The sequence below is a fragment of the Antechinus flavipes genome, chromosome 2 (assembly GCF_016432865.1).
Source record: "Antechinus flavipes isolate AdamAnt ecotype Samford, QLD, Australia chromosome 2, AdamAnt_v2, whole genome shotgun sequence".
Classification (NCBI taxonomy): Eukaryota; Metazoa; Chordata; class Mammalia; order Dasyuromorphia; family Dasyuridae; genus Antechinus; species Antechinus flavipes.
The window spans coordinates 82,471,003-82,584,559 of NC_067399.1; the positions used below are offsets into that span (position 1 = coordinate 82,471,003).

Sequence of the window (113,557 nt, forward strand, 5' to 3'; positions counted from 1 at the left end):
TATATATATATATATATATATATATATTATATATATATATATATATATATATATATATATAAATTAGGTAGGAAAGTAATTTTAGGGCAGTAATTAGGAAGTATTCATATTTGGAAGTACTTGTGTTAGATGTTGGGAACATAGACACAAAGAACTAGATAAAACATCTATTTTGGTGTTTCAGGAAGTGACTGGTGAATTAATCTTTCACTTTGCCTTGTGATTCTATGAGATCTAGTCAGTTTTATGATTTCTTGATAAGCTTTCTATTTGGTCAAGATTTTAAGAAATCCAGTGATTTTTTATTTTTTTTCCTTGATCAAATTATGAGATGTTTAATATTTTCACAGTGCTTTGATTTAAAATTTCTTATTGCCTCATGGAATTATTAATTTTTGTTGGTCCATTCTAATTTTCAAGCAGTGTTGTTTGTTTAAATTTTTGTATTTCTTGTGCTAAAATGTTAATTCTCTTTCAATTCTTCCTTCTATACCTTTCAATTTCCCCCACCTCTCATTTTTTCCAATTATTTTCACTATCATTCTCATTTTATTTATAAAATCACTTTTAGTTCTTTTTACGAGATTGTTGTTATATCTCTTCCAAGAATCCTAGTTTAACTTTTGAACTTGTATTGAAACAATGCTTTTTCTTTGAGGCTTTACTTGTAGATGTTTTGAACTCATTCTCTTTTTTTAAGTTTGTGTCTTGAAGGTCTCTGTAATCATAGTTCCTTATGGTGGGATTTTTTCCCCCTTGTTCTGTTCATTCATTCTTTGAATCATAACAATCTTTTTTTTTTAATTTCAGAAGTATTTTATTTTTCCAATTATATATAAAGATAGTTTTCAATATTCATTTTTGCAAGATTTTAGTTGCAGATTTTTTTTCTTCCTCTTTCCCTCCCTCCTCCCTCTCCCCAAGATAACAAGCATTTCAGAAATACGTTATGCATGCACAATCATTTTAAACATATTTCCATATTAGTCATGCTATGAAAAAGTTAAAACAAAAGGGAAAAAACAGAAGAAAAGGCAAACAACAATAACCACAAAAAGATGAAAATAGTGTGCTTTCATCCTCATTAACTCTCCATAGTTCTTCCTCTAGATGCAAATGGCATTTCTATTCCAAATCTATTGGAATTGTTTTGGATTAATGTATTGCTGAAAAAAGCTAAGACTGTCATAACTGATCATCACATAAACCTTGCTATTACTGTGTACAATGTTCTTCTTGTTCTTCTCACTTTACTCAGCATCAGTTCATGTAAGTCTTTTTAGGCCTTTTCTGAAATCAGCCTGTGAGAACTGGATGAAAATTTAGTTTCCACAGAAGTAACAAAACTTAAATTCTACATTTCTGTAAATGCAGAAAAATGAAACTTAAAATTAGAGAAATGAAACTGAAACCCTAAGAAATAAAACCTAAAAGTTAATCTGATAGGGAACAAAAGAAACAAAATTTATAGAGGAAAGCCATAAATTAGAAGAAACATGATTAGATGTAATTAGGGGTGTAATTATTTACACTCCTGCCTGGAAATTAGGTACTCTGGATAGGCTGTGTCAACCTTATAATATCCAGTCAATGGAGAATCAGGAGAGAAACTTGAGTTTTGGGGACAGGGTATTAAAAAATTATGGTTTGGGGATTTTAAGATGTGCCTATTCTTTTAGGCACCTGTTCTTATCAGATCATGAATAAAAATATTTTCTTGGGTTTATCAGTGAGTCTTCAGAGTTCTTGGTAAGACACTTGCCTCTGACAAGCCTGCTTATCCTTTCTTATAGAACGATAATACTCCATTGCATTCATACACTATAATTTATTCAGTCATTTCCCAATTGATGGGCACCTACCCATTTTCTAATTCTTTGCCAGCACAAAAAGGATTGTTATAAATATTTTTGCACATGTAAATCCTTTTAGCTTTTTTGTGATCTCTCTGGGATACAGACCAGTATAGATACTGCTGGATCAAAAAGTATGCACAGTTTGATTACCCTTTTGTTGAGGTCTAGATTTGGGATACCTAAATGAAATTAAGGTTTAGTTGAGGTCTAGTGGCAGATTTGGGGTACAGGAAGTCAAGCAAAGCTCCCCTGCAATCCCACTGGATTTGGCGCAAGGATATGGTGGTAAATGAGGTCTAGTAGCCCTTCGAATCCCCAATAAAGGCATTTATTGGCCAGAGAGCTAGATTGATAAAAGAGGTTTATTATTGGGTTTGGATGAAAATGGGTTTGGAAGTAAGGAGCTAGGTGAAGGTAGAGATAAGGAGGACACCGGACAGAGGGTCCAGTGGACAGAGGATCCTCATATGGCTAGCATGTTTGGGATCTCTGCAAAGAGGGAGTTCCCAGAGAGGCCCTTTTATAATAGGAGATTTAGCTAGGGGGCTTTTTGGGTGGGGCTGGGACAAGTCCGGATCTTCTATAGGGATCAGGATTTGGGAGTTAAAGGGTAATTAATTTAACTTGGAGCGGGTGGGAATCTAGAAAGGAATCTTTCCTACATTACTTTGGTAATAGATATATGAAATAGATAATATATTTTGGAACCAAATTGCAAGACTAATTATTTTAGTAAAAGTCAAGGTCCTTTTTTTTTCTTTAGAAAACAAACCAAAACGACAGAAACTTTTGTTACTATGGGTGACACTTGTACCTTCCTAATGTTAAGGGATTTTCTCCACCTGTTGCGAGAAGTAAATCAGACAGGGAGGAAGGATTGCCAGATGACTGTGGGTCAAAGATAGAAGGAAGAAAATGAAAGCAAAGAGATCTATTAGCATGCATGCTAAGGAATCTGATTTAGAAGACAGAAAATTCAAAATCCTGGGGTATAAATATAGAGTACACAGTCCATCAGAGCAGCATTCTAAGGCAATTTAGGGTAGAAAAGTAAAGAGAATAAAGAGAGGAAAAAAATATATAATGCAAGGGCAGACTTTAAGAGCTGAAAAAGAAAACATTCCCTGTTCTTTGAGGGAGTGTAGAAATAGCTATTAGTTTTACAAATGTAAAAGCAGTCCTTTTAGACAAAGCTGAAGTTTCTCTTATCCAAAGACTGCCAGTAAAAGTAACAAGAGTGGATGAGATCACTTGTATTCTCGAATTTCTAATATTAGGTCACCAGGTGGCTGAGGGGATTTCTACGCAGTTAGTCCATGAAAATATCATGAAATGATTGCACTTTCCATCTTTCCTCCATATTAAAAACCTAGCATAATTTAGATAAGGACTTAAGAGGTTGCACCTGTATCAGAGGCCAGCTGGAGCAGGTAAATGGTAGGACAATCTGTATTGTCTCTATAATGGGAAGGGTAGACGGGAGGAGGAAGTTCGTGCTTTCTTGAAATGTGCTCAGCTGGCCTGGTGTAGAGGTTTCAATCCTATTCACCTTCCTCAATCTTTACATCCGGGCGGGACTATTCCCAATTGTCGGAAACACTAAACATCAGACCTAGAAAAGAAAGATATCCGCAACGTGCTCCTGGGCCCAGCCCGCGGGCTTTAACTGGCAGTAAGGATGGTTTGGAGGAGGGCAAAGGGGTCCAAGGAGGAATGGGCCATGCTGCTCCCCATTGCCCTCTCTGGGCCTCAGTTTCCTCATCCATAAAATGAAGAGAGTATAAAGAGGAGGGATAAATAAAAAAGTTTTAAAACAGCTTTAACTATTCGACTCCCAAAGATCCTCTCAGCCCTAAGGCTACGACTCTGAAAAAGCCTGCTTAATTACGCAAGCCTGCTATCCGGCTGCAGTGGATAGCTCTCGTCCTTGGAGGCAGGAAGACGAGTCTTCCCGAGTTGAAATCCGGCTTCAGACTGTATCACTTGTGTGGCTCTGCACAAGTCACTTCACCCTCTCCTGAAACGAGGGAACAACAGAAACCTCAGCGCTAAGGCCCCTCAGCCCTAAGGCTCCTGGAAGGGCGCACGCAAGATGCCCCCACCTTCAGAACCTTCTGTTCTTCGCATTCCATCAGGCGTAGAACTACAAAACAGAGGCTTCTGGGTAAAGGAAGTGACGAGAGAGTGAAGCATGTAGGTCGCCGGTTTTGAGCCCTTGAGAGAGAGTGGCGGGGCTAGACGTGGCCCGGCACTGGAGCGACTCGCGCTCCTTCGTCTGACTCGGGGACGCCCAGTGCCTGAGGGGAGCGAGCTCGTGGAACCCGGCTGGGGGTTTCAGGAAGGCCTCGGGGCCAGCGCAGAGCAAGGCCGCCGGGGTCGGAGCGGCCGCTTCCTCCAGAGGTTGTTGACTCTTGGGACGCACGTGGGCTTTTGTGACCGGCGGAATGGGGAGGGTGGGAGAGTGGGAGGGGAAATAGGTAGCCCTGCGATTCCATTGAAAGCATTTTAGGGACGCTGCATTTATCCTCACTCCCCCATGCTGTTAATATCCCCTATTTATGGATGAGGGAGCTGAGGCACGGGAATGTTAAACGACTTCTGCAGGATTTCACGGCGTGTGAAGAGGGCCTGAGATCTGTGTTTGAACTGGCGTGTGTGCCTCCACATTCTGCCTCTTCCTGTTCGTGCACCACCTGGAGGCCCGGCTAATTGATGGGACCTCTGGTTGGTGCTAACTTCTTAGAGGAGCGTGACGTCAGGGAGGTGACGTCATGACATGCACGTCAGCTGGTGTGAAGTGAGGGAGGGCTTTGCAAAGTTAGAGGCTCACTTTTGTCCTCTGGAGTCGCCTGCATCCAGTGGCCAGATAGAGGTTAGGATGACTGGAGATGGCCCTGGATGCAGCAGGAGATCTCGGCCTTTTTAGTCGGCCATGCATTCCAGGTGGGCTTTCTTTGCTTTCAGCTTTTGCTAAAATAGAACACGGTCAAAAGCCGAGGGCTGGGCTTTGGTGGGAGTCCCACAGTGTTAGGAAGGCATTTGGCACTGTGCCTGGTACATAGCAGGTCCTTAATAAATACTCCTGGACTGCCTGCCTGGTGTTCAGACTTAAAATCAGGGATGGAGGGTGGGGTGGTATGGATTAGCTGATTCCAAGCCATTGTCATGTTAATAGTACAGCTTGTTAAAATAGCTTTCACCAAAGTGATAGACCGCAATAGCCTCCCCAAATAGATACTACTCATAATATTAACCTCTTTATATGGGGAAACTTGAAGCTCAGTGGGTAAGTGATATACTCTTGATAAAACAACTTAGAAGTGTCAGAGATTTACTTAGCACAGTGCCTGGCACGTTGCAAGCTTTTAATAAATGATTAGTCTTCCTGATGGGACACTCCAGCACTCTTAAAAACTGTCACAACTAAGCCAAAAGACCGTTTTAAGGTTTGCAAAGCGCTTTACATAGACTGTCTCATTTGATGCCCCCTGCAGTCCCATCAGTTACTTTTTGGTATTTATCACCACCTTACAGCTGCGAAAATGGATTTAGCAAATTTAAGTGCTTTTTTTAGGGTCGCACAACTGCTGTTGTTTGTCCTTTCTCAAAAGGACCTTGACATAAGGGAGATGATGCCATGTCAATACAAGTGCATTGGATTTAAGTGAGGGAGGGTTGTACAAGGTCACCTGCCTCACTTCCCCTCCAGTGCCATCTAGATCTAGTGGCCAGATAAAGGTCAGGACAACCAGGATGGTCCTGGATGCAGTGGGAGATCTTGGCTTTTTTAAGCTAAGAGCTTCAACAGGTCTCAGTTTGACTGAGGCTGCATCCATTCAGTGAGTAAGGCTTGGTAGCAATTGAGGCAAAGAATCTCCTTTTTTACCTAATCCAAAGAAATATAAATAAACCTGGGAGAGGAAGATCCTTAGACTGCTCTTTACATTTAATCTGACTCAGGCAGGATTACCACTTGACTCTTTCTGACTTTGGGGCTTGTAATGGCATAATTCATGATAGTGTTGTTGATATGTAAGATGTTGGAACTGGACAGCTAGCAATTATCCAACTTTATTTTGCTAAAAGGCATTTTTAAATGTATCATGTGCTAGCTCAGAAGATACACATACAAAAAAATATGGAAAATGTCCCTGCCCTGTAGGAGCTTATATTCTTTAAAAAAAAAAAAAAATTTGAAACTTAAATGCAAAATTAAAAAAAAAATAGAAAAAGAAAGAAAAAAAATGTCTTGTTCCCAGTCCCTCCATTGGGGAGGATTCAGAATATTTAACAAATTTCCATTTCACAAAAACAGATAATATTAGAAGACGTATTCCTGTCCATCTTTGCTACCTTGTAGGTTTTCTTTTGTTTTCTGTTGTACACTTTTTATTTTAATGTTTTTTTCCCCCTTTTCTCTGGAGCTTACCTTTTAACAAAGGAGTTACAGTTATAAATATATACAAAGTAAATGCAGGGTAATTTGGGGAAGGGAGCAATAGTATCTCAATACATCAGGAAATACCTTTTATAGAAGTTCAAAGTTGACTTCAGATTTGAAGGAAACTAGGAATCCTTTAGGTCACATAGTAAATAGTCTGATGGTGAGAGCTGATGCTAGAACCAGTTCTTTTGGATCTGGTTGTGCTGGCTCATGATGCCCTTTTATAATTGTTCTCCAATTTCCTCATTTATGTAATCTTTATTATTTACAATTTCAGAGCAAAGGCTAAATGTCTTCTAGAACAATACTGTAGAGCCTTCTTATCTAGTTGTGTGAAACTCAAATAGAAAAAAAAAATCAGCAGGCATTATATTGACTTAAATCACAAATTAATATTATCTGTTGTATTTTTAATTATTTTTGTTAAATATTTACCAGTTACATTTTAATCCATTTCTGCCAGGAGTTCAACACCTTGGTTCTTAAATTGCTTTAGAACTTGAGGTGAGGGCAGCTAGGTTGTGCAGTGGATAGAGCACTAGCCCTGAAGTCAACAGGACCTGATTTCAAATCTGGTCTCATACATGTAACACTTCTTAACTATGTGACCCTGGGAAAATCACTTAATCCCAACTGCCTCAGCAAAAACAAAACAAAACAAAAAAACAAATGAATCACCAATGTTTTTGGGGCCTTGAGAGGGCACAATAGGCATACAGGGTCAGCTTGCAATGCTTTCTTTCATCTCTCAAATCTGAACTAGTTGTTTTTTTTTCAATTGTTCTAGCTGACAACATGACTGAATGGATGAAGAAAAGCCCATTAGAATGGCAAGACTATGTATATAAAGAAGTTAGGGTGACAGCAAGTGAGAAGAATGAATATAAAGGATGGGTTTTAACAACAGACCCTGTCTCTGCCAAGTGAGTATAGTATTGTTTGTTTTCTCTCTGAAATCAAGGTGCTGAGTTCTTTAGCATTATTCCAATTTCTTCTTTTTCTCACCTACAAGGACTATCAATATGGTTGTAAATTAAAATTCAAGCTTAAAAACCAGATGCCTGGAAGTGATTATTATCTTTCTTTTTCTGGTACTTTGTGCCTTCTGTAAATGGCTATTGGATTGAATCCCAAAAGCATTCATTTCCTTGCTTGAGGAGGGAACCAAACTAATGATTTCTTTTTATGAGGAACTCCCTATAAGGTAACTGCCAGTGTAGAGAAGCCCCTGCTCTTATTGTTGCCTGATGCAGTGAGAGTTGTGATTTGTGCAGGGCCATGCAGTCCATATACATATGTCCACAGTAAGACTCAGGGAAGGATCTCTTGACACTTTGATCTTGCTCCTACTTTCTTTAGAGGTGGAAGACAGAGAGTTGGTGCTTATACTTGCCACCAAAGCAAATGGCACCCATTCTATTACTTACTAGTCTTTGAGAGCTGCTTTGGTCCCATAATTCTTAATTTTGTGGTCAAGCTAGTAATGAACTAAGTGATCAAATATTTATTGGATTAATATTTGGATGAATCTGATTTTTCTGAACTGTAATTTATCGTTTTGATTTATTGTTTTAAAAGTAACACATCTGCTATATAAACAAGATAGTCCTGTAATTTCCTTTGCCCTAAGGCCTTTCCCTTCTCTCCTCCTTCCCCTTTTTATTAATGGACAGATAGAACTAGGGGCTCCTAGCAGAGGAAGGATTAAGAGGAGGGAGCACATCTACTATTCCTACTTTGGTGGATTAGTGGTCTTAAGGGCTTCCTCTGTTCTTTCATTGAACAAATATTAAGCACCTACATTATAACCAGCCTTGTGCTGGATAAGCTCTGGTTTTCTGTCCTCATGAAGCTTTTAAAAGAGAACAGGAATAAAATACTGATAAGACAATATTATATCATAAGGCACAAGAATTTAAAATGAAGTGTTGTGTGAAGTGAGAGAAGATCTGCTAATATAACGCATATAGTTCCTTTAAAAAATTAGGCAGCAGGGGGCAGTAGATGGTGCAGTGAGTAGAGCATTGGCCCTGGAGTCAGGAGGACCTGAGTTCAAATCACTTAACCCTAATTGGCTGGCCAAAAAAAAAAAATCTATAAAAATTAGGCAGCAAGCTGAATGAAGGAAGTAATTCTCAAGTTTCCTTCTTCTGTTTCTTTTTCATTGGATTTTCACTCGGGAATCTGTGGCTTCTGTAGGCAGACTAGTGCTTCATCTTCTGTCATGGTGGGGGACCATGCCAAGGAAATATGTAATGGCTGAGTAAAGGAAAGATTAATCAACACTAGCCAAGGCACTAGCAATTATTGCAAACTATCAAGCATGTTGATGGCTCTCATAAATTACAAACATGTTTCTCATAGCAGAAAAGTAATCTTTATTAATTAGGCATAATTCTTCCAACTTGAGAAAGCCAGGGTGACAGAAATAGCTAGAACTAGGCCACCTGAGCAGGGAGACCAGCATATATCTCGCCATTCAGTTTAAAATGACATGTAAACATGTGTAGAAGAAGCAAATCCCATGCCCCTAATTGTGTTGAATTTGTATATTTATATTCTAAACTATAGAACTTCTTTATAAATGTTTAACTCTCAATTTCAAAATGAAAATTGTCGAGGGTCATCCATTGAGTTAGATGAAGCCCACCATGATTCCTAACTCTGTCTGTCTTAGAGCTTTTAAACCCTTGATTTCATATTATGTGAATTTCTGAGTAGAATCTTGCCATATAAAAGGGGCATTTATAAATTCTTGTTAAATGAATTTCTTTCTTAAAAAAAATCTTTTTCTCCATTATATGTAAATTCAACTTTTAACATTCATTTTTTAAAATTTTGAGTTACAAATTGCCTTTCTCTCCCTCTCCCTGAGACTTCAGCAAACTTAAGCAGCTTGTAGAGATTATACATGTGAAGTCATGAAAAATGTTATTTCCATATTAGTCATGTTATAAAAGTAGACACACCAAAAAATGAAAATTGGCATGCTTCAGTCTGCAGTCGGATTCTATTAGTTCTTTCCCCGGATGTAGGTAGCATTTTTGATCATTATCCCTGTGCAATTGTCTGTCGTATTGCTGAGAAGAGCCTTCTGGTAATAGGCGGTGTATCAGAGATGGTGTACTGCTTAATTCTGGTTTGTTAACTTGCACCCTTCCCGACGGAAGTCTGTAAGTCTTTGTTCATCCCCCTGCTTTGTGTTTTCTCTCTTCCCCCAAGTATCGTCCTTGTGAATTTTCTTGAAGATGGGTCTGTGGCTGTGACTGGCGTCATGGGACATGCTGTGCAGACTGTTGAGACTTTGAATGAAGACAACCAGGAAGTGAAAGAGAAACTGGTGCATATGTTCATGCCAGAGGAGACTAAGACCTACAACCCGGAGGACCTGGAAAAAAGGAAGACCAGCCTCAAGTCCTGGCTAGAGAAGAATCACATCCCTATCACTGAACAGGGGGAATCGCAGAGTACCCTCTGCGTGGCTGGGGTCCTGACCATAGAGCCACCCTATGGACCTGAGGACTGTAGCAGTTCAAATGAAATTATTTTGTCCAGAGTTCAGGATCTTATCCGGGGACATCTTACAGCTCCCCAGTGACACACCAAAACCTGTTGCTCAGCTCACAGAAAGAAAGATGACTTTTTTTTTTTTTCCTTGGTAAAGGTTACTAAATACTGAGCTCTTAATCTTCTGGAGGTCTCTGGGTACATTCTGTGCTTTTGAAAACCTGTTTGGTTTTCCAGAGATTCACTTGCCAGTGGATAAGCTTTTTATGTTTTGGATGTAGGAGAAACAGGGGAGGGAGAGGCTCACAGTCTCAGGGAAACTTCTCTTTGTAGATCCTCTTTTGTGACTTGGATCCATATTCCTCCTTTGTTAGCCAAGAAATAATAGGGGGAAATGTGATCTGAGCCTATAGAGAAAGTTGTCACTACAAAGCACAGCCTATAGATTCACTCTGCAGGGGGAGGGAGGATAGGGAGAGGGAAACATCTACATCTATGATTTCATGAGTACATGGAACTTCTTTTCCATGATGTAAAGAGGTAACTCTGCATTGTCAAGTCTTAAGAGAGTTTCCTGCAGACTGAGGGTCTATAATGACTGGCTTAATATGTGTCAGAGGCAGGACTTAAATCCAGGTCTTCCAAATTCTAGGTTTGGCTCTCCATCAACGGTCATGCTGTCTATTCTTTTATCATATTGCTTTAACTTTATTCACATTGAATATTACTAGTATTTTTGCCTTTATTCATTATCTATATTCTTAGTATAATTGTCAAATTAGTTACAAGATCTGAAAATATTCTTAGATTGAGACTTCTCGCCTTGGATTGGCCATTAGGAAAATCTACTGTGTTGACTTAAAATTCTAGAATTGTTAGTGCCCTTAAACTCTACAGTCAGAGTCACTGGTTAATAACAAGAGTGGAAATTACTGTCAAAGGAGAGTAAGAACTTGAGTCTAAGAAAAAAGTCTTTGGAAATTATCTTCATTATCAAACTTTATTGGGGCCTATGTAAAGATTTCTGGTAGAGGTCACTAATGCCTAGCCTGGTGAGGAGGCCGGGGGAGGTAGGGGGAGGGTGGTAGGTAGCTTTTTATGTTTATAGATTAATAAACTGAAGACATCATTTCCTAGCAACTACTGAGTAGTTAGGTGGCTTTAATAATCTATTTGCAAATAAAACTTGAGGGTCCCAGGATGAATGAACTGACTTTACCTTGGAAAGCTGCTTGACTGGAGAATCAAAGTCAGATCAATGCTGAAGATAATTTCTTTAGGATTATTCTCACTTGACTGTCCATTTTCAGGAACATCCTGGGATCTTCCTTTTCCCCTATTTTCTCTTATTTACAAAAAGTTAGTGGCTCTCATATAAATAATCAGTTCTCAGTATCATGGTTGTCTTTGAATATTCTTGTGTGGTGAGAGAGTGTTGAATGACCTGCAGAACCTCTTGTAAGTCAAAGTTTTTATGATGCATACAAGAAGAAAGTCTTTATTCATTATTCCTATATCATCCCTTCCCAGTGATTCTTTCTGTGGCTCCTTTAAACCAGTGATTTTCAACTTAAAAGTTTTGACAAGATCTTGCATTTTCTGTTGTTCCTTTTCTAAAATGCCATGTATTTTAAAAAGTGAAAGTGAATTAAAATATATTTTGTTTTAAAATTTTGACGACTTTGTTACACCCTTCTTTCATTCTCCCTTCCCCTTCATTCTAGGACATACATAATATCCTCATCCTTAGGTAGTTAATGAATAAGCATTTATTACTGTGTACTAGCCATGGTTATGCTATGAAAGTGCAAAAAGAAAACTTTTTAAGGAGAACTTCCAGAATAATTTAGTATGCTGATCACAATATTTTAGAATTATTCATTAAGGGTTTATACTAATCATAATGATAACTTTTGTCTCCCAAAGCTCCGATTTAGAATTTATATTAATTAAAAATGCATGGTTTGAACTGAGAGAATATATTTGAAATAAGTGGCCATTAGGGATTACTTTGGACTTGAAGTCTCAAGGAATTCTCAAACCACTAAATGGGAACTGTTGATATAAACAATAGTGATTCTCCAAGTTTGAAGGAAACAAGATGCTGCAAGATGGAGGACAGGCAGGTGTGCACTTTAATCGTGAGAGAATAATCTGTGTGAAGACACCCAGAAGGAAGATGGAATATTAGAATAACATACAGCACTTAAAAGTTTACTTTGTACATATTATTTCCTTGTATCTTCACTATAACTGTAGAAAATAGATAGTATTCTCTTGTTAGAAATAAAGGTTGTACAGTAAGTGTCCAAGCTGGATTTGAATTCAGGTCTTTCAAACATTTATCTCCTGCATCCCTGAGCTGTTTCTAACAATAGATCGTCCATGGGGATGAGAAAGGTCAGTGTGGTCAGACTGCAGAATGTGTGAAAGGAACTATATAAATACAATTACAAAAGCAATTAGAAAAATTGCTAGTGGATAGGTTGAGCTAACATAACATTAGTCTATGTAATCAGTGCTATACCAATCAAATTATTTTATGAACTAGGAAAAATCATCTGGAAGAACAAAATGTCAAGAATATCAAGGAAATCAGTGAAAAAAAAGTGTCAAGGAAGGTGGCCTATTTGTACCAGATCTCAAAGTATTATAAAGCCGTAATCATTGAAACAATCTAGTACTGGCTTAAAAATAAGAGTAGAAGATCACTGGAATAGAGGAGGTATACAATGCATTGTGGTAAATGACCCCAAAGATCTAAGCTTTTAGGACAAAATGTGATGGGAAAACTGGAAACCTAAAACAAACTAGGTAAAGGCCAACATCTCACATTATAGCAAGATGAGGTCAAAATGGGTACGTGATTTAGACAAAGAGTGATATATAAGCAAATCAGAAGAGGATTGAATAATTTACCTGTCAGATCTATGGATAAAAGAACAGGAGCAAGTGAGAGAGTATTACAAAATGTAAAATGGATCATTTTGATTACATAAATTTTTTCAGGAACAAAACCAATGCAGTCATTTAGCAGGGAAGCAGAAAATTTGGAGAAAAAAACTTTTGCAGTAAGAATCTCTATTAAAAGCCTAATTTCCCAAATATATATAGTACGGGTCATAAGGATATAAGCCATTTTTATTTGATAAATGATTAAAAGATATGAATAGGCAGGACAAAGAAATTAAAGCTACTTGTAGCTTCATATATGAAAAAGATGCTCCAAATCACTTTTTTGTTTGCTTTGACAAAAGGAACTTTATTTACAAATAATTATTTTTGACAGATATGGGTGCATGGAAAAGCTCTTTAGTTGGCTTTGTATGGGAATGAAAACAGACCTTTAAACATTAACAATACATTGGCTAGTAACTAAGTGCACTTAACCCCAAATAAATCTTATATGCTAATTATTCTTTCCCACACTATTTGCCTTCTGTTTCTTTCAGGTGAGAGATCTAAATCACTGTTCATTAGGGAAATGGAAATTGAAACAACTCTGAGGTATTATCTCACAACTATCAGATTGGTTATTATGACAGAAAAGGAAAATAATAAATGTTGGAAGAGATTTGGGAAAATTGGGACACAAAACATTGTTAGTGGAGTTGTGAATTAATCTAATCTGGAGATCAATTTGGAACTATGCCCAAAGCGCTATAAAACTCTGCATATCCTTTGATTCAGCAATAGCAGGGATATTTTAAATGGAAAAGAACCTATTTGTACAAAAATATAGCAGCTCTTTTTGTGGTGACTAAGAACTGGAAATTGAGGACAGACTCATCAATTGAGGAATGGCTGAACAAGTTGTATATGATTTTAATGCAATAATTGTGCTAAAATTATTGATGACCAGTCAGATTTCAGAAAAACTGGGAAGCCATATGAACTGACAAACTAAAGTGAACAAACCAGGAGAGCACTGTACACAGTAACAGCAATGTCTGATGAACAACTGTGAACGGTTTAGCTACTTTTTAGGATCCAAGGCGATCCTAAAGGACTCATGATGAAAAACACATCTGTCTCTAAAGAAAGAACTGATGGATTTTGAATGCAGATCGAAGCATACAAATTTGTTTAATTTCGAGATTTCCCCCCCAAAACGATGAGTGTGGAAATGTTTTACACGATTATACATATATAACCCCTATCATAATGCTTATCCTCTGAAGCAGGAGGAAGGAGGGACAGAATTTGGAACTCAACACTTTAAAAAATGGATATTAAACATTGTTTTTACCTGGATGGGGGGAAAATAAATATTTTGGGAAAAAATATATAAATGATTAAATTGAAGCCAGGACTGAGAACAACTGCCTGAAGACTTGTGTGTTTTGGAAGAGGCCAGAGCAGCACAGGTAGTCTTCCCAATGCATTCGAAGGAAGTGCTCCTTCATTAGTCATGTTGTGCTGCTGTGTTGGTAGAGATCAAGACGCTTATTAGGGTATCGGGCAGAGAGGGAAGAACGGGAAAGGGGTGGCTCACACCCTCATGTCTGGAAGACAAAAAAGAAACAAACATTTGTCTGGTCAGTTTGCCCAGAAAGCAGTTTTCAGATACGAGGGTTGCCTGAGATATGTAATGGGTAAAAACTCCTTATTTTCCTTGCATCATCACTCTTTTGCTCCCCTGGAAGATTTTTAGTCAGCATCACCTGGAATCCTGAGTTATGTGTTAAACAAATCTGGTCTCTAAGCAATAGGTCTGGATTTCAGCCAACTTTTTTGAAGTTCAAACAAAGGTTCAAATTGCGCTTTTGTACTACTTCCCATTTTTGTGGTGGCAGAAGAACTTAACCTTTTGTTGTAAATTGTCTGTAAATTTTTTTTTGGGGGGGTGACTATAGAGGAGATAGAATGGTGATTTCTCTGGTCTATTGTTAGTTCTAAATCTAATCTTTATAGCCATTGCTTTGGTGGAGGCTAGCAGAAGTTTTTCTGGAGGCTTGTTCATAGTAATTGTAACAGGAATAATCCTTTCCCCAGAAAGTCTTGGGAAAGGAGCTTACTTCTTAAATAGAACAATTTGCAGACATTCAGCATTTTCAACACCTATGACCAGGCTTTAAGAAGCTTGGAGTGGCTGTATAAATTGTGTGGCTGGTCAGGTTTTTCCCCATTCCTCTATCCCATGTTTTAGAAGTAAAATATTTGCTTAAAAGTGCTTATAAGTGCTGTATTTATAATAATTCTCATTTTCTTCCTTCACTTCCCCAGACTAGCAATTTGCTACAGAGCCACAGTCTGGGTAAACAGTTTCCTAATTGACTATAACCAGATTACATTTCCCCAATTAATCCACTCCTAGCTGTTTAACCATTAAAAGACTGCATCAGTAAAGACTTGTGGGTTAGAAATAATGAGAACAGCTGGTGTGTAAATGGACAAGTCCAGGTGAGATTTGAGGGGCATAGGATGCTAGCATTAACAGAAATCTCTATTCAATCAGTGTATGTTTATCCTAGCCTGCAATTAGTTGACTGGCTCTGCCTTTGTGTGAGATATTCCCTTTGTGTTTTAAGTCCAGTTGGCCCTGGGTTTGTAGAGGCATCCGCCATCTGTTGTGCAGGGAACGTTAAGCAGTCCTTTCCAACTCTCTTGTTAGGTGGTTGTTTCAATGTAATTAATGACCACCTGCAGCAAACCAATTTTCATAGCACCAAATAGTTGTGGTTGTTTTTAATCACAATTATTTTATTCCAAATTGCTGAGAACTATGGTAGTAGAGACTAATAGACACTTTTTATAGCACATTCATTTTTCAGTAGGTATACCTTTTTTTGCTTCCTCTCCTTTTGAATACTGTTTTTGTTTTCTGAGAGACAGTTGGGGTTAAATGACTTGGCCAAAGTCACACAGCTAGGACGTCTTAAGTGTCTGAGGCTAGATTTGAACCCAGGTCCTCCTGACTTCAGGGCTGATGCTCTATCCACCCCACCATCTAGCCACCCTTGGACACAGTTTTGTCAGGAAACTGGCATCCAATCTTGTTGGAATCCTTACTAACTGCTAACTAATTAGAGTTGATCTAATCTTACAAGATGTTTTGGGCAGAACCTGAAACAAGGTACTAAGTAGAACTAATTAATACAAGGCTTGTGTTCACACCTTTACTCATTGGAGTTCAATGAGTTCACACCTCCCTTGAAGCTCTTTGGGCCAGAGAGCACTAGAATAAATAGAGCTTCAATGGGCCAGTCAAAGAAGTTCTTCAGAGTGAAGAAGCTACAAGTCGGGATTTCACCGGAATGACATCAAGAGTGGAGCTGGCTGGAGGCTGAAGAAAGCAGAGGCAGAGGCTGAAGGACCAGACCTTTGGATTTGGCGACATTCGGAGAGAGCTCTTGGAACCAAGCAGAGAGATTGGCCTCTAAGCTAACCGGGCTATATTGGAGATAATAAAAGATCTGAACTTTTATCACCTGGCTGTGTTTTGAGAAGAAAAAGCTCACCTCATTTTGGCGCCCGAACAGGGACCGATTCAGATCCATCTGAACTAGATCACCACACAATCTGAAGGTTACACCTTCTTGGGCTTGTTTGTGCCTGGTCAAAGCAGCAGTCCCTCAAAGCAACGAGGTTTTTCTTTCTCCCGCTGCCTTTTTGTGAATTTCAGTGTATGAGAACTTCAACTTCACAGAAGAAAGTAATAGTAGAAGGGTCAGCGGTGCTCAAGGGAAGCTGCATCTGCCAGGCTTCTCTGCTTCAGGAGGCCCAGCTTCTCATTCCAGGCAGTCTTTTGTAGAGATGACTGTGATTGCTTCCTGTTCTGCCTGTTTGTTGATACAAATGACTGCAATCAGGGAAATGCCTCCCTGAAGAAACGTCAGAACGGCTCAACAATAGGTTGCCCTGACACCCCTACTCTTAGGCTCTCCCTTTAGTTTACTTTCCTCTGCCTGAATTAGACAGACTTGCTCTATGGTCAGTCCTTCCAAACGTGTGTCATAATCTGTATAATGGACATTCTCTTTCCACTTATTTTTTCCTGAGTAGTTAACTAAACTTTCTTGAATGGTTATAGATATTATGTAGTCTCTGTAGTGTTCTGGGAATTGCTGCAATCTACACAAATCTTTAAAAAAAAAAAAAAAAAAAAAGCTCTGGGTGATTTGCCAACCTGCAGAGAAAACCCCTTTCACTATTCCTCAGTGAATGATGATAAGCATGCCTTCCTGTTTTGTTTCTCACTTGATAGTAACAGAGTTAAGAAGCCTAATTGTCTCTGATATTTTAACAATATTCTTTAAGTGATGCTGGATGGCACATAGTTGTGTAAAGGCATCAGACAGAAGTGTACTCAGAAAAGAAAAATAGACAGGAAGGGATAACCAATGGGCAGTTTGTATAATGCACAGAAAAACATTTTTTAAGAAGTGCAACAAGACTGAGTATGTTGGGTGGATTTCCAGATAGAAGTTGATAATAGTTGCACTTCACAAGGAATCTCATGTGATTTTGACATGTGCATAGGAGGTAGCTAATTGGAAGTCATACATAAACCTAATTTTAATGGACTTTTTACCTGAAAAAAAAAAGTTTGTAAACTAGACAAATACAGTTTTTCTTTCAGGATCCACCTCACTGAATTTTTTCTGTATTTTGATTTAAAATAAGAATAAAGTAAAAAAAATGCTTGCTCACATATGATGGAATATATGTAATATATAATTTTACATTCTCAATGAGAAATGAAAATTCATTTTTCATTTTTATCACAAATTTGTTTTGTGATTGTCATTTTAAAATAGGCCCAAACCTTTTCATATTTCAATTTTGTTTTTCATTCATTGTCATTTCATTAGCTAGAGACATAAAAGGACTTATAAAAAAAAAGGTCACAAATCTAATTTATTGAAAAAATTGAATAAAATATTGAAAAACACTTCTAAAAATTTCAGATGATCACTGATATCTTCCTTTACAACTTGATTCAAAGACAGTTCACTTTCAAATAAGAAATTAGGTGAAGCTAAAAAGCACTCAATATTGTTCTGAATTCCGTGGTTCAAAATGTTGATTTCTTAATCATATTTTTTCCTTTGTCTTAAATATTTAATGTTTGTAGTTGCACCTGTAATGATATATTGAGCTCATTAATTTTAAAAAGATGTCTTCTAAATATACTTAAATTGCAATCATCTCATTTTACTAGTAGACTTACTCAGGTGAAAAGGACATGCAGTGAAGACAACTATTAGCTCATCTCTCCATTCTAATAGATGAGCAACAGCTTTACCACAGAAGTCCACCAAATATCCTAATATCTGTATTAGAAGTATAATATGTTCTCTGCATACAGTAGTAAATAATTGAGATTTAATAAGGCTTGAATTTGTAAGATTAATAATTTTAACAAGTTAAAGTTGTAATAGAATGTTTTTAAGTTGTTATATAATGCTTTTTGATGCCAGAGCTTTTGTGTAGATTTCAGTGTTTCTATATTAGCATTGTTTTTTTTACAGTGTCCCCCAATTTTTAATGTATTTTGTTGTGTCCTGCTTTCTAGAGCCCCCAAGTTGGGGTGACAAAACTTACTGTGCTTTCTAGAACCCCCATGCCAGAGTGGTTAAAATATACCATCTTAGTGGAGGAGTGATGAGGCGAGACTCCTGAGGATGGTGGAAATATGGAGTCCATTTATTCCAAGTTCTTTCCCCTTTATATACCCTATTACCTTTATATAATCAAAGCAATACTGCGCATACACTAAGTATATGCGCATGTGGGACCACATAAACAACTTGCTATTGTACATAGTTTGCCACCTGGTATCACTCTTCCACTTGATATCACTCCGCTTCAATCTCAACATAGGTTGTCACCGCCCCCAGACTTCTCAGGAAGGCCCAGAGCCTTTAGGGGAGATAGGGAGTCGAACCAGACGTTGTTAGCTTGTTCCCTCTTATACCTCTGGCATATAGATGGTCTTATACTTCAACCATAGTTGCCCTGCTATCTGTGGCCCTCTACATATTTTGATTCGTCTATGGATATTCCAGAAGAGGACCAATTGATTTGTTTTTCTCCAGAGTATGAATTTATTAGATTAAAAATGTCTTTCCCAATTGTATATTCTGTTAACTGATGACAAAACAGCATATTCTCATTCACTTTACTCTCATGCAAATATCTTACAAATACAATTAAAATAGCTATTTTACAAAGATCACTTCTGTCATCTAATTAATTGCAAAGTGTACTTATTTTTTGAACTTTATCTACAATAACTGATTCAACATCATCAGACTTATGACTGTAAAAGGTATCATATCTAACTTCTTAATGAAATTGTCTCCAAATGTACACATGATAAGTGCTTTTTGGCATATGGCAAAATTAATTTTTCTCCAATGTTATGAACTATGCTTTTTTCCAATTTGATAACTTATTAGATATAAAGCTTCAATTGTTTTTCTGCTATCTTGCTTATATAAATGAATTAATATTACATATTTTCAATAGACAACATATTTTTCATGTTTGATTGTAAAAGTTGAAACAAAGATTTTAAGTTGCTTTCTTAAAAATGGGAATTAAAAATTCAACCAATTACATATATTCAAGGAATATGAAAAGCCAAACTTACTGTATTTGTTAATGTATTTCCTATTTTTCCATACCTTTTGTAATATGGGTATCTTAAATATCTTTCTATGTTTGAGAATTTCCTGATTTTTGTGTGCTAAATCTGATTTTGATATTCCTTTGTTATTGTGGTTGTTGTGCCAGCCCCAACTTTAAAAAATATTTTTAGGGGCAGCTAGATGGCATGTAGATAGAGCAATGCCTCTGAAGTCAGGAGGATCCAGTTCAAATCTGGCCTCATTTAACACTGACTAGCTGTATGACTCTGAACAAATCACTTAACCTCAATTGCCTTGGCAAAAACAAAAAATGTGTACAAAAAAAGATGAAGCAAAGAAGATATACCTACTGAAAAAATGTGCCATAAATATATCTTTTATTCTCTATCATCTTTCTCAGCAATTTGGAATAAAATAATTATAGTTAAAAATTTTCTACAAAATTTCACTTTCATATTCAATATTAAATAGATAGCAATGATGATGTTGTTCTTGAACATCCTCCAAAAGGACCAATGACATGAGACTGGTATCTTGAACTTGGGCATGAGTTGGGGTTAAGTGGAGCAGAGCTGTACAGAGTCATCAGTCTCATTCTCGCCTCCAGTCACTGGAGTGCAGTGGCAATAAGTGTCTCCTGATATGACTTTCTTCTCTTATCCTATTGGCACATCATCTTCCCCCTCACCGAAACTCTATTGAATGACCAGTGTTGGCTAACCATTTATTTGAAAATCCATTAAATAGAATAGCATATTCTCTACTAATACTGTTTCATCAAGCATGTGCGCATTCTTAGAAATTTAAAAAATGGAAAATTAGCATATGGATTCAATGGTTGGTGATGTTATCCTCAGTTGCCTTTTTGGGGATACCAATAGAATCAGCAAGTTCTTGCCACCAAAGATTCTTGGTTCTGTCAAATGGCACAATCTGAGAAACTGATGTAATTTTTATCAGTGGAAATAACATTAAAGAAACATCATCTGCTCTGCAGATGCACCCAAGAACCATGAGACATTTACATTGGACTTGTAACGTTCTATGTGTGTTGTCTCCCTCATTAAGATTTGATCTTCCTGAGAGCAGGGACTTTCTTCCTTTTCTATTTTTATCTCCCTAGTACAATAAATGCTTCAGTCATTCAAGATTTCCCTTTCCTCCCAACCCCCCATTATCTTTGGTAGCTTTCCTGACTTAATGTACTTTGTGTTTTGTTCCTTTAGTACCTTCACAACTGTCTTTAGCAAAGATGTCAATGTACATTTGGTCTGATTCTATTTTCCTCATTTTTTGTTTTCTTTAGTTTTATTTCTATCTCCTCTATGAGCACATCCAAGACTGTGACTAGAATTCAAATATGGAAATTCATCATTCTTTAATGGTAAAAAGGTTATGAAATAAAATTTCTCTATATTCTTGTTCTCCATTTAATTTTATACTTAAATGGTCTTGGAATAGTACTGCTTAGTTGTGTCTCTTGTCAAGTTTTCTTTAAATTGGATTTATCCATTGGTACTTATTAGGTGATGCTGTTCATAATCTTCCCCTATCTTTCTCTGTAAAATTAAAAATTTTTAAAATTCTGAATTTAAAAACTAACACAAGCATTTTCATTTATATAGAAAACATTGAACATGAAACTGTGAATCTTTGATTCTTGTCATTTTCTTGCCATTTTAAATATGTAATTTCATTTCAGATGATGAAATTGAAACTATTGTCACTCACATGAAAGAGTGTTCCAAATCACTATTTATCAGAGAAATGCAAATTAAGACAACTCTGAGATATCACTACATACCTGTCAGATTGGCTAAGATGACAGAAAAAATAATGATTAATGTTGGAGGGGATGCGGGAAAACTGGGACACTGATGCATTGTTGGTGGAGTTGTGAACGAACTCAACCATTCTGGAGAGCAATCTGGAATTATGCCCAAAAAGTTATCAAACTGTGCATACCCTTTGATCCAGCAGTGTTTCTATTGGGCTTATACCCCAAAGAGATACTAAAAAAGGGAAAGGGACCTGTATGGGCCAAAATGTTTGTAGCAGCCCTGTTTGTAGTGGCTAGAAACTGGAAAATGAATGGATGCCCATCAATTGGAGAATGGCTGGGTAAATTGTGGTATATGAATGTTATGGAATATTATTGCTCTGTAAGGAATGACCAGAGGCTTGGAGAGACCTACATGGACTCATGCTAAGTGAGATGAGCAGAACCAGGAGATCATTATACACTTCAACAACGATATTGTATGAGGATGTATTCTGATGGAAGTGGATTTCTATGACAAAAAGACCTAACTGAGTTTCAATGGATAAATGATGGACAGAAACAGCTACACCCAAAGAGAAAACACTGGGAAACGAATGTGAACTATTTGCATTTTTGATTTTCTTCCCAAGTTATTTTTACCTTCTGAATCCAATTCTCCCTGTGCAACAGGAGAACTGTTCGGTTCTGCAAATATGTATTGTAGCTAGGATATACTGCAACATATTTAACATATATAGGACTGCTTGCCATCTTGGGGAGGGGGTGGAGGGAAGGAGGGGAAAAATCGAAACATAAGCAAGTGCAAGGGATAATGTTGTAAAAAATTACCCTGGCATGGATTCTGTCAATACAAAGTTATTATTAAATAAAATAAAATTTAAATAAATAAATATGTAATTTCAAAATGTAACTTTCAAATATAACTCTTTTGCTTGCCTGTGATTCCTGTTGAGCCTTCTGTTTTTTACATTAAAAAAGTTTCCTTTAAAAAAATTAACAAATATTTATTTTAAAAATTCTTTCTCATTTTCCTACCCTCTGAAAAAGAAGAAAAAAACCTAATTAGACATGATTGTCGAGCAGAACAAATTCCCACACTGGCCTTGTCAAAAAACGTGAATCTCGTTTTGTCTATTAGTTTATCGTTTTTCTGTCAGGAGAAGATGGGTACATTATTCATTATCAGGTTTCTGGAATCATGATTGTTATGCTGATTAGAGTTCTTGAGTCTTTCAATTTTTTAAATCAATACTGATGTTATAATACAGCCCATTTCTGCATACTACTATGCATCAATATGCATCTTCTTAGGTTTCTCTGAAAACTTAATTTCCTATAGCATAATAGTATTCCATTATATTCATATACCATAATTTGTTCAGCTATTCACCAATTGATGGATACTCCCCTATTTTTAAGGTCTTTGCCACCACAAAAAATAGCTTTTATATTTTTGTGTCTATGGGGATCTTTTTCTCTTCTTAGATCCTCTTAGATCTATAATTGACACTTATATAGTATGGAATCCTAACTGAACAAAATTTATAAACATTAAGAATCATTTCCCGATTGATAAATGATAAAAGGATATAAACAAGCAATTTTCAGGGGAAGGAATCAATAGCCCTATGAAAAAATGCTTTGAATCATTACTGAATAGAGAAATGCAAATTAAAACATCTCTGAGGTATTACTCACATCCGTAAGATTGGCTAAATTGACAAAAAAGGGAAAATGACAAATGTTAGAAGGGCTACAGGAAAATAGATAATGTGATGCACTGTTGGTGGAGCTGTGAACTACTTCAATCATTCTGGAAAGCTATTTGAAACTATGCCCAAAAAGCTATTAAATTGTGTATGCACTTTGACCCAGAAATACTCCTACTTGAACAAAAATATTTATAACAGCTTTTTGTAGTGGCAAAGAATTGGAAACTGAGGTATGCTTATCAAAAGGGGAATGGCTGAACAAGTTACAGCATACAAATTGGATGGAAAACTACGGTGCTATAGTAATGGAGGGGGAAGGTTTCAAAAAAATGTGGGAATACTTAATATGGACTGAGGTAAAGTGGAGCAGAACCAGAAAAATATATATAACAACATTTTTAAAGATAATCAACTTTGAAAGACAGTAATTGTGATCAACCCATAACTAACCACAATTCCATAGGACTCACATGATGAAGTATGCTGTTGATCACTACATGGTCACCTGAAAGAGTGAAGATTGAAGTATATTTTCTTTCTTTGTTCCTTTCTCTCTTCTTACCCTTCGTCCTCCTTTTTTCTTCTCCTTTTTTTGGGGACAGGACTAAAACAGGGAATTTATTTTGCAAGACAATACTTAATAGTAATGACTTTTTCTTTTCTTGTCTTCTCGATGAGTGAGGAATGAGGAAGAGAGAATTAGTAACTGAAAATAAAATAAATGAATGAAAATAAAATATAATAAAATGAATAAAAAAAGATGTCTGTAGGACAGGTCATTGGATGAAAAGGACTCCTCATTTTACAGATGAGGAACCCAGGGAAAGAGATTAAGTGACTTGCCCAGGGTCACACAGTTAGCAAGTGGCATTTGAACTCAAGTCTTTCCTCACGCCAACTCGTGTTCTCTCCTCCACACCAGTGGCATCTAACTCAAATAGAAATGAAGCCACTAACCCATACACAAGGATCCCTGTGGGCTTTATATTGACTTATATTTCCCAATTATATTTTAATGTGGTTGAGAGTGTTGGCGACATCTCTGCACTCCACTGTGGAGCCTCTCATATCAGAGTACCAGTTATTATTTAGCAAACCTCAAGAGAGGTTCAGTGAATTGTGTCAGAATGGAAATTATTAAAGAACTGGAAACAAAATAGATGTCCATGAATTAGGAATGGTTAAAGAATAAGAAGCTCCACAGGTATGGAATGCTGCATTTATTCTCAGATTTTTTTCAGTACATTAATTGGTTCTGCTGAATTTTTTTCTTTTTCCTTTTTTTTTTCCCTTTGTTCTAATGGATAGCTTCCTGGAAGGGAGGAAGGAAGGCATATTGGGAGAAAATCTAGGTATTGTAAAAACAAAATATATTAAAACTATATTCTTAAAAATGTCAGAGGTGGGATTCAAACCTTAATTTGGTTTACACTAAATCACTCTGCTATATCTACAGGTATAGCAGACTTGGTTTAATAGTCCAGAAAAACTTTCAAAAAAGTTAGTCTGTTGAAGCCATTTTGGTTTTTAGTTATTTCCATTTACCCTTTAAGTGTACTCATAAATTATACCTTTAGTAAGATTTAGGATTTTATCAGGAAATGACATCAAACTCATTGGCTTAAATTCTAAAGAATACCTTTCTTTTTTGAAACTAAAGATATTTGTTCTTCTCTACTCTTGTGATACCTCTCACAATTTTCATTTTATGATGATAAAGACCAACAGATAAAATCACTAAGTTTGGCATTCCAGGATATAATTTATCAAGGTCTACTGAACTTATTGAGAGTGCTCACGAAACGCCAATTAGGAAACACTGGTTTTATTCCACATGAGAATTACAAATTACAAAATATACAACTGCACCAATTTGTAGGTTACCTTCAATAACATATAATGTTTCAACTTGTTCCAATGATAAAAGTTCCAATTATTTGTCCCAAGTAGTCATACTTCTCCCCAAAAGCCTGTTTGAGAACTTTGAGTACTCAAAGATCTCTTATCTTGGAAATCTCTTCCCACATTTTCAATGTATCTAGGGTTTCAATTTGCTCTTGATGCTTTTTTAAAAAATAAACTCCAGTCTGAAGATCCTCTTCTTTGATGGAGAAAACAAAAGCAAAAGAGCAATGGTCCCATCCTTTCTTTTTCTTTTCCTTTTCCAATCAAATAAAGAATAGGAGCAGAGAGATGAAGATACTACATTACTGAAACCCCCATGTCCCACAACTACATCCACAAGTTTTCAGCCATGTTGAAACTTTCCTACAAGCTAACAGTATAATATTCATGGCACAAACATCAGGGAATACTAATGAATGACAAATACTTTATTATTTTTAGATACCAATAATAGTAAAATAAATATTTGATTTTAATAAACCATTTAGCAAGCGCTCCTTAAAATCATACTAAATACCAACTACCTATCTTGTTGGTGTTTAAAAAAAAAATCAAAAATTTACCTTGAAGTAGCACATGATATTCTATTATTCATTTGTAAAAGTGTTCCTATATAATTTCTTTTATCATGATTTTAATGTTTAATCTTAAAAAGATTCATGCTTATAAAAGGCATTACTCACCTTAATAAAATTCCTTAAGTCACATAGCAATACTTGTCAGCTACCTACTAAATATATGTGATATGTATAGTAACAATAGTGCCAAGGACAGAAGGCCAACATACATACATTGTTAAAAATGGCAGTGCTAGCTTCCTTGTGCCAATGGTCTAAAGAAGTAATTCAGTATCCCTAAGTTACTTCTTCTAAATGTGTGAATCTAGTATTTTCCATATTTTGATACTTAGTTCAAGAGGAAGCACAAACTATAATTTAGGTGCTATGTTACTAGACATAGAAATATCTTTGTTTTTATTTAAATGAATTGCATGGAATTACTTGTTCTTTTTATATGGTGACTTAAACAAGCCATTCAAGTTTCCTCCTAAAATTTAAACACTTTAATAAGATGTGATCGCAAACATGTTGGTAATGATCATTGTGGATAATCTGAGAAATTTCCTATAAAGGATAGTAAAAATGATCTACCACCACTAATGTGGCTAGTTGATAAGTTTTCAGAGAACACTGATAAAATTTGAAAGGATGACAATGTTTTACTAACTGGTTGCACAGAAAAATTTAAATATTCTTTCATTCAGTCATTTAATTGTTATGGCCACGCTTCTGATAAATGGGATGGAAAGTGTAAATCTCTATTTTCCCAAATGTTAAAGCATTATTAAAATAAGCAGTGGTTTAACTGAAAATGCATTTACAGACATAAAATGCTAGACTACTTAAGAATAAAAACAATGTTTTTCTACTTAAAATATAGCAGTTCTGCTTTACTGATTATTGCTAACTACACTTCACATGTGAAAATGGATTTTTATCAGATGAAGTTCAATTTAAAACAACATCTCTAAATGGAGAAATGAAGATAGCATTTTGGGGAATAGCCACACAGGAAGGCAGCCATATTTTGTCTAGTTTCTGATAACAGTGAGTGCTGAATGACTAAATCAGCTCATGCGTGTTTCAACATATAATTCATTCTCATTAGCATTGTTTCCTAAACTGACCTTTTAATATTTCATAAATCAAGTAGCCACAATTTTGAGAGTCTCCAAATAGGTCTTATCTATTCCCTGTTAACATGATTTGTACTGTTCTTTATTCTAACTGGTCAGTCAACAGGATCTTTGCCTTTCAAACAAGCAATAGGTACTTTTACCAGGACTCATAATATTCAGAATGGCCGAGTTGGAAAAAAAATAACAGCTTAAAAGTAAGAATATATTAAAATTGTGTTTGTGTTAACAGCTGAATCTCATTAAAAATGAGATTGTATTGTATTACAATACAAAAATGTAGCTGTTAACAGAAAAAGAAAACAGGCAAAACTGGTTATAATGTGTCTCATCATTATCACTCCCAACAAGTTACACTGGATTGGCCATACTTTTGGTTGCAGTACCTCAATATATCCTGGAAACTCTTCAGAAAAGCACAATTTTGCTGATTCGTGTATTTGTAAACAATGGGTGCCATAACCAAGGCTAAAACCACCATGGAACAATTCCAAAGGTAGAGGTACTGTTATTTCCTAGGAGAATTATAAAGAGGTAAGAGGAAAGCATTCCACTAACGTGGCCATCTATTACTGGGTAGTAACAAGCTTCACAATCATGCTGATAATCCGTGATCCTCTTGGGCAGGTACTAAGATCCATGCTGGGATTCTTGATCTTATCTTGAAGAAGCTGGTCAAGTTCACAACGAAGTTCCTTAACCAACTCTGCTACCTAAAAAAGAATGCAAAGTTGTAATAACTGGTAAGGACAACAGTAAGAATACACCACTAAAGGAAAATTCACTAGCCTATCAATGACAAAAAGGTGTAGTTGTTTTGTTTTGTTTTTTAATCAGAAAAAGAAAAGCAAGACCCTTCATTTTGTAAACTGTAAACAATTCACATATGGCTCATCTCAGACTCTTTACAGCATTAACAGGAGCCTCTTAAAGCTAATAAGCTGCATTTTCCAAACTTAACTATAGATGCCTTCATTATATGCCCTAATAGAAGCATTAAAATAAAATCAAAGCAGCTAACAGTAATTTTTATTTGGTTCTGAGCTACATTATAATTTTTTCAGCAGTAGATTTATATTCTGACTATATTTCAATTAGGCAAATGTTAAATTGAGTTTTCCTTCATTAAATGTTACCATGTAGTATAAGCAAAAACATATTGGGTTAGCAGGGACAGTAAGTCAACTTTAGGTTAAATATTTGTCTTATAAAATATATAAAGTAGATAACTGAAAACTATTATTTAAGAAAGGTAATAGTTCTACAAATGACAAATGATGGAGATGTGGGAAAATAGGTACACTAATGAACTGTTGGAATCGAAAACTGGTCAACCAGTTTGAAGAACGATTTGAAACTATGCCCAAAGGGCTGTTGATACAAAATTGTATCCACCCTTTGACCCAGAAATACCATCAATAGGTCTGTATCCCAAAAAAATCCAAAAAAAAAAAAGGAAAAAGACCTATATATACAAAAATATTTACAGCAGCTTTTTTTTTTTTTTTTTTTTTAATGAACAAATAGGCTATATTCAGAATAAAAAGGAAATAAGACAAGGGAGGCAGTGAAACCAAATAAGTTAAGAAAGATTTCCAACAGAAAACTGTATTTTAACTAGTTTTTTCTTTGTTGTTGTTTTATAATTTTTAAAATAATAATAGCTCTTTATTCTTTAAAATACATAACTTAAAAATACATGCAACACCTATTCCTACAAAAAACCATGTGCTCCAAACTTTTTCCCTTCTTCTCCCCTCCCCCAGATGGCAAACAATCCAATATAGGACAAATATATGCAATTTCTCCAAATGTATTTCCAAAATGTATTTATCATGCTGCACAAGAAAATCCAATCAAAAAAGGGGAAAACCGAGAAAGAAAAAACCAAGCAAGGAAACAACAAAAAATGAAAATCCTTTGTTGTGATCCACATTCAATCTCCACACAGTCCTCTCTCTGGGTACAGATGGCTCTCTCCATCACAAGTCTATTGGAATTGGCATAAATCACCTTACTGTTGAAGAGAGTCATGTCCATCAGAATTAATCACATAATTTTGTTATTACTGTGTACAATGTTCTCTTGGTTCTACTCACTTCACTTAGCATTTACAATTCATGTAAATCTCTCCAGGCCTCTCTGAAAGCACTCTGCTGATCATTTTTTTAGAGAATAATATTCCATAATATTCATATACCCTAACTTTTCAACCATTCTCCAATTGATGGGAATCCACTCAGTTTCCAGTTCCCTGCCACTACAAACATTTTTACACATGTGAGTTTTTTCCCCCTCTTACATGATCTCTCTGGGATATAAACCCAGCATAGACACTACTGGAATCAAAGAGAACACACAGTTTGACAACCCTTTGGGGGTAGTTCCAAATTGTTCTCCAGAATGGTTGGATAATTTCACAGCTCCACCAGCAATGTCTTAATGTCCCAGTTTTCCTATATGCCCTCCAACATTTAGCATTATTTGTTTCCTATCATCTTAGCCAATCTGAGAAGTGTGAAGTGGTACCTCAGAATTGTCTTAATTTACATTTCTCTAATGAATAGTGATTTAGAGCATAATTTTATATGTCTGTAAATGGCTTTCTTAGTCTGAATAATGTCTGTTCATATCCTTTGACCATTTATCAATTGGGAAATGGCTTGTATTCTTATAAATTTGAATTAAATCTCTATATGAAATAGGCCTTTATCAGAAACTTTGGATGTAAAAATATAGCAGCTTTTTTTTGTGGTGGCAAAGAATTGGAAATTGAGGGAATGTCTTCAATTAGGGAATGGCCAAACAAATTGTGGTATATAATTGTGATGGAATACTATTATGCTATAAGAAATGATGAGAGGGATGGCTTCAAAAAAACCTAGAAGACTTATATGAACTAATACAAAGTGAAGTGACAACAACCAGGAGATCATTGTACACAGTAATAGCAATATTGTAATGATGACTGACTATGAAAGACTTAGCTAACTGTGATCAATACAATGATCTAAGATAATTCTAAAGGACTCATGATGAAGAATGCTATCTAACTTCAGAAAAAGAACTAATGAACTCTGAGTCATATTGAAGTATTTTCTAATTTTATTTTTCTGGCTTTGTATTATGTGTCTATCATGGAAACATTTTGCATAATTTCACATACATAGTTGATATACTGTCTAATTTCTCAGTGTGTGAAGAAGACACTAAAGGGAGAAGGGAAGGAGAGAATTTGGAACTCAAATTAAAAAAAAAAAAGAATGAAATGATTTTTTTTTTTTAAGAAAACACAGAACTCAGAACCATAACCCTTGAATTCTCATTTCATTATTTAGCTATTACTTTTTGCACTTTATTATGTGCATTTTACTATACACTTCACATTATCAGTCTATGCTGACAATGTGTTCAGATCTCACCATTTTACCTAATTACCTGATGGGAGGCAGCTGCAAAACGAATCCAACCATCATCCAAGGATACAATAAACTCTCCCCTTTGAAGCCGCACATTCACCTGGCCTCCACCAAACAAGAGCAATGGGTACACAGACACCATGCTGCAGTCTCGGATGAACACACGACTGGTCTTGATCTTCTCATGGTACACCAGGTAGGGGCTATCAAAGTGTCTCATCTGTAACATGCAGCCCCAAGAGCATCAGTGAGGTCATTGGCAGCATCTAATTTCTCCTTCAATAAACTCAATTAAAAAGAAGCTAGATTACAGCCCACTCTCTTTTAGTTTCCATTCACCAACATTCACTCTCCCTGACTACCACTTCAGTCCATATCCACCCTTCATTGTTCTTTGTTGATATGGCTGACTCCCTACCACTTACAACACTTAACCTCTTCTTATTCTACTTAAACCCTTCCATTCAACTCACCATCGCCATTAAAGTCAAATAAAATGAGATTTATTAATAGTCAATAATCATTACAGAATGCTTTTTGTGTGTAGAACAGATACCAATGCAAGAAAATAAAAAGTAGAAGACTACTCTCTAGGTAGCTGTTTTATAATTTCTAAGCAAAAACTTTTAAAATTCCTGTTTACTGTGAATCTTTGGCAATACAATGCTTGGGCTGTGAACCAGTTTTGAACAACCACAGTAGAAAGGCAATTTTGCATAAGTAAGTTGCCTTGTGCTTTATTAGAGTTTTCTTGAAGTAGAAAAGGTCTCAGAAATGTAATTTGTTTTACATTAGGGCCATTCTCACCAAGTTAAGTTGGATTGTTCTATGCTACTGTGCATAGGCAAGAATAGAATAGAATTTCATCAAATGAGATCTTTTCTTGGTATCTGTTACAAACACAATGATACTGACCTGATAGTTTACTGAAGAAGGGTGTATGTGGACATAATCATCATTCTTGGTGACAAACTTCAATTCATCTACTTTGGGTTGCATTCTAACAGCTCCTCTACTGGTCTTTTGATATTTTCCTTCTGGAGTTTTCACCTAAATGACAAATAAAACTAAATGTATAATTTGCTTTTTTGTTTTAGAAGGTGTATTTATGGGCAATAAATATAACTTGTTTGAGGGTTCCTGCTCCTCTTTTTTCTCCTTCCTTTCCTAGTTAACTTATATCACACTCTTGTGACTGTACTGATAGTTACACCTATATTTCATTTCTTTTTTTTTTTTTAACAAGTCATAAAAGAAAAAAAGGTGAGGAGATGTGTGTCACCAAGCCACAGAGTTGCTATATTAAGAGATGGTATTTGAAGTTATACTTCTGTACTGTCCAGTGTATAGTCTCTAAAAAACCATGAGATTGCCATCATAAATATTGGATTTTATTTAAGATCCTAGCAAAACATTTCCAAACATCTTTCTAATGTAGGTTTCAATTGATCTTTAAAGTATTTCCATAGTGATTTGAGAAGTAACTAATAATAACTGAATATATACTAAGTGCAAAGCTCTGAGAAACATTTGAGGATTTGAGGTGACAAGCTGAAAATGATCTAGAAATCTGAAATAAGAGACTATTGCAGCTGGAGTTACAACATTTAGTTTGAAAGTCCAAGAGTCTGGCTCAGGTTTGGATTTCTAGAATGTCAAGTGTGCTGAGCACTACTCCCAAAAAATTATTCCAACAGAAGACAGTCATACCACCACTAATCCAGATTTAAAACAGAGATAAATAAGGTTCCCATGAGTAGGTTCAAATGTACATGTAGCAATTCTTTATTGGGCTATGAAATTTGCACTGATACTTCAAAGGAGAAAGGCTGGATGATCCAATAATATTTATATCTAATTCCACTAAATTAGAAGAATTAAATTAAATTAAAGGATTATCTCACTTCATTCAAAGGATGTTTCAGAAAAGTCTAAAAAAATTTGCTAATTTAAGGAATAATTTTAAATTGTATAATGAACATCTTGGAAATTTTCGTCATAAAACAAGTAGATTAGAAATTGGTAGGTAATAGCAATAAACCAGGGAAATATTCTGTTACCTGTACTACATTTGGATACAGGGCTGCACATAAGATTGCTGATATTAACTTGGTATTCTCAGCATTTGAATTTGCCTGTGGAAGAAATACATGATTAAAGCATTAGCTGCAGAGAACAGCTGATATGTTTTTCTTTAATGATGAGAAAATTAGGAAAAACAGAATACATCTGTTAAGTCTTAGCTCCTCAGGCTTGTGATAGGGCACTTCTGCCTCTGACCTCTGCCTCCCTCAACCTGTCCTTTTATCAGTTCCCTCCCTTTTTTTGTCTCCCTCTCCTCTTACACCCATAAAGGATAAGATAGATTTCTATGCCCAACTGAATATTTGTTATTCTCTCTTTGACTCAAATCCGACAGAAATAAAATTCAAGGAATGCTCAACCCACTCTTTTTCTTTCCCTCCATGGTGCTTTTTCATGTGATATAATTTACCCCATTCTATTTTTCCCTTTGCTCTTCTTTCAGTGCAATCCTTTTTCTCAAGCCTTTTTTTGTCATCTCATCAAGTCAGCTTAGACCTGCAATCTTTACCTATGTATATTCCTTCTAACTCCCCTAAAATATAAGATATACTTGATCTTCACCAAGAAGGCCAAGAAGCAACAAGAGATAAACTTCTTTAAAAGTTGCAAGAATCATCCTCCCATGTAGGGATGTAAACAGTTTAACCTTGTTGAATAACTTGCTTTTTGCTTTTCTGTTTACTTTTTTATTTCTCTTGAGTGATTCACTTTTGAATATATTTAATTTGCACCCAGGTTTAAAAAAAAAAAAAAGATTTTATTTATTTATTTTTTTTGCCTTGGTAAAAATAAAAATGCATTCTTCACTACAAATAAGATATAAAGTTGATTTCACTACATTCACACAATGCCCACTCCAAGGAGCTGAAGGCACTTTGTAGACATCCATGAAGTAGTTGAGAATAAATACTATATTCTATAAACTCAGTAGATGTGTAGTAGAGTGGGGAGTATGTTCACATTTTCTATATAAAATGCCTGATGACATTTGGAACAAAATGGTACAAAGATAGCCTGAGGAAAAGCACATCTTACAATTTTCACAAAGTAAGTTAACCTTAGATAGAAAAAGGTCAGATTGTTTTATCTGGATGTGCATTTTTGTGAACGATCCTTCCTAGCCCTTGTGGATCTGGGCAGGATCACTAGAAAATGAAATAGCCATGTTTGTTCCATGATTAATAACTGATATCTTGTTATAAAAATTCAAGGGAGGAAAGCAACGCTAAGCCAGTCCTGGGGTTATATAATGAAGAATGCCTAGTAAGCCATTTGTAAAAGTCAGAGTTTACTTATTTTCTTTCTAGTTAAGGAGAAAAAAGATTTTTTTTTTTCTTACCTCCTCTCCAGTGGCATCCAATACACCATCTCCACCCTGGGCCCATCTCTTCTCGATATCTCTTGCTCTTAATCCTTCCTTCACAAATCCTATATCTGATAATAATTCTGTGAACTGCCTTTTAAGGCTGGCGATTTCCTAAAAGAAACAGACAAGTTCTTTCAGTGAAGATACCACTTGATTTATAGGAGGACACAAACAAAAATAGAAGAAACAGTGTGGGGCTACAACTTGCACCAATGGATGTTTGCAGTTATCAAGATATACATGGTTTTACTGTATTACTTGGCATAAAAAAGACACTAAGATAAATAAGCCTTGCTTGACTAAGTTAATAAAGAGGAACAAAAGGAGAGATGATATATACGAGATACACAGTCTTCCACAAATATTTGCAAAGGCCCAAGTTTTGGTGAATTTATACTGATTCACAATACTGTAGCTTTAGTATAGTGTTTGAAAAGCCAAGTCAAGAATGTGAAAACTTGGGAAGTTTTCTATTCTCTCCTTAATTACTCTTTGATAACTACATGCTTAGAATATACAGCTTTCTTTTTCAAATGGACAAGAAACAGCAATCTATCCCATTTTATACCTTCCCCTTCATTGTCTTGCCAGGGCACATATGTGACTTAGAATAAGAGGAGAAGATAATGAAATGTTATTGTTTTAGGGACTTTTCCTTATAGCGGAGTATAAATGTGTGGACTGAGAAGCTGAAGATATTTCTTTTAGCTCTTATTCAACTGTGGCTATACAATAACAAAGCAGATGAAAATAACAGAACTGAAAACAAATGAGCACTTCTTAAACTTTCTTCCAACTGTTTTCCTACATCCAGAAAAATTTGCTCAGTAAGTCACAAATCCAAATTGAAAAAAGAAGCCTGAAAGCTTTTTACACAAAACTGCTTCAAGATCAGCTTTTATTGAGTGCGTGCTATTTCTTTAGATTGTTAGGTTGTTTTGGTCATGTTCAACTCTTCATGACCCCATATGGCGTTTTTTTGGCAGAGATAATAGAATGCTTTTTACCATTTCCATCTCCAGCTCATTTTACAAATGAGAAACTGAGGCAGAGGGTTAAGTGACTTGCCCAGGGTCACATAATTAGTTACATATCAAAAGTTGGTTTTGAACTCATGAAGATCAATTTCCCTGATTCCAAACTCAGTACTCTATCCACTGCACCATCTAGCTGCCCTATTAATAAGTCTCCAAGTCCTCTAATCTGAGGTTAGAAGAAGCCTAGCATGATCAAATACACAGGGCTGAAGCTATTTATTGGAACACAAATGTCATTATTTAAATCTCTCTATATGTTCTGAAAAAAAAATCTATAAATTATTCACTAAATAAGTCCTATTTTAATGCCGCATCATGGTGTGGAGGTGACCCTGGATTTTTGGAGACGATATCGACTGAAAAAGTTTCAAATCTATTAGAAACAGACTGTTGCTGGCTACGTGTGGTGAGGCTCCTCAATAGGAGGATGGCAGGCTCACAGGATGAATAATTTTTTGCCACCACAACCAACCTAGTTTTACCATATTGCCAGATAGCTAACCATGAAGTAAGGGATACTTTTTCTAAGCACAAAATGGTCCACTGATGCCTGGAGAGATTTCAATTGACATCAGTCAAGGAAATACTCACATATGTGAAAGTCAGATCTTTGAAAAGACTGAAGTACATGTGAACATTATGCTCTTCAGTCTTTTTTTTTAATTTTATTTTATTTAATAATAACTTTGTATTGACAGAATCCATGCCAGGATAATTTTTATACAACATTATCCCTTGCAATCGCTTATGTTTCGTTTTTTCCCCTCCCTCCCTCCACCCCCCCCCCCCCCCAAGATGGCAAGCACAGGGAGAATTGGATTCAGAAGGTAAAAATAACTCGGGAAGAAAATCAAAAATGCAAATAGTTCATATTCATTTCCCAGTATTCCTTCTTTGGGTGTAGCTGTTTCTGTCCATCATTTATCCATTGAAACTCAGTTAAGTCTCTTTGTCATAGAAATCCACTTCCATCAGAATACATCGTCATACAATATCGTTGTCGAAGTGTATAATGATCTCCTGGTTCTGCTCATCTCACTTAGCATCAGTCCATGTAGGTCTCTCCAAGCCTCTCTGTATTCATCCTGTTGGTCATTCCTTACAGAGCAATAATATTCCATAACATTCATATACCACAATTTACCCAGCCATTCTCTCTCCAATTGATGGACATCCATTCATTTTCCAGTTTCTAGCCACTACAAACAGGGCTGCTACAAACATTTTGGCCCATACAGGTCCCTTTCCCTTTTTTAGTATCTCTTTGGGGTATAAGTCCAATAGAAACACTGCTGGATCAAAGGGTATGCACAGTTTGATAACTTTTTGGGCATAATTCCAGATTTATGCTCTTCAGTCTTAAGAGACCAGAAGAAACCTATATAATCGAATGATGGGAACTTTACAATAACACACCCTTTAAATAGGCAAGAACCTCTGGCTAAAAATGTTATCACTCTCACAAACTATTAAAGGAAAATGTACACTTGTTACTGTCATGTAATCTTCAATCCTGGGTCGACAATATCACCCACATATAGAAAAACTGACATCTAGTAAATTTACATTGTATAGAAATCCAGGCAATTAATTCTTTACTCTTCAATGTATCATAGTTTAACCTAATTGTTCATGAAGGACCAAATACCCATATGTAGAAAGAGAAGAATAAATAGGACATCAAGGAGGAGTATAATAGTGTTTGTAAGAAAGCTTAATGAAGGTCTAAAATTCAAGACTTTGCATAATAATTTTAGACCATGGGATGTATTTGCAGCTAAAGCCAAGGATACTAAAAAATAGCACTTTCATCTGCTAAGGAAGGAATCTGCAATTTAGCTGGAACAAGTTTCCCCATCTCCAAGAGTGAAGTAAGGAGACAGTAAGGAGAATGCTCAAAAGAATCAAGGGAAGGAGCTGCCATCCTTCAGAAGACTGACTCACCTGCAGAACTCTTCCTGACAGAAAGTTCTCTCTGCAGTAATTATAACTTGCACGAGCGCCTTCTTTGATGCAAAGTCTCCAACCCTAAACGGAGAAAAATCAAACTCAATTTATAGTGTGCATTGTCTTAGGGTCAATGTGGATACTGACAGCTTTAAATCTGTAATCTTATAAAATGTCAGCCATGTGTGTTTTCTGCTTACCTTATATGCCTGAAGGAGAGCCAGATAATCACTGTTTGCTAATGCAAATTCCAGTTTTTTCTGATTTGCTTCTTCCCTTTTATCCCAGGGAGATACCTAAATAAAAATTAAGATTTGAAGGCCACAATTCATTTGAGCTTTTAACCAGCAGTGTCCTACTGAAGTACTCTAATACAGGTACTCTAAATAAGCATATTCATTTTATGGCTGATTAACTGTAATTAGGGTGTTCTTAGGAATTCTATTTTGATCTGCCCTTGTGTTTGTCCACCCACAATAAACTATTCTGGAACTTTTACTTCTAACTAGCAAGATATCACCAAAAAAGACATACTTAAAGATGGTATGAGTCCTAAATACTGTATGTTATTAATCCTTTGACACCTTCAGTTTAGCAGATTCTCTCTCTTTTTTTTTTAATTTTTAATAGCTTTTTATTTACAAGTTATATGCATGGGTAATTTTACAGCATTCTCAATTGCCAAACCTTTTGTTCCAATTTTTCTGCTCCTTCCCCTCATCCCTCCCCAGATGGCAGGTAGACCAATACATGTTAAATATATTAAAGTATAAATTAAATAAAAAATAAGTATATATGACCAAACTGTTATTTTGCTGTAAAAAGAATAGGACTCTGAAATATTGTACAATTAGCCTGTGAAGGAAATCAAAAATGCAGGCAGGAATTCAATGTAATGGTTCATAATCATCTCCCAGAGTTCTTTTGCTGGGTGTAGTTGGTTCAGTTCATTACTGCTCCATTGGAACTGATTTGGTTCATATCTCATTGCTGAAGATGGCCAGGTCCATCAGAATTGATCATCATATAGTATTGTTGTTGAAGTATATAATGATCTCCTGGCCCTAGCAGATTCTCTTTAAGAGAATCATATGATTCATATCTAAAAGGATATCTTCCTCTCATGGTCAAAAGTAATTAATATTTTTTCAATTTCACAATGTCACCTGATCTTTATCCTTCTCTTTTTTCTCAAAATCTGTTGTCATAATCATCTTTGTATTCTATCTAGATTGTTTCCTTCAGTTTTGCAGAAGCTGCCTACATGTGAAACATTTAAAAAAAAGTTTAAAAAAAAGCAAAAAAAAAGTCTAAACTAAATGATTACATTTTTATATTTTTATCCATTTTAAATATTAGACATTTAATCTGCTTTTCATTCTCTAATGAAAGAAAAGAAATTCTGACTGAAGAAAGCTAAGAGGAAAAGGTTAACATTTTGGAAAATAACATTACTCATATAGTACCAGAAAAATGCTAGTCTTCCTATTCATTCCTTGTATGTATTCCTATGCTTAATGTTTTCTGCTGATAATAGAAATATTTCTAAATGCAACATAACAGTATTAGAACAAAAAAATAATGCTTTACACATGATTAGTACAGTTGGATTTTGAGCTGATGGATTAATGCCATCAGAAGTATCTGACATTCATCTGAGAAAACAAAGTATTAAATCAGCCTGAGTACATACCTGTGCAAAAAAAAACCTTTGTGCCATATAACAGTATTCCCTGAAGTAACTAAGCTATAATTTTTATGGTACTCAAGACCACACACAGAATTTGGATCCTGTCATTTTAGAGAAATATTGTTTATGCTACAATACTTACAAAAGGGGACTTAAAGGCCAAACTAGCTGCAATTGTTAAGGCTGGATCCAGACAACGGAAGATGGCACCAAAAAGCATGAGTTTGCCAATTCTCACATCCACAGGTAAAGAAGCCAAATGATAACCCAGGGGGGTCAATTTTTCATCTGAAGTTAAAGCTCCCAAATCTTGAAGTCGAACTTTAGAGGTTCGGAGAGATTCAATTCGAGGCGGCTCAATAAGTTGAGAGAATACAGACTGAAGGCTGTGATCAGTAAACATCTCCAAAATTTTAATTCTTAAAATGGAAAGAAAATTATTTGTCAATCTTATGCTGACCATCGTCATTCACAAAATGATGATACAGAAGACTGAATACTTTTTCTTCTTAAAGTCAAAAATAACATTTAAATTCCTAGATCACAAATCCTTTCATATGTTTTCAAAGACCAAGTTCCCAACTTCAAGCTCACTTTGGATCTCTGATGAGGTTTTTCTGGAAGGAAACGAAGGTGTCTGTCTAAACAACAGAAAACTTCAGACTAGAGGGAAGATAATCTTCCCTTTCAAAGTTTCAAGTGCCTCAGATCTCTCAGTGAGCACAAACAGGAAACGGATTCCATTTAATTCTTACCTTTCTCTTAAAGCAATTATTGTCTACCTAAGTAATATGACACCTCAATCATGTTCTATCTTATGAAGAAGCAGTGTGGCTTGTTGGTTAAGCAGATATAAATTGAGGAATGACTTAGAATTCAAATTTTCTTTCTGCTCTGTGCAACTCTTTAGGACTGTAAGCTACAGAGAAGGTAGAACTGCACTGGTAGGAAATTCCCTAAACTAATGAAATCAGAGGTTTAGCCCCTAAACCTATTCTTTATGCCTTGTGATGGACTGTTTTGAACTGCTAATTAAATGACTTGTTGATTTTTAACTTCTGACATGTTTATGTCTTGTAGTAGGCTATAAGAAGTACTATCACATGTCAAGAACCTTGTTTAAACTAGGTGCTCAAATACATTTTTGATGATTTGATTTATTCTAAGAAGGCTAAGCAAAACTGATCAAATATTTAACATTTCTGACACTCCAGATATAAGTCCTTAACTTACTCATTTTTTCTTAAGTCTGTTTTAGTCCTTTATTCATCAAGATTCTTTCAAAATGGATTCTATTTAATAAAATCATTTGGAATTAATCCTGTCATAAATGGACTATTTAGACAAAACAAGTTTCCTTATTTCACTTGTACTTGAGACACATGGCAGAAGCATCCCAAAGGAGCTTTTATATCCCTTAGCATGTGCACTTGATACATGAATTAGTTCTTTTATATTAATATAGGGCAAAACTTCTTCCATTTGGAAAAAGAATGGATGTAACCAACTGAATAAAGAGAAACTGGGAATATTTGGAAACAAATTACAGACATTCAGGTATACCTGAGGCACAGCTGTTCCAGGGGCACTCTCTGGATTTCTGGCAGCTGCTGTTTCAAAAGCTGGTGATTGTAGTGATAACTACTGAATAAATGGAAGCAGACTCCAGAGGCAATACGCCCTGCTCGGCCTTTTCTTTGCAGAGCATTAGCTCGAGACACAAATGTATCCTCTAGACTTTCCATCCCTTTGCTTGGATCATACCTATAACAATAAAAGAAAAGAGTGACTTTGCAAAAGAATGACCAACATTTCACTTATGGATAGAAAGGAAGGACCTAGATATTTTGGCAGAGAGATATCTATCATTTTCTCTCTGCTGTTGTATTATTAGGTCTTCAGGAAGCACCTTTTGTTAGACCTTACTGCAGGGGTCCTCAAACTTTTTAAATAAGGGGGCCAGTTCACTGTCCCTCAGACTGTTGGGGGGCCAGACTATAGTAAAAACAAAAACTTGGTTTTGTGGGCCTTTAAATAAAGAAACTTCATAGCCCTGAATGAGGGGGATAAACGTCCTCAGCTGCTGCATCTGGCCTGCAGGGCTGTAGTTTGAGGACCCCTGTCTACTGAATAGAGACCAGTTCTGCATATGTAAATATATGAAGTGATGATAAAAATTTCCATAAACCTCAATTAGAAATGTCTCATTACTTTAAAGTCATACCACATAAACCCATTCTTTTACTCTTTACATCTGGTCTAATTCTGTATAACATATATACATTCCATACAGCATTTTAAATAGTCTATTGATTGAATGCATGTTAATAAAATTAACAACATTTTAACTAAGATTACTGGGTGAGAAAATTTGATTTTTACAAATTTTTGTTTCTTAAAGTTCCTATGACTCTTTAAGTGGTGCTTAAAATATGAGTTTACCCTATAGTTTTAAGCATAATTAAAATACAGCTGGCAGGGACCAGAAAGGTTTTTGAGGTTTTCTTGGGTAAGAGTCATATAATATAACACACAAAAGCAGGGATAGACCTAGAGCAAAAGCAAGGAGTGAACAGAATTGCTGTGAGGTCCTGTGCCCTATTCACTCACCAACATATCTTTGGACCCTTCATACAACCTTGCCTTATGCCATTTCACCCCACCAGAAACCACTGAAGGAAAATACCTCTTTTCCTTCATTTTCCCAGAATCAATTACATAAACAACATCATCAATGGTAATAGATGTCTCTGCAATGTTGGTGGAAATTATGATCTTGGTTACTCCTTTGGGAGGTTTAACAAACACAAGCTGCTGTTCTTCACTGGACAAAGATGAGTGAAGTGGAAGAATGATACACCTGAAAAGAGATGAGAACAGCTATCACTGGATTAAAAGAACCAATTGTTCACAGACAATTCTCATGAAAAGCTAATAATATTATCTAACCACTAGCATCTGCCTCTAAACCTGTACCCAAAGTACAAATCTTTGAGTGGGAAGCTCTTTTTGATACTTCAGTATATATCTACTTAATTACTTGAATTCAATACTTTAGAAGTTTATTATATTAAGGAGCAAAGTATCTTTTCCCTTTTTTCTTAATCCACCATAAAACTTCAGAAGCAATACACAGTATTTTTTCTCACTCATATCACTAAGTTATGAAGCTCAAGAAATACAAATATTGTATTTCTTACATTCATCCATAAATCATCTTTCCCTTAGATATTAAAACATATCCAATAAAAAATTTTTATGCCTACTGTATCAATTCAATTTAGTAAACAATTATTAAGTACCTATTATGTACTAGGCACTTAAGTGCTAGAGATACAAATGAGGCAAAAGAAAGTCCCTGTCCTCAAGGAACTTATTATAGTCTAATGGGAGAGACAATATGTAAACACATATATACAAAGCAAACTATATACTGGAGAAATAAGAATAACAGAGGGAAGGCACTGGAATTAAGAGAGACTGAGGAAGACTTCCCATAGAATGTGAGATTTTAATTGGGACTTAAAGGAAGCCAAGGAAGTTAACAGTAGAAGAGGGAGAACATTCTAGACATGGGGAGCAGTCAAAGAAAATTCCTGGAGCTACGAGATGGAGTGTCTTGTTTGTGGAACAACCAGGAGGACAGTCACTGGACCAAAGAATACATGTAGGGGAGTAAAGTATACAAGGGCAGGTAGGTGGCAAAGTGGATAGAGTGCTGGGCCTGAAGTCAGGAAGACTCATCTTCTTAAGCTCAGTTTGGCTTTAGACACTTACTAGTTGTGTGACCCTGGGCAAGTCCTTTAGCCCTATTTACCTCAGTTTCCTTATCTGTAAAATGATTTGGAGAAGGAAATGGCAAACCACTCCAAACTCTGCCAAGAAAACCCTAAATAGGGGTTATAGTTGGATATGACTGAAACAAGTGAACAAAAAGTTGTAAGAAGACTGGAGAGATAGAAGGGAGCTAAGTTATAAAGAGCTTTGAATGCCAAATAGAACATTTTGTATTTGTTTTGGCAACAAAAGGAAACCACTAAAGTTTGCTGAATAGGGAAATGATCAAACTTGTGACTTAGGAAAATCACTTTAGTGGCTGAATAGAGGATAGAGTGGAGTGGGGAGAGACTTGAGGCAGGCAGACCCACTGGTAGGCTAGTTCAATAGTATAGGTATAAGAAGAAGAGGGCCTCATACCAGAATGGTGGCAGTGTCAGAAGAGAGAAGAGTGCACATGTGAAAGATGTTTCAAAAGGTGAAATAAACAGGCCTTGGCAATAACTTAGATATTAGGAGAGATATTTGTGTTTGAGAGATAGTGAGGCATGCAAGATGACTCCTAGGTTGTGAATCCAAAGGATTGAGAGGATGGTATTGCCCTCTATACTAATAGGAAAGGCTAAAGAGAAGGAGGGTTTAGATGAATAATGAGTTCTCTTTTGAACATATTAAGTTAAAGATGTATTAAACATCTAGTTTGAGATGTCATAAAGGAACTTAGACTACAGGTCAATAAGAAATTGGGGCAGGAAAAGTAGATTTGAGAATTATCAGCACAGAGATGGTAATTAAATCTATAGGAGCTGATGAGATCACCATCAAGGTAGATTGGAAAATATGTCCATGAAAACATCTCTCTAAAAACTGAATCCTATCTGCTGTAACAGTATCTAGTTTGCTTTTTTCTAATTAAGAAAGTGTTAATGGAAAGTAACTACTGAAAGTAGGTTCAGCCAAAATGAGGGGTATAAAATGGGAATAAATTGATTGTCTGGAGTGAAAATATTTTTTCATTAATAGTTGGCTTTTATAAACACACAGCTATGTGGAGAGAGTAGGTGTCTAGTTAAGATGTTGATCATAGTTTTAGAGATAGAGGGAGCCTGAAAGGCCATCTAGGTTAACCTTTTCATTTCAGAGATGAAAAAACAGAGGTCCAGAGTTACTATAAAGTGTTTATTAAGCACTTACTATGTGCCAGGCATTGTGACAATTCTAGAAATATTAAAAAATGCAATAAGATAGTTTCTGTCCTAATGGAGTTTACATTCCAACGTGGGAAGACAATGCATAAAGAGAAACTAGAAGGAGAAAGGATGTGGAGTGGGCCTCTCAATGATATAGGTCTTGGGACTTCAGCAAAATAATGCAAAAGCTAACCCTATCAGGTCCAAAGAACCCAGGGGCAGAATTCATGTTATTGGTGGGGAGATGATGACCTGAGTAGACACAGCATAGCATAGTTAGAATGACTGGGGAAGTGGGATAGAGGCACACACTGAACAACTAATTCTCTGGGATACCCACTTAGCTCCCTATGATGTAACAGCCACAATTATATTTCATTCACTTTGTTTTTCCAGTGTGGATAAGTGACTGGTCACTCACACAGCTCCAAATTTACCAAGAGGAGACTTTGGAGTATTTTTGGTGATTCAATATGTACTGGGTCATTTTCAAATTGGAACATTTGCAGTAGAACATGACCAATAGTAGGAAATTTTTAAGTAATTCTAAAATGAGTTTAGTAAACATAAGGAAAATGTAGTTATTTACATGATATATATTTTCATATTTTGTTGAAAACCATAATTGATACAGACTTGAGAAAAAGAGTATATAGTGTTTTTTAACTCTCTAAGTGCCCCTTTTTTGTTTTTTATGAATAACAGAATAGTAGAAATTAATGAACTACTTATGTATATCTGTATGCCTTTTATTGGAAGCTGAATAGCTAATGAAAAAAAGAACATTGGGCTTGGAAATGGAAGGTTGGGGAGTCTTGTCTAGGCATTTACTTACTGTTTCAACATTACATCTTTCTATATCTCAGTTTCACCATCTATAAAATAGAGACAAAACTTGTCCTACTGATTTCACAATTGTGCTATCCCCATTTTGTAAATTTTAAAGTGTCAGTCACTCATTCAGAAAACATTCAAGGTTACACAGGAATTAGTATCAGAGTTGAGATTTGAACCCAGGTTCTTTACTCCCAAACTAGTGCTCTTTCTTATTATTTTATCTAGTTGTAAAAAAGGCTCAGTATGCTGGAAAACAAAATATTTACCGCTTACTCCGTCTGTTGTTGAAGAGAGGATTAGACTGTAGCTGTTCATAAAGCATTTTAATTTCTGCTAGTCCTGGTAAAAATACTAATACAGCACCTAAATATATGAGAATTATTTTGATGAAATAAAGGAACTAAAACCAGTTTGTATCAATAAAATGTTATGAATTTATCAGTTTTAAGCAAGAAGTAGTCATAACTGACATTTTTAAACCTTAAATTGTGTAAACTTTAGATTGTTTTTCTCTCACAAGGGCTTTGGGAATTTAAAAAAACAATCTACATGTGATTTCACTTAATAACCATGAATGTTCCCTGGGACAAAACATCTGACAAAGAAGACCTGGTAAGGACTGCATCCATTCAACCTCCTCATTTTATAGATGAGGAAGCTGAGATTCACAAACATTAATAATTTGCCCAGAGTAACACAGCTAGTGTGTGTCTGAAAAACGATATCAATGAAGGTCTTACTGATTCCAAGTTTATTACTTAATTTATAACCAAGCTGACTCTTTCTATGTAACTGGAAAAATAGGCATGAAAAATGTAATGTCCAAAGATATTTATGCCATTAACATGATTAGGAGACACTACCAATCCTTCTTTTTAGTCAAATATTTAGTGAAAACCTATAGCATTCCTGGTTTCCTACTAGGATAAAAAAAAAAAAAAAAGCATAAATAATATCATCTTCCCTCAAGAAAACAACCATCTGTTTGCCACTTCTCCATAGTAGCAAACATCAAAGTGGATATGAAAACATAAAATAATAAAAGGTCAAGGAGATCTCAAAATTAATTCTTAGCTACAACTATCTTCTTTTATGTATGTGGTTATTCCTTGGTCAATTTCTATTCAACCTCTCAATCTTTCTTAATGTTTTTGATAAGAGATTAGGCTTAGTTGTACCTCTCACTTTTGCTAACTCTGCTCCAATATTGACCTCTCTCTTTCATAACAATGGAAAAAACGTCTAGTGAACTTGAATACTACAAAACTAACAAATGTATATTATAACATTTTGCTCTGGATCCTGTTATTTTTTTTTTTTGTTGTTGTTTTTTTGGAGGTGGGAGAGGGCAAGGCAACTAGGATTACAGGACTTGCCCAGTCACACAGCTAGGGATGATTAAGTATCTGAGGTCACACTTGAACTCAGGTCCTCCGTGCTCTATCTACTGTGCTATCTAGCTGTCTGACCCTATAATGCCATCAGAGAACACCATTTTTTTTTTTGGCAGTTGTGACACACTACTGCTATACTGATGTTGTAATTAAGAAAAAGTTAGTCTTTTTCATATTTATATTAACACATATCTTTCTCATATTCTAAATGTACAGTTAATTTTTAATACAAATACAGGATTTTAGATTATTAAAAAAAACCTCCTATTGACAAATATAAGTTTTTAAATGTTAAAATGAACAACAAAGAAAAACAAAAAACATTTTAAGACAGTAAATTGTATTCTTGTCCATAAAGCTTCTGTTTCTTACTGTTAAGTAAAATAAATAATGTGTCTATTGTTTTTAAAACAGCAGATACCAAATCAACTAGTTCGTTTCTGTTACCCTTTTTGCATATCTTTTTTTGGGTGTATTTAAAATAGATTTGTTGCCATTGTTGTCATTAATGGCATAATTGTCAGTTATTATTTATTGAATTTACCTTTCTGTTACAATTTGTTTATGGAATTGGACCTGCTATTCAACATGATGATTCTTCTCAGCTCTGCACATTGGAAAAGCAGATTAAGTATTTAAGTACTAGAGAATGTAGACATGGACACAAGGAATAGCTAAACTCCAAGTTAACTGATTTAGTTGAGATTAATAACTTTTACATTACCATTTTGAAGATCAAAACTTAATGGGGTCACTGTTAATTTCATTAATTCATTCTATAACAGTCTCCCATTATACTACAATTATATACCTTCTTTTGCCATTCTTTTCATGTGTATGTGTGTGTATGTATACATATTTATGCATGCAAAAACACAAACAGCAGTGGGTTGATATTACCTGGTGGGTATGAGTGCGTTCCATCTACAATCCATTCTAGTAAGGCCTCTATTAATTCAAGGTTAACCTTTTCTAGATCCATCATTGACATTGTTTTGATTACAGATTTATTAAATCCTGAAAAATGAATAAAAGTCCACAGAATAACACAAAAGAGCATTTCAATGTATTTCAAACTTATTTCACAAAGGGGCAAAGTGATCCAAGTCAGAAACAGCAGCTCAAAGCACCAGTGCTGATCAGTAGTGTGGTCAGATCCATGAATAGTTATTCACATATAAAAGTATATATTACATATGTATAACTTATGTAATTATATATAAATTTATAATCTATTATATGCATATATTTATAATAATTTTTTATATTTGTATATTATTTATCTGCCTGAAAGAGGGACTTAATATTGACATATAGATGTCTTCAGTTAGAAATAAGGAACAGAATAGTTTTAGCAGGAATGGACATGTTAGCTCATCCAAATGAATTTTTTTATTTTGTTTTTTAAAAATTTTGAACTTAATACCAAATAAAGGAGCATTTTTATATACATTATAAAACAGGAGAGAATTGTATAAATGAAATTGCAAATTTTCATTACATGAAGTTTACAAAGCACATGACAAATTCAACAAGAATTTAATATTTTTTCTTTCTGCTTATATTTGTAGCTCTGGTACAGTAGACTGCTTACATGGAATCTTCAAATCTGTTTTAGTTGTGTGTGATTCCTTCTTGCCTTCTCATTTTTAGGGAGGGAGCAGATTCCCCTCATCTTTCTCTATCCCTTATCTCCCACAGTGAGTAATAAAATCATTATAACAAACATGGAAAGCCAAGCAAAACAATGCTTATATTGGGCATATAACAATTGTGTCTCCTTCATTTTCAGTCCATTCTCCCCTCTCTCTGTCAGTAGATGGAAAGCATGTTCCTTCATTGGTATTTTGAAATTATGGTTAATCATTATACTCATCAGAGTTAAGTTTTTGGTTTTTTTTTGCGTGGTTCCTATTGTATAAATTCATTTTACATGAATTTGCATAAATCTTCCCAGATTTTTTCAAAACTGTCCTTTTCATCATTTCTTAAAGCATAATAATATATCATTACATTCATATACTATAATTTATTCAGTGATTTTCTAATTGATAAGTACTTTCTTAATTTACAATTCTTTGCCACAACAAAGAACTGCTATAAATATTTTTGAAATCTAGATTCTTTTTCTCTTCTTTGATCTTTCTTGGGTAAGGTTCTGGTATTGGGCATAGTTCTAAATTGGTTTTCAGGATGGCAAGACCAATTCACAACTCCATAAACGACGCTTCTCCAACATTTGTCATTTTCCTTTTTGGTTATTTTTGCCAATTTAATAGGCATGGGGTAGAACTTCAAAGCAGCTTTAATTTGAATTTCTCTATTAGTGATTCTGAGTATTTTTTCATTTGATTGTTAGTAGTGTAGATTTCTTCCTCAGAAAATTGCCTGCTCATATCTTTTGAGCAATGACTTTTGTCCTTATAAGTTTGATTCAATTATTTAACATTTTATGTAAATAAGAATCTTTATCAAAACAAAGTTTGATATAAAGATTTTTTTTGCCATGGAACTGCTTTTTTTTTTTTTTTTTTTTTAAGGTTTATTGGTTTTGTTTGTGCAAAACTTTTTAAATAGTATATAATCAAAATGATCCATTTATCTTTGGTGATCTTTTCTATCCCTTTTCGGTCATGAATTGTTTCCCTATTCATAGATGTGAAAAGTAATTTCTTCCTTGTTCCTCTTAATTTGTTTTTGATATGACTTTATCACTTTCAGGTATCTGTTTGGAGTTTACTTTCATAGATGACATGAAACACTCAATTTCTACTAAACTATTTTCCAGTTTTTTTTCAGCAGTTTTTGTTGACCTTAACCCCAAAACCATGGTCTTTGGGTTTAGTCAACATCAGGCTACTATTATGCTGGTCTGTACCTATTTATATGTAATGTACCTAATTTTTCTATTTGTTGACCTTTATTTTCCAACTAATACTTAATAGTTTTAGTGATAATTGCTTTGTAATATAGTGTGAGATCTGGTACTAGGGTATAAAGCCTTTTACTTTTCCACTTGCATTGTCATTTTTATAATATTGGTTCTATCCACCCATAAACAATTAATATTTCTCCAATTATCTAGATCTGCTTTTGTAAAGAATATTCTAGAAGTGTATTCATATAGTTTGTGTATGTGTCTTGGTAGACATATTTTATTCAATACTTATTTTGAGTAGAATTTCTCTACCTCTTTCTGAAGGATTTATAGTTTTTTGTGAAATTTTTTTATATCCTGCAACTTCTCTAAAATTGTTTCAATTAATTTTTAGTTGTCTCCCCAGGATTAATAAATTATAATAAATTTAAAAGCAATAATTTCATTCTTTCTTTGCCTGTGTAAGCACAATTTCCTTGATTTCTTTCTTATGCTTCTATGATAATTAGAATTTCTAGCACTATATTAAATAATAGTTGTGATAATGAAAATGCTTGTTTTATCCCTAACTTAGTAGAAAGGCCTCTTGGTTTACTCCCATTACAGAGTGCTGACTTTTGCTTTAAAAAACCCACGTATTCTTATATTTTAAGTGTTTTTTAAACAAAAAATAGGTATTGCATTTTGTGTAAAGAGGGTTTTTTTTTGCATTTATTGATATAACTTGGCTCATTAAAAAAATTAATTTAAGTCTACAATTTTAATGATTTTTCTAATATCGAACCAATTCCGAATGTGGGTTTAAATACAATATAGTCAGAGTGTATAATCTATTTTGACTTGTTAACTCTTTGCAAATATTTTATTTAAAAATTCTGTGTCATGATTCATTAGTGATACTGGCCTACAGTTTTCTTTCTGTTTGGTTTAAGGTATAAGATTTTATTTGTATCAGAAAAAATGTGGGATGTGTTCTTTTTCCATTTCTGCAAACATTTTATGTAATACTGTAATCAACTGTTCTTTGAATATTTGCTAGAATTCACTTGTAAATCCACCTGAAAATATTTAACAGTTTCACTTAAAATGTCATTTTTATTAGCGTATACCTAGAAAAATAGTTTCCAATAACTTCTTTTATTTTTGCTTCATTTGTTATAAATTCCTTTTTTTTTTTTTTTTAAATACCAAATCACAGTTGGAGGAAAAAATAGGAGAAAGCAAGTTTAGAATCTTAAAGTAAGTTCATGAATACTCGGGAAAATATATTACCTGGATAACGAGCTGCAAGCTGCTTAAAATTTAGCTGCTGATCTGGCACGGAATCCTTGACAGAGCTCTCATCCAAGAAGTGCAAGGAACGTCTCAGGTCCTCCTCTACTTCTTCAAATGCAGTTCTGTTGCGTCTTGCTTTTCTTTCCTCTGAACTTTGCTTCATGGAACGCTTATATGGACTGCTATCCTCAATTACATACCTAAGGAACAAAGGCAAATAGAAGACAGATTTATCAATCACAGTGGTCTTTGATCTGCACAAACCTCCAAAACAAAAGCTCTGATCTGTGCCATATCTCTCCCTACCCACACCACTGTTCCAAAGTCGTCCTGATTGTCCTCAATTCTACTGAAAAGTAAATTGGACAGATTTATTCAGCTAATTTTAAAAAATTTAATTACACAGCCTATAGTAAACTTCAAGAGTTTTATAAATGTTAAGAGCCATGCCTGAAATCTGGCTTTCTGTACGGGGAACAGACTAATGTGGTGAAGGCCAGAACTCATACACTTTACAATTTACAACTGTATTTACATCTATTTTTACATCTAAGATAACTGTGTAAAAGCCTTTATGTTAACAACTTCCGTTTTTGTTTTAAATGAAGAAACCTCATTGCACCACCTTTAAACCTTGCAAGATCTTAATACTTTAATATTATCAAATCTCAATTAATAAAGTCATTAAATACTACTCTTGTCAAATGCATTGATGAGATATATGTTTTAATTTAATTACAGTGTAGAAAATAATGCTGGTAATAACAAGCATTCCCTTTGGTATAGATTTGGAAAGCCAACTTTCTCCAAACTGGGAGAACTAGATTTTGATACATCTTGTAATTCTAAATATAAGTGTATCCATAAAACTGATATTAAGTAGTTGTGCTAAAAGTAAGGGTCTAAACCTGTTTGTACTACTAAATTGCATTACCCTGGGGATGCCATTTCAAAAGTGCTTTCATAGCTTCCTTTTTTGGGGGGGAGGGGTCCAGATCCCCAATTTTATTGGTATAAAGAAGCTCTTAATGAGGAAACTTCTTCCATCAATTCAGATTAATAACTCAACTCACTCATTCATACTCTTAAAAGCTATATAGGACACTAAAGAGTTAGTATTTATCAAAAGTGGGACTTTGAGTCTTACGGACTTTGCAGCTAGCCACTAAATGATGCTGTTTTAGTTTCCTTATAAACAATAATGTGACAAAAATCTCCTACACCTTCTTTGCATATAACAAATTAAGTATTAGTATATCACATGTCCCACAATAAATTAAAACTCAAAAAGTTACATTTAAATGAAATAAGTTTAAAATACTCTAGGGAAGCTAACTATTTACAAAAATCTTACTGTGACTTTAAAAAGAATTCTTCATTTTATAAAACTCACCCCTAATTTATCTTTTTGAGTGAATCTGGATTTTTATATCCAATTTGCCTAAAGAACTAGGGGACAGTAAGGAAGAAGCACAGAACAGAATTATATTCATAATGTTAAAATTAAATTGGAACTGGCTTGAAAGTATTATAGATTCTAATATGAGACCACTTAAAATCAATCAGCATATATAATTGTAAATGTTAAAATTTAGAAAAGAAAGACAGTAATCAATGATAATAAATGAATGAAGGATTGGGATACTACTAGGTAATGGCCTGTAAAAGGAAAAAACTCCCAAAACTTGATTTTTTTACCACTGACTTTCAGTGAACCTTAATATATTTCTTACTTAGTCATAGCAATTGCATCTTCCAGGAAAAACTGATCAACAGGAAATGTCCGGCCTATAAAGAGAAAATAAATATGAAAAGAGTGGGTCTTGATTGAAGTAAGTGCTTACAAGGGTACAAAGTTTTTCTGTATAAAAGCTAAATCAGTAACAGATTTTAAATATTTTAAATGGTTTTTGAATGGGTAAATTAATGTGAACATGATTTTCAAAAAAAAAAAAAACCATGTTATTTATAAGCCCTTAAAAATGTTCAATCTCATTAATAATCACAGGTATAAAAACTAAAATCTCTCTGAGGTACCACTTTATATCCATCAAATTGGCAAAAATAAAAGCAATGAAACTCGATTATGGTAGGATTGTAGAACACAAACAGGAACCCTCATTCATTGCTAGTGGAGTCCAAAGTAAAAAAAATAAAAGTTGCAGAAATAATCCCTAACCCTATGATAACACTGTTGGAAATTTACTCTGAAAGTATAATTTTTAAAAAGATAGCTAATAATAATACCAACATTATTTATAAATGAAAAACAAAACAAAACAAAAAAACTAGAAGCAGATTAAATGTCTAATAACAGAAAAATGATATAATAAATTGGGGATACATTACTGTTCTGCACTTTTCTATTGCAATGAAAACAAACAAGTATGAAGAGTATCAAGAAATCTGGGGAGTACTTTATGGCATGACACAAAACATAAAAAATAAAAAAAACTTCAAGAATAGCAAACAACACTAACTGTGGTCATATAAGAAGAAAAAGGACCAGACAAATAATTTTGATGACGTCTTACAGGAAGTGACTGAAAAGTTGATATTTTGTAAAAATTCACTTATTTACATGTAAACAATTACAAGGAATTTCCTTACAATTTTCCTTATAAGGATAGACTGACTGCTAATATTTAATATTGTCATTATTTTTAAGATAAATAAAAAACTTGCTTATGAAATTCATGGACGCTTATTGGTTTTTGTCAGATCAATAGTTGAAGGTTATGCAGCATTGCACAAGAGAACTAATGAAAATACTGGAAAGATGAAAAATTTGGGGTTTTTATTTGCCTGCTATGATTAATACTTACAAAAGCATACGGCTAGCTTTAAATTGCTATGGAAATATACAATTATTATTATTATACATGATTCTATTTCTTTTCTACTTTGTGGATACTAACAATTTATCTGGAAGAAAAAATATAATGAGATAACATTTACCAGACTCCACTTTACATAATGGCTATAGATCTTCAGGAGAACAATTTATACAAAAGACAATTTTACTATAAAAACAAAAACTTGAAAGTTGTAAGAATTCTACTCAATCCAATGATTCCAAAGGATGGATGATGAAGAATCATGCTTATCCACTTTTTGAAAGAGAATGAAGTGGTACACATTCAGAGTATAGAATGTGACATATTTCTTGAACATGGCTAATGTGGAAATTAATTTTGTTATATGCTACTTGTACTTGTTACAAGGGCTCTCTTTTTCTTTTTCTTTTTTCAATGGTGGGGGGTGGGAGTGGGAGGAAGAGAAAATGGATTATAGTTATTTAAAAATCATTTTAAAAAGAACTATAGGCTTTTATAGTTCTTTGATATTTAACTGGATATCGCATAAGCCTCTATTTTAGGTCCTTTTCTCTTCTACTTTTATGCTATCTTACTTGGTGATTTCATCAGCTCCTATGTGCTCAATTACTATATCTATGCTGATAATTTCAAAATTTATAAATGGAGCTCTAGTTTCTCTTCTGAGCTAGTCATGCAAGCACCTCAAACTCAACATGTCCAAAACGAATTCACCCAAGCAACCATTCTAAACCAGGTCTTTGTCATCTTTTGTCTAGACTATCAAATAGTTTGGTCTCTATGCCTTAAATTCTCCCTCAGTCCAATTCATCTTCCTTTCAGAAGGAATCCTATACCAAAGTGATTTTCCTGCAGTGGAAGACTGAGCAGGTCATTGTTCCTCTCCAACTTCCCCTATCCCTACTCAATATACTCCAGCAGCTCCCTATGACCTCCAGAATCAAATATAAAATCCTGTTTGACATTTAAAGTCCTCAATGATCTAGTCCATTTTCATATTTCCAGTCTTTTTTTTTTTTAAACAGTTTTCTCTCTTGCATGCCCTCTGAAATCCAGCCGTATTTACCTCCTTGCTGCTATTTGTACTAGCTGTCCCTCATGACCAAAATACTCTCTTGCCTCACCTCCCACTCAGCTTCCTTGGCTCCTCCAGTTGGAATCTCTTCATCTAGAGGCCTATTCCAATCATCTCCCTTTCTCTTCCTCATCCTAGTTGGTTCCTTTTGTTTTAGAATGGCTTCCCCGTATACTCTACACATACACACAGAGCACTTATTTGCATGATATTTTTCTCTCTTTCTTTCTCCTCCCCCCTACTTCCACAATTAGAATGGGAGCTCCTTAAGGGTAACGGGTCATATTTTTGCTTTTTGTTATATTTCTAGGGTTTAGTACAGTGTCTGGAATATAGTAGGCACTTAATAAATGCTTGTTGACTGTTTCTCTACTCTCAATTTTTCCATAACTAAATACTCATTTAATTTCAGAGAGTCAAAGACTCACAATGTTGGACGAGTTATTTAATATCTGAGTCTCAATTTCCCCATAATTTTTTAAAAAATAAAAATTAACAGTGAGACTTGAAGACCATTACACACCTTTCCTTTCCATTAATTGTGCATGGAATTTTTTTTTTCCAGTTAAGCAATATTTGAGCATGCAAGTCTGTGTCTCTGGACATATAACATATGGTGATTTCTTACTCACTGAGGGAATTTTGTCAGGAATCAGTAATCAGTTCTGTGTACTCTTTCCTAATGAAAAATAAAGCAGTTTTTTTTTTTGACCTGTCATCACTGAGAATCATGGGCTTTTGATTTGTTTCCCACAATGGGGATGAATTTGTATTGGTCCATCCACAATTTTTCACCAAAGACACACATATTCTAAAACAAAACCAAATCAAAAAACCAAAAAATAACCCCAAGTCCCCCCAAATTTGGCCTGCATTAAGGGTACAGTGTATGACAGCATAACAGAATGAAGCTAATTGGCTTATTAGTTTTCAGCACTGAACTAACTGACCAGTGAGAGGAAATTTTCAACTACAGGGCTGGATGCAGCTAAGTTAACAGCAATTTAAGATTATTTCCTGAGCTAGCAAGAATGTGTTCATAAATGAGCAGGACCAGGAGATCATTATATACTTCAACAACAATACTATATGATGATCAATTCTGATGGACGTGGCTCTCTTCAACAATGAGATGAACCAAATCAATTCGAATAGAGCAGTAATGAATTGAATCAGCTACACCCAGAGAAAGAACTGTGGGAAATGAATATGAACAACTACATAGAATTCCCAATCCCTCTATTTTTGTCTGCCTGCATTTTTTATTTCCTTCACAGGTTAATTGTACACTATTTCAAAGTCCGATTCTCTTTGTACAACAAAATAACTGTATGGACATGTATACATATATTGTACTTAACATATACTTTAACATATATAACATGTATGGTGGAGTTGTGAACGAATCCAACCATTCTGGAGAGCAATCTGGAATTATGCCCAAAAAGTTATCAAACTGTGCATACCCTTTGATGCAGCAGTGCTACTACTGGGCTTATATTCCAAAGAGATACTAAAGAAGGGAAAGGGACCTGTATGTGCCAAAATGTTTGTGACAGCTCTGTTTATAGTGGCTAGAAACTGGAAATTGAATGGATGCCCATAAATTGGAGAATGGCTGGGTAAATTGTGGTATATGAATGTTATGGAACATTATTGTTCTGTAAGAAATGACCAGCAGGAGGAATACAGAGAGGCTTGGAGAGACTTACATGAACTGATGCTAAGTGAAATGAGCAGAACCAGGAGATCATTATACACTTCGACAACGATATTGTATGAGGATGTATTCTGATGGAAGTGGATTTCTTTGACAAAGAGACCTAACTCAGTTTCAATTGATAAATGATGGACAGAAGTAGCTACACCCAAAGAAAGAACACTGGGAAACGAATGTGAACTATTTGCATTTTTGTTTTTCTTCCCGGGTTATTTTTACCTTCTGAATCCAATTCTCCCTGTGTAACAAGAGAACTGTTCAGTTCTGCAAACATATATTGTATCTAGGATATACTGCAACATATCTAACATATATAGGACTGCTTGCCATCTAGGGGAGGGAGTGGAGGGAGGGAGGGGAAAAATCAGAACAGAAGTGAGTGCAAGGGATAATGTTGTAAAAAAATTACCCTGGCATGGATTCTGTCAATATAAAGTTATTATTAAATAAAATTTAAAAAAAAAACATATATAACATGTATTGGTCAACCTGCCATCTAGGGGAGGGGGTGGGAGAAAGGAAGGGAAAAATTGTAACAAAAGGTTTTGCAATTGTCAATGCTGAAAAATTACCCATGCATATATTTTGTAAATAAAAAGCTATAATAAAAAAAAGAATGTGTTCATAAATTAGTAGTGACTAAAGAATCAAAGTTTTCTAGATAATTGTTAGTGAAACACTCATTCATTGCTAATAATTGTAAACTTGCAGAAATCTTTTTGAGAATAGTCTGGTAATATTAAGTAAAGGAAAAATATCTATTTTTTTGACTCAACAATTCCACTTTGGTCACTATCATCTAAAGGTAACATCAAATAACAAATTTAAAAAGCTATCTATTCAAAGATTTGCAAATGTTAAATTGTGTTACAATAATAGATAGTAAAACTGTTGACCAATATAAAACTGGTTTTACTGTTCATCTTATTTTGTTTTTGAAGTGGACAAATGACATCAGGAAGGTGATGCTGTGACATGCAAGTGAAGTGGAGTTAAGTGAGGCAGAGCTGTGCAAAGTTATCAGCCTCACTTCTGTCCTCCAGTCACCTGAGTACTGCAAGACATAGGTCAGGATCTGGTGATGGTCCCAGATGCAATGACAGATCTTGGTCTTTTTGAGCTAAAGTCTTTCTCAGGTCTCAGTTTGAATGAAGAAATGTCCATTCAGTGATTAAGGTTAATGTAAGAATTGAGGCAAAAGGTGGCCTAGTTTGCCTTCACAAAAGAATCAATCCAAGAGGGGAAAACCCTCAGTTTCTAACTAGAACAGAAGCAATGGCTTTTTACACTCACTGAGCCATCAAACCCAAACAATGAGGCTTGAGTTGAGATTTGTTATTAGTATAATCAAATAACTCCATCTGAAATCCAAGAGGCCTGATGTTCTGGAGCTATATTTTAAAAAATCATAAAAGAAATCTACATGATACAATTGATATGAAGAATGCAAAGAAATCTGGAAAGAGGTTTTTTAAATTGGCACATAGCAGAAAAGAAAAAAATAGAACAAAGATTAAACTATGGGCACACAAAAGGAAAAGTGAATGTAAATAGCCTTGGAGAAAGGTTTAAGGCACCTCTGCATTATAAATCAATTAAATAGTGAATCATCAGCAGCAAGTTTAATCAAGTTTAATGATGTTCACCACTAAGTTTTTAGTAAAAATTAAAACTAAGAAGTATAGGATCTTTAAATTCTGAAATAAAGTTCCACTAAATAATTCTATTATATCACTATTTTTAAAAAATGCTTTTCAATAATGATCACAGAAGGGAATTAGCTGGAAAGTAGCCTTTGTAAGTAGGAAAATTACAATTTGGCCATCTTACTCATTTTTTAAACCTTATAGACTTAAAGAATTTCTGTCAGCTAATTTTCCATAACTATTTTTCTAACTAAGGATCTATAACTAATTAGAATCAAGTTTATAGTATTATCTTTTTCCTAATTCATGACCAATACCTACTTTGACCAGTTAAATACTATTAATAATTTACCAATCAATTCTTTCAGACCATTTCTTTATAAAAAATTTACAGAAAAGTTAAAACCCAGAGATGCTAAGCAATCAGAAACAAATGAACACCAACATACCTAAAAAGTAGTCTAACAACACAATTTAATTTACTAAATTTGGTGATCTTTATAATTAAAGCACATATTATAACAACAGATAGCTTCTTTCTAAAATCCTGCTATGATAAAACTTTTTCAGGTTGCAGATTAAATATTAATATTTTAAATAACCAAGAACGTAAATAAATAACAGAGTTTAAATCATAGAGGCAACAAAAAATTTCTAAATGAAGGATAATGTTACTGACATCAGTTTCATAAAATGCCTATAGTTTGATTCATAAAATACCTATAGGCTGATAAATACTTTTTTCTGGATAAAAAGTGATTATGTTATCAATACATTCCTTAACTGAGGCACAATATTAAAATATTTTATATGTATTTAGCATGGATAATAATACAAAATTTAAAAATACATTTTTTCTCACCTGGTATATTAATAATTGGGCAAGAATTAAAGTATTCTGAGAAAAGCTCAGCATTCAAAGTGGCACTCATCAGAACAATACGAAGATCTCGATTCTGCAACATAACATCCTTCAAAACTAGCAGCAAGAAATCACTAATGGGAAGAAAAAACACCAACCAAATTCAAAGTTAAATATTTGTTCCATTCAGACTTTTCCCCTTTTTTTATTCATTACTACTATTTTGAAATGTAAGAAGACTTCCCAATAGGCATTTGTTCTCTTACTCACTTTTCCCTTTTCATCATCTTTATTTCCCATAACCTTTACAAATTCAAACTATATAATGCAAATGCACAAATGAATCTAAATAAGTTACATGTGGCAAAGGTGGTTTGATGATTTTTTAAATGGCAATCTTGGAATTTGTTTCCCACATTTTATTATTATTATTATTATTTTGCTTGACTTAGCATTTTATTGAGTTCATAGACCTAAGGTGGTGATGGAAAAAATATTAATACAGAAGTTTTGTGATTTTTTTCAGAAATCCAGTTAAGACATTTACCAATACAGGCCTGCCATTAACATTCTCCTTTCTCTGTTCAAATTCTTTTTTTCTTTCAAGGTCCTGTTCAAATGCTACCTTTTCAGAGAAGCCTTCCCTGACTAGACCAGCCTTCACTGATGTCCTTTTCTTATGACTATAATATTTAAAGTCTCTATTAAACTCTTGAATGATTTCTTCTTCTTTTATATGTGAGAATCTTCTCACTTTAATTAAATCATAAGGTTCTGTAGTCTCTATTACTATTTAGTAGTATTTTTTTTAAACAATTTTTTCCTTTAATTCCTTAGATGGCATATTTCTTCCTTTTTTAAAATAACTTTTTATTGATAGAATATATGCATGGGTAATTTTTTTTTACAACATTATCCCTTACACTCACTTCTGTTCTGACTTCTCCCTTCCCTCCCTCCATCACCTCCCCTAAATGGCAAGCAGTCTTATACATGTTAAATATGTTATAGTATATCCTAGATACAATATATGTGTGCAGAACCATACAATTCTCATTGCAAAGAAAGAATTGGATTCAGAAGGTAAAAATAACCTGGGAAGGAAAACAAAAATGCAAGTAGTCCACATTCATTTCCCAGTGTTCCTTCTCTGGGTGTAGCTAGTTCTGTCCATCATTGATCAACTGGGACTGAATTAGATCTTCTCTTTGTCGAAAATATCTACTTCCATCAAAATACAAGCTCATACAGTATTGTTGCTGAAGTATATAATGATCTCCTGTTTCTGCTCATTTCATTCAGCATCAGTTCATAAGTTTTTCCAAGCCTCTCTATTTCATCCTGCTGGTCATTTCTTACAGAACAATAATATTCTATAATATTCACATACCACAATTTACCCAACCATGCTCCAATTGATGGGCATCCACTCAGTTTCCAGTTTCTTGCCACTACAAAAAAGGCTGCCACAAACATTCGTGCACATACAGGTCTCTTTCCCTTTTTTAAAATCTCTTTGGGATGTAAGCCCAGTAGTAACACTGCAGGGTCAAAGGGTATGCACAGTTTGATAACTTTTTGGGCATGATTCCAGATTGTTCTACAGAATGGTTGGATACGTTCACAACTCCACCAACAATGCATCAGTGTCCCAGTTTTCCTGAATCCCCTTCAACATTCATCATTATTTTTTTCCTGTCATCTTAGCCAATCTGGCAGGTGTGTAGTGGTATCTCAGAGTTGTCTTAATTTGCATTTCTCTGATCAACAGTGATTTGGAACACCCTTTCATATGTGTAGAAATAGTTTCAATTTCATCATCTGAAAATTGTCTGTTCATATCCTTTGACCATTTATCAATTGGAGAATGGCTTGATTTCTTATAAATTAGAGTCAATTCTCTATAAAGTTTGGAAATGAGGCCTTTATCAGAACCTTTAACTGTAAAAATGTTTTCCCAGTTTGTTGCTTCCCTTCTAATCTTGTTTACATTAGTTTTGTTTGTACAAAGGCCTTTTAATTTGATATAATCAAAATTTTCTATTTTGTGATCAATAATGATCTCTACTTCTTCTTTGGTCACAAATTCCTTCCTCCTCCACAAGTCTGGGAGATAAACTATCCTATGTTCCTTTAATTTATTTATAATCTCATTCTTTATGCCTAAATCATGGATCCATTTTGATCTTATCTTGGTATATGGTGTTAATAAGTATGGATCCATGTCTAATTTCTGTCATACTAATTTCCAGTTTTCTCAGCAGTTTTTATCAAATAGTGAATTCTTATCACCAAAATTGGGATCTTTGGGTTTGTCAAACACTAGATTGCTATAGTTATTGACTATTTTGTCCTGTGAACCTAATCTATTCCACTGATCAACTAATCTGTTAGATCAGATACAACTAGGCCACCTTCATTTGATTTTTTTTCATTAGTTCCCTTGAAATTCTTGACCTTTTGTTCCTCCATATGAATTTTGTTGTTATTTTTTCTAGGTCATTAAAATAGTTTCTTGGCAATCTGATTGGTATAGCACTAAATAAATAGATTAGTTTAGGGACTATTGTCATTTTTATTATATTTGCTCGGCCTATCCAAGAGCACTTAATATTTTTCCAATTATTTAAATCTGACTTTATTTGTGTGGAGAGTGTTTTGTAATTTTGCTCATGAAATTCCTGACTTTTCTTTGGTAGACAGATTCTCAAATATTTTATGTTACTGACAGTTATTTTGAATGGAATTTCTCTTTATATCTCTTGCTGTTGGATTTTGTTGATGATGTATAAAAATGCTGAGGATTTATGTGGATTTATTTCTAATAGCTTTTTAATAGAACTTCTGGGGTTCTCTAAGTATACCATCATATCATCTGCAGAGTGATAATTTGGTTTCCTCATTACCTACTCTAATTCCTTTAATCTCTTTCTCAACTCTTATTGCTAAGGCTAGCATTTCTAATACAATATTAAATAATAATGGTGATAGTGGGCAACCTTGTTTCACTTCTGATCTTACTGGGAATGGTTCCAGTTTATCCCCATTATATATAATGCTTACTGACAGTTTTAAATATATGCTCCTAATTTTAAGGAAAAATCCATTTATTCCTATAGTCTCAACTATTTTTATTAGGAATGGATGTTGGATTTTATCAAATGCTTTTTCTGCATCTATTGAGATGATCATATGGTTTTTATTAATTTGGTTATTGATATAGTCAATTATGCTGTTTTCCTAATATTGAACCAACCTTGCATTCCTGGTATAAATCCTACTTGGTCATGGTGTATTATCCTAGGGATGATTTTCTGTAATCTTTTTGATGATATTTTATATAAGATTTTTAGCATCAATATTCATTAGGGAAATTGATCTATAATTTTCTTTCTCTGTTTTCAACCCACCCGGTTTAGGTATCAGTACCATGTCTGCATCATAAAAGGAATTTGGTAGGTCTCCTTCAATCCCTATTTTTTCAAATAGTTTATATAGCATTGGAGTTAACTGTTCTTTAAATGTTTGGTAGAATTCACATGTAAATCCATCTGGTCCTGGGGATTTTTTCGTAGGGAGTTGGTTAATAGCTTGTTCTATTTCTTTTTCTAAGATGGGACTGTTTAACCAATTTACTTCTCCCTCTGTTAATCTGGGCAAGCTATATTTTTGAAGGTATTCTTCCATTTCATTTAAGTTATTGAATCTATTGGCATAAAGTTGGTCAAAGTAACTCCTAATTATTGCTCTAATTTCTTCTTCATTAGTGTTGAGTTCTCCCTTTTCATTTTTAAGACTAACAATTTGATTTTCCTCTTTCCTTTTTTTAATCAGATTTACTAAGGGTTTATCTATTTTGTTGGTTTTTTCATAGAACCAACTCTTAGTTTTATTAATTAATTCAATAGTTTTTTTTACTTTCAATTTTATAAATCTCTTCTTTTATTTTTAGAATTTCAAGTTTAGTATTTGACTGGGGGTTTTTAATTTCTTCCTTTTCTAGCATTTAGTTGTAAGCCCAATTCATTGACCTTATCTTTCTCTATTTTATGCAAGTAAGCCTCTACAGATATAACATTTCCCCTTATTACTGCTTTGGTTGCATTCCACACATTTTGGTATGACATCTCATTATTGTCATTTTCTTGGGTGAAGTTATTAATTATGTCTATGATTTGCTGTTTTACCCAATCATTCTTTAGTATGGAATTATTTAGTTTCCAATTATTTTTTGGTCTATTTTCCCCTGGCTTTTTATTGAATGTAATTTTCATTGCATCGTGGTCTGAAAAGGATGCATTCACTATTTCTGCCTTATTGCATTTGAGTTTGAGGTTTTTATGTCCTAACATATGGTCAATTTTTGTATAGGTTCCAAAGAAAGTGTACTCCTTTCTGTCTCCGTTTAGATCAAATGAGAAGCTGTAGGTACAGATCTCTTTATTTGGTGTTTAAAGTTCTCAACTTAGCCACAATCTACCTTTTCAGTCTAATGATACCTGAGTTATTCTGCTGTATAGTCCTCATACACAACAGCCCATCTCTGCCTTTCCATAGGGAGATGTTCTCCCTGACCTTATCTACTCCTATTTTTGAAGGACCCTGTACAATAATATCCCCCAAAGTTACTAAACTGCATAAACCTTTGGCCAATGATAACTATACTATGTCTGTACCTCAAAGAAATCAAAGAAAGAGAAGGACCCATATGTACAAAAATATTTGTAGCAACTCTTTTTTTTATGTGTGTGGGAGTAAAGCATTAGAAACTGAGAGCATGCATGTCAAATGGGGAACAGCTAAACAAATTATGCTATGAATGTGATGGAATAATAAAAGGCATGGTAGTTACAAAAAAGCCTGGGAAGATTTGTATGAATTGATGGCAAGGTAAGCAGAACCAAGAGAACAATTTATATAGTAACAACAATATTGTAGAGATAATCAACTTTGAAAGACTAGTATTCTGATCAACATGATAACCAACCACAATTTGAAAGTACTTATGATGAAGCATACCTCTAGATGAAGACATGATAAGACTCAAGAGTACAGCCTGAAGCATGTTTTTTCTTTTCTCTCTTTTTTTGATATGCCTAAAATGGGGATTTCTTTTGCATGATATATGCTAGCAATGTGTTTTGGTTTTTCTCAGTGAGTGGGGGAGGAAAAGGAGGAAGAGAGAAAATTCAGAACTGAAAATAAAATAAAATTCAATGAAACAAAAAATGCTTAAAAATGCTAAGGGGCAGCAAGGAAGGCGTGGCAAGGATAACTCACAGGAAGTCACAAGGATGTACAAACAGTGACAGTTCAAAAACCAATCTGACCACAATAGGGAGGTCATGCAAAGAAATAATATGAATTAGATTTAGAGAGATGAGAAGCAAAGTATAGAGGGCTTTAAGTGCTACTTTGAGATGTTTATATTTTATTCTAGAAGCAAGTACAGAGATGGCATAACCACTTCTGTGTTGCAGGACTATCAATTAAGCAGACAGACAGAGGATAGATTGGAGAGGGGAAATACAGGAAACAGAAAAACCAGTCAGACGGACATTGAAATAGTCAAAGCAAGAGATGAACTAGAGAAGAAGCAGTATCCTTCATGGTTTCCTATAGCTTCTAGAATAAAAGATGATTTCTTATTAATTTACTTAATATTTTCCCAGTTATATTTAAAACAATTTTTTACTTTTTAAAAACTTTTTGAGTTCCAGATTCTCTTCCTAATTCTCACCCTCAGCCATTAAGAAATCACATGTGAAGTTACATAAAAATATTTCCCTAAAAGTCATGTTGTGAAAGAAAACATAGATCTCTCATCCTATGCTAAGGGGCAGCAAAGAAGCTTTCAAAAAATTCAAAAAAAGCTTTCAAAAAATAAAGTTAAAAAAAAGAGTATGATTCAATCTGTATTCAGATACAATCAGTTTCTAGAATAAAAGATAAACTCCTCAGCCTGGCAGTTGAAGCCCTCTACAATTCAGCTCCCATTTACTTCTCCAGGTCTAAAGTAAAAGTGGAGAAAAGGGGTGAGATATGAGTGATGTTGTAGAGGCAGAAACAACAGGATTCAGCAACTGATTGAATGTACGCTGCTTCTTTGTCCTCAGCCTTCTGCACCCTCTCTTCCTCCTGGTTATATTCTGTTTGGTTTCTATGACTGGTTCTCCTGATTGTCATCTAGACTGCTTGACCACTTCTTTTCAATCTTCTTTGCTGGACCATGTTCCATTTTTTGCCTTATAATCATGAGTACCCTTCAAGGTTTTGTGGGTCTTCTTCTCTCTTTAAATTTCTCCCTTGAAGATATCACTAACTCCTGTGGGCTTAATTAGCATCTCAAAGCAGGTGAATTCCAAACCTGTAAATCCAATCTTAATCTCTCCACTGAACTTCAATTCTAAATTGCCAATTATCTGATGGACATATTCTTAACTGGATGCCCTACTGATATCTTAAAAGTCAATAGGTCCAAAACAGAATTGATTACCTTTCCATTCTAAATCTGCCTCTTCTGCAGAGAGCCCTCCAGAGAGGGCCTGTATCCCAAATGCATCATAAAAAAGGGAAAAGGACCCACATATATAAAAATGTTTGTAACAGTCTTTTTTATAGTGGCAAAGAACTGGAAACTGAGTGGATGCTCATCAGTTGGAAAATGGCTGAATAAGTGAGGAATGTTATCGAATATTATTTTTCTATAAGAAACTATCAGCAGGATTTGAGAGAGGCCTAGAGAGACTTACAAGAAGTGATGCTAAGTAAAGTGAGTAGAATTAAGAGAACATTTTACACAGCAACAAAATTATGTGATGATTAACTCTGATGGGCCTGGCTCTTTTCAACAATGAGGTGATTCAGGCCAATTTCAATAGATTTCGGATGGAGAGAGCAATCTGCATCCAGACAGAGGACTAAAGGGCTGTATTACAGCAAAGTATTTTCTTTTCTTTTTTTTTGTTTTAAATAGCTTTTTATTTACCAATATATGCATAGGTAATTTTTCAGCATTGACGGTTGCAAATCCTTCTGTTCCAACTTTTTCCCTCCTTCCCCCCACCCCTTTCCCCAGATGGCAGGCTGACCAACACATGTTAAATATGTTAAAGTATAAGTTAAATACAATATATATATATATATACATACATATATACATACATATATACATACATGTCCAAACAGTTATTTTGCTGTATAAAAAGAGTCAGACTTTGAAGTGGTGTACAATTAGCCTGTGAAGGAAATAAAAAATACAGGAGGACAAAAATAGAGAGATTGGGAATTCTATGTAGTGGTTCATAGTCATCTCCCAGAGTTCTTTCCCTGGGTGTAGCTGGTTCAGTTCATTACTGCTCTATTGGAACTGATTTGGTTCATCTCATTGTTGAAGAGGGCCACGTCCTCTTCAGAATTGATCATCATATAATATTGTTGTTGAAGTAAATAATGATCTCCTGGTCCTGCTCATTTCACTCAGCATCAGTTCATGTTAAGTCTCTCCAGGCCTTTCTGAAATCATCCTGTTGGTCATTTCTTGCAGAACAATAATATTCATATACCACAATTTATTCAGCCATTTTCCAATTGATGGGCATCCACTCCAGTGTCTGGTCACTACAAAGAGGGCTGCCACAAACATCCTTGCACATACAGGTCTCTTACCCTTTTTTAAATCTCTTTGGGATGTAAGCCCAGTAGTAACACTGCTGGGTCAAAGGGTATGTATAGTTTGATAACTTTTTGAGCATAGTTCCAAATTGCTCTCCAGAATGGCTGGATGTGTTCACAATTCCACCAACAATGTATCAGTGTCCCTGTTTTCCCACATCCTCTCCAACATTCCACCTTATCTTTCCCTGTCATTCTAGCCAATCTGACAGGTGTGTAGTGGTATCTCAGAGTTGTCTTAATTTGCATTTCTCTGATTAATAATGACTTGGAGGATTTTTTTTATGGCTAGAAATAGTTTCAATTTCTTCATCTGAGAATTGTCTGTTCATATCCTTTGACCATTTATCAATTGGAGAATGGCTTGATTTCTTATAAATTAGAGTCAATTCTCTACATATTTTGGAAATGAGGCCTTTATCAGAACTTTAACTGTAAAAATGTTTTCCCAGTTTATTGCTTCCCTTCTAATCTTGTTTGCATTAGTTTTGTTTGTACAAAGGCTTTTTAATTTGATAAAATCAAAATTTTCTATTTTGTGATCAATAATGATCTCTACTTCTTCTTTGGTCACGAATTCCTTCCTCTTCCACAAGTATGAGAGGTAAATTATCCTATGCTCTTCCAATTTATTTATAATCTCATTTTTTATGCCTAGGTTATGAACCCATTTTGACCTTATCTTAACCATGTTAAGTGTGGGTCAATGCCTAGTTTCTGCCATACTAATTTCCAATTTTCCCAGCAATTTTTGTCAAACAGTAAGTTCTTATCCCAAAAGCTGGGGTCTTTGGATTTGTCAAACACTAGATTATTAAAGTTATTGGCTGTTTTGTCCTTTGAACCTAACCTATTCCATTGATCAACTGGTTTATTACTTAGCCAATACCAAATGGTTTTGGTAACGGCTGCTTTATAATACAATTTTAGATCTGGTACAACTAGGCCACCTTCATTTGAATTTTTTTTCATTAATTCCTTTGAAATTCTTGACCTTTTGTTTTTCCATATGAACTTTGTTGTTATTTTTCTAGGTCATTAAAATAGTTTTTTGGGAGTCTGATTGGTATAGCACTAAATAAATAGATTAGTTTAAGTAGTATTGTCATCTTTATTATATTTGCTTGCCCAATCCAAGAGCATTTAATATTTTTCCAATTGGTTAGATCTAACTTTATTTGTGTGGAAAGAGTTTTGTAGTTTTGCTCATAAAGTTTCTGATTTTCCCTTGGCAGATGGATTCCTAAATATTTTATACTGTCAGTAGTAACTTTAAATGGAATTTCTCTTTGTAACTCTAACTGTTGGATTTTGTTAGTGATATATAAGGATGCTGATGACTTATGTGGATCTATTTTGTATCCTGCAATTTTGCTAAAGGTGTGGATTATTTCTAATAGCTTTTTAGTAGAATCTCTGGGGTTCTCTAAGTATACCATAATATCATCAGCAAAGAGTGATAGTTTGGTTTCTTCATTACCTACTCTAATTCCTTTAATCTCTTTCTCAGCTCTTATTGCCAACACTAGCATTTCTAATGCAATATTAAATAGTAGTGGTGATAGTGGGAACCTTGTTTCACTTCTGATCTTATTGGGAATGGTTATAGCAAAGTATTTTCGATTTTGTTCTTGTTGTTTGCTTGCGTATGGTTTTCTTTTTCATTTAAAAATTTCCCCCCCTTTTTGATCTGATTTTTCTTGTGCAGAATGGTTAATGTGTGTTAGAATCTTTACAAAGTGTAAAGTCACTAGAGTTGATAGAGACAATAATTATCTAATTTACCATGGTTCAGTATGACTGATCTGATCTTACAAGGAGATGTTATGGGTCAGAAGAAACAAGGTACTAAGTAGAACTGATAGACAATAATGCTTGTGTTCACACCTTTAAAGAGCTCATATAAGCAAGAAGTATTTAAGTACTCATTGGAATTCACAAGTATGGGAGATTCACAAAGTTAATTATGTAACTTTGTGAATTCACATCTCCCTTGAAGCTCTTAGGGCCAGAGAGCACTCTGAGAGGAAACCCATAATCCAACTCTCCCCTATCCCACAATCCCTCTCTCAGAGAAAGAGCATAAATAGAGTGTCAGAGAGCCAGTCAAGGGAGTTCAGCTGAATTACACTGAGAGGGGAGCATCAAGTGAGTTCATCCAGAAGCCCTCTCTCAGAGGCAACAGAGATTCATTCTATTTTCCACTTGGCTGGCTGGAGGCTGAAGGACAAACTTTTGGATTTGGAGACATTCGGAGGGAGCTCTTGGAACCAAGCAGAAAGACAGGCCACTAAGAAAAAATAACAGGGCTATTTTGGAAGGAGAAAATAAACATTTGCATTTTATCACCTGGCTGCATTTTGGGTGATTATTACTTTAACTGAAACTAAGGCTGCCTTCAGAAAACCTCCCTGAGAAACCTGCTCTCCTCCAGAGAGAACCATTATTTTAAAGAAGAAGAACACCACAAATGTGTAAATATGTCTAGAAGGATTGCACAAGTTTAACATATATTGAATTACTTGCTGTCTAAGAGAGAGGGTGGGAGAAAGGAGGGAAAAATTTGGAACACAAAGTTTTGCTAGGGTGAATGTTGAAAATTATCTTTGCATGTATTTTGAAAATAAAAAGCCATTATTTAAAAAATAAATAAAATAAAATAAAATATCCATTCTCCCAATCACTCATTTCCTAACTTGGAGTTATCCTAGATTTTTCTCCTTTCTCTCAATCCTCATATCCAATCAGTTGCTAAGTTCTGCCTATTCTACCTCTATGAAATCTCTTGTTCATCTCCTTATTTCTACTTGCACAGTTATTACCTTATGTCATAGTCCCATCATCTCTCATCTAGATTATTCTATTAGCTTTTCTAATTTATCCTCTTTCCTCCAATTTCTCCTCTCTTCATTCCATATAGCTGCCAACATAAACTTTTTTTCCCCTGAGGCAACTGGGGTTAAGTAACTTGCCTAGGGTCACATGGCTGGAGGTTTAGTATCTGAGGCCAGATTTGAAATGATTTAATAGTACTTTTTTTCCCCCCAATTACATATAAAGACAATTTTTAACATTCACTTTTTGGAAGATTCTGAATTTCAAATTTTTCTCCCTTCCTCCATTCCTTCTCCCCTCCCCAAGAAAGCAAGCAATCTGATATAGGTTATACATGTAAAATCATGAAAAATATATTTCCATATTAGTCATATTATGAAAGAAGATACAGAACAAAAGTGAAAAAGCTACCAAAAAAAGTGAAAATAGCATGCTTTGATCTGCAGACTCGATCAGTTCTTTCTCTGGATTTAGATAGCATCTTCGATCATAAGTGTTTTAGAATTGTTTTGACCATGGGTCCTTGAAAGCTGTGGCAACAGAAAACAAGCTCTGCCCAGGATCTACCATGCCTAAGGGCTTGCAATGCCAGTGATGGCTATCATTGAGGACTAGCCTAGTTGATACTGCTGATGATCCTTCCCATATCTCTTATGGGATGAAATCATGGATCCATGAAGCAATGAACTCTCCTTAGCACATGAATACTGCAAGCACTTAATAAATACTTATGAAACTGAATATGTTCAAGATTATCCCTGTCACAAAGTCAGAATAGTCTTGTCACTCTATTCTGCTGTGGTACCTCTGTTTTGGTTGCTGATAAATTATATAGCTTCTATTTTGGTGCCTCTCTCCTTTTCCAACTATTTTAAGAGAGCTCTGAAGCATATTTCACACCCTGAACTACATCACATAATAGCTCAATTTCTTTCTGAACAACTACTAACTCTTAAATGATTGAGAGATTAAGAGAGCTAGCTAGTGACTGGTGCAGATTGAAATGTAGCAGGCATGACATTATATCCAAGTAGATTTTTAAAAATAATAATAAAAAAAATATACATATATATTATATATATAGACAAATTCTATATTATAATAATGACTTCATCCATTATAACTTACTATGAATGGACCTTCACTAGACTAGATGCTGCCAAATCTAGCATTTTTAGTTCTACAGAAATGACATACAACGTCTTAATACAACCTCCAACCTGGATTTTCTATACATATTCTATAATCACCAGTGTTATGAAGCTGACCTACAAGTAAGTGACTTTTAACTATATCCTAATTCTATACAATTGTGTCTCTTACCTTTCTTCTGTCCTCTCATGAACTTCATCAACAATAATGTGGGTGACTCCCTGTAGGGCTGTGTCTCCTTCTAGCCTTCTCAGCAGCACTCCTGTGGTACAGTATAACAACCTGGTAGCTGAGGACTTAATATAAAAAAGCAAAGGATAAGACAATTAGTCAACTAAAAAAATAAACACACATACCCAAAGCCCTACTATAGCATATTAGGAAAAAAGCACAGGACTGGCATTTTGCACACCTGGATCCTGTCCTGGGCAGGACACAAGAGTCTGAATTAGGTCTCTGGGACTTGGCACCTGTAAAATGTCAATAATAATATTTAAACACAAAGTTATGGATGAAGTGAACTGTGAAAGCTGTCTCAAAAGATGAAGACAGTGTTCTAAAGACTGAGTAAAAAGGTCGGCTGTGCCCCAGGGACAGGTTTTTTTTTTTTGTGAGGTCTAAGTGGGGCCGCATTGGCATTGAAATTCCCATATAAGGTAATTTAGTTATCCTAAAGATGCGGGTGGGTTGAAAGTTTTTCCTCATTTATGACTTAGAATGTGAAGTCATTTGTCCTGGCTAATCAGGGCCAAGATCCAGCCTATAGGGAATGTTAGGCCAGGCCCCTATATAATTCTTGTCTGTTAACTGGGACTTGTCTCTCATTATCCTTGTGGGGAGGGAGATGCCCTTTCTTGTAAAATTGTAATAAAATTCCTTTCTGCTTTTGCCTTGAGAAATCTCCTTAATTTATTTGAGCTGGTGGGTTTGTCGCACACAGTTATGAGAAAAAATTCCATGAGTCTTAAAAAAAATATTAATTAATTTAAGTAAAATTAAATTAATTCATATTAAGGGTAAATATTATTTGTAAATTGAGATGATTGAACTTGAAGGTCCCTTCTAAATTTAGCATTCACTATCATTTTATTCTGTAAATTCAAACCCAAATTTTACTCGTACTCTTGCTATCAATAGCTGTGAATTTCAAATCTAAAATAGCAGGAAGTATTATAAAATACACAAATGACTGTGTCTGAAAAATAGAAATCAGAATTAAATTGCTTCTTGTTTGAATAAGGTCAATAAATCACTCAATAAAAGCAAAATATTTAAATTTTAAAACAATCTAATTGGTAATTTCTATCAATGAAGATTAAAAGCCTCCAAAGAAAAAACAGAGATCTGCCTGAATAAGACTTGCTTTAAAATTCCTCTAGAAACATTTCTCTGTTCTGAGGATCACCTACTGAATTTATCCTGAAGATTCATCATCCAAATTTTCTTCAAATCTTTAGCTCAAAAGTCACTTTAAACATAACAATGGTATAATATATTTATAATACATGATAAATTATAAAATATTATATAAAGTATAATAATATTCATAATTGTAATAAATAATATACTTGTAATACAGAAATAATTGAGCAAGCTACAAACCTTGATGCTTTCTAAGCGGATCTGGTATCCCACAGTAAAACCTATTTTTTCGGCTCTCTCTTTAGCCACACGTTCAGCTACGGAAATAGCAGAGATTCGTCGAGGTTGGGTACAGATGATGTTTGCTACCTTCTCAGGAGGCCCATACAGAGTATCATCCAGAATAAACTGAGGGATCTGAGTAGTTTTCCCACATCTACATCAAAAAGACCCCCAACACACATACACATAATCAAAGCAAACTTTTATGAAAAAGTCTTTAATTTCTATAGTTTTTTCTAGTTTTTTATTTTCAGAAAAATCAATAAATGATGATATATTATGGGAAAGAGATAAAAGCAGTTATACTATTCCTTATAGCTTCATCTTATTTACAAGAAAAAATAACCTTTCAACTTTTTAATTTATAGCTGCTAAACAAAAGATTAGGTATCTTCAATTTAAAAGACCACAGAAGAAAAGGCCAATCGCCTAAAACAACTATTTCTTTGTCTGTAAAATGGGAATTTTGATAACAATGATAACAGCAATGACAATAAAAGTAACCATAATGAGTATTTTTATAGCACTTTAAGATTTGTAAAATATTTTAAAAATATTTCATTTGTTCCTTATAAAAACCCTGGAAAGTGAGAGCCATTATTTCCCCCATTTTACCATGAGGAAGTTAAGATAGAGAGAGGTAAATGATTTGCCCAAGGTCAAATAACTAGTAAATGCTTGAGGCTAGATTTGAACTCACTCCTTCCTGAGTCCAGGTCCAGCAATTTGTCTACTATACCTAGAAGATGCCTCTCTTTTAGAGATATGATGTTTTTGAAAATTATACTTTTGGACAAAATATTAGTTCATGTCTAAATGTACTGGAGACTATAAAGTGTAGCATATATTTTGACATAACAATATTATATTTAGCTATAAAATGCTGGATATTTCTCTCTTAATATTTATTTACTTAGATTTCAGGCAGAATGGGAGAAACTATAACTACAGAAATAATCCTGGCTCCTGATAAAATATGCTTCCGTGTTTTAAAAAAATACAAAATTAAATTCGCAATTGCTCAATACAAAATTAAGTTTATATTAGATTTCCCTCTTCACCAGAGAAAGGAGAAAATGGGAAAATATTTTATATTATGCCCCAAATGACAAATCTTGGGCTTTGTTAAAATCACAGGAAATTCTAGAGATGAATTCCTTTTCAAAATAAACACTCTGAAATTATTCTTTAAACTCAAATATGAGTCCTCTTGGGGGAATCTTATCCTAAAGAACTCTTAAAGACTTGTTAAGTGGGCATTTCCTTTATCTATTCATAAGCAGTTGTCAGAAAGTAAATAAAAATAGCAAACCCCCTCCCCCCACCAAAAACAAACAAACAAACAAACCACCAATCAATGTAGAGCCAACTATGGTTAAAATTACAACCACAAAAATCAGTTCTACTCTGACAAAAACAAATGTTTTATTAGTAGATAATTGGTCTCGGTTAACCAGGGGCCATACCACATTCTAATATTTAGATTAAATCTCCATTAAGAATACATCACACTCTTACCCAGTCATACCACTCACAACAAGCACTTGGTGCTTGCTCAGCAAATCAAGAATGGTTTCTCTTTCTTCCCAAGCAGGGAGTGATCGTCTCTCTTGCAGAATTGACTGGTATTGTCTGGAAGCCTAATATAATCCAAAGGTATCAAGACAATCAAGTTGTGCAACCATTATCCCACAAAGCCTTGAGGACATTTAAAAAAACCTACAAGAGAAACTCACTCCTTGGGTTTAAACACTTTTCCTGCTTTACCCAGTAATAGTTTCTCTATCACATAAAATACCCATTTCAAGCAATAATAATAATTATGATCATTGAGTTTCTTCACATGAGAACAGCTCTTACACAAGAACTTCATTTGGAGACCCAGCTCAGCACTGAGCAGTCATGGGGTCACTGACTATCTATTACAATTGGGAATAGAGTTTTCTATCATCTAAAAAATTTATAAAACCATATAATTTCCAGCATATCCCACTTGTATATGTGTGTGAACTCTGAGCAACTGAGTTGTTCTATTCTAATTTTTAAAGGCTTGATTGCTTAGATATTTGTAGTGACCACAATCAACTTTGATTCTGAATGTTGGTATTACCATATACAAATTAGCATTTTCCCTCAGAATGTAAAATCACCAAGTTTTAGAGCTCAAAGGGATATAAGAGATTATCTAACCCAACTTCTTTATTTTACAAACACCGACTTGGGCCTAGAATGAAGTAACATGCCCAAGGTGATAGAGCTAACTTTATCAGGGCAGATATTTAAATTACCTTTATTTGGATGTCTTCAGAAATTAATCTGTTTATTAGCAGGTATCTAATTCAGGGCTAAAAATGTTGTTCAAAGCATCACTTGATCTGTACTATACTAAAACCACATGGTTCTAAAAATGATTGGAATTTTGTTAGTATGCAACCCTATGGGCTGATATTCAAAATCAGAAGAAAATCTGACATACAGAAAACTTAAAATAGATCGACGTGACAAAAGCATGTGGGAAGGGGAATACTGAGCTTCCTTTTCTCCTATCTGTTACAAACGGCTCAACACTGTTTTACCATACTCTACCTTTTTTATGTGAAACTCCTTGCAAATTTTAGCATTTTCAGGACATATAGACTTAGCCTGCCAATCACATCTCCTGGAAATCTTTTTCTTGAGGTTGATATAGCTTTCATTCTCTACAAAAACTGGTGTAAGAACTTCATCATCATCTTCCTCCTCATCAGGTTCTAGTTCTCTCTTCACTAGACAGTAAACAGAAAATAAAACATGAAACTAATATGAAGTTAAAATGACAAAGAAAAAGGATACCGAGTAATAAAACGATTACATTTATAAAAATGGAGAAGGAGGAGGTGGGTTGTGATAAATGATAAATTTTGGAAGTATATTCCATCAGATGCTTTTTGCTTTCACTTCACTAAAACCTTTTGAACAGAGGACTGAAAGTTTCATTTCACATAAGGAAAATTTTGCAGTGAGCTGCAGAAAACACTATGCTTCTTCTTGATTCTTGAAGTCTTCCAGTGAAAGTAAACTCACTGTCTTAAAAAGCAATGCACTCTACTTTTAGACAGCACTATTAGGAAATTCAGCCCTGTGTCTCTTTATATCTCCTCTGGGGACAAACAAAATAAATTTAAGGTCACTTCCATGTGACAGCTCATTAGATACTTGAAAACAGCTATCATGACCACCTAAAGTAAAGCACTCTTTTCTACTGTTCCTCATGTGGCCCTTTACTTTTCTGGTTACTATTCTTGGAATACTTCCAGATTTATCAATGTTTTTCCTAAAAATAGTACACAGATTTGAACACAATACTCCAGATGTGACCAGAGTATATAATAGGATGTTCACCCTCCTTATCCTGGACACTATGCTTTTCAACATAGCTAAGACAGAATACATGAGTTTTCTTGGCTGCCATATCACACTTCTTGCCACTCTTTAGATCGAAGTCCTTTTTTGTCTCCTATTTCATCTAAGTTGATGAATTTGTCAGCTCTCCTGGATTTAATGAGCATCTCCAAACAAATGATTTTCACATCTATCCATCCTGCCCACTCTTCTTCCAATCACCCACTGGGTATTTTAAATTGGATATCCCATAAGCACCCGAAATTTGACATATCCAAAACAACTCATTATCCTTTTCTTTCCAATGCAATCTCCTTTTGAATTTCCTTACCTGCATCAAGGACACCCAAATCCTTCCAGTTACTTAGATTTACAACCTTAGCCTCATCCTCAATTCCTTACTTTCTCCTACCACATATAATCTAATCAGCAGCCAATTGTGTTGTACCTCTACAGTACAACTTTCTTAAAATAGTCTATAGCAAACCATTTTATATTCAAATGACTAAAATATTCAGAGAATACAAGATCTCACTAATTTTGCTGAGTATAAAAAAGCATTCAATTCAAAAAAATATCTATCATTAAAGATTCTATTGCAATATGTTGTGTCCCATACACATTGTAAGATTCTCCCATGCTCACTTCCTGTCTATAATGAAATCAAATAGATCTTTGGAGCAAAAAAAAAAAAGCTCATTTAAAAACTAGAAACTTTCAAATAAGTTTTCTTTCCAAGTACAGCAGGAAACAGAACCACTTTCATTTTCTGCTTGTGACAGCTCTTATGGACATAAAAAGTAAATGCTTTGCCTATTATCACGGACAGATATGAGAAGCAGCCCATAGAATGTCTAACTTCTAAATTCAATATGGATTTTTTCTGCTTAATACCCTAAAAGTAATACTTTTGACAGTTTACAAACCTTCTGGCACAGGATTGGGAACAAAGGAACTATTTGGAATCATTGGTTTACGATTGGCAGCATAATTTGTTCTGTTCACAGAAGAAATTGGCAATGAGTTCACTGGAGGAATACTATACTTATGATGGGTATTTGTTAATAATTCGACAATTTCTTTTTCATCCTCCAAAAGGGTTATCAAAGAATATACTACAGGTTCAGCAGTCTCAGCAAATGTCAAGGCCTTCCCATAAAGAAACTCAGAAATATGTAAACGACAAGCCAGAGGTAGATTTTCATTGGTAGAATAAAATGCCACCAGAGGTGCTTGGAAGGGATACTTGCTACCTTCAGAAAATCTAATTTCAAGTTCATATAAAAAAGAGCCATCTTCATTAGATCTAAGATGAGAATCATCTATGGATCTCTCTGCTTTCCTTGAAAGTTGTCTTGAAGGATTTTCATGTCTGAATTTGCATTTTGATCCAAATCTACAATTTCCTTGGAGATAGAATTGACAGATTTCACGTGAAGTCTGTATATTTTTGGCACTTTTCCTCTGTTTGGATTTGCAGAGTTTATTTGTTAGGTGCTCCAACTCTAATCCAATTGTCCAGACTCGGTTCTGAATTCTTTCTACAAATTTTTCTCCACAAATTGATCGAAGAGCAAAGGCTTCTTCTTGCCTTTGTTCCATACACTCTTCTCGACTGACACAGGATGCTGCTGCAGGTATCTCCATCCTCTCTGCATATCTTTCTGAAAAACACTGAGAGAGCAAATGTTCCAGAGAGGCCCCAACATCACCATCACAGGATTTCAATGCTTCCTGGCAATATTCAGTATTAAAGCCATACCTACAGAAAAAGAAAACAATCTGGAATCAGTGAGATTTTCTTATCTGTAGTTAGAAGAAAGGAAGTTGACTGATAATTAAGATAGGCTAGGACTTTAGGAACATAAGACATTCTAGTGCATAGAGCACTGGGCCTCAGAGACTTATTAGCTGTGTGATTCTGGCCAAGTCATTTCACTTATTTGTCTCAGTTTTCTAATTTGTAGAATGGAGGTGATGACAGCACCTCCCTCCCAGAGTTGTTGTGAAGATCAAATGAGATAATTGTAAAGTGCTTAACAAAGGATTTGGTCCATAGCTGGTGTTTTGTTCTCTCCCCTCTATCCTCTTTCCTTTTAAGTAATTATCTGTTTTCAAATTTCTGAATATGTCCAGAGTGGACATATCATTCCACTGTGATATAAAGAGGAAAATAACATAATTACACTGATACAGAGAGCTCCCCAGTGAAAATCTTTTCTCAGCCCCTCTTTCACTCCATGCCTAGAATATACAGCTTCCTGACTTCTGCTTCACAAAATTTCTCACTCTTTGAAGGACAAGTACCAGTCAGTCAATCAATCAACAAACATTTATTAAATACCTATTATGTTCTAGTCACTGTGCTAAGTGCTGAGGATACAAAAAGAGGCAAAGTCTGCCTTCAAGGAGCTTATAATATACTGGGGGAGACAACAACACATCAATACATAAAAAAATAAGCTATGTACAGGAAAAATGGAAATTAACAAAGGGAAGACACTAGGATTTGAAAGGGCTGGAAAGGTTTCCTGTATAAGGTAAGATTTTAATGGAAGGTAAGTAGATGAAGATGAGAGAATGTTCCAGGCATGGAGGACAAAGAAAATGTCCAGATTTAAGAATTTGTGTGTTTTGTTCATGGAACCATGAGGAGGTAATTACATTGAAAAGCATACTATATGTGGCAGGCAATAAGGTGTAAAAGACTGTAAAGAAAGGAAGGAGGAGGCCAGATTACAAAGGACTTTGAATGCCAAACAAAGAGCTTTGTATTTGACTCTGGAAGAGCTAGATTTCACTGGAGTTGGGGGAAGAGGAAGAAGTGTGTGTGTAACATGACTGGAGTGTTTTAGGAAAATAACTTTAGCGGCTGAATAGAGAATAGATTGGAATGGGGAGAAACTTGAGTCAAGTAGAACTGTCCTCCCTTCCAAACTACACAGTAATTACTTTGTATTTATGCAGTTCATAGTAAATAGTTATCCTTATACACATATTAATGTTGTAGCTATATTTCTTATCTCCCCCAGTAGATGATAAGATACAAGTGAAGGTAAGATTGTTTCATTCTTTATACTTGTATCCCAAGTGTTACCACAGCATCTGGCATAAATAAGGGCTTAATGTTTTCTGGCTTAAAGATTGAAATTTATAGTCTAAACTATACTTTTCTGGTTATTCTTTTCTGCACTTTCCCAGGTTTGTCAATGTCCTTCCTTAGGGGAAAAAAAAGCAAAAACAAAAACCATTGCCTAGAATTCAGACATGACAACACTCCAGACATGACCTTCCTCATACTGTTTCTCAACACAGGCCAAGCTTGTGTGTGTTTTCTCAGTTGCCATATCATATTCCTTGCTACTTTTTACTTCCCCAGGACTTAAATACCAGGTCTGAATCTAAATCTTCCTGACTCTCCACTTGCATATGTAAGGGAAGGACAAAATGAGGAAGGAAGAGAGAATGAGGAATTAAAGGAAGAGGAGAAGCCATATATATCCAGAGAGATGAATGGAGCAAGGTGTGACAGCATCCAAGCACAAAAATTTACCTGGAGAGTTTCTGGATTGCAAATGGAGATACCTCCAATTCAGGAATGTGAGGCTTCACAAATGCAGAGCTAGCATGTTCTCCAACGGGATAGTCACAAACAAGGGAAGACTTCGGACTGGTAGAATGGTACAATTCATCATCACAATAATCAGACTCTTCTTCTTCCCCAGAAGCACCACCTCTGACAAAAAAAAAAAAACCACAAACAAAAAACAAAAAAAATTACTGAAGTAATAATATAATTTGAATTTATTTCAAAGCGGAATTAATCAAGTTTCTAACAACTTAGTTCAAGGACTCAGACTATGATTACTCCAAAAAAATAAAATGAAAATGAAAACCTTAATTGACTAGTCATTTTAGTGTGACTCAGATAACTTAGCTATCACCCACTCAATTCCTTTTCCTTCTTCTAACAACCACTGAAATCCTTCTCTGTCTCCCCCATTCCCCAAGTTACCTCTTTTTAATTTGGAACAGATATGATGCTGAATAAGAAGGGAAAAGAGCTGTCCATAATTAACTATACATTAATTCTTGGGATTTGAAATGAGCAACTTCTCTATCTGAAGTTGGGAGTCTTATGCCATTTAAAAAATGTGGAAAATAACCAACAACATAGTGAAAGCCTATGGTGTCAAGAAAATCTTTAATTTACAGGAGACACGATGGTATGGTGGAAAGACCATTGCATTTGAAGTCATGCATTGAAGCATGAGAAGCTTGATTCTCAGGATCTGCTTTCTACAACCTGGGTAACTGTAAGACATTTTACTTCTGTGGGCCTCAGTTTATTGTGAAACATGGGGCTGGAGACTAGATAACTGCCATAGTCCCTTGAAGTTCTATTTCTGACTCCCGTAATCCTAGGTTTAATGCTCAGGGACTAAAATTTTCCTTCTTAAAGATCAAACTTGTTCCCAATACAACTTTGTTTTCCAAGAGGGTCAATTTTTCCCATTTTTGAGCCTCAGGCAGACTGACACAAAAAAGCAATGAATGAGAAAAAAGGATTGAAAAAGTAAAGAGTCTGCAAAGGACTTGTCATAATCATATAAAAGAACTAACTCAAATCCAGCCTCCGGTTCCTGTCCTTGGAGTTCTCGAAGAAGAGCTTTGACTTTTTCCTGATTTTCAGAAGTCATACGGAGAGTTTGTAAGGGCACTCTGGTTTTAGGTCTCCGTTTTGGTTGTGCTCCAACTTTGTTCGTGTTGCTGCCAGACCTAATAAAGAAATCAGACCAAAATTCTACATTTAGTTATGATCTGAGGTTACCTATTCCCTGGTCACCCAACACACATTATATTAGATTATCAAGTAGCTTACAAAAGACAAAGAAAGGAAAGAAATAATAACATACAGATATATCTTCTAGGTTCCTGGAACATCCATCAGTTCTTTATATTGTCTAGAAAAACCTGACAAGAACAGCTGTTTCATAATTCTTTTCACTAACCCAGAAGCACACAGAAAAACACAATATGAAACTTTGGAAGAGGTATCATCATTGCTGTTAGTCCTTCTTTCCCAAAGAAGACCAATGACATCCTAAGGGTGAATTGTGTATGATTTGTATTTGTGAGGTAGAGCTGCACAAAGTCATCAGATCATCTTTAGTTCATTCTTTAAGGCAGAAGCACAATCTGAACATAATGAATAGTTTCTCCCTATTTGTCAACATTAGGCATAACTTGTGTGCAAGATATTGTTAGATATAAAGTAAGACTTGGTCTCTGCCCTCAAGAAACTTGCAATCTAAAGTGAAGAAAAAAAGTACAAGCAAAAGCACAAATATCTGGAAAACAAGAGAACAAAAGTATCATAAAAGAAATACAAATAAGACACTATAAGGGTGTAGAAGAGAAAGAAATCGTCCTATTGGAATGAGCTAAAGACTATGGAATGTCAATTAAACTGACTTGAAAAATGGTGTGGATTTCAATAAATGGTAACAGAAGAAAAAGAGTACTTCAGGCAGAAGAAATATAAAGATAGGAAAAGAGAAAATATTCTAGGACCTATAAGTAGTCCAGTTTGCTTATGGCATATGTTATATAGAAGGGGATAGTGGGACATAGGTCTGGAAAGAGAATGTTTAGAGATGAAGGACTTGGACTTTATTTTATAAGTCACTTAAGTTTTTATAATTATATCTATTCCTATAGTTGTTTAAAATGTGCACAGTACTTTCTAGGTAATAACTCAAGGAGTATCACTATTTCCATCTGAGCCTCATATAGGTAATTGATTTGTCCATTCTCCTACTGCTGGCCTTAGAGCTAGCACTGAATAAATCCAGATCTTCTAAGTCTATGTCCAGTGTTGTACTCAGTATAACAGGCTGCCTCTCGGGCCATTGATGCTTGTTTAGAATTAGAGAAGCTGTGACTTCAGAACTATTCTAGCAGTAACATGCTAGATGGAGTGGAGGAAGAATAAGTTGCAGACAAATGGTGATGAGACCTATAACATGATGGTGGCAGTGAGAATCAATAGGAGGTAAAAGACAAAAGAGACATATTAATGTTAGCCAAGCTGATTTCTAATAGTTCACAGAAAAGACGAGTAGAATATCTGGTCTATTATTCTATACCAGATGTGAATCTGGAAGGAGATGAATAAATTCTGAAGGCACCAAAAAAAAAAAAAAAAAATCCAACCTCATTCTGAAAAGAAAGAAAAACAGAAATTATAAATATTATAGATATAGATAAAAAGGGAAGTCATCAACCAGCCTAAAAAGTGATATGGTACATACAGAAGACAGTAGCAAAGGCAAGTGAGGAAGTGTTAAATAGAATGGCACAGTATGGTGCTGTAAGGTCAAAACAAGCTGAAATAGGCAAATAAATCTAGACAACAAAAAGAGATTCTAGTTTTAATGGGGAAAAAAAAAATCAAAGAACGGAACAAATGGAATAATGAAAACAAGATGAGAAAGTAGAACCAATCAATAATTATTCAACTTCCACATCTTTTTCAGCAGAATTTAAAATAAACAAACAACAAAATAAAACAAAGAACCTAGAACAAAGATGGTTAGTTGGGGAAGGATTCCTTGTAAGAAGATAAGAGTAATTGGTTTCCTAGGGACAGCTCTTTTCTATCACATCAAATAATACAAAAAAAAAAAAAAAACAAATTGAGAAAAGTCAATGTTGACAAATGAAAGAATCTGGTACAAAATAATTCTTATGTGAAATATAACACAAGGCTAATTCAAGTTTGTCCTGCTAGAACTGTTTCTGTTCTCTTTCCTGATCTGACAGCCTAAGCACTGGCTGAGAAAAATTAGGATCACAGCTAGAGGGATGAAGTGAATTAGGATTTCAAAGGAAAAGTCTTAACCCTTCATTAATCAATATTATTGATCATAGGAAAGTCTTCTGAATGAGGGGAAGAAATATTGGAACCACTAATGACTAATCAGAGCTCAAGAGAGGTGGGCAAGATGTTTTCTCCAGTTTCTTTACTGGCCTTTAGGTGGTGGTGAACACTAAGAGGGTAGCTCATGAAGGAAGGAGTGGTAGAGCCAGCAGACAGGGACTAATCAGGTGGAATAACTGACTGAGAGGTTGAGGAAAAAGAAAGCTAAGATCTTTCTTTTAGTGAAGGTCTTTCAGTGAAATCTCCAAGTAGAAGCAATATCTTTCTCCTTAAATTTCTCACAGCACTTTGTATGGATCTCTTTGTAATGACAGTTGTTATGAATGTGTCTCATCTTTTCTATTAAGTTATATAACTGTTAAATGTAAGGACTATTCTTTATTTGTTGTGTTCTGAATACCTAGAATGAGCCTAACAAACATCTGCTGAATTGAAATATTTATTGAAATTCAACAATGCCTAAAAAAATATACCACCAAACCCAACCAAGTCTCAAATACTCAAGTCAGATAGCTTGTCTCAGAAATGTACTGTTCCCAGAATATAGCATTTCAATTTGCCAACACCCAAGCACCTTTTTTTTTTTACAAGAAAGGATAACTGCAGTTTTAAACTTTGGCCAATAAATTAATAGCATTTATTATACACCTACTGTGTTTCAGGCACTGTTGGGGGATTGAATGGAACAGAAGGGATAACACATGATGGGACACAGAAATAAAACAGGGATAAAAATAAAATTGTCCCTGCTCTCACAGAGCTTACAATCTATCAAATATATATAAATCTATTAAATGTAAATAAATGTATGTAAATATTATGAAGTATTTCTGTATTTACATAAATTTAAGAAAATATTAACTTAGCAGTATTTGTTGACACTCTCCCATACATTTACACTTTATATAAGTTGTTTCAATACTCATGCAACTGAAAATGTTCTAAGATTTAAAATTCCAAAAAGATAATGACCTGGATGAAACTCTTGAATCATCGAAGATACAAAAATCATCTCCATCATCCCAAATTTTATTTGAGCCTTTTCTACTGCCACTGGTTTGAGATTTATCAGAATGACTCTTGCCACCTCGGCCTCCTCCACCTTTTCCACCACCTCTTCCACCTCCTTTGTTTGGTTTTCCTTTTCTTCTCACAGAAGAACTCATTTTTACCTAAAAGAAGGGAAAAGAAAAAAAGCATTACTTCAAACCTTCTTTATTGTAAGCATATGTTTTATCCAAATCTGAAATAGGATTCACCAATTGAGTCCTACTAAGAAAGCTACCTTAAAATACTTTTAAAAATTAGATTTACAAACTTTCAATTCCATCTAACTTCTCAGAAACAGAGAAGCAACATGGCTTGGTGGACACACAGAGATGACCTTGGTGAGTCCAAATCCCATAGCTGATATGTACTGGCTGTGTGAGCCTGAGTAAGTCATGTAACCTCTTGATGTTCAAGGTTGATAAGACAAGGTATCAAACATGAGTTTTCTCATGTGAAATTTCCCTATCCCAAAGAAATTCCAAGTTCATTCCCCATACTTTATCACAAACATATTTACTAAATGAAAGATATTCTCCTTATATTAGGAAAAAATTAGAAGTAAATTTCATTAGAATATTTTTATTACTTCCTACTTTGAAAATTATTTTATTCCAACATCAACTTAAAGGATTTGCTGACAGCAGAACTAAGAAAATATTGTAAAAAATAATAACAAAATTGTGTGATGATCATCTATAACAGATTAAGCTCTTCTCAACAATATAATAATCCAAACAATTCCAATACTTTGGATGGAAAATGCCAACCACGTAGAGAGAAAGAACTATCTAGATGGAAGCATATTATTTTCATGATTTTTTTGTTTTATTTTTTTCTTATCAGTTTTCCCCTTTTGTTTTGATTTTTCTTTCCCAACATGACTCATGGAAATATCTTAAAAATGATATTTCCTTTTAACCTATATCAGATTGCTTGCTGTCTTGGGAAGAGGGGGTAAGGGAGAGAGGAGAAAAAACATTAGAACTCAAAATTTTACAAAAATGACTATTAAAAACTACCTTTACATGTAATTGGAAAAATAATAGGCTATTAGAATAAAAAAATTTTTTAAAGAGTTTGCTGAACTTCAAGACAGCCATCTCACTGTATTTAAGGTCTGAGACAGCAACAAAAGTAACAAAATCATGATCTACGGACAAAAATACTCTTATCTGCCTTCTTTGCCAGACTTACAAACCTGCTGTATTCCTAATCCCAAAGTTTAAAAATATCATACCTCTTTAGGTATTAGGTATTTTCCTTTGAAAATAAAATCATTCAGATCCAAGATCAATATTCAAGATCATTTTTCTGCCTCAGAGTCGACCCTTCCAATCCTATTACAAGAGACTTCTGGCTCCAGTTTACAGCCTCCAAGGTCGAAAACTGACATGAGGATGCAGTAAAATTCTTTCACCTTTACAAAGAGATATATACAAATTACACAAAGGTAAGGTCAGGAAAAGTTCCAAAGCAGCAAGTACTCAACAATGGGATATGTTGACTTACATAAAGACAATTAATCAGTCCTTCCCCCAAATTAATTCTTCTGTTCAAAAATAGGTTTTAAAAAAAAGGCTTCTGAAATTGACTTATAAGTTCTGTACTTCCAGAATCTATCTACTATCCATTTCTATTTAAACATTAAAAAAAAAAAAATAAGTAAAGCAAGCAGTTGCTATACTATTACATGGACAAGGGATATAATCAAAAGGGATCACAGAACATGATAGAAATATACATAGAAAAATATTCCATTTACAACTTAAAACTGAGATCTTATTTGATCCATCAATCATGGATAATGTACCATCAGTTTTTGTTCTAATTCAGCCAGCACATCAGTTGAGTTCACTATGCCAAGTTCTATCTTAACAGAAGGCTAACACTGACTATAAGTTTTGATAAAATCATCAAATTGAGGAATAACACTAGAGGGAAGTATGTGCCTTCCTTCTGTGAGGCTTGTAGATTTATCAATTATATAGATTTCCATTCCTGTGGTACATGAACTATTAGGCAGGCTGGTTGTGAATTGGAAAAAATACTGGGAATCAGTTCAAATGTGGCCTCAAATTCATACTAGCTGTGTAACTCTGAGCAAGTCACTTAACTTCTGTTTGCTTCAATTTCCTCAAGTGTTAAATGGGGATAATAATAGTATTCCCCTCCTAGGATTGTTATGAGGATCAAATGAGATAATACTTGTAAAAACATCTAACATTGTTTGGCACATAGTAGGTACTACATAAATAACTATTTCCTTTCCTTGAAACTGTGTGGAATGGAGAGATGAAGAACTTAAAGTAATGTGTGAATTCTTTTTCTTTATTTTCATTATTCCTGTGTTTCCCTATGATCTGCATAAGTACAATATGTGCAGGTGTATTTATTTAGCCTTGGTTAATTGCAGACATATTTACTTAACATAAGTCAGTGACATTTATCGATATTTAAACTATTAGTTTAAACACTGTCTGCTTGATTATCTAAAGCCTGAAGGCCTGATTTTCTGTTTCTTAGAAATCAGATGATTTCAGGGAAACAGAAACCTTCCATTTCAATCTCTCAGGAGAGCAACAACCAATTAGATGCCCTCCTTCAATGCTCTCTTACTTGTGATGTAATCTCTTGTAACAAAATCTATAAAAGCTGTGTATATTTACTAATACTTCAGCTCTCCTATGCGAGCACTTTCACTTTCCCTTATCTTGTGATGGGACTGCTCTTTCCCATGAGAATTTAATAAATAATCTTTCTGCTTTCTACTTTGAGTGGTCTCTGAGTAGTCATTTTGGGTAAGGGTCTCTCACATCCCATACATATCTAAACCCCACAGCAAAGGAGGTAAAATCTCAGAATTAGTGAACTCCTTCAGCATTATCAGTTGTAGTGATGTGGTAGCAATAGTCTATATAGCACTAGACCATTGTCAAAAAGAAGATTCTGAACTTATCACAGGATCAAAAGATTACAGATTCAGAAATGTAAAGGCCTTTTGAAGTCAAACTCTCTGACTTTACACATGAGAAAACAGGCTGAGGAAGGTGAAGTGACTACCCAGGGATCATACAACTTATACACATCAGAGGCAGGATTTGCATTCAGATCTTCCTGATTCCAATTTACCACCAGCTACCCAATGTTTTACCCTGATATTAGGCATTTACCTGCATTGCATTTTCAAACCCTGGTTTTGTCTCAAGTCCTCCCAGCCCTTTCCCTATGACTTTTGTTACAAGAGACTTCTAGGTATAGCTCCAAAGCTTATTTCTTGAATTTAGTGCCCCTGGAACAATAGTGGCTAATGGCAGCACCTGCATTGGGATTCAATGGCACTGCTATCCAAGACAATGGAATTTTGACTTTTTGAAATTCACAAAATTATCCTTTGATAGATTTTATGAGTAGAAGACTGATCCTCCTAACCCAAAGTGAATCCTTTTTAGGGGCTTGGCTGAGGTTGTGCCACTTCTAGGAATAGCCTACTGTTGGAATGCCCAACCCCAAATTAGATTTCTATTATATCAAAAGCTTCATAGGGTGTGATTAGTTTTCTACCAAACACACAACATGTCCTATGTAGTGCCATCTGCTTTTATTCAATGACCCGAGTATTTCATTTCCCCCAAACTAATATTTTGTCTGGACTAGTGTATCTCACTGAGTGTATATCAATAAAAGTGTCCAAGAAATTGTCCATTCCTAGTTCATACTGTTGACTTGTTAACTCAGTTAATAAAGGGCATTGTAACCTCCCTACATATTATCTTCTCACATCATTCCTAGGCTTGGAAATAAAAAGCTATAAATATACCCTACAATTCACATATAGATACTATATTGTCCAATCAATTTTAGTCTGAGAAGCAGATTCTCTTTATATTTCTTACATTCTAAATACACGAAGAAAAGATTTCACAATTCTTAGGTTTTAGCATTAGAAATTCTCTCTTTAAATATGTTCTGCATGATTTCACATGTACAATGGTTATCATATTGCTTGCTTCTTCAATGGGTGGGAGAGGGAGAGAATTTGAAACTCAAAATTAAAAGAATTAAAAAAAAAAAAAAAAGCATTACCTTTTAGTTCATTACCTAGGCCCAAAGATGACCATTATCCATTATCGGGGACAGGGGCTTAAAGATGTAAACAAATACCTTAATTTTAAAGACAAAGAAGCTAAGACCCAGGGGTGAGGTGTGTGAAGTCACCCCGGTACGGCCGCATTGGGACAAGAGCCTGGGTTGGCACCCAGCCCGTCCTGGTCATCATCCGCTGGCTCGGAACAGCCCCCTATTTCTGTGCACATGGTAGGGCGCCTATCCCTCCCACAAGCCCATCCCAGCCGAACTGCAGGTATCCTTCCCCACCATCCCTCCCGCATCCCCTCGAGACTGGGACGCCGCGCCCCGCCCCCCATCCGCAGCCACAGCCCCTGACCAAGCGCAGGCTCACACCCGATAGTCTTCATTCCTCCCGATGCCCTGAAAGCTGCGGCGACGGCAGGAGTCCAGGCTCCCCATCCGCTTACCTCGACAGGGAGCTGGCAGAGGTGGACGACTCGATCTCTGAGGCAGTCCAGGGCGAGGACCGACCTCCTATAGGCCGCTCTTCCCGGGCGGTGCCGGTCCAGCCCTCTCACGACATCACCGTCTCTTGATTGGCTCCTCTGCGGGGGGGGCCCGGTGCTTCCGCATTTCACTTCCGGGTCAGAATCAGGGGGAGGGTGGTGTTCAGGGGTTCGGGTGGTGTTCAGGGGGTGCGTCTCCCTGACGACCGGGGCGCGCGTCCGGCTGGACGTCCCCCCCCCGGGAGTGTAGCTAGTTGTTGCCCGCGCTAGCGGCGGCCGGGTGGGTGTGTGGGTGGGGGGTAGCGCCCGGGGGAGGGGAAGGGGATTTAGTCGTGGCCACCGCCGCCATCGCCGAGAATCCTGAGGTCTGTGCTCCTCCTGAAAATGAGCGCGGGGTCAGCAGAAGAGCCTAAAGGTGGCCGGGGTGGGGACGGCCTTCAACCTTCAATCTTCCCCCTATTTCCCACCTGACACAGTGGACAAATCGCTGGACCATTCCGGGCCTCAGTTTCCCCAACTGTTAAATTGAGGCAGGTGGAATTGGGCTAGATGAGAGAACCATTCCTTGCTACAGATTCCACGACCCTCCAGTCTCAGGTGCCCCAGTTGGCCACCTGTAGTCCTGCAGCTGCTGCCACTACACCACTATGGGCTCTCTCTTTACTGGTGTGCCCGTGGGATGCCCAGGAAAGGAAGTGCCAAGGCTGAGTAACCCTGGGATCATCCTTGTCCCGAGGTGACCATGGAGTCACAGGTCATAGATTGGAAGCCAGAAGGGTATCTAGTCCAGCTTCCTCTTTTTCAGAGGAGGAAACTGAGACCCTGAAAAGTTGAGCCAGCTTGCCGAGATCTCACATGGACAGGGGAAGAACAGAGCTGGAATTTGAATCCACCCTCAGTCTCTGAATCCCCTTCCTTGTACCATAGCATCTCCAGATACAGTCACCTTAATTTTAAAATGAATATGTTATGAGTAGATTGTGAACTCAAGCAGAAAAAAGGATATATGCAACTGTTTGGAATCTATATGGGTTCAGAATGGGGTGGGAATTAAGGAAAGAAAGGAAAGGTGGGGTGGGTAAGACCTTGTGATGAAATGGAAAGAGATATGAAGATAGTGGGATGTAAGGGAAGGGTGCCTGGACTTGTAGTTAGACCCTGAGCTCAAATTCTGTACAGTTACCTCTGTCTGATCCAAGACAAGTCTTTTAATGTCTGGACCTCTGCTTCTTCTGCTGTGGAAATTATGAGATTGGATTAGAAGACTTCTCAAATCTTTTGCATTTCCACATATAAAGAGGATTGTGCTCACATTATTCCAATATATTGCCACCCATCTACCAACAAGCTCAACATAAGATTCTATCTCTAATTCTCCATCCTACCTCTATGAGCCCTAATCAGTAGGACACTGCAGGTGATTTTGTCATAGATCTCAAATGGACTTTGGAAATTGTACAGTTATATAAACAGAAGGAAAGAAACTCAAAATACCTAGTTGAATTTCTTGCATTAGTTACCTGCACTAACCAAGTAGATATTGAAGAAACTCCAAGTCATTGTGTTATTGCTGTGATAAGATACAGTGAGTCAATTTGTGCTAATTGTGTTATATCTTGTGATAAAATCTTCAAACTTAACATTTATTCTTTTTAAAAACAGCCCCAGAAGTATATAAAATATGCTTCATATTTCCAAATGGAGACAAATATGGTAAGAATTTCTTTAAATTTTCATGTAAGTAAAAATTAAGTGACAAGTAAAAACTGAGATTGCCACATTTTTCATAAAGCTTTTAGTAAATATTTTAATTCTAGTAAACAGGATTTCAGGAGCCCCCAAATTAGGAACCTGCTTTTTGGAATATAAAACAGAAGTCAAAGTAGAAGATTAAAGTTCTCAAGCTTGGGAGTTGAATTATTACAAATGGTCCACAAATCCATATGTGCACCATGAATTATTTTATCACATACTGGCACAGTGAACAGAACAAAAGACTTTAAGAAAAAAAAGACCTGAGTTTGAATATTGTCTCAGAACTGGTTTAACTAGCTGGTTGTGATCCTGGGCAAGTTAGTAGCTTGTGTGTCACTTTCATTTGTAAAATATAGATGATAATAATAGTCCTTATCTCCTAGAATTGTTAGAAATATCAAATGAGTTCATATTTGTAAAAGTGCTTGTAAACCTTAAAGCCCTACATAAGTGCTATTATCATTATCACACAATTAGTATCATGTGCATGTTTAAAATGCTTTTGCAATCTAGCTGTACCAGACCTAAAATTATATTATAAAGCAGCAGTTAATAAAACCATTTGGTCCTGAATAAGAAATATAGTAGTGGATTAGTGGAATAGGTTAGGTTCACAAGACACAATAGTCAATGACTATAGCAATATAGTGTTTGATAAACTCAAAGACTCCAACTTCTGGAATAAGAACTCACTATTTGACAGTAATTGCTGGGAAAAGTACCTGGTGAGTGCAGAAGCATGAACAATGCTGGCTATGGGCACTTGCAGGAGGGTGATCTCTTGATTTGGGGTTCCTGGTTAGAGTAAAGAGCTGAAGGTAAGCTTGAGGCACTATCCCTCCCTACCATCTCATAATTAGAGGTACTTACACTAATTCTTTTTTGCAAAAGCACTGGCAAAAAAAGAAAGAATCTTTCCATTTTAACATATTATGGAAACAGGGAAGACCAGGGTTCATCTTCAGAGAAGGACACATTAGTAATAAAAAAAAAAAAAAAAAAAGCTTCTATTCCAAAGAGTAATGTGAAATGGCTCCCTGTCCAGAGAATATTTTTAGAGCTCAAGAATTTAAAAAATCAAATGAGATATTTTGAAGAAAAATTAAAAACAAAAACCATCCAAGAAAAACAAGGATTATGAAAAAAGTTAACCAACTAGAAAAGGAAATACAGAGTCTCAAAGATGAAAATAATTGTTTGAAAATTAGAATTGGACAAGAGGAAGCCAATGAAGCTATGACAACCCTAGAAATAAAAACATTATAAAGAATGAAAAAATAGAACAGAATGTGACATAAGAAAAATGATAGATTTGGAGACCAGATCAAGAAGAGAAAATATAAGAATAACTGGACTGCCAGAAAGTTGCTCCCAAAAAGAGAACCTTGACACAACAATATAGGAAATAATCTTAAGAAAATTGTCTGGGAGTGATAGAACATGAGGAGAAAGTAGAATAAGAAATTCACTATCACTACCTCAAAGAGATTGATAGTAGAAAACAGGAATGTTATTGTCAAATTTTGAAATCCCCAGATCAAAGAGAAAATTTTGCAAGAAACAAAATAATTCAAATATGCCAGAGTTACAGACTTAGCAGCTACAATAAAAGATCCCAGGTACTGGAATATCTACCAACAATCAAAAGAACTAGGCCTGCAACCAAAAGTATTCAGCAAAATTATAATTTTGAATGAGAAAAAATGGAACTAAAATTAACTTGCAAATTTTCAAGACTTTGTATCAATCAAACCTGAACTTAACAGAAAATTTAACATATGAAAGCCAATGTCAAAGATCAATTTTAAGGAACTCAACGTGGACAAACTGTTTAAACTGTTTAAAATAGTTTTTACATGGGAAATGTTTACTATATGTTTAAGATTCACAATAATAGGGTAACTCAAAAGAAAGTTTGGCAGAGTGAAGGTAAAAATCATTTTATATAAATGAGGTGCAAAGGAAGGATAGATACAGAGACATTGGGGGAGGGGAGGAGGGCTTGTAGTTTTGAAAACCTACACCGGAACTGGGTTCAATTAACACTACATATATACCATGAAGGGTATAATACCCTTTAAAATATAGAAAGAAATATGGGGGAATACATGGATGAGGGAAAATGACAAGGGAGGGATCCTTGGGTTGGGGGAGGTTAAGTAATAGGCAAGTTAGGGCTCAGAATTTAAAGAGGGATAGAAAAGACGTCTATATGTAGTATATGTGTGAGAATGGTTATGTATTTTCATATCTACATATGTAAACAAATATATCAACTAACTTGCTTGGGGTAATGGGGATAAAAGGGGGAAAAAGAATAAGGTGCACAGCAGAGAAAGAATAATTTACAAGGAAGTAAAGAAAAAATGGGCATTCATGAATATATTTTCTTCTACTAATACATATGCTTTCTTGATCTGGTAATTGTTATATATTTTGAATCCTCTCTGTCTTGCTGGGCACATGACAATGTTCTTTTTTGTTTTGCTTTATTTTGTATTTTCTGTTTCTTTCGAATAAAAATGAGTAAAAAATTGCTGGGAAAATTGGAATATAGTATGGTAAAAACTTAGGCATTGACAAGCACTTAACCCCCTATGTCACAATAAGGTTGATAAAGGTTCATAATTTAGACACAAAAGGTGATAATATAAACAAATTAGAAGACAAGAGACAGTCTCGCTCTCAGATCTGTGGAGAAGAAAGTAACTTATGGCCACAAAAGAGCTAGAGAACATTATGAAATACAAAATGGATAATTTTGATTATATTAAAAAGTTTTTATATAATAAGATTAATGCAGCCAAGATTAGAAAGGAAGCAGAAAACTGGGGAAAAAAATTTACATTCAAGATTTCTGATAAAGGCTCCATTTCTAAAATATATAGAAAATTGACTCAAATGTTTAAGAATACAAGCCTTTCTCCAATTGATAAATGGTCAAAGGATATGAACAATTTGCAGATAAAGAAATTAAAGTCCTTTCTAGTCATATGAAAGAGTGCTCTAAATTTATATAAACTGCTAAATGAAGGGAGCAGAATCAAGAGAACATTATACACATGAAGATTATGATATGATCAACTCTGATGGACTTGACTCTTTTCAACACTGAGGTGATTCAAGTCAATTCCAACACACTTGTGATAGAGTCATCTGCATCCAGAAAGAGAATCGTGGGCACTAAATGTGGATTACAATGTATTTTCACCTTTTGTTTGCTTGCTTGTATTTCATTTTTTTCCCCCTTTTGATTTTTCTTGTGCAGCATAATAAATGTGGAAATATGTTTAAAAGAACTGCGCATGTTTAACCTATATTGGATTACTTGCTTTCTAGGAGAGGGGCAAGGTGGAGAGGGAGGGAGAAAAATTTGGAACACAAGGTTTTTTAAGAGTGAACGTTGAAAACTATCTTTGCATGTATTTTGAAAAGAGCTATTATAATGTTTTTGCTGTTAAAAAGGGCATACCCAAATTGGAAACCATTTAAATGGAAAGAGCACTGGGCTTCCTGAAGTTGAGTCTTAGGCTCTCATGTCGACTTCATGACCTTAGGTCAGTATCTATCTTAGACTCATAGGACAGACTATAAAAAGAGGTTCATCAAAATATGAAATGCATATTCTGTTAAAAAGAGATTTCACTTTTGCATCTAATCATGAATATTTTTTTCTTGTTTCAGAGGGTGATTGTACTAGAATATCTTCTGGAATTTTTGAGAGAAATGGATCAGGGGTTCACACAACCCCCAATGGAATAACCTATGTAGGGGCCTGGAAAAATGACAAGGTAATACAAATTCTTTTCATTTTTAATCAGTAGACTATTATTAGTAGTTAGAATGGGTAAATAATCCTGGTGTATGGATCTATACATAAAGACATGTATCTAAAACCTAAAGACATTTAACTGTATAGCATATGCCCACAGACACACATTTTGTCCTGTTTTTATGAGAGATAGATTGGGCCTAGAATAATTTGCTAATAGCTCTTTGGACATAGTTCTAAATCTCTCTCCAGAATATTTGCATTAGTTCACAATTCCACCAACAATGAAATTAAAAGCAAACTAGATTAAACTAGTACCGTTGGGTAGATGAGAGACTCCCTACAGAGTAAAACCAGGCAGGGAATTTCTGCAAATGCTTTGAGGACTGAACCTCATTGACCATTCTCCCTCATATTTATGTCAGATCTGAGGATGGATATGAAAATGAGCCACTCATTTTCCTTTTTATCCAAATAGATGAATGGAATTGGAAGACTTGAACATTTTTCAGGAGCAGTATATGAAGGAGAGTTCAAGGACAACATGTATCATGGAATGGGGACTTATACATTCCCAAATGGAGCAAAATATACTGGAAGTTTTGTAGAAAACAGGTGAAATTTTTTTAAAAATCAGATACTCTAGTTAAGCCATATTATTAGTACTTTTTCCTTACAAAGTTGTTCATTTGCATCTGACTCTTTATGATTATGTGGACTACAGCATGTCATTACTGTCCATTGGGTTTTCTTGGCAAAAATACTAGAGGGGTTTGCCATTTCTTTCTTCAGTAGATGAAAGCAAACAGTTTAAGGGATTTGCCCACGGTCACCTGATTAGTAGGGTCAAATTAGTGAGGTCAAATTTGAACTCAGGTCTTTCTGACTTGAGTGCTGCTACTCAAATCACTATGCCACCTATCTTGCCTTCACACCTCCACAAAATAGAATCTTTCAAGATATAGTTTCCAAGCATTGTTAATCTTTTTCAAAAATGCTTTGCGATTTTTAAATATTTTTTATTTTCTTTTTTTAACTAACAGCTTTTTATTTTTCAAAATACACGTAAAGATAGTTTTCAACATTCACCCTTGCAAATTCTTGTGTTCCAAATTTTTCTCCCTCCCTTGCCCCCACTCCTCCCCTAGATAGCAAGTAATACAATATAATTAAGTATGTGCAATTCTTCTACATATACTTCCACATTTATCATGCTGCATAATAAAAATCAGATCCAAAGGGAAAAAAATGAGAGAAAAAAACCAAGTAAGCAAGCAACAACAAAAAAGATGAAAATACTATGTTGTGATCCACATTCAGTCCCCATGGTTCCACTTTCTGGATATAGATGGCTCTCTCCATCACAAGTCTCTTGTAATTGGTCTGAACACCTCATTGTTGAAATTAGCCAAATCCATCACAGTTGATCATTACATAATCTTGTTGTGTACAATGGTTTTTTGATTCTATTTACCTCACATAGGATCAGTTCACATAAGTGTCTCCAAGCCTTTCTGAAATCATCCTGCTGATTCGTTTTTTTATACAACAATAATAGTACATTACATTTTATACCATATTCAATCATTTCCTAACTGATGTGCATCCACTAAATTTCTAGTTCTTTGTCACTACAAAAAGGGTTGCTACAAACATTTTTGCACAGGTGGGTCCTTTTCCCTCCTCTATGATTTCCTTGGAATATCGACCTAATACAGATACTGATGGATCAAAGGGTGTGCACAATTTGATAGCTCTTTGGGCATAGTTCTAAATTGCTCTCCAGAATGATTGGATCAGTTCACAACTCTACCGACAATGAATTAGTATCCCAGTTTTTCCACATCCCCGTGAACATTTATCATTATTTTTTTCCTGTCATTTTAGATAATCTGAGAGGTATAAAGGGTACCTTAGTGTTGTCATAATTGTATTTCTCTAATCAATAATAATTTAAAGCATTTTTTCATATGAATAGAAATGGCTTTAATTTCTTCACATAAAATTATTCATATCCTTTGACCATTTATCAATTGGAGAATGATTTGTATTCTCTATATTTTAGAAATGAGGCCTTTATCAGAAACCTTACATGTAAAATTTCCCCTCAATTTTCTTAAGCATTGTTAATCTTGTTTGAAAGAAAACCAGAGAGGGAAAGATCAAAAAAGGAATTATGTGTTGAGTTTCCAAAAAGAAATGCACTTTAAATTCAATTTTTTTACTTAATTTATTTGTTCATGCTTTCCATGTTAAGTGTGGATCTTTTTTCATTATGAATCTGACTAGCCTTTTTTTCAGGTTTTCCCTTTTTTCTTTTGCATTGATGCTTGAATCTGGAGGAAAGTATTAGCCTCACTTCTAACTCCTTATGTGACATCAAGAAAATTCCTTAAACTGTCTGTCCCTTTCTTCATATGAAAAATGGCAATAATAATACTTAACTTACTGGGGAATATTATGGAAATTAAATGAGATACTATCTAGAAAACACAATGAAAAAATTAAAACTATGTTGATCACACAATGTGTTGAATGCTAAATGTGATACTTAAAACTGAAAGGCAATTTAACCATTTAGTAGATGTCTGCATAGACACAGAATGTTGAAACTGAAATCAAGAAGAATTGGGTTCACATTCTACCTCTGATACTTATTGTGTGACTGTGAGCAGGTCACTTCACATCTCTGGGCTTCCATTTCTTCATCTGTAAAATGAGAGATTTGGGTTCAAATACTTCCAATGTCCCTTCCATCTCTAAATATGTGGTTATATGATCCATAGGGAGGTCATTTGCATAAGGATTATCCTATTCATATGAAAATAGAATGAGATAAAGTAATGTGTAATATGCTAATAAAAGGCATTGAAATTAGGAGTAAACTAGGTTAAACTAGCATACTTAGGCAGATGATAGACCTTCAGTGTAAAACAGCTTGAAAATAATATGTAAACCCAACAACACTTGTGAGATAGATTTGTTTTGATGTTCATATATGTCTCATATACATTCTCCAGAGTGGAACAGCATAATAGATATCTGTTAGAATATAATGATTTTGTTTTGTCATATTTAGCTTTTCAGGAACCCTGAAACTCTGCTAAGCTCTTCTGTTAGTTATGTGTACACCTAATATAAAGTCAAACATTCATGTAATTTTCTAAGTACCTCTGATAAAAAGCTATTTTCACCTAAAATATCCTGATAATTGAGGTCAAAGTAATTTTTCAAGATTTTTACAAAATTTTCAGATAATTTCCACTATTTTATTTTACCAGGTTTCCATGTGGCTGTGGCAGGTGATAACAAGTTTTTACTCTGTTGAAAAGATATGAGCAAAATACATTAGATTACAAGTTAGAAAAATGGGGCTTTTCCAAGTATATATTTGCATATGTAAAAGTAATAGTAAATTTTAAAAGAGCAGAGTTCTTCAAGGCAAACTCTTATCTCCAACCTGATCGTGACCTATTAGACAATGGTTCAAGCCAGCTTTGGTGAAACCAAATAGAAACGATCTAAAATTTTTTTTTAAATTTAAGAAAAATCCCATTAAATATTTTAATAATGAAAAGAATATTTAGGTGAACCTATGGCCCAGGGACTGTTTTTTCACGAACCGGGTTAAATCTTGGGAACATCTCTCATATGAATCTCTATTTGGTTCACAAATGTCAGAATTTCCTGTGGGAGAATCACTATCTGGCTCAATGACTAGGTCACCATGACAAAATGAAAAAGTCACTTAAGTCCTTTGTAGCATTCCTGGTAAAAACATATTAAAGATAGTGCAAGCTTTATTTAACTCGACAAAGCCCACAAAAAAAGGGACTTGCACCCAAACCTACATATAATTAAAACCATTTCTCTTAACTCTGTTGTGATCCTCACAATTCTACCTTTAATCACACTCAAGGGTTAGCGTGCTTTGCCAGGACTGAGAGCCCTGCCCAGGGAAGTACTTAGGTCCCGAGAAAAGTCAAGCAGTCCAACCTGAAGCTGAGCCCTACTTCTCCCAAGGACTGACATAGTATTCCAGACTTAACACAAATGGTTAAGATTACTCAACAAGAGGTAGCAACATGGCATTGCATGAGAATCTATCTCCTTTTCCTGGATCCTCCCCTCAAGGAGTCCCCTTAGCTCCATCTGGGCTGCTTTGTTCCAGCATTCCCTTCCTTGTTCTAGGGCTCTTCCTGTTCTCAATAGGAGATTCCTAACCCAGAAATTCCTCCTTTGGAACCAGAAGACTTGCTCTTCGAATTACTCTGCCTGCTTAAGAGTTCCTCTTTTCTACCAGCTCTCATTTCTATAGCTCCTGCTATTCTTACTGGCTTCAGTAGCTGGGCTGCATGGGTCTCTCCTCTCCTGGTATTATGTGGTTCCTTAGAGAAGGGCCAGAGTTACATGGCCATACAGGTTCCCACCACCTACCTCCCCCTCCCTTCCCTCCCCCCCCCCCCCCGAAATCTATCCGTATATTACTGCCTCCCTTTCTGATTGTCTCAGCTTGGATTCTTCTACTTCTGTCTAACATAGCTTTCTACACTTCATTCAAAGAGTAGTCTAAAGGTATACAACCAGTCATAATTCAAACTCATCCTCAAATGTGATGTTAAAGGACCTAGAATACCCAGGACAAATTGAGTTTATACTTCACCATGAGTTAGTTGAATTCATCTTCTCAAGAGGATTTTACCACTTGTTAAGGAGACACAAGAAGAATTCAGGATTTTCTCTCCTCTACTGCTCCCCTTTTTCCCCATCAAGTAGGTAGGTTACCAATTACAGACTCAAAAAGGAACTAATCTTGAGTTCCCAGATTCTGCTAGTCTCCATTACCTGTCTTCTATTTTTTGTTGCTACAGATGCTGCTCTTGAAAACTGTGTTCTTACTCTCTTTTTGTCTGTCTATAGTGTGCCTTAAACTTTCTCTGACTTTCCCTCCAGCTGCCTCTAAAAAGCTGTTCCCTGGATGCATAGCTTTGATGCTACATGCCTTGGGGGATTGCAGAAGAAGGAAAGGGAGAAAAAACCCTATCTTCCCCCAAAGAGGTGAAGAACTGAGTCTAATTACTGTCTCCTGCCTCCATTCACCCAAACTGCTGATTTTCCCAAAGCTTGCCTATTTAAATCCTACAAGGATTTGTCCCATTTTTGAGCTTTTTAATGAAATCCTTTCCTTCTAACTAAATCAGAGCTTTGTTCATATTTTAAGAAATAAAAAACTCATTATCTTTCTATATCCAATATATCAAGTATGGGGCTGGCTGGAATAAAATTCTTCCTGGAACCCTCCATTGACCTTATACTTTGATATCAGGCCAGAATTTGAAACAGGAAAGAAACAGTTATCTAGGGCCCAGAATCAATCAATTACTCCCCTCCCCCTCCTGCCTCCCATTTCCCGGAAATACTTTATTTGTCAGGTAAACAGACACTTCTGAACAGAATACATCATATTAACCACCTTACATTTTCACTATTTCAGGGTGGAAGGTAAGGGAGAATATACTGACATTCGTGGATTGGAATGGAGTGGTACCTTTCATTACACAGCTGCACCGGGGCTGAAACTAAAACTACAGATGTAGGTCTCCAAACTGATGTAATAACTTTCCAGTTGATGTTAATCAAAAGCAATTATGATGAAGTTTCCATTAAACATTTCACATACCACTTACTGTTCTGTAAGTTATTCAATAAAATCACCCATACATTTCTTCTTTTGCAACTTTATTTTCATAATAATATAGTTTAAAATAAGTTGTGAGAGGATTCCCATTAGGTGGGGAATAGCTAAATAAACTGTGGTATAAGAATATAAAGAAATACTGCACTAATTCAGAGAACCCTAGGGAAACTTTAATGGAGAGAGTAGAAATAAGAACAACATATACAATGATTACATTAATATAAATGAAAATAATCCAAGGACTGTTCAACTTCAATGAATGGGCATAATTGGGAAGTGATTCTGATAGATATATACACATATACCTATACATATATAATATAAAGACAGGAATGAACTACTGTATTAGTTGGGAGAAACATTTTTAAAAGTTTCAAGAAGCCTAACATGAAGCAGCTCATTCTAATAAACCAAACAAATCATATAAGGGAGAGTTATTTTTTTTTTTAATCAAGGTTTAGAAAGGCCATTTATTGAAGGTAAGTATTTATAAGCAGATGTTTTAAACAAAAGCAATGGTCTTGCCATACTTTGTTTCTCATAATCTTTATAAACAAAAATGTTAACTTTTAAATTCTGACAATTACAGATTCTGTTGTTGAGAAATGAAACAAGGAAAAGCTATTAAAATCTCTGTGTGATCTTGGGAATTATTGGCTTGGTGCTTTTGTTTTCACTTACAAAAAGGAGTGCTTGTGTAACTTCAACATAATATATAACCATCGAGAAATTCTGAAGATTAAGAACAATAAGAACTGAGAAGTTCTTTCATATCTCAAAATTGCATTTATATATATGATAAAATGAGAGCCACTTAGACTCACACTAGGACAGAGATGTTCTATTTCCCCTCAGAATTCTAAGGATAGTCCTGAAGAGTTTTAGCACAGATTATCACAATGCCTAACACATAGTAGATGCTTAAAAAATGCTCATTGATTAACAAGTAGTGGGGGATGATTGTTTAGTTCAAACAATCTCTATCCTTATATTTAACTACAAGACAAAAACACAATATTATTAAATGATACATATTCTTTAATGATAAATGGATTTGTGGTCTCATTTTTATCTCTTAATACAAATAATAACCTATGTGAACAATCTTGTGATCTTTTCTTTGTCTTTCTATTAATCCTCCATATATACTAGAAGGAATATGACAAACAGGACAGTTTTTGAATTCATGTTTTGAATTTATGTATTTATTTTATTTATTAAATTTATTTAGTATATCATTTCCCCCCAATTACCTATAAAAACACTTTTTAACATTTGCTTCTAAAACTTTGAGGAGTTCCAAATGCTTTTCCTTCCTCCTACTCTATCTCTCTCATTGAGAAAGCAAGCAATGATAGAGGTTATACAAGTATAATCATGCAAAACATTTCTATATTAGTCATGTTCTGAAAGAAAATGTAGACCAAAAAGAAACCTTCAAGAAAAATTTAAAAAGTAAAAGTATGCTTCACTGTATTATAAAAGTAAATTGGCTGAGAGCTGTGGCTCAGAGTGTGTTCCCAATTGTCCCAGACCTTAAATACTTAAGTACGATTAAATCACTACACCACACTGAGAAAGCTCCAGCTTTAGAACATTACATCATTATATCACATTAAGTACCACACTAAGTATGTGTTTAACTAGAGAATAATTACCTCATCAATCATACTGAGTCTTAAGTATACCTTTTCAGAGTTCCAACCCTCTACACATCATAATACATACCATATACAACAATTTATTCAGCCATTACCCAGTTTATGGGCATCCCCACAATTTTCAATTTGTTGCGACCAGCAAAGAGCTGCTATAAAATATTTTTGTGCGTATAAGCCCTTTAAAAATTTTTTTGGGGAGGATATAGACCTAGTCGTGGTATTGATAGGTCAAAGGGTTTTATAGTCCTTTGGGCATAGTTTCAAATTGCTCTTTAGAATGATTGAATCAGTCCATGAATTTATAAATTTAAAAAGAAAACTAAATCACAGAAATTTGTAGTTTTATGTATAATCTACTCTTCCTTTTTTATGTATATCCAGATGTTCATTTTATTTGATGTTTATAAAATTCATAATAAAAATTCTAAAAAAAACCAAGTAATCTTCTACATATTTTACTTTGTTATATATATTCTTTTATTTTAATATTTCATGGATATAACGGTTGCTCTTCAGCTGGCCTTCTGTTATCCTTTACTCCGATTAGGTGACCTATTCACATCCTTTCCTTACTTCCATCCCCAGTTGTACATGCCATTGATAATATCTGTTGACATCTTTTTCAGTAAAATCCTTCAGCCTACTTAAACCAACTTTTCATGTTTCTGTCGTACTCTGAGTCACCCATAATTTTGAAACTTTGGAGATCATGGTGTTTCATGATTCACAATCAAAGAGCAATTTTGGGAGAATATTAGTGTTTAAAAGATGGGACATTATGGCCAAGAACAGTTTGAGATCATTGAGAATGCTGTGAAGTTGGCCAAGTGTGATCCAGCCCAATTTCTTCCACTGTTTGAGTCTGTGCCCAGTGGAAAATCCCTCTGCAGCAACTGTCCAAAATAACTGCATTGATAACTCAATACCCAAATGCATGTCAAAAACTGAACAAAGTGTTTTTTTTTTTTTTTTTAAGCACTCATTCTGGGTTCCCAATGTTAGTGTTTAATCTGTGACCACAGATCTCACTGAGCAAATTCTGCAATATTATGGACCACAATGCAATCAACATGGTAATATCTGTCAATAAAGCCTCTTAAAAACCTCATTATTGATGAGGTATGCCCTTCCTATTAAGAAAGAATATTTAAATTATGTTTTGAAAAAAAGCTAGAGGTTCTAAAATGTAAAGATAAGGAAAGGGGACAATAATATTTACCTTACATTGTGGGTATGAGGAAGATGATATATGTAAAGGTTTTTACAAACTTGAAAGTAATATATAAATGTTAGCTATTATTATTATTTTATTATTAGCTATTAAATGAGAGCAATACAAGGATAATGGACTAGGTTGCCAGGGATGAGTAACATTATAGTTAGAAGTAGTGGTGCCCAGGTCAAAATAGAAAATTAAGTGGCTATGACTGAAAAGAAGCTATGGGTGCTAATTAGATCTATGATTATTCCTTTGTGTGCCTGATTTTGAAAAGGGAAGATGGAAATCATTTGAGTTTAAGAGGTTGATGAATCTTATTTAAGGTGATTATTAATGTACAAGTTTTCCTAAATTTCTTCAAATTCTTTATATTTATCATTGGCCTCAAAGTATAATAATATTCCATTCATTCATATGTCACAAGGGTATTGTGTTTGAGGATAGGACCTGGCCTCTTATGGTTCTGGTCCCTCACTCATATCATACACTCCCATGAAGTTTATCAGCCATTCTCCAATTATTAGATACATAGCTTTTCCTCTTTAAATAGTGCTGTTATGAATATATATGCATATATATGTGTGTACATATACACACATATATATATCTGTACATATGTGTGTGTGTATGTGTGTGTAGACACAAATACACCTTTTCCTCTTGTCAACTGTCTCACTGAGTAATAAATTTTTAGGGAAATAACTATATTGAACCATGTTAAATTTTTTTTTTTTGTATTTTGCTTATCAATGTATCCTTTTCAAATTGACTATTCCCTGAAAATACCATACTACCAAAATAGCTGATTTATACAAGAGCACCAAAGGGGGAACACATATTTTGAAAGTTTACTCTTTAGGTATTAATTTTTAATGCTATAAAATGATTTCAAAATAGTTTTCCATTAAAAAAAATCATCCAAGTCATTAACTTTTTCATAGATCTCCTTTTATTCTATGAAATTCAACATTGTTCAGTTTTATGATCAGTTGATACCACGATTTGACCTAGAGATTATATAATTAGAGGAGACATCAGTTATCCCTGCATTTAAAGTCACTGATTAGTATGTGACAGTCTCATTCTAGGGTAAGTCAAACAAGCTAGCTCTCTACTGCTGCTCTTTTTATTTTTATATTAATTGCTCACTCATATAAGCTCTGATCCTGAGAAGAATTTAATCATAGCAACTATTGTAGGGGTAAGTGAATATGCTTTTTATGTATTTTGAATGATTTTCTAAGAAGGTTTTTTGTTTTGTTTTGTTTAGATTTTTTACAAAAAAAGAAAAATCAGGTGTTTATTGAACTGTTTTCTGATTTAAATTTAAAATACATCAACTGATACATCAGGCAGTCATTTAAGGTCAGATTTCTAATTAAATTGTAGCAATGTGTAAAATAGTTTCCCAGGCTGAGAATTTGTGGGAGGACATGGGCAAGAGACAAGCAAGATGAGAGGGTATGTATGATTTCTGATCTCCATGGTTTGAGAAAGCATCCTCATCAATGAGACAATACATTCAAGATGATGTAAAATTGTTATTGCTATTATCTCTCACTAAAAATGCAATACTTTTTTTTTTTTTTTTTTAGCTTCTGTGACCGTAACTGAATGTTTAGGGGCTAGAGCTTTATGCATAAATTCATGATTGTGAATAAGGATAGGGAGATCATTAAGAAAACTTCACCATTGTGCTATGGTAGCAAATATCCTTGCTATCTTGTAGTATTGTCTGAATGCAATTTCCATATATGCAGAAATTTAGAAAATTTCTTTGATTTACATCTGATTAAGGAAGGAGAAATGGAATAAATGATTGAAGAGACTATATTGGTAGACACCCTCACTTAAAGCAGCAAACCAAACAATTTAAGAGTTTGTATAGCTTACTTGAGAATGATCAGCACAAAGCTATTCATTATTGGAAGGAAATGAAGGGATCCGTACAAATTAAAAGAATATACTACCATATTCAAAGTATCTTTATCAATGAATTCCAATTCAAAGCATTTTTTGAGAGCAAGTTAGGAAGCTATATATTCCCTCATTTAAGGAAAAAAGTCTTTATCACATAAATAGTATTAGAATCTTGATAATTGAATTTGTGTTTCAACTCTCAGTAAACAAATTCTAAGTAACTAGTAGTTAATTTTTATATCAATTTATGGGCCATTTGAAAAAGTCTTTATGTATCTGAATGTTGACATTATGATTAGGAAGTAAAGATTGCCTGGTGTAGTTGGTCCAGATTAGAAGCAGGAAAACCTGGAGAGTTTAAGTTCTGGGCTTTGACATATACTAGCTATGTGGTGAAAGTTGAATCACAAATTGTGGGCAAATGCCTCAGTGAATTCTCTATGGCTTTGTTATTGATCTGCAACTGTGGATGAAATTTCTACAGCAGGACTTTCCCACAATGATGAAATTATGGATTTGGATGAAACAACTGGGAAGTGCAAAAAGTGACAGTATTTTTTGCCACAAATGTTATTAGCTCTTTTGGCAACAACTGCTTGTGGAGAATGGAGAAAAACATCTGTTTTTTTGGTTTTTTTTAAATATATATACTGGTTATTCTACTCGTACCCACAAATTTACTGTGGTTAAACAATCTTTAAATTCTGCTGACACATTGTCAATGATAATTAAACAAACCAGAAAATTAATAGTACTTGAAAGGAGGAAAATGGTTAATCTCTCTGTTTTAAATGAAACCTAATATTAACTCCCTTTAAAATAAAAGAGAGATGTTTTGAGGCTATTGAAGATTGTATTACATTCCTAGAATATCTTGCATACAGTTTTACTGTGGTCCAATGGATCGTTGTCATTGGTTCCTCTTCATCTATTCTCCCTCCCACCCATTTCACCATAGTTGTCTACTGTTGTAGGGATAAGGGGTGGGGATAATGGAGGTAGGGATGAGGAGGTATTTGTGGGGTGTGGGGAATTCATTAAATTCTCAGATCACTGAGATTAATATTTCTAGCAAGGACAAGAAATCAGTATCCTCCTAAAGTAGTCACAATATTTGAATATGCACTGCCTGTTTCTATTGGTCTAGAATCAATAACCATATTTTACATAAGCATAACATCAAATATGCAAATTTGAATAAATGAGAACATTTCAGGGTATGGATTATTCTCAAAAAATTAGGGTCCTGCTTAGTTGTTTACCTTTTCTAATGCTTTTAGAGTCATATTTACTAGGATTAAAGAAAAACCCATTTTTATAGCATTTTATAGATTACCAAACCCAGTCTCAAAACCCCATGGGGTAGATAATGCATTATACAAATGAAGGAAATCAAGTAAATTAACAACTGAAGTGGTAGAGCTGACCCCTAAACTTTCCTTCTCCGGATTTGGAATAACTTTTCTTTTCACCTCTGTGGCTCATCCATTGTTGTTATTTCTTGGAAATTTTTTTTTACAATTAAGAAATCAGTAATCTCCTCTTGATCACTTATTGGAGAGATGTTAAAGGTAATCTCTGTACACCTTACTTTCTGTCTCCATGCCCTCCTCCATAGAGAATACTACTGTGCCTTCCTTAATTGAGCACCTCATAACTTAGTGCTATATAAGGATTTGGATATTCTAGAGAACAAAACTTGATTATTTAATTTCTAAGTCACATTTAAGATCTCTGATAAGATGAGCCAGAGAAAATATGTAGAATTAAGGAGTAGTCAGTAATAGCAGTAGCCAGTAGTCAGTAAATAGATCTAAAATTAATTCCCTTTCCAATAAAAATAGAAGGAGCAAACAGATATGGCCATTCTGAAGCAGTATTTGCAAGGACAAAACTTGAACACAGTGCAATACAGATAAAAGGAAGAGCATTTATTGGAGCCAAAGGTGGTGATGGCTGTTTGGTAATGTCTATGCCTTCATGGGATTTGCTTGGCAAAATAGCTGTAATTATTTGTCATTTCCTTCTCCAGCTCATTTTACAGATAGGAAACCGAGGCAGACAGGGAGAAGTGATTTCCCAGAGTCACCCAGTTACTAAGAATCATCTCCTACTAAGTCCAGGAGACTGGAATTGAACTTGAGGAGATGATTCTTCCTGATTGCAGGCCTGAACCCCGCCTCCCCAACCCATTGCACCCCCTATCCCATTTTTGATGTTTCCTCACTTATATGTAGTGGTAGAGGAGTTCCTCCACTGGGCCTCAATTTCCCCCCTCTGTAAAGCAGAGGGATTGATCTGGAGGGTTTTTATGCTCTCTTCCAGCCCCATATCTCTTGCATTCAAATCCCAGCTCTGCCCCTTCTCCCTATGGGCCCATGAGACACCCTTCTCTGTCTCTCTGTCTCCTCAAGGGTAGAGTAAGGTGGATTTGCTTTTTTCTTAAAATGTCTTCCTGATGAGGTACGAGAATGTTGATGTTGCAGATTCCTTGCTAAAGAATTCACAAGAAACAGCTACACCCAAAGAAGGAACTCTGGGAAACGAATGTGAACTATTTGCATTTTCGATTTTCTTCCCGAGTTATTTTTACCTTCTGAATCCAATTCTCCCTGTGCAACAGGAGAACTGTTTGGTTCTGCAAATATGTATTATATCTAGGATATACTGCAACATATTTAACATATATAGGACTGCTTGCCATCTTTTTTGGGGGGGGGGTGGAGGGAGGGAGGGGAAAAAAGGAAACATAAGCAAGTGCAAGGGATAATGTTGTAAAAAATTACCCTGGCATGGATTCTGTCAATACAAAGTTATTATTAAATAAAATAAAATTAAAAAAAAAAAAAAGAATTCACAAACCCCAATAAATACAGGCATGAGGTTTGTGGCAAAAGGGGATTCATTTACACTAAGAAGACAGCTTTCTTAGTGGGCAGGGACCTATTAGGACTATTGCAAAGATGGGTTTCCATTGAGAAGAAAATATCTTACTCACTCTGGATCCTAAGAGAGACTTGAGATTTTTGGTCTCCACTCTATTGAAATTGCAGATTGCCCTGAGACTTAGAGCTTCTCTTGGTTAAATGGAGAATTAATAAAAATGTTTAGAGTCATGAGGGCTGCTAGGTGGTGCAATAGCACATAGAGTGCTGGGGTCTGAAGTCAGGAAGACCAGGTCACATATTGCCTCAGTTTCCTCATCTGTAAAATGAACTGGAGAAGGAAATGGCAAGTAACTACAATATCTTTGCCAAGAAAATTTCATGAAGACATAGGCATTACTGAAATGCTCTTTCATCTGTACCAGAAAGTCTCACTGTCTTCAAGTAATGGCCACATCAGTCTGTGTGGCCCTGGCCAAGTCACTTTCTCAAGAAAATCCCAAATGGGGTCATGAAGAGTTGACCACAATCAAACAACAACAACAGCAAATTAAAGCCTATATTATCTAAATGAGTTTTTTTGATCACACACCTCTCTGGATATCCTTTACACTATCTTGGCACATTTCTTTGTTATTAAGTTGATGCATCTTATATCAACTAAACATTTTTTAAGGAAATAGACTGAAAGAGGTAAATAAATTGTTTCTTTAAAGACACAGATATTAAGTGACAGAAGAAAGATTTGAATTGGAGTTCTCTGACTAATAACCCACTGCTCTTTTACCTCTACCTTTTGAGAGCAGTGGAGAGTTTCCCATGACTGGCAGATCCAATCACTGTTCACCTGCTGAATACCCAAGCTGAGTCCTGCTACTTATAATCCATTTTATGACAGTATATGTAATCTTTTAGTTTTCCAAGTTGTCAAGTAATTTAAAAAATAATTTCTCCTTTTAAATGTGCTATTTCCCATTCCCATATTTAAAACATTCATTTCCTAAACAACATGGAAATTTATTTTGTATTGTCATCTCTCAATTATCCCAAATTTTAAAGGTCAAATGAAATATATAAAAAATATCAATTAACCGAATTTTTGTCTTTATTTTTAATTTATTGATACAGTTTGGTTTTCTACAACAGGCATTTCCTTAAAAAACTACCTACAGAAACGCCTTTAAAAGTATATCCTATACTCTCCCCCAAAATAGCTTAGTTATTATTTACAGAAAGGAGGGTCTTTAACTTTGATAGGAGTAAATTCTTTTTTGTGCCAAACTTTTAATTCAGGAACTTGTGCAATCTAAAAGAATCTCAGATATTGAAGGGCTCTCATAGACTATGTAAATCAAGCCATAGTTGCTCAAGATACCCTCTATGATGTATCTGATTAGTGATGTCTCATTCAGCCTTTGCTCTAAAGACCTCTAGAGACAGGAAGCTTCTGCTATCACTTTAGTATTTTAAGGAGCCATGATTTCATTTATGTGCAACTCAAAACTTCCTATCTAACGTGGTTCTTGTACAATAATATATATTCTAATACTGGACAATAAATTCCCATTCCAATGTCTACTGAAAGCAGGTGACCCTGGTGACCCTGGATTCTTGAAGGCTGTGGCTGTTGAGTTCAATCTCCGGACTTGCTAAGTTAGAAAAGCCCTGATGATGAGCCCAGTGAAAAGACGATAATCAATTAGTAAAATTGGCTAATTTTGATTTTATGTGTTTGAAAAGTTTGAGAGACATAGTTTCTGGGTAATTTATTTTATTAATAAAGCCAGTAGGACAGTCATGTGGACATCTCTCTAAGACCAAAGACAATCATGGAAGTGGACTCTCAGTTTAAATACTCTTTTCATAGAGGGGCTGAAATCACCCATCATCACCTCATCTTTAAATAGATTCCCAGCATTGGACTATCTAGACAAAAGGATGTGTCTCCACCCAAGTTTGAATAGAACATGATGGGTTTCCCCAACTTAGATTAAATTTCTTGTAAGATTGAGTGGAATCTGACTAAGATAAATTCTGCCTCACAATCAGTAATGTCCTTTAAGAGACTTTCAGGACTTTGAGAGAATAGGAGAGAACTGAATATCCCCTAAGATATTGGTTATTATTTATCATTTCTCATAGTTTCCCAAGTTTTCATCTGGGATTCCAAGTGGTGAAATATCTGGAAGATGGGCAACAGAAAGGAGGAAGTCAATAAATAAAGGAAATGGATAATCCACCAACTGTATAAGAATAAAAGTTTCATAGCTATGGACACTACTTGGACTAAGCACAATCTCCCTCATACCTTAACAAATAATTTTTGTGAATTGCAGATTTTAAAAAACGTATTTGCCCAATAGAGAACCCAGTAATGAATATCTCTAGTCTCAGCTAAACTGATCCTCAGATGATGACCCTGTTAATCACCGAGCCCATACTCAAAGCTTTTCCAACTTGATAGGAGTTGCCATTGCCTTCACTACTCTGATATAACTTTCAAGAACTCAAGGCTGCCATCTTGTCTCAAGGAGTCAACAGAGGAGGACAAGTTCTTAGTCACAGAGCTTAGATAGGAGATAAAAAGACAAGAGTATTGCTAATATGAGCTATTATTTTTATCTCCTATATTTAACTCCTGACTTTGAAGTATATACCTCCATTTTCTGGCAAACCTTTTTATTTGAAAAAGGAAAAAGGTTAGGTCCAGATAGCTGAAATGACTTGGTAACAAGGGTTTTGAACCCACATTTAAAATTTGATTTATAAAATCAGGATAACATGAGGTGTATACTTCAAAGTCAGGGGCCGTTTCATTTGGGACTATCCATCTCCTAGCAGTGGATACTTCATATCTGTTAAATTTAACTGAATAAAATTTCCTGTGATGTGCAAAAAAAATTACATGGTTGCAAAGATTCAGAGGATATAGGTTTGTAGGATTTATTTGTGGAAGGAATTTTATGCCATCCTAGCTTTGAACAGATAAGACTGCTGAGGAACAGAGAAGTTAACTAATTAACAGCTAATACTTTAAGGTTTATATAGCACAATATATACATGATCTCATTTGATTTTCACAATTCTTGCTAATGTTTCCATTGACAGAGAAGAAAACAAGGCAAGAGGAGTTGTGACTTGCCTTCCCTCTCCCTGTCCCTCCCCACCAAATTTAGGATTTACCTAAAGGAGTAATGTGTCCTTTATTTTGACAGAAGTTTACTAATGATGACTAACATTTAGGTCAAACTTTTAATCTTGAGACTAAATCCAAGAATCCAAAAAAACCCCTCCCTTCTACAATCTATCTGATCAGAGGTCACTTATTCAACCCTTGCTTGAAAGACTTCTTGAGGCTGAAAGATCCCCAGGCAGCTAGTAGGTGCCCTATGTAGAATATGAATTCAGGTCTTCGTGATAAGATGCTCTATATCACCTAGCTGCTTCATAAAACCTTGCTCACAGAAATAGTGAAGAGCAGGATCAGAATTTACTTCTAGGTCTCCTTTACTATAGAACCATTGTTTTTTTTTCTCCTATATTCACTAATGATACCTCTCCCTAATATAAGCAGGAAGGATAATACTGATATTGATAATAATTTCTAATTGGTGTACATGATTATTCCTTACACATTATGCCATGTTATAATAAGATTTTTCTGGGCTGAATTTCCAAAAAAATTCCTAAATAATACTCGTGACTTCTAGTTGCAGGTCAGAGGCAAAGTCTCATGGTCCTGTGGATGCAGTGACAAAGCATTTAGTAATGCATCTTCAATGTCTTTTCTATCAATAAAACCACATCTGTTTCAGTTATTCAATCATCTGCTAATGCCAAAATTTTTGGTGGTCACACCTCTTCAAAGTTTATTCCCCTGGACATGTCTAGGGGTAGGAAGAGGCTGACAGTCAGTCAATAAGCAACTACAAAATATCTACTATATGCTAGGCATTGTGCTAAGTGTTAGGATACCAAGAAAGACAACAGAGGGCGGCAAGGTTGGGGATGGTGGAGATGATACTGCTAGATTTGGGTCTCTTGGGCTTAAATGACTATCACTTCTGGTTGGTCAGTAGTTGGTGTTGGTAGGGATGTTCAGGTCTTCTCCAGGAGTGTTCCCCCTTAGTGATGACCATCACTAACAAGAAGCAGAATTAGTGGTCTGGGGGACAATGACATTTCTGGGGATTTTCTTTAAAGAAGAGAGAAAAAAAAACACTGCTCTATAAAATTAATGTATTAACTAAGTTTGATGGTATATGCCATGTTCTATAGCATTAATTCACCTCTGCAAAGGGGAAGAAGACATATTTTCTTTCTTGCTCAAGGTGCTTCAAGAGAATTTGTTTTTTTAAAATATGCATTTTATTTTTTTACAAAGCAGATTATTTCCTAACAGACTATTAAATACAACTTTCTATGATGTATATGTCCTGAGAAAGTCTATAATTGTTACAATAAAAGAAAACTGATGCTATTTTTTTTTTTTTTACAGTTCCTGGTACATAGCAGATTCTTTTTTTTTTTTTAAATTATAGCTTTTTATTGTAATTTTTCAACCTTGACCCTTGCAAACACTTTTGTTCCAACCTTTTCCTTCCTTCCCTCCATCCCTTCCCCTAGATGGCAGGAAGTCTCATACATGTTAAACATGTTAAAGTATATCTTAAATACAATACATGTGTACATATTTATACAGTTTTCTTGTTGCACAAGAAAAATCAGATTTAGAAAGGTAAAAATAACCTGGGAAGAAAAACAAAAATGCAAGCAAACAACAACAGAAAGAGTGTAAATGCTATGTTGTAGACCGTACTCATTTCCTAGTGTTCTTTTGCAGAGTGTAGCTGGTTCTGTTCATCACTGATTAATTGGAAGTGAATTGGACCCTCTCATTGCTGAAGATAGCCACTTTCATCAGAATTGATCCTTATATAGTATTGTTGTTGAAGTATATAATGATCTCCTGGGTTTTGCTCATTTTACTTAGCAGACTGATGCTATTTTTAAAGATAATAAGTTAGAGTTGAAGGAACAGGGCAAAGTTTTTCAGAGTGCCTTAAGCTTCAACTATTTTAGAGAGAAACACTATTAGGAAAGGAGAGGTCTATCAGCAATGAGATGCTAATCTTAATTCTACTGGTTTAGGATCTTTTCCAATCAAGAAGTATTTACTGAAGGCAAAGACCAATACTGGCTCTGGAGGTCAGATGGTAAGACAGACCTATCTCACCTGTGCTCCTCCCCAATAGAGAGGTGGAAGACAATGAGTTCCAAATATTCAAAGTTTTACATGGTTAATATTTTGGTTTGTTTTAATTATCTATTATTAGAAATGAGTTTATGGGAATAGGGATATATAAATGTGTGTGAATGAGAGAAAAAATAGAAAGAGGAAAGAGAGACAATGAGAGAAAGAAAGAGGAGAGAGAGAGAGATGACACTGAGACATGTGTAGGGGAAAAATTAGAGCTTCAACAAATTTTTAAATTTCCTGTTCTCAGTTACCTACAAAATTCCATAGAAAGTATAAAAAATGAAAAAGATTTCTGCCCTTACAAAGTTAACAATTTGGTCTTTTTATAAAGAGTACCCAAACCCTTTGCCTTCTTACCTATTCTCTGGGGAGAGTTATAGACTGAGAATAGATTTTAGGGTCAACCCAAAACAAAATTCTCAAGTAGACAAAGCTTATCTTCAGTTCCTTTTCAATTCCTTTCTTTCCATTTGTCCCTTTACTCTCCTTTAAGTTCTTGCCATATACATATTCATCCATCCATCCATCTATCCAACCCTATGTGTATCACATTCTTGTTCTCAATACTCTTATGCAGTAATATTTGAAAAGATGTTATTAGCTGCTGAGCATTAGCTCATGACATTCACCATCCCCATTATTTACATCTTAATAGGTAATTTTGAAGATTAAAAAAATCTTTTAATACTCAAATAAGTTTTGATGTTATAATGAGAGGTGGCTCCAGAATGAAATGTAATATCCATTCTGCCAGGCTGCTTTTTCCCTTTCTCAACTTCTTAGACTTAGCCCCACTGACTTACTTGATGTTATACACAATTACCCAATACTATAATATCTCTGTGACCTTCATTGCAAAGGCTGTCCTCCCCCTCTCCCTGTGCCTAGAATGCTCTTCCTCTTCTCTCCCACCATGACTCTCACATTCTGAAGGTCTTTGCCAGTCTCCATTATGGCTATGCTTTCCTTGTGCACTATATATATTTGTATGGATGTAGTTTTTTCAATATTTCTTCTCCACTAAAATGTGAATTCCTTGAGGCAAGGATTTTCACCTTTCTTGTACTTAGCATACATAACACATGGCAAAAGATATGCTTTATGCTAATGAAGACTTGTTGACTACCTGTCAAAGAAAAGTAGACCTCAGGAAGGATTCTTAACCTAAGATGTGGGGATTTGTTTTTAAGGTATTTTGATAATGTCTACCCTAGAATTCTCACTCTTCTTTTACCATTCCTCCCTCCACATAACTCTCATTTCAGACACTAGCTGTGTGACCCTGAGTAAGTCACTTAACCCTGTTTGCCTCAATTTCCTCATTTATAAACTGAGTTGAAGGAAATGGCAAATCCTCCAGTATCTTAGCCAAGAAAATCCCAAATGAGGTCACAAAAAGTTGAATACAACTGAAAACAATGGAACAATAACAATGATGCTTAACATGTGAAATTCGAATCTGAGCATATTTTGATTTGTCCAATAAATACAGATTATTGTGGGTAAATCATTTGCTCTTTCTGGACTTCAATGCTTCAATCAACAAGCATTTATTAAAAGCCTACTGGGCAGCAAGGAGGCATGGTGGATGAAAAGCTGCCTGAAAAGTCAGGAAGATAGAGGTTTAGTCCTTCCTCTGCTGTGTAGTAGTTATATGGTCCAGGATAAGCATTGCACTTTGAGTATTTTGAGTCATTCCAGATGGCTGTGAATTGTAGAGAGGGTGCAGATCTGCCTTGGTAGAGATATTCTTCATTAAATATTCCTTCCATTCATGAAATCATAGGTCTAGTTTAAAAAAAAAAAAGAGGACTACACTCTGGAGAAGATAATAATAAAACAACCTATGCCTTGAAAGAGCTTATATTCTATCAAAGAATCAATACCCCACCCCTTCCTTCCCACTTTCCCTTCTTACACAAGTAAATATGAAGTTCATACCAAGTGATTTCTGGGGAAATAGATGATCTCTCCAGTACCAATTGAATATGATTCTATCTATGCCCCCATGCAGTGATTGTCTGCTCTTCATTGCACTGAACCCAGGAGGTCAGCAGATATCTCGCATCTCAACCCTAGGAGTTAGGCCAGGAACAAGCACATTTGGGCAAAAGGCATCAGGTTGCTGAGGGAGATGTTTTTAGACTAAGGGAGGGAGGGAGAGAAAATTGGAAGGCTGCAGAGAGCTGGGGATTTAAAATAGGCCCTGATGAAGGGGTGGAAAATTGCATTTTGGCTAGGGTTGATCCATTCTTTAATTAAAAATAAAATGTGAAAGAATTCGATTCTTCTCTGGCCATATCATATACTTTTTTTTTTAGTCACCTTTGGAACTTCCCCACATTCCCCCCACATACTTGGGTACTCATACTAAGACTTCACTACAACTAAAACCCACTGTTTAGATACTTGATGTTTATGCTTAGTTATCCTTATATAGATTTATATTCCATTCCATAAAATCAAGTTTTCTTCCCAGAAGGCAGGGTCAACTCTGTTCCCCATTGAATCATTGGAATATAGTTCTGGGAAGAAAACTTGATTTTATGGAATGGAATATAATTAATAAGATTAACTTAGGTTTACTGTTGGAAGATCAG

The 113,557-nt window shown here is 35.0% G+C and overlaps 3 protein-coding genes across 6 annotated transcripts; 2 read left to right on the top strand and 1 right to left on the bottom strand.

Moving 5' to 3' along the window:
• Positions 1–4,074: 4,074 nt before the first annotated feature.
• GEMIN6 (gem nuclear organelle associated protein 6) lies at positions 4,075–11,482 on the top strand. Of its 2 annotated transcripts, none has more exons than XM_051975151.1 (3): positions 4,075–4,256; positions 7,088–7,223; positions 9,523–11,482. In XM_051975151.1, exons 2-3 carry the CDS (start codon positions 7,096–7,098, stop codon positions 9,896–9,898), a joined length of 504 nt encoding a protein of 167 aa, XP_051831111.1. In that variant the 5' UTR covers positions 4,075–4,256; positions 7,088–7,095; the 3' UTR covers positions 9,899–11,482. The 2 variants fall into 2 exon arrangements, with proteins under 2 accessions (XP_051831111.1, XP_051831110.1); XM_051975150.1 differs by lacking the exon at positions 4,075–4,256 and adding an exon at positions 4,704–4,799.
• A 13,225-nt stretch (positions 11,483–24,707) lies between these two features.
• Positions 24,708–86,898, bottom strand: DHX57 (DExH-box helicase 57). 3 transcript variants are annotated; one of them, XM_051975133.1, is made up of 25 exons: positions 86,749–86,885; positions 83,451–83,630; positions 82,136–82,335; positions 78,844–78,999; positions 77,774–77,956; positions 75,147–75,982; positions 73,426–73,604; positions 72,358–72,479; positions 70,798–70,993; positions 69,367–69,491; positions 57,535–57,668; positions 51,128–51,182; positions 49,392–49,594; positions 46,142–46,258; positions 44,114–44,210; positions 40,730–40,903; positions 39,607–39,807; positions 38,186–38,462; positions 36,554–36,649; positions 36,351–36,434; positions 33,343–33,480; positions 31,979–32,053; positions 30,834–30,968; positions 29,938–30,138; positions 24,708–27,212 (listed from the first exon to the last, which is right to left on the bottom strand). In XM_051975133.1, exons 3-25 carry the CDS (start codon positions 82,327–82,329, stop codon positions 27,069–27,071), a joined length of 4,122 nt encoding a protein of 1,373 aa, XP_051831093.1. In that variant the 5' UTR covers positions 82,330–82,335; positions 83,451–83,630; positions 86,749–86,885; the 3' UTR covers positions 24,708–27,068. The 3 variants fall into 3 exon arrangements, with proteins under 3 accessions (XP_051831093.1, XP_051831094.1, XP_051831095.1); XM_051975134.1 differs by having other exon boundaries at positions 86,675–86,758; XM_051975135.1 differs by lacking the exons at positions 24,708–27,212; positions 29,938–30,138; positions 30,834–30,968; positions 31,979–32,053; positions 33,343–33,480 and adding an exon at positions 35,209–35,504 and having other exon boundaries at positions 86,749–86,898.
• Positions 86,899–86,962: 64 nt separating this feature from the next.
• On the top strand, positions 86,963–98,040 carry MORN2 (MORN repeat containing 2). Its single transcript, XM_051975152.1, has 5 exons — positions 86,963–87,202; positions 88,450–88,500; positions 92,227–92,333; positions 92,793–92,929; positions 97,809–98,040. Exons 1-5 carry the CDS (start codon positions 87,172–87,174, stop codon positions 97,909–97,911), a joined length of 429 nt encoding a protein of 142 aa, XP_051831112.1. The 5' UTR covers positions 86,963–87,171; the 3' UTR covers positions 97,912–98,040.
• Positions 98,041–113,557: the final 15,517 nt, after the last annotated feature.

Bases quoted from the DNA above. Each gene is read 5' to 3' on its own strand.
- GEMIN6 (XM_051975150.1), top strand. From the start codon at position 4,745: ATGGCCCTGGATGCAGCAGGAGATCTCGGCCTTTTTAGTCGGCCATGC. The intron at 4,800-7,087 runs GTGGGCTTTCTT...CAATTGTTCTAG, and splicing joins TAGTCGGCCATGCATTCCAG to CTGACAACATGACTGAATGG. The intron at 7,224-9,522 runs GTGAGTATAGTA...TCTTCCCCCAAG, and splicing joins ACAGACCCTGTCTCTGCCAA to TATCGTCCTTGTGAATTTTC.
- DHX57 (XM_051975133.1), bottom strand. From the start codon at position 82,329: ATGAGTTCTTCTGTGAGAAGAAAAGGAAAACCAAACAAAGGAGGTGGA. The intron at 51,183-57,534 runs GTGAGAAAAAAT...TTCTCTTTATAG, and splicing joins CCCAATTATTAATATACCAG to GCCGGACATTTCCTGTTGAT. The intron at 38,463-39,606 runs GTATACCTGAAT...TTCCATTTTAAG, and splicing joins CTGGAACAGCTGTGCCTCAG to AATTAAAATTTTGGAGATGT.
- MORN2 (XM_051975152.1), top strand. From the start codon at position 87,172: ATGAGCGCGGGGTCAGCAGAAGAGCCTAAAG. The intron at 87,203-88,449 runs GTGGCCGGGGTG...TTTTAAAAACAG, and splicing joins GTCAGCAGAAGAGCCTAAAG to CCCCAGAAGTATATAAAATA. The intron at 92,334-92,792 runs GTAATACAAATT...TTATCCAAATAG, and splicing joins GGGCCTGGAAAAATGACAAG to ATGAATGGAATTGGAAGACT.